The sequence below is a fragment of the Poecilia mexicana genome, unplaced genomic scaffold, assembly GCF_051168715.1.
Source record: "Poecilia mexicana isolate PSO_F unplaced genomic scaffold, ASM5116871v1 scaffold_15, whole genome shotgun sequence".
In the NCBI taxonomy this organism is placed as follows: domain Eukaryota; kingdom Metazoa; phylum Chordata; class Actinopteri; order Cyprinodontiformes; family Poeciliidae; genus Poecilia; species Poecilia mexicana.
Genome location: NW_028263384.1, coordinates 27,817,324 through 27,921,964, shown reverse-complemented (window position 1 = coordinate 27,921,964; position 104,641 = coordinate 27,817,324). Strand labels below are relative to the sequence as shown.

At 38.6% G+C, this 104,641-nt stretch overlaps 4 protein-coding genes, 1 long non-coding RNA gene and 1 pseudogene across 8 annotated transcripts; 3 read left to right on the top strand and 3 right to left on the bottom strand.

Annotated features, from left to right (window-relative positions):
• The first annotated feature begins 22,058 nt into the window (after nucleotides 1-22,058).
• prop1 (PROP paired-like homeobox 1) lies at nucleotides 22,059-26,071 on the top strand. Its single transcript, XM_088013176.1, has 3 exons — nucleotides 22,059-22,193; nucleotides 23,126-23,358; nucleotides 24,269-26,071. The coding sequence occupies exons 1-3, from the start codon at nucleotides 22,100-22,102 to the stop codon at nucleotides 24,617-24,619; spliced, it is 678 nt and encodes a 225-aa protein (XP_087869302.1). The 5' UTR covers nucleotides 22,059-22,099; the 3' UTR covers nucleotides 24,620-26,071.
• Nucleotides 26,072-26,132: 61 nt separating this feature from the next.
• On the bottom strand, nucleotides 26,133-28,992 carry mcfd2 (multiple coagulation factor deficiency 2, ER cargo receptor complex subunit). Of its 2 annotated transcripts, XM_015007954.2 has the most exons (4): nucleotides 28,868-28,992; nucleotides 28,395-28,556; nucleotides 28,147-28,306; nucleotides 26,133-27,255 (listed from the first exon to the last, which is right to left on the bottom strand). In XM_015007954.2, the coding sequence occupies exons 2-4, from the start codon at nucleotides 28,553-28,555 to the stop codon at nucleotides 27,124-27,126; spliced, it is 453 nt and encodes a 150-aa protein (XP_014863440.1). In that variant the 5' UTR covers nucleotide 28,556; nucleotides 28,868-28,992; the 3' UTR covers nucleotides 26,133-27,123. The 2 variants fall into 2 exon arrangements, with proteins under 2 accessions (XP_014863440.1, XP_087869301.1); XM_088013175.1 differs by lacking the exon at nucleotides 28,868-28,992 and having other exon boundaries at nucleotides 28,395-28,559.
• Nucleotides 28,993-32,221: 3,229 nt separating this feature from the next.
• On the top strand, nucleotides 32,222-80,193 carry ttc7a (tetratricopeptide repeat domain 7A). 3 transcript variants are annotated; one of them, XM_088013172.1, is made up of 20 exons: nucleotides 32,223-32,427; nucleotides 35,911-36,074; nucleotides 36,201-36,369; nucleotides 39,689-39,819; nucleotides 39,888-40,012; nucleotides 41,297-41,375; nucleotides 42,264-42,433; nucleotides 44,106-44,169; nucleotides 44,290-44,427; nucleotides 48,879-48,962; nucleotides 50,234-50,338; nucleotides 53,214-53,331; nucleotides 53,443-53,500; nucleotides 53,679-53,751; nucleotides 54,563-54,723; nucleotides 63,117-63,233; nucleotides 63,694-63,806; nucleotides 64,557-64,691; nucleotides 68,202-68,404; nucleotides 77,923-80,193. In XM_088013172.1, the coding sequence occupies exons 1-20, from the start codon at nucleotides 32,298-32,300 to the stop codon at nucleotides 78,139-78,141; spliced, it is 2,556 nt and encodes an 851-aa protein (XP_087869298.1). In that variant the 5' UTR covers nucleotides 32,223-32,297; the 3' UTR covers nucleotides 78,142-80,193. The 3 variants fall into 3 exon arrangements, with proteins under 3 accessions (XP_087869297.1, XP_087869298.1, XP_087869300.1); XM_088013171.1 differs by having other exon boundaries at nucleotides 32,222-32,427; nucleotides 44,106-44,427; XM_088013174.1 differs by lacking the exon at nucleotides 32,223-32,427 and having other exon boundaries at nucleotides 35,963-36,091; nucleotides 44,106-44,427.
• LOC148155383 (uncharacterized) lies at nucleotides 65,195-67,996 on the top strand (annotated as a pseudogene).
• Nucleotides 80,194-87,292: 7,099 nt separating the features above from the next.
• Nucleotides 87,293-89,215, bottom strand: LOC148155382 (uncharacterized). The gene is made up of 3 exons (XR_015765529.1): nucleotides 88,259-89,215; nucleotides 87,969-88,044; nucleotides 87,293-87,897 (listed from the first exon to the last, which is right to left on the bottom strand). It is a non-coding gene; the product is annotated as an uncharacterized LOC148155382 (long non-coding RNA).
• A 10,463-nt stretch (nucleotides 89,216-99,678) lies between these two features.
• On the bottom strand, nucleotides 99,679-104,034 carry calm2a (calmodulin 2a (phosphorylase kinase, delta)). Its single transcript, XM_015007947.2, has 6 exons — nucleotides 103,883-104,034; nucleotides 102,549-102,579; nucleotides 101,566-101,709; nucleotides 101,372-101,478; nucleotides 100,904-101,039; nucleotides 99,679-100,818 (listed from the first exon to the last, which is right to left on the bottom strand). Exons 1-6 carry the CDS (start codon nucleotides 103,883-103,885, stop codon nucleotides 100,790-100,792), a joined length of 450 nt encoding a protein of 149 aa, XP_014863433.1. The 5' UTR covers nucleotides 103,886-104,034; the 3' UTR covers nucleotides 99,679-100,789.
• Between the last annotated feature and the right edge of the window lie 607 nt (nucleotides 104,035-104,641).

Genomic DNA, 104,641 nt, shown 5'->3' with positions numbered 1-104,641 from the left:
ATAACCTCAGCGCTTCCTCCCAGTTCAAACCTCGGGCACGCCTAAAATAGAAACCAGGCAGCAAGAAGTTAGACTGCAGAGCTGGATGTGGGTCACTGATGAGAAGGAGAATCAAAGTTTATCAGCAGGTCGACACTTTCAGATTTCGTCTCCCTGCTCTGACTAACGTTTAATCTGCTCTGTTGTTAGCAGCAACATCACGACTAAAACCAAGGCTAAGAACACCATAGAGCAAGATTTATAGCCGATTTATCTGGGACGTACGGAAGAGGGTTAGGGCCACAAGAAAAAAAGAAAAAGCATTCTGACTTTAATCTCAAAATTTTGACTTTAATTCCAGAATTTTTACTTTAATCTCCGAATTTTGACTTTTTTTCAGAATTCTGACTTGTTTCCTTCAAAATCTAGCTTTCTTTCAAATTCACACTTTTTTTCTCAGAATTTTGACTTTAATCTCAAAATTCAGACTATTATCTCAGAACTAACTCAAAATTTTAACTGTTTTTCATAATTTTGACTTTTTTCTCAGAATCTTCGCTTTAAGCTGATTTCTGACATTAATCTATTTTGGATTGGCCCTGATCCTCTTCTGTAGTGATGCAAAAAGAAAGTACACCCTCCTTTTTAATTTGCCTTTTATAATTAAGTAGATGTCTTAAAAAAGACTAAACCCTCATGTAGACTAAATTATTAAACAAAATCAAGGCTGAAATGGAAAACCTGTCCCAGATAAACTAACCCTAACTACATCCTTACTGCTGCTTCCATTGGATTTTAAGGTAAGTGATTATATACATCTATAAATCCATAAGCTTTGGATTTGTGGTTCTGGAGCGGCAGGTGGGTATTAACAGTTTCGTCAGAAATTACCCAAAGATAAAGATATTAATGGTTAGACCAGGAATCTGCAACCTGCAGCTCTTTGTCCGTTCCACAACGTACATATTGTAAATTTGAGCTTTTCAAAAGTCTAAAATGTTTTGACTTGAAATGCAGTTTTTCCAATTTTGTTCTACAGAATTTCTCAGATTAATCCTCAAACTTTCTGAGTTTTTGGTGGAGATTTACTCCTTTTTTTTTCTATCTGTAATGGCCCCAATATGCCGTCGTTTGGCTCCGTATCCCAGTTCCATGTTTCCTGATTTGGCATCAGCTTTTTAAGCTGCAGGTTGCCATGAGACTGCTGCTGCGCTGTTGGGAAACATTTCCTCCGACTCGCAGTGAAACTTGCTAATGTCTCAGAGCAATAAAACAAAAAAGATGCTGGAAACCAGTTCAGAAACGACTTTAAATATTTCAGCTTGTGCAGATTTACAGTGCGTCTCAGCAGGTTTGGTTATAAGATGAGTTTAGCTTTTGATTAACTAGCTATGATGCCTGGTTTTCATTGCCGTCTCATGGGATCATCTGCAGTGTCTCTTGGAGTGATTTCCTGGTCCAGTTGTGAACCGTCAGGCTTTTCATTTCCTTCACGTCTCGGCCACACAAGCTGCTAAGTCCAAAGCTCAACAAAGATACACACCATATGGCTGTTCGCAAGCTATCTGCACCAAGCTGCAGCAACACCAGCCAGTAGAAGAGGCACAGGATGCAGCAGGATGTCCGCTTGGGGTACGGCAGGCTGTTTGTGTATTTATTCAACAACCTTGACATCAAACCTCGGGGCCCAATTTCAAGGCGACTTAAGTTATATTTGCTCTATACAGCATTTTCATAACTGAAAGTTACATAGTTACTTGATTGTGCTGTAAAAAGCCACTATGGGCCTGGAAAATCCATGATACCGCCCCTTTAAACATAGGTATTGATTATTTGTAAGAAGAATAAAAGAAAGAAAGAAAAAAGTAAAAAATCAGAACTTAAACATATCAAGTTACTCTGTGTACAGCACGGTCGCAAACAGTTTGACAAGGATGCTGACTGATGCCTATGCTATCAATTAAATGCACAAATGGGTTGCCATATAGAGTGACACTTGTGCTGCCGCTTCTTTCCTGGGTCTGGAGCACGGCCAGGTCTGTGGTAGCAAAATAAGCCGTGCCCTCCAGTTAACCTTCCACTGAGACGCACTCAGCCTCACACGAGGCCTGCATCCATATTTCATAGGCGAAACATATCTGCCCAGCGGTATTTTACACCCACTGTGGGGCTCACCTTCCAGGGGCTGACCTGGCACCAGGAGCACCGGGCCCGCAGCCCGCTCCAGCAGCTTTCAAGTCGAGGCCAAGCTGCCAGTCATCCAGCCTGGAGAAGATGCAGCAGCTCCAGCTCTGCTTCTGCCATCTATTTATTGAATAGTTTTACTGAATAACCGACTTTGTTCTGCGTGTGACAGAACGGAAACTTTTACTGCCGAGCCTTGGAGAGCAGGTTGTATTCATCAGTAGTTTTAGCTGCTGACCTTTTCCCTCCGTACATTCCCAGACCTCCTGGATAGTTGCTCAACATCTGCAGGCCAAATGATGTCCAGGTTTAATCTGATTAAACCAAACCGCAGTTTCTCTTCGACTCCCCTCCTCTTTGGAGATCCCGACTCCGAAGAACTTGGCCCACATGTGAACGGTCTGTTTTCTTTTTCCTTTTTGGGGTTCTTTGGCAGAGCCGGTGGAAAATTTCAGAGGGCATGACTTGTTAATTCCTCTGCCTTTTCCTGCTCTCTTTCTTACTCCCCCCGGCTCCCATCTCATTGCTAAGTTACAGCAGCTCTGAGCAGATCCAGTGCAGCACCGCAAAAACACAAAATCTTACTGAGTGTTTTAAAATTTCTACTGCAAACATATTAGTGCACTTGAAATAAGACAAAACTAACTTGCTAATAACTGATATAGGAACTTATTTTAAGTATGGATTCTCCTTAATATTGATGAACTACATTTTTTTCATCAATATTAAGGAATATTTTAATTAAAGGAGACCTATAATGCTGAATTTGCATTTAGCATGTTTTTATACTCCCATTATGGTTCCATAGTGCTTGTAAGAATAAATGCTTATTAATATGTTCAGCTGGTGTTGGGCAATAAATTAAGGCTTTTGGTGTTTAGAAAATTAGTTTTAAAAACCTCCGGAATCCCCAGTGAAGCCCGGCCCGTTACCTAGCAACCCCAGCAGAGTTCCACCCGTCACCTAGCAACCCCAGCAGAGCTCCATCTTGTGTGGTCAGCTGGTTTTACCACTGTATGTTCTGTACAATGGCTGCTGGAAATGACCTAAATAGAAAATGAATAAAATGAAGTAAAAAAAAAAAGTATATACATGAAAAATATGTGAATCTAAAGCTTTACATGAGTCCAGAGTTTCACCACTGGATGTGCTGTACAATGGCTGCTGAAAAAGACAAGTGTTTTGTTGTTGACTTAAAATCCAGAAATCACTTGCTGCATTCTTGTTGGTTATGCAGGAGACTCCACTTCTGCTTTTCAAAGACATATGGCCATATAATTGCAATCTGTTTGCAGCCATTCTTTGCAGACTCAACGAGTGTAAAGTCAGGGGGCGTGGCCAGCAGCAGCAGCTAATATGGATTTAAAGCTCAAACTAGGCAGAACTGAGCAGACTAAAGTCTCACTAAGAATGATTTTGTGCAAAAAATGTAATGAACATGTTTTGCATGGCCAATAGGCTTATTAAAAAGTTCCTATATCTATCTGCAAAGTTATTTCTAAATTGGTTTCTCATTTTAAGTGCACTAAGGTATTTGCACTGGAACCTAGACCAAAAACACTTGGTGAGATTTTGTGCTTTTGCAATAAGGCTGTACATCTTATACATTTCCATAGCTTCTCTCCTCTCCCTGCTCTTTCCTCCTCTTCCAGAGCAGTGTATCATTGCTGCTTGGCTGGCCTCTAGGTAAACCCCGGGCTGCGTACTCTCACCCCTCGTCGCTCAGGGAACTGGCACCAGGAGACAAATCCATGGATGTGTTTACGGGGTTCTGACAAATTCCTTCCTCTTCGTTCCCTCGCTCGAATCGTGGACTTGACGTGATAGCATTATATTTAATTCCTCATTCCCCGTGCAGCCAGAGGCAGTGCGGTGGAGGAGTTATGGGGCCCGGAGATGGAGCCATGGCCTCTGCGGTGGCTGGTGCACCATTATGGAGGCAGCGGGACAGGCGAGTGATGGGTTCACATAGGTCTTGTGGTAGACCTATGGGATTTGGGGCATGGCTGTATTTTCTTACAGTAGGGAAATGCCAGGGTCACTGGTGCTGGAAGTACTGGTCACTCTGTAATTAATTGAATTTAGAAATAGGGGTTTCCACCACAGGCTGCACAGTGGAACAGTTGCTCACACTGCATTCATGTTAGCTAAAGGTGACCTGTTATGCCAGGTGACATGCTAGGATAGGACTATGGTCTATTAAAAACAAAATTATTCTTAGATAATGAGAATTTAATCTGGCCAGTTCTGCCTAGAATGAGTTGTTTTAGGGCGTCTTGTCACTTTAAATCAAAATAAGCTGCTTCTGGCCACGCCCCCAACTCAACATTTACACTCCCACTTAAAAATGGCTGCAAAAAGACGCACAATTATACAACCACACATCTTTGAAAAGCATTAGTAGAGCACGCTACAAAAGCAACAAGAATGCAGCAAATGGTTTCTGGAAAAGACAAAACACCTGTTTTTTCCAGCAGCCATTGTAAAGAGCATACAGCGGTAAAACCAGCTGACCAAATGTCCTGGAGCTCAAATTGGGTTGCTAGGGACAGCAGAGTTCTGCTGGGGTTGCTAGGTAATGGGCAGTGCCTGCTGATTTGTTACTTTGAAACAGCAAATTTTCCAGATATCAAAAAAACATCTGATTGATCTTTTTTTGTTTGTTTTTTTAAGGACGTGGACTGTTTTTTGAATCTTTAGAAACTTAAATGGAAGTGCGAAATCATCCAAATCCAAATTTTACCATGTAATTTACTGCTGAAGGATAAAAATGGTTTAGAAAATTAATTTAAATAAATCCACTTCTGTCTGGTAGTTAGCTCAGCAGCTGAAAACACTCAAATGGCTTTGATTGATTAGTTCCAACATTTGTACATTATCTTCTGGACAAAAGTGTTCCAGAAGTTTGTTTTCTTTCATGGTACCCAAAAAAGCAGACAGTGAAGCTACGGGTGTTTTCATTCTTGACAGACTAATATTGCCAGGATGAAGTTATAATATTACCAGATAAAGGTTGCAAAATAAAGTAGTAATTTTATGAGAACTCCTCCATGAAAAATAACTAGAACATAAAATTAGGAATGTTGTTAAAAATAAGGACATAGTTAATCTTTTAGCACATTAGCATTAAATTATTATCAGTTGCAGGACTTGGAAACGATTCAAACGACTGAATATTTTGGATAAAGAATCACAGACCAGACGACTTAGTCATGTCAGATCTCCAAGTAGCAAATAGAGCTTAAATAATCAATCTGATTGAAATAACTAGATAATTCAGGAATCGATTAATCATTAACTGACGTATGCAATCTAAAAAAAACACATTTGCTCAAAAAACCATAGTCAGAGCTGTAATTAAGCCAAAACTGTACAAAAATATATACTTTTTGCATTTAAGATAAAAGCACCCTTGTTAGTAGATACATTTTATCCAAAAGTCCTCAAGTGGCATTTTTAGCTTCATCTGGTTCAGATTTATGTAATTGCATTTTAGGCAGTAAAATGTTTATTATTGTATTTCTTCACTTGGTTAAATTTATTTCTAACATTGTATATAAAGTCTTACGAAGCTAAATAACAAATCTGTTGAATTTAGAATTTTTTAGATATAATTTGATCCCATTTTTAAAAATTGTTTTGTAATTTTACAACGTTCTTAAATTCAAAAATACTTTATATATCAAAACGAGAACTTAAATGTTGCTGAGGCTCACATGAATTCAAATTCCTTGTCATTATTGATGATTGTTGGCAGGAAAAATCTCTTGTAGCAGTCTGTATTCCAGCAAATCTGCAGAAGCCTCTGACTGAAGACAGTCTCAGGAAGAGGATGATGAGGGTTGCTCATGATTTCCTTGATTTCATGAAGAAACCTTCTTTGATCTAACATTATGACTTAATTCTCATAATTTAGTCTGTGTTCACACTGCAGCCTGAAGTGACCCAAATCCAATTTTTTTGCCTTATTGCAACATGCATCTGATCTTTTCATGATGGTCAGAACAACAGAGGTTGAATTTTTGTCGAATGCGATGCAGCTGCTTGGACATCCGATACATATTCGATCTTTTCAAATGTGACCTGAATCTGAACGTCCAGGTCGAATTCATCCAATCTGAACGTCATCGATACTCGACAAATGTCACTGTTCTGCGTCCTGATGCGGGCAAGAGGGAAGAAAAACAGCAACCATGGTGGACGGTAATGAGGATTAAGTTACTAATGCACCGGCTCCCGATCGGACAACAATTTCATAATCGTAAGATATGCTCCACCGTTAGCATCCATGTTGACAAAATCTGAGAACTTCTTCTTCTTCTCCTTTATGGCGGTTGGGAAAACACAGAGTACTCTTTCTACATGTGACGTTGTTTGCATCACACTGGAGATCACGTACAAATGAACAACCATGTTAAAAAAAATCTGATCTCACAAAAAGAAAAGTTGTAGTTGAGCATTAAGGCCTGCTGTGTGAACGCAGCCTTACTAACGCTCCTTCAGCTCAGTGTGTGAAACAACAGGGAAAGGAAGGAGGCCTCCTCTGCGGTTTCTCTTTGACTCAGCTTTCCCAGAAGCGTGAATCAGCTCAGAGCGACCGCAGAGGAGCCTGAAGGCTCTTTATCTGGGCCCCGGGGCCTCTTCCAGGATAACTGGGGCGCTCAGATTGAACCGCCTCTCCGCTGTCACAGCAGCCCCTTTCTGCTCGGCTCCCTGCTGACTCACAGCTGCTGCACCAGGACGACCCACCCAGGCAGCCCGTTAACGTGTTGATGTATATTTTCCCTGGCATATCCACTCCCTCAGTCCACATATGCTGTTTACATGCAGCTGACATGTTTTATTATGTCTAGCAGAGACTGCACCACCAACCTAAACATAAAGAGCAGAGCTGGGCAGTAACTCGGTACATTTACTTCAGTAACGTTTCTTGAAAAAAACTACTTTTAGGAGTATTAGAGCTTTTTACTTTTACTTGAGTAATTTTATTATAAAGTATCTCTACTCTTACTTGAATAAAATTTCTGGATTTTCTACCCACTGAATGAAAAACAAACATATTTTCACCATAAACAGATACACACCTGCAGGTTTTGTTAAAGTTTCATAAGTTTTTTATTGAAAGAAAGTGATTTGGAAACATTTTCTCTTGCTTGATTTTTTGCTGTTTGCATGAATTATTGTAATTTTTGTCTTTAAAATACCAAAATTTCCACTTTATGTTGTGTTTTGGTTAGTTTGATGATGTAATTTTAAATATTGAATGATTGATAACTTGAGTATAGAGTTTTTACCAAATACTTTTTTACTCTTGAGTATACTCGTGGGTACTCTGCCCTCCTCTGCATGTGAGCGTCCGGATGATGGTGCCTCAACCTTTCACTCTTTTCCTCCCTTTGCTTCTGAACCAGTATTGTCATGCATACTTTTCTGGAATTTTGCAGAGAGTAAATTTAGCTGCTGTTTCTTGTAATCTTTGTTTCAGTGGAAGAGAAAAAAAAGTCCTTGGCACTCTCTGCTCGTTTCTCAACAAAGCTCGGCTTCACATCCTGCATGGGAGCTGCCCAGGAAAACCACAGGCCATTGAGTAACTCCTCTGTGTCGGAGAACTAGCTCAGGGGCATCCACTGATCCCAGCCCCGCCACTTCGCTCTTATCTAACCAGTTTTTCCAGAAGAAGCTGACACAAGTCTGTGCTTTGTCTGCTACTGACTGTAAACTGAAGACGTTTGGCTGCTGATAAGAAAAGTAAGTATTGGTAAAGATCACCGAGGTTATCCCTCAATCTACCAGTTTGTTTTCATTCCTGTTAACGAGGCAAAGTGACTTTTATATCCCACCCAGTTTCTTCCAGCATCTTGAACAGAAACCCAATAAACATGCAGAAATGCAAAGCAAATCTTATCAGATTTTAGGAGCAACGCTGTTGCTAAAGCAAAGCTCCTCAATTCATCTTGATAATATTTGGTATTACTTAAAAAATGCCTGTAATTTTTACACATACATAAAGTAATTTTAAGAATAGCCTGGTTAAATAGTTATGAAAGCTCAAAATGTTTGATTTGGGCCTTTCTTGTTCATATAATTAGTAATATAAAATGTTTTGCATGTCCAAAGTGGTAACTTCTCTTCATATTCCAGGTTATAAGACAGAAAACAGAGGAGTTATTTATTTTACAAACACCATCACTTCTTTTAGTTACTTAACTTGAATTTAACTTTGATTAATCAATTGAAAAGATTTTTTGTTCTGGGTGGAACCTTTGTATGCAATAGTTTCTGGTACAACCATAAATCTGATGCACAAGCGACATTTGAAAACAGCAGCTAGTTAATGGTGTTCGTCCTCAAAAACAGAGTTGGACAGTAATTTCATTTACTTGAGTAACTTTTTTTGGGAAAAAAATTACTTTTAGGAGTATTTTTACTTAATTTTATTACTCGTGTAAAATTTCTGGAAACTTTAGCTACTGTGAGTAATTTCACTGAATGAAGCACAAATTTATTTTATCCAAAAAAATATATATATAAAAATCACCAAACACAGACGGACAGACATGCAGTTTTTTTAGATTTTATATTGAAATTGATTTGAAAAAATTTTATTTTATTTGCATGAATTACTTTCATTTGACCTGCTCTTACCCGACACCATTTAATCTGAAAGTTTTAGACATGATTTTAGGTCTAATGATCTACCTGCAGTGAGGTTTGTGTCACTGCTCTGCAGCAGTTTGTGAATGAATTAAACTTGTTTTGTTTTATGGGGATAAAGAAGAACATGCTGAACGTTTTTATCGCAGCTTAAAACGGTGAACATCAGTAGATGACGAAAAGACCAAAAAAGTAAACTCTGCTAAAATGAGCCCCAAAAACAAACGAGTTGCTCTTTTACAAGAGAGTTTTGGAATCAGCGTTGAATAAACAGTTAAATGTGTGTGTGTGTGTGTGTGTGTGTGGGAACAATGTGGTCATTTATGGAGTGATCACCACAGTCCTCACCAACAGCCTTCAACACATTAACCATGTGACTGTTAACATGTAACCGAGCGGTGAATTATTGCGTCCTAAGCTCATGTTCTCGCCCTTTGACCTCATGATTTTAACCTGAAACACTGAAAATCTGAATGTGGTCAGGCTGAAAATGAAACATTGCTAAAGTTTTCACATCCATCGAGCTGCTACACGTTCTGCTTGGTTAAAACCACAGACACTGAAAGTATTTTATCTGCATTTTGGGTGATAAATGAGCAGATAAAGCATAATTGTGAGTGCAGTGGCTAGCACTGATGCTTTAAATGCTTCAAATGAATTTTTACCACTCATAATATTTGCACATTTCCTTTTAAGTTTGAGCTTTATGTTTGAGCTATGACTTTTTACAGTTAACTTGTGCTGGCTTGAAATTTCTCCTTGGAGGAAAACAGTTATTTGAAATGATACGAGTCTACTACGACTGAATCGATAAATCGATTCTTGAAATAAACGTCAACTAATTTAGTAATTAATCGTTACAATGCAAAAATACACTTTGGTCTAGTTTCTAGTGCAAATATCTTATTTTTGTCTCATTTCAAGTTTACTAACTTACAAGTAACTTTACAGCAAGATATAGGAGCTTTTTTTTTAAGTCAATAATTTCTTAATATTGATGAAAAATTATTTGCTCCAATGGCAGATTATTTCACATGTATAAGAAAAATAATCTCAGTGGAACTGGAACATTTAGGGTTAGGGTTTTAATATCTTAATATACGCTGCAAGAACACAAAATCTTACCAAGTATTTAATCTAGATTTAGTGCAAATGTTACAAATGAAAGTTAGTTTTGTCTTATTTCAAGTGTATCAAGATATTTGCAATAAAAACTAGACCAAAAATACTTAGATTTTGTGTTTTTGCAGTGTACATAACATTTAAAATTAGAATCAGACCAATAAAAATAAAAACTATTTTGAGTAGTGCAGGAATGTGAACTTTATGAAAAGTATGTTTAAAAGTACTTTTAATCGGACAAAACAAGACTCACATTCTAACTGTAGTCCTGACCTTTGACTTGATTCCAGTGACCTTTGCCCCACTGAGCCTGTGATGTCACCTTGGTTCAGAAAAGGCTGAGCTGGGAATAAAAAGGCAGCACCAGGATCCCAAGTCCAGCAGAATAATTACATGAATGAGGGAGGAAATCAGGAAATAGCTTTTTGGTTTGGGAAACTGAGGAGTTGGATGGAGCGCTGCCATGTGCTAAATGAAAACAGGATTCAGAGAAGAAAAAAAAAAAACAAGAAAACGGGGGCGAGGGTGAAACACAGAGTGTGAGAGAACATAGATGAGGCCAAAACGTGTGTTTTACCACGGGGAGGAGGCTGCAGGTTAGCCAGGGACAACTGGGGGGGCGTCCCGCTCCCCACCCAGCTTCCTCCTCCTCCTCTTCTTCTTCTTCCTCGCAGGTTTCATTCGGATCTTCCCAATCACGGTTTTTATTGCAGGAAATTTCTGCCACACCACATTGCGTGAGCTGGAGGAGCGCTCCATTCTTAGCCCGGGCGCCGCTGAGTGCCAGGGGTACGTGGAGCCTGGCAGCGTGACGGTTACGCAGCAAGAGGGGGGGTGCACTGCAGAAACAAAGTCTGACGAAGGGCTGCTGGTCCAGATTCCACTGCTGATGTTCTACAGAACCTGAACCTAACTTACAACTAGCGCTGAAACGATTAATTGTGATTAATCGTTTATTACAATAATCGTAGACTAATTTAGTAAAAAAAAAAGTGTCTGTGTTGGCTAGCCCTCAGATTTCTATACAGACTGAAGAATCTGTGATGTCATGTCACAAAAACAGTAAAAGAGCAGAAAAGAGTTTCTGAATCCGAGTCTAGAGAAACATGAAAGACTACAGCTGAAACGACTAATCGTGATTAATCGATTAGGCAAATAATTGTAGACTAATTTAGTAACCAACTAATCATTAACTGAAGTATACAGACTCAAAAAAGGCAATTTGGTGAAAAAAGCAACATATTCAGAGCCATAATTAAGCTAAAACTGTACTATCAATCTATCTATACATATATATATATATATATATATATATATATATATATATATATATATATATAGAGAGAGAGAGAGAGAGAGAGAGAGAGAGAGAGAGAGAGAGAGAGAGAGAGAGAGCTTAAATATGTAAATGTTTAGCTAAAGTTTATCAAGTTGTAGTTTTAGCCTCACCTGGATCAGAATTTTTAAAGGAATGCTTTTTTATGCAATAAAATTTTTATTTTATTTAAAGTGGCTATTTCCATTTAACCACTAACCTAATAGTGGTAAAATGAAAAATCGGAATGTGCCTTTTTTATCCAATTAATCAATGAATCATCAGAATAATTGATAAAATAATTGATTGCTAAGTTGTAGCTCTACTTGCATGTAGCTTTTTAGGAAGATATAGGACCTTGTTTTAAGTAAATTATTCCTTAATATTGATAATAAAGTACTAGTTCCTCTAGCAGATCAGTTCATTTTTCCCATGTTATAAGTGAAATAATCTGCCAATGGAACTAGAGCTTTTTCATGAATGTTAAGGATGTTTTTTGTCTAGTATCTTTTGCAAATATCTTAGTACACTTGAATTAAGGTAAGATTAAATTACAAGCAACTTTACAGCAAAATATGGGCGCTTGTTTTAAGCTAATTATCATGTTACTCTTGCGTTTGGGAAAAATGTTTTCTTCTGTATTCAAAAATTATTGACTTAAAACAAGCTTGTATATTTTACTGAAAAGTTACTTGTAATTATTTTAGTCTTAATTCAAGTGTGCTAAGATATTTGTACTAGAAACCAGACCAAAACTCTTGGTCAGACTTTGTGTTTTTGCAGTGCGGAACTGCCAGGCAGCTCTGATCCAAGTGGCCATGCCTTTTTCCCTGGTAACGGAGTGAATTCAGAGGAAGATGGTTAAACAGAACCACCAGCACTGCCCTCTCACCAACACCCAATCTTTACGTCCCCTCCTCCTCGAGCTGGGCTTTCATCTGAAAAAGAGGCGGGTGCTTTTGGGGCTTGTGGTTTTTATTGAAATAATATTTTCTGTACTCTGCTGCTTCTCTGGCTCTGTTCTCCCTTAACAACAGGCATTATTTTTAGCCTGTGTGTCAAGTTCGGTCATTTCCTGCTGCAAAAAAGACTCGACCACAAGCAGACTCAAACACTGAGAGGCTTTCTGCTTTGCCTACCAAACTCACAATGTTCCCGTACGAGCCGCCCCCTGTCTCTACGCAAAAATGTAAATACTCACTTTTTTCAGAACCTACACAATCTAGATTAGGGAATCTATGTGGTTGAATAGCATACCACAGTGTTTAAGGAACGCTGGACTTGAGACTACACAGATTCCTCAACACACCCAGGAACAGAGATGGGTAGTGACTAGTTACATTTACCCAGCTACAATTACTTTAGTAACTGTTTTGGGAAAAAATACTTTTTGGAGGATTTGTACTGTTTAATTTTGCTTGAATAACTTTCTTATAAAGTATTTCAACTTTTACTCTTAAATTTCTGGATTTTCTACCTACTGAATAAAAAACAGACATGTTTTAACTAAAAATTTACCAACTATTTTTTTCTTGTTTCTACTGCAAATATCTTAGTATACTTGAAATAAGACAAACTAACTTACAATTAAGTAACTTTCCAGAAAGATATAGGAGCTTATTTTAAGTCAAAACTTCCTTAATATTGATGAAAAAGTTCCAGTTCCACTGGCAGATTGTTTAACTTATTTCAAAATCGTTACCTAGCAATGCCACCCAAGCCCAGCCGGTCGCCTAGCAACCCAGTTCTAGTTCTACTGGCAGATTATTTCACTTATAACATGGTAAAAAAAGATTTAAGAGGAATAATCTACCAATGGAGCAAGTACATTTCAGCAATATTAAAAAAAATTATTTCCTTAAAACAGGCTCACTGGTAAACTAATCCTACAGTTTGACTGTAGGATTCATTCATTTATGTGGGAAATGTCTTCTTAGAAGTGAAAAAATTTCTAAATAAATAACTAAGGATTATTGATTTAAAAGTAGCTCTCATATCTTGCTAAAAAGTTACTTTTAAGTTAGTTTTGTCTTATTTCAAGTGAACTAAGTTATTCACACAAAAAAAAATAGACCGAAAATATTTGGTAAGATTTTCTGTTTGGTTATTTTCGTTCCAGTTCACAGTTACTAACTATTTGCATTGATATGTTGTGTAAAACTCAGTAAAACACATTGAGTTCTGTGGAAAGAGAAGATACTTTTCCCACAATGTTCAGCACTCCAGTCCTGCTCGGGTTGCCTGGCTGAATCATGCAGGGATCATGAGAGTCAGAGTTAGGAAACCAAGGTGTGGAGAGAGATGTAGAAAGACGATAATTATACCTTTGCTCCGCTCCCTCCCTCGTCCAGGTCGTCCCTGTGTAACAGTGGATAATCTTCCAGCTATCATGTCTAGGAGCGCCCTGGAGGACCTCAGCAGGCCGGCGGAGCCAGCAAAATGCTGTCGAGGGGGAAAGCGGACACCGCCAAGGGGAGTCTGGAGGAGGACAGCTCTCAGAAATCCGCCTCGCCAGACAGTCAAATCTCACAGACCGCAGTCGGGGCAAGCTTCCACACGCCACCGTGATCTCAATCACGTCAGAATAATCATTGCATTGATGTGTTGTGTAAAACAATAAAACACATTGAGTTCTGTAGAAAGAGAAGATACTTTTCCCACAATGTTCAGCACTCCAGTCCTGCTCGGGTTGCCTGGTTGAGTCACGCTTAAATTAAAGTGGAACACACAAAGCGACGGTGCATTTTGCTGATTTATTTTTATCGCCTTTGCATGTGCAGCACCAGAGGACAACCTGTCCAGCTCCGGCCTGTCTGCGTTGGCTTCGTATCTTAGCTGGGCAAGATGAGATTCCCAGCGTCTGGGGTAATATCGCCTTCAAGATGCGTTGAGTTTCATCAGAAAAGAATACAGAGTACCATGCAGGGCGGAGCTGCTGCGTCATAATGGTTCCCACTTCATCCGGCACGCCAGCCCAAAACTCTGCAGGACAGGTGGGAAGATTTCAGGTTGTAAAACACCTGAGCAGCAGGTGTGGCGAGCAGCTCAAGGCACATCAAGCAACCAAAACGACGAAAAACGTCCAAATAATACTTGTAATGGTTGAAAAGGATGAGAAAACAGGACAGAGAGTAAAAATCCAGATTTTCTTTGAAAGCATTATTTTTTTGTCATTTTTGCTTTGTCTGTTTTGTATAACATCTATCTATCCAGTGTAGAAAGTACATTTCCACCAAAAAAGCTAATACAGTTTGAGATTACAAATAAACAAAAAAGAAAATAAACATTTCATTGACCAAAATATAATATCACAGTTCTGTTTAAAACCTGTTTACCGACAAAAGTGTTTTAATGCAAAGTTTCAATATTTTTAAGGGCTGCAACAAACAATTATTTTAGTTATCAATTATTCTGACGATTAATTGATTAATCATATTAAAAAATGGCACATTCTACAGATTTATCATTAAACTATTTAAGCATTTTTATACAATGTGAGAAATACATTACAATATGCAAATAGCAAATAATTAAATTACTTTTTAAAATAAGAAAATAAACATTTTATTGCCTAAACTATATTGCAGTATTCCTTTAGTAAATATGAACTGGTTGTAGCTAATAAAACTTGATAAGCTTTGGCTAAAACATGTTTTAATTTTAAATGAAAAACCTTTCTAAGTGTTGCAACTAACAATTATTTCAGTTATTGTATTGAATATTCATGATTAATCGTATTTAAAAAGTGATATGTTCTACAGTTTTTTTCACATAACCACTGAAGCTTTTTAATACAATCTAAGAAATACATTAAAATATGCAAAAAAAAAATTGAATTCATTTTTTAAAATGAGAAAATAAGCATTTTATTGCTCAAAATGCAATGACAGTAAATTTTAGTAAATTTGAACCAGATGAAGCTAAAAGTATGCAACTAGTTCTGACTAAAACCTATTTGAGACAAAGGTTTTATTAATCTTAAATGCAAGATGAATATAAATATTGTACAGTATTTTGTGAATTACTTTTCTCAGTATGTTGTTTTTTTAGCAAATGGCCTTTTTCTGAGTCTATATTAACGTTAATTAATCGATTACTAAATTAGTTGACGGTTATTTCAGTAATCAATAAATTACGATTAATTTAATTAATCGTGATTAATCCCTAGTCTTTTATATTTGTCTGGGCTCAGATTCAGTGACATTTTTCTGCTCTTTTACTGTTTTTGTAATATTACAGCATGGGCTCTTCAGTCTGTATAAAAATCTGATGGCCAACTAACAACAAAGACACATTTTTGGCTAATCTACAGATTTTTTTCATTAACCCTTTAAGCCTTTTTTTTATATAAAATAATGAAAGATGCAAATAAACAAATAATTCAAATTCTTTTTAAGTAAAAAATATAAATTTTTTAATTGCCTTAAATGCAATTGCATTTCTTTAGTGAATTTTAACCAAGTAAAGTTAAAACTCCCACTCGAGGAGTTTTTGGCTTACAGACAAAGATGTTTTTAATCTTAAATGCAAAATGTTTATATTTTTTTGAACAGTTTTGACACGTTGCATTTTTGTTGCATGGCCCTTTTTTGATTCTTTATTGACCCATTACAACTATTTCACTTAATCATTAGAGGCGCCATGACGGAGATAGGAAGTGAGGGACGACAGTATTGAACAGGACAACCGAAAATGTTTTCCAAGTTACTTTTGCCAGTTTATTCATGGCTTCTACTTGTTTGAGTCCAACTGATTTATCTGTGAACGTAACACACCTGGTTGGGCTCACAGACGGCGGGATTTACAGAAGTTGGAAGCAGCTAGCTTAGAAACCGACCTGTACCTCCTCCTTCCTGACGTGTTGATCAAATTATCGACTTCGACTGAATTCAGACCACATGATTTATATCACTATGTCATAAACGGTGTTTCCCCTTTACACCGGAGCAGCATTAAAATCATACAAAAGACGAGATGCTAACCTTTTTTTTTTCATGCATGCTAGGCTAGGCTACGGTGCGGCACTGTCTCCATGGTTACCAATCACTGGCCACGCCTTCTCCACAATGCGATGTTTAATATCTTCCTATAATCATACTTACAAACATATGAACGTTAATCTTACCTTGTAAAACGTGTTCGCTGCAAATCCGCGGTTACACCGAGGGCTGACAGACATTATGATTGACGGCTGATATCCATCACTGCCGCATCTTTCCTCATTAAAAATTCTAAAATAAAATAAGTTTGGTTTGCATCCTTGTCAGTTTGTGCAGCTGACCACGCAGCACCCTGCGACCATTTTTAAAGTGAAATCAACTAAATAAAAGCCATATTAGGTTACAGATGTCTGGTATCTGTAACGCATTGGTTGTTTTGACATCCGTCATGGCGGAGTTCTGGAGACTGTGACGTCACGTTCAAAGGGTCAACCTTTCTCGTTGTCAACTAAATTAGCTGACAATTATTTCAATAATCGATTAATTGTGATTTATCAGCTTAATCGTGATTAATCGTTTCAGCTCTAGTCTTTGACATTCCTCTAGAGCAGTGTTTCTCAACCCTGGTCCTCACCGCCCCCCTGCTCTGCATGTTTTAGATATGCCTCTATTCCAGAACAGCTGATTCAAATGATTGCCTGACCATCAAGTGCTGCAGAAGCCTGTTAATCACCCAGCGATACAATTCAGGTGTGTGGCAGAAGGGAAATACCGAAAACATGCAGGACAGGGGGGCGCTGAGGACCAGGGTAGAGAAACATTGCTCTCGACCATAGGTGACAAACTCCAGTCCTGGAGGGCCTCTGCCCTCCAACCTTTAGATGTGCCTGTGTGGCACCACACCTGAATAGAATAATTAGGTTATTAACAAGACTCTGGAGAGCTTATCTGCACAAGAAGGAGGTAATTAAGCCATTTCGTTCTAGTGTTTTGTACCTGTGGCACATCTAAAAACTGCAGGACAGCGGCCCTTGAGGACTGGAGTTTGACACCCCTGCTCTAGACTCAGATTCAGTTCCTTTTTTCTGTTTTTGTAACATGACATCTTGGGCTCTTCGCATAAAGATCTGACAAAAATCCAACAAACAACTAAGACACATTTCCCCCCCAAGAAAATAATTTTGATCAAACGCTGATGCAAAAGCCTCTCCACCCCACATGCTGGATGTTTCTCTCACAGCTGGGCCAGCTTACTGGCTGGATGGGGCGCGGAGGGTGAGCTGGTGGGGGGAGTTGGGTTGCATTCCTTCCATTGGGGCTGTCTGTCTGCCAACCAGGTCACTCCCAGTTCAGTCCCGGGAAAATGGGAGGGAAGAATTTCCTCTGTGTCCATACTGGGCCCAGCCGGAGCCACTCAGAGGCAGAGGCCTGTGTGCACCGGGGCACTTGTGCATGCACAACCCCTGAAATTGAGCACCCAGGATAATATGACTTGCATGTTTTTTCCTTACACTGTAACAGGCGTTGGGTTCTGCTCAGTGTTTATGTGTGCACACATGCTCACTGAGTCACATTTTTCATATTTTACCGGTTTCTGAATCGCAGGCTATGGTAATATGACAGGAAGTAGATCAGTGTGACACATCTGATGCTGAATTGTCTTAAAGTCTGAACGTGTGTCACTGCATGTTTACTCCTCTTTCCTAACAGATGTCAATGAATAACCCATCCTGCTGGACAGAGCTGCTTTTTTGCATAGCCACCTATTTTGGAAGGACTTTTACTCATATTATTTACGTTCAGATAGTTGTTAAGATGTAATAACCGTGACAAGATGAGAGAGAAGGAGGAAGTTCAAACCATCTCTTCCAAGGTAGATATCCTCTACTCCAACATCTTTCTTCTTAGCTTTCTAACCATACTTCCAGAGAGAGATTAAAAGAGGCAAACCCCTGATGGCGTCATCTAGGACATAAGACTGTAAAATATCATCTCTCCTGCCTGAAAATTGAGCTCTTAGCATGTCATGACATCAACTGTCTTTGGACAGAGGCCTTTATAGATTAGTTGCTAGACTGACTGCTGCTGGAGATTCTTCCTTCCCAGAGCATCACCGTCTGCAACGACTCTTTGAAGGTACTTGGATTATATGAGTTAGGATAACATTTAATTTCCTTTGGGATTAGTAAGGTTTTTTTAAGGTGACCTTTGTTGGGATAGGTCTATGGCCTATACAAAACACGTTCACTACATTTTTTTGCACAAAATCATTCTTAGATAATGAAATTCTAGTCAGGTCAGCCCGGCCTCCAATGAGCAGTTTTAGGGCCTTTAAATTCAAATAAGCTACTGCTGGCCACGCCCTCTAACTCAACATTTAAACTCATACAAATTATACAACTGTACATCTTTGAAAAGTAGAAATGGAGCCTTCTGCACAACCAACAAGAATGCAGGAAGTGGTTTCAGGATTGTAAGTCAACAATAAAACACTTGTCTTTTCCAGCAGCCATTGTACAGCACATACAGCGGTAAAACCGGCTGACCAAACCCAGCTTGGGTTGCTAGGTAACGGGTTGGGAATGTTTCAACAAAAAACTTAAATGTAGTTTTACAAATCACTCTTTTAGAAACTGATGCAGCGTATGGGACACAAGCAACAAAATCCAAATAAGTGAATATTTGCAAAAATCCCAATAAAGTTTATCAATTTGAGCATTAATATCTTATCATTGTCGTGAATTCAATTAAATATAAGTGGGAACAGATTTGCAAATTATCATAATCTGTTTTTATTTATGTTTTACACAATGATTCAACTTTATCGGGATTGGGGTTGTATATTCACACGCTACACATTTTGGATTTTAATGTGTAAAGATGAAAAGCATTGTTGATTTTCTTCCTTTATGTATAATTCAAACCTTCAAAAGTTTGATTTATTTGTGTGTTTTTTGGAGCTTTAATTCTCCCAGAAGTCTAAACAGAACCATAGTCATGCCGTCTTCTTGGGTTTTTTCTTGTCTGAGGGGCTTGGGGGATTGTGGTCGAGTCGTTGTCTGGGACAGGAAACATGTGAGCAGAATATAAGACGCGTAGCGAGCTTGGCAGCAGCGTGCGCACAATTACTCACAGTGCAGGCAGGACGGGGGCTCTTCGACGACACACACACAGGACTTGGCCCTCACAGGCTGTCACAAGGAATCAAATTAGATGTTCGCCCGCAAAGAACCAGAAAACAAGGCAGGGACTTTCTCAAGACGTTTGTTCAGTCTCAAGGGTCATTTGTCGTTTCAACCAGAGAATTAATATGTAACAGGCGTTCCTGCGAGCCCGCTACCTCAATAGGTCATTCAGTCGCTGAGTATTGTCTGTTTCACTTCCCCGGCGAGAATTCTGGTCCGAGGGAGAGCTGCAATCTGCTGTCTGACACGTTTCCTGTCTATGTTTCGAGTCTGATTTCTGCTCCCAGTGAGTCACACGGACCTCTGCAGTTCTACGCAAACCCAAAGAGGAAGCAAGAGTTTAGATACAACTAGGACTGCCACTAACGACTATTTTAGTGATCGATTAATCGATCATTCTGACTATTAATCATAATTTAAAAATGGCACAATCAACAGATTTTTTTATTAAACCACATAAGCCTTTATATACAATATTGAAAATACACTAAAAGATTCAAATAAACTAACAATTGTTTTAGTAACTGCAATCGGTCATTATTCAGATGATTAAGCGATTATTGTATTTTAAAACTGGAACATTCAACAGATTTTTAATTTAACCATATAAGGCTTTTTCGAGCCTAAGCCAATTAGGGTTGCAATTTATTTTAGTTATCGATTAATCTATCAATTATGTTGACGATTAAACAATTAATTGGATTTAAAAATGATACATTCAACAAAATTTTCATTAAATCACATAACCCTTTTCATACAGTATTAAAAATACATTAAAAGATGCTGATAAACTGATTGTTTTAGTAATCAATCAATGTATCAATTATTCTTACAATTAATCGATTAATCATCTAAAAAGGCACATTCAACATATTGTTCATTCATCCACTTTAGTCATTTCTGTGAAATATAATAAATAAATTAAAATATGCAAATTAACAAATAATTCCACTCCCTTTTTAAATAAAAATATATACACCTCATTGACTAAAATGCAAAAATTTCACATTCCTCTAGTAAATTTGTATGAGGTGAAGTTGAGTAGTTTTGGTTAAACATACAAATATGTTTTTATCTTGAATGCAAAATGTATATATTATATATTTTGTACAGTTTTGGCTCAATTGCTGCTCTAAATATGTTGGGGTTTTTTAGCAAGAGGCTTTTTTTGAGTAGATAACGATTAATCATTTGCTGCACTGTAAAAAGACAAAATCTTACCAAGTAATTTTGGTCTAGTTTGTCAAAAATTGTGTCTTAGTACACTTGAAATAAGGAAAACTAACTTTTGAAAAGTAACTTTTCAGCAAGATGTAGGAGATTGTTTTAAGTAAATAATTCCTTAAGATTAATGAAAGAATCCTTGTTCCACTGGAAATTTATTTCACATATAATACGACATTTGGAACAAGTTTTTCATCAATATTAAGAAATTATTTTCTGAAACCTTTATATCTTGCTGAAATGTTGCTTGTAAATTAGTTTTGCCTTTTTCAAGTGTACTAACATACTTGCTCTAGGAATTAGACCAAAAATACTTAAGATTTTTTTGTTAATTACTTAATGATTATTTCAATAATTGATTAATCGCAATAAATCTGATTAATGGTTTCATCCCTAATCATAATATGGAAACTACTTCCTGTGTTTACTCAGGTTATCTTTTCTATTCAGATTGTTTGATATGAAAACATTCAGGTGACTAGACAGCAGAAGCAAAAACAATTTAAAGGGCCGCACACGTGGAGAAGTTTGTGCTGCTGGTGCATTACATGGTGAAATGCTTCATGCTGAGCACCAGCTGCCGCTCTGCAGCCCTGTCATGACTCTTCACACTCACCGCCTCACATCCTCTTCCAAAATAATGGTTGAACAGCATTTCCTAGATGTGCCTTTTCATTTGGTTGCCACAAGCTGATCGAACAGCGCCACCTGGTGGTCACACAGTGTGTCTTCTTCTTTCAAATGTAAGAATCTGACTTACCTTAAACCAAATGTTTAAAATGGTTGAAGTCTCTAAAAAAGACGAGCATATTCTCATTATAAAGTCATTATGTTGACATTATGAGTTTAAACGCAGTGATTTAATTCATCTGCAGTAGTTTGAGTCACTGTAAAAATAAACCCGTCTTCATCAGGTCATGAAATAAGCCAGTTTTATCCACAAGTGTAGAAAAACCCGACAGATCCAACACTATGAAAGACATCCACACTGCAAAAACACAACATCGTATCAGGTTTTTTTAAAATGTAGGTGCTAATGAAAATACCTTAGTACACCTGAAATAAGTAACAAAGCAAAATTACAAATAACTTTTCACCAAGATGATGATATAACCCATCCTGTATATTTGGTTGTCGTCAAAATGACCGCAAGATAGAAAATACAATAAAGCTTGTTTATGCAAACAAGAAGTCTCACTCTGACATAAATTGTGTGTTTCTATTTGGTTAAAGATTCTCTGAGTTTTATTCTGAAGTGTTTTCTCAGAGTAATGTTGCTCGAGTAGAAAAGCAGAATAAAGTAAAACTACTCCCAGAATAATGTATTTTTTCTAAAAGAGTAACTCTTAAGTAACTGTAACTGGTTCCTTTCATTCCAGTGATGCTGGTTCCCAGTTCCTATTGGCTCCCACAGGCCGAGTGAAGGAAGCGAGATGGGAGGGACGCAGGACTTTAATTTTGACTGAGCGTCTCTGCTGGGATGCAGAGCTGCAGCGATGGCCCAGGTAAAGGCTGCAGGTGCAACACCAAGGAGCCACCAGGACTTTGCAGAACTTTACTCTGACATGGCTACAGTGAGCTCCAGCGCAGGTTGGTCAAAAAGCAAATAAATGTGCTACTAACAACAACTGGTTTGACCCTAAATGTGAAAGTTCTGGTTCACTGTGACCATTTTATGGAATTAACTAATTAGTTTGTAAGCGTTCGGCTAAATTAGAGTATAAACTGTTGGTTCCAACTGATTTATTTGAAGAAATGATCAATGTTTTCAGCTATTTTAGGTCGTAATTCTATCAGTTTTTGGTAAGGACATTGAATTTCAGTTACTTTAAGAGAAATACTGACACTTTTTTCCAGAAATACACTCTCATTTTGTTGTTACCAGCAGTTTTCTACTGCACCCCAATTAAAATCTAAACATTAAGTCTAAATTGTATGATATTCTAACCTTTTATGCTTGAAAGAATATTTTATTTCCAATAAGCCGTCTACTGTTTTTGGGTGGAGGAAGCTTATTTTGGAATACAAGACTGATAGATGCATATGGAAACTCTTGTCCACTATAAAATGATGAGAATATGTAACTTTCGTCTTCTATTGTGTTGGGTTTTGTTCTTAAAAATGAAAATTAGTGAATATATTTTGAAAAATCAACCTAAATGTTAGACTAAGCAACAGAAGCAGTGATGTGAACAGACGCCTCACTCCCCCATTTCCACAGATTGGCGCCTTCATCAGTGATTGTGGACATAATCTTGGTCAAATCCTCCAGTTTCTGGTATCTTTTTCTCACGAGCCTGTCTTTAGGCAGCCAAATCTCCGCGGCTCTCAGGTTGCTGAGTCACTCTAATCCCTCCTTTTTGGTGATTTGCACTCATACAACAGAAGGTTGTTGTGTTTTTTTTTTTTTTTTATTGTTCCTTATTTGCCAAGGAAGTCAAGAAATTGGAGCTGGAGAATTGTCTCCAGTAAAAATGAAGGTCTTTTCCAGGCAAAGCCTCAGTCACCTTTGCATATGAAAGCAGATATAGGTGAGCCCGGGAGGAAAGCAGCGACGTCAGAGACCTCCATGGCCGCTGGCCTCTGCAGGGGGGGCAAAGCCTACCCGTCCCCCGCCAGGCGGCGTCACCGCACCACCTTCAGCCACAAACAGCTGGAACAGCTGGAGCTAGCTTTTCAGCAGAACCAGTACCCAGACATCTACTGCAGGGAGGAGTTGGCACGCATCACCAAACTCAACGAGGCTCGCATACAGGTGGGACAAAGAAAGAGCCTGAATTTATTCAACAAATTCATCTCCGAGTTCAGGTGCAGCATCGTTTGGTCCACAGGTCCGTAGCAATCGATTTTATCAATTGGAAAATGTTTACCAATGCACTCTTTGGGTTTCCATATTTCAAAGTGTCAGCCATCTTGTTTAACAGGCATGTGTTACAGCTTCTATAGGTGAGCTTAATACTCTACCGCAACATATTAGGGCCAAAAAAATCTTTCTTTTTTTTGATAATTACAAGAATAAATTCATTATGTTATAAAAATAATATGGCAATAGAGTCAAAATAATACGAGAATAAAAGCATATTACCAGAACACAGTGGTAGCAATACAAGAATAAAGTGATAATATCAGAAGAATGAAGTAGTAATTGTATGAGAATTCCAACACAAAAAATTAAAAAGAGAAATTTTCAGCATCTCTTGAAGTCATACTTTAGTATAAGTTTTACAGATAAGGAAATACTAAATCTTAGGGTACAAAATTCACATTTTGTAAGTTTTTATACTTCCATTAGGGTTTCTACTGCTTCTAAAAATAGCAGTAGAAACAATCGTTGGAGCAACAAACTCCATATACTTGGGAGCGGCTACAAATGCAGAGTTTTGGGGAAATTATAGTACATGATTTTTAAAAATTATTATTAACTGTTAAATGCTGTGATCGATCTGAAATCAACAAACAAACCATCATCCTCTTACTACTTCCTGTGGTCTTCTTCGTCGTTTTTTGCCAGTAGTAACATCCGGCTGTTGATCACGTGACTCATGTTACATGACGTGTTATTTCAAAATTGGCGTCTTTCCATTAAGCTAATTTATTTTCGTAATTTAAATTTGCACAGATAGATGGTTAATTAAAACGCAGCTACTGTTGTCTTGTCTCGGCAGGTGTGGTTCCAGAACAGAAGAGCCAAACAGCGCAAACATGAGCGGGCTTCCCAGAAAGTCTTCCCGGTGGGTGTGATGACGGGCCACAGGACGCTGATGGCCGGCATGCCTCGACAGTACTACCCCCAGCCGTTAGCCCACATCCCCCACCTGTCCTCCATGCTGCCGCCCGGACCGTACTCCCGCCACCAAACCCAAGTCAGCCGCTGTCCGTGTCCCAGCAGCCCGCCACAGCCAGCGCCGCAGCGGCAGCACGACGACTGGTACGGCTCGCTGAGAACCAACCTCCCGTCACCCATGTTCCCCCTGGGCTCCATGCAGCCGCTGGAGACGGCCTCCCCCTGGAGCTAGGAAGGGACGGGGATATCTACGGAGCTACATTGGGGCCATAAAGATTATTTAAAAAGAAAAAAATTGAAAATGAAAAATTATTTTTAAACTGAAAATAAAAAGTTCTGAAACGTTGAAGCTGAAAAGAATTTCAAAATTGAGGCGTGGAAGGGGGAGAATCACTTTTAATTATTAATTTATTTGTTTTTTACTTTAATTTTTTTCCCCAGTTTCAATCATTTTTTTTCATTTTCAAAATAATTAAGTTCAAAAGCAAAAGAATTTAAAGTGAAAAATTATTTTGGTACTGAAAAATGAGTCAAAACTTAAAATATATATATTTCAACTGAAAAAAGTTTGAAACTGAGAAAATGTTCAAAACTATTTTTCAGATTCAAAGTTCTTTTCAGTTTCAAATCTTTTTATTCACTCAAAAAAGATTTTCCATTTCAGATAATTTTTGTTTTAGTTTCAAAAATAATTTCAGTTTGGAAAAAAAATGAAAAGAAAAAATAATTGGAAACTGAAAAATATTTTTGAAACTGAAAAAAGTTTTAAAACTGAGAACAAAGATGTGAAACTGAAACAAATGTTAAAAATTATTTTTCAGATAATTTTTTTTCTTGCTTTTAAAAAAATTTCAGACTCAAATGATTTTTTTGTTTCAAAAGAATTTTTTAGTTGTAAAGAAAAATATAAAATTTAACAAAAGAATGTGAAACTGAAAAAAAAATCAAAACTATTTCAAGTTTCTAGTTTTAAAATAATTTTTCAATTTCAAATGTTTTTTTTTTCTTTTGGATAAAATTTATGGCTCCAATTTTCCTCCGTTGTACATGCCGATTTTTCCTAAATAAAGCCAGAATAAAAACTAAATACATCTTTATTTGAAAGCAAGATTTTCTGATTCATAAGTTCTAAATGCCTGGGGAAGCTACTGTCCTCTAGTGATCATTTTGAGATCAGCATGATCTAAAATGCGGATGTTTTTCATTATTTTATGTTTTGTTATTGAGTTGTCTGTGGAGTTTCAGCGTTCACCATTTGACAGTAAATCTGACATTCCTCTGTGCAGAAGAAAAATTTTTGCAGGCAAAGAAACAGATTTTTTACTTTAAAAGCTGCAATCATTGATATCCTGCTAATAAGTACATGAATAATTTCATTTCAACAGGTTTTGCTTATCGTGCAGCAGATTTAAGGTGAGAAGGTTGATTTTGTTACATTTATGCCAATATAAATGTAACAAATCTTTGTTTTCACTGATCCCTGTAAGCCAATTACACATTAGAGCTAGAATTTAAAATCAAATTATAAAACTCATTAGTTACCCCCTTGAACATTTTCTATTATCCTTATCACTAAAAGTTTTTCTTTGGTAGATACAATTGCAATTAAATAGCAACAAGCACAGCTCAACTTATGTGCAATTTGGAGGTGTGTGCATGCTTGTTTTCCGTAGGATGTTCAAAGGAGCCCCAAAAATTCAAATAAAAATCACACACACAAAAAACCAAGCAGAGCAGAGAATAAATTTGATTTCATGAGTTTAATCTACCAGAACCAAACATAATTTACCTTAAAGTAACAGAGAGAACCGTTTTCTTTTCACATTCCAGAGTTACATTTCCTGACCTTTACGTCATTTCTCTCCACAATCAGAGCCGATTGAAGAATCAACACTGGTTGGCAAAAACAAAAAAAACAAAAAAAAATAGGGTTCATACATATGAAGCAAACGCAGATGGACTGAACAAACCCGATTTGATGCGTGTGAACTGAGCGTTTTAAAAAAGGCAGCTAGCATCTGAAGGAATCGTGTTGCATTCAAGTGCTTTCCTGAAACTCCAGCCTGCAGAAGAGTCTGCCAGTGTGCTTCCAGTCTAGCTTATTCAGTGTCGCAGAATCTGATGCAGCTCTGCTTTACATTCCTATTGCGACTGATGAAGAGCCGTGCGTCCTCCGGCTGACCAGAAGGGGGCGCTACTAGCTCGTCATTTAAACAAGGTTTACCCTTCTTTCTCTGACGATCTAATCTAATCTGTTGCATTGGGAATGACATATTTACCCAATTATCTTCACAAGTAATCATTTGGTCCTAAATGTAGAGACTCAAACAGCTGGTGTGTTGAATTTAAGTTAAAATAGGGCGTATGAGTTTGAAATGAACTGGTCCATTGGGTCAGTTCAACCAAACTAGTTTGTTTACTGCAGTACAGTGGCTGCAATACAGTGGCTGGCTAGCGTACTTTGGTAGAAAACACGTAGCGTAGAGACCGCTAAAGTCTGAATAAAAAAATAATTTGGCTAAACTGACCCTTTAAAAATGGCACAATCTACAAAAACAGGGTACAAAGGCTACTGTTTTGTAATTCAGTGGAATTACATTCCATCTGGTATGAAAGAACTGTCACAAGCTTTGTAAATTACAAAGTTGATTTCCGTGAAAGACGGAGCAGCTTGTCGCCTCTCCCCTCATTCAGGATTCTCCTCCAGGATTGGAAACGAAGAAACAGCAAGGCGATCTACTCCAGCGATTTGGCAAACTCTGCGTAGTCGATGTACCCGTCGTTGTTTTTGTCGTCGTCCTTCAGGACCTCGTCGATTAGCGCGATGAGCTCCTCCTCCTTCATTGGCTGACTGTTCTCCCCTCTCTCCTGCGATTCAGAACAGGAAACGTTTATTTAATTTTTTAATATCAGGACAGAAAAGTTAAGTACTCGATACAGATTTATAAAATTGTTTTAATCTTGCATCATTTTGGAGAAATTTCAGGCGACTTTCCTTTAAAGAACTGATCAGTCGTCAGACAGAAGGGCTCAGAGCTGACGTTATGACTCTGGGGTCAAACTCCTAACTGATAAATCTGCTGATTATTAATCAAATTTTTTAAAATTGGCACATTCTAGACATGTTATTGAGCTATTTGAGCCTTTTTAATGCAATATTAGGAATTCAAGATGACAATAAACAAATAATTTAATTCCTATTTTAAGTAAGAAACATTTTCTTGCCTGAAAGTACAATATCACAGCATTCCTTTAATAAATATGAACCAGAGGAAGTTAAAACGATGCCACTTGAAAAGTTTTGGTAGAAAACTTCTTAAGTGTTCACAGACAAAGGTGTTTTTTATATTAAATGTATAAATATCTTGTTATAAGTTAAATAATCTGCCAGTGGATCTAGTACTTTTTAACGAATATAAGTTTATATCTTGCAGAAATGTTACTTGTACGGTAAGCCAGTTTTGTCTTATTTCATATTTACACTAGAAACTAGACAAAAAGTACTTGGTAAGATTTTGTGTTTTGTAAAATTGGCTTCCTTGGGAATCAATAAAAAACTACATTACAAAAAAAACATGTTTTTCTAAATATTTTTAATTAAAACGCAATAATGCACACTGCAACTTTAAACCAACTTGAATGTATTAACTGCATGAATCATTTATCAACATAATCTACACAGTTTACTGCTAATCAGACAAATGTCTAAAATTATAGTAGCTTTGTTTTGTTCAGCCCCTAATTTATTTATACACCTACCTCTTTGTGTACATGTGTTATAGCAGTGGCCAACTCCAGGCCGTCCAGCAGGTTGTTCCCATCGTAGTCGTGCATCTTAAAATAATGCAGCTGAAGCTCCTGGGGCGTCATGTCTTTCTCAGGTTTGTCGATGACCCCCTCCAAGTGCTCCATGATGTGGCTGAGAGCAGAGGAAAGAGAAAAATCAGAAACTGGCCCATCATCCAGTGAGCTGGACGATGTGTCTGGACTTCAGGGGTGTTGCTCACTCTTTGTCTTGCACCATGTTTCTGTCAAGGCGAGTTATCTGAGCTGAGCCTCCCACTACAGGAGGAGGCTGCTGCTGGTGTGGAGACAACTGAGAGTGAGCACACAGGAAAGAGCAGGACAGGAAGAGGATCAGACCCCCCCACTGTGCACGACGCCTCATCCTGCAAGGGAGACAAATGCATATTCCTCTGTAAATCCATGTAACTAAACCCGTTTCTCTCCTGTTGACAAAAAACAGGCTAAGATTAGTAATAACTGTTCATCATAATGATAAACAAAAACGGACTTCAGCTCTGTCCTGTTTACTTGTGGTTACAGTAACATGCCCAACGGAAGGGTAAACAAACATTACCGTTAGCTAACACGCACATTTGCTAGCCAAATTACTTATTTCCCGACAAAAAAATCCCGCTAAACAAAATCAGCATCTACTCGGCCACAGTGAATACAAACAGCCAACTCAAATCCTCACTTTCAAGTAGTCGGTGTGGCCGCTGCAAACCGCTAAGGTGTTGTTTCCTCGCTTTCCTGTTAGCGACGGTAAGCGCTGAGAACTATAATGGACCAAGCAGCTTCCCGTACGGTGTTATGGACACGACAGCTCATTTTTGATTGGTCAACAACGATCGAAGATTGCGTAACAGAAGAGAGACACTTTCCCTCCTCCAACGGTCAACTCTTGCAACGTTTCAAACTGCAAAAAGTTAAATGTACTAGTAAATATTTAACCGAAGAGGTTTAGCAATTGAATAAATCAAGTAAAACCACATTAGGTCGGGACTGCCCTGAAATCAAGTGATATTATGTTTCTGTTTTAACTAAAAACATCGGAATTGCTAAAAGACCGTCTGAAAGACACGTCAACATCTCCGCCATATTGGGAGGGGAAGCTGTTACTATTGAAATTATTCAAAGTGAGTGCAGTTTTAAAGCTTTTAAATAAAGCTCAGAGTCAACATTTCACAAAAAAAAGATTTTGAAGTAGAAATGTTTTATCTTCACGTTTGTCTCTGTTCAGCAGCTTTTTATCTTCACTGTTAAGCTAACAAGCAAACCAAAAACTTAGAATATGATCTATGATGCTCTTTCTGTGTCTGATAAGAAAAATAGATTAAAAATTGTAAATAGTTTTAGTAAACTGTGAAAAAGATTAGTTTTGAAAACAGATTCTCCCTCTCATGCTCCCAAATTGCGTCATTCTCTACTGTATTTTTAAAGTGCAATTTTTTGCTTTGGAAATCTCTGGGGATGCAGTGGCATGAAAATTAGGGCCGATATTCTAAGACTCAGTGTTGTAATATTACAACATCTCAATTTCAAGCTTAAAAAATGAACAAATGTTGACTTTTTTTTTTTTACCCAAACTTAGTCATTTAACCCTAATATGAATCTAACATATTAGATTTAAGGACCAGCCCAAGCACTACTGCCAGTTACGTAGATATACCCAAATGGTAACTTATGGTTAGTGAGCATGTTCAGTGCATTAACATAAAATACTTTTGGCACATTTGACACCCCACAGTTGTAGTTTAACTTCTCTTGTGACCTTTCCTGTTACATTGTGGGTAAAAGCTTACTTCTTAGTTGTTTTCTCAAAGTATAGCAGTTTATATATCTCTCTCTCTAATTAACTAGAATAACTTACCAGAAGTTACCAAGAAGCCCTATTCATAATTAAAGTGATTAAATTTCCAGTTAGTGCAGTAGGTACCTAAAAGACACTTCACTACATCAGGAAAGTCTACAAACGACGTGCCAGGTTTCCTGTAGGTAGTGAAACATCTTTGTCGGACAGAAAGCTTTGAGGGCGCAGTGACGCTCTCCAGTCAGCAGGGGGCGCAAACCCGCCGCTGAGCGCCCATATCCAGATTAATCATGCTGTGGTTGGACGCCCGCTGAGGAGACGGACAGGCGCTTTTCATGTCGCGCAAATGTCAACTTTCCCAAGAGAAAATGACGCTGCCAAATCTCTCTTCAAGATGCTTGAGGTTTCTGTTAATGTCTCACAGTAGCTGACTTAGACTCTGTAGTGAATTACAATTCTCCCTTGTGTTTACTCCCTGTGTTGTGGTTATTTTATTCAAACTAGATTCAGTAATTCACCTTCAATTTACCCACAGAGTTCTTCCCTCTGTTATTAATGTTTAATAGTATTAACTGGGCTGCACTTTCTAGTGCTTCATAAAGTTCAAGTACATGTCATGGAGCAGGGACTAACAGATGTATTTGCTTGTATCTGAGCCAAGGGAGGCAAGCTGGTGTCAGCCTGCCACCAGTCAGGCAGAACCCAGATCAGAGAGCCAGACAAACATTTTACGTTTTTTACCCTCATCCATAAGCAATATTATTTTACAAACATGGCATTATATTGCAGATACGTGTTCTGCTGTTTGTGTCCAGCCACAGTTTTGCTTTGCTGTTTCTTAAGCCCTGCCTGATCCAGTTAAAGTGTTAACGGGAAAAAGATTAGAGACTTGGCTCTTATTCGCCTTCACACTGCTACAAATCAAGCTCTGCCAGCCAGGGCCGGCCCAGAGTTTAATGATTTGCTAACCCACCCTTATTATTAATTTCTGCTACGTTTTGCATTAAAGATCACATATTTTAAGAGTCAGGCAGCAACAAATCCCTTAAACAGTCATCTCAGCCAGCTTGCACTATTTATTAAAAAAGAAAAGTTACAGTTTGGGTTACTCAGCTGCTCTAGTGTTTCCATGCAGTAGGAAAGGAGGAGCCACTATTGTGAAAAACTCAAAAGTTAAAGTACTTTTTGATATTTATTTATGGGTACTTATTTAACCCAAAAAAAAATTGACACTATAAAAGCATTAATAATAGCATGGCTGCAATAAATTTAAATAAAAATTTATTGAAATTGTTATTGTTTTTAATTTCAATAAAAAAACAAAAGAAATCAAACTTAAAAAGTAAAAAAAAAAAGCCTAATAAATTTGGAATAATAAAATGAGAAAATATGAAACTAATAATCATAATAATAAAACTATTATTAAACTACTATATTAATAAAACACATGCAAAACTTATGACTTTATCAATATAATTATCAGACAAATCTACTTATATGTTTACAGGAAGTCTGCAAATTACTTTATTATTTATATTATACATTTTATTGTCATTTAACTGCACATTTACAGCTGAGTAAAGGCTACAAAAACAATAAATGAATATAAAATAATAAATAAATAAATTCATTAAAATAAATAAATAAATATTTTACCATTTTTCTGCTATTTGGAGAGGCGAATTTAAAAGTTGCTTTAAATTCAAACTTCCCTTAAAAATAAAAAATAAACTCAAAAATCTGAGTTTAAGTTGGCCTGGTTTTCAAGTAACAATCCTCAAACTTAAATCGATTTTGCTTTATTATTCCATCATATGCCTTGTTCACCTTTTTCCATTACACGTTTTTCCTTCCACTCAACTTTCCATTAAGAGACCTACAACTTCTTTTAGCAATAAGTGTGCTTTATCCTCTTTTGTGGAGTGTAAAAATACATATTATTTATTGTTTAAATGCAATTTCTTTTAAGTTTAAGACATAAACTTTAAAATTAAAAAGATTAAAGAAAAAGAAACCTGGAGTATTTCAATCTAAGTTTCACTTTTTAAATTGATTTGCTAAAAAAAAATAAAACTTCTATCAATATTTTAAAATACTGAAGTGGATTTTGTCTTTGTTTCAACAAGTTTACGTTAAACGTTTATAAATAAACCATAATAATCTGGATTTAGTTTGTTGTTTCCGCGCCCGGACAGTAATGACCGACACCTCACCCCACCCAACCCTGCGCACTCAAACATCTCCTGGTTAGTCCGCAGTTACTCCCATCGTGTCCGGGGACTACGGCCACCACCACCACCGGGACAGAGCGGCCATGGCGTCCCGGCTCTCCTTCACCCAGGTCCGGCTGGAAGCGGAGCTGGAGCGCTACCGGGCCGAGTGCCAGTGGGGCAAAATCCTGGCGCTGGTGGAGCAGATGCACGCTGCGCGGATCCATGAGGACGGTGAGTGACCGCGGGTCGCACCTGGACGCTGGGAAGCCGCTGCACGCATGTCCCGTCACTTCCTGGTTGCTCTATTATCTCAAATACGATCAGTTCACTGTTAAATATTAGAGAAAAATAACCTGGTTCTCACCCATATTTAAATTTGGATTTGTTGGAGCAGTTTTCAGATAAAACAGACACTGATATCTGCTAATTAAAGCAGAAAGTTTTTATAAATGAACCAATTTTGAAAGAAAAATTAAGGATTTCCTGCTGTTTGAGTTGATTTGTATTTTTTGCAGTGAGCATACTATCACACTGTACACCAGCTGGACCTTGGACTCCAAACAGGATTAGTCGAAGGTCTCCTAAACAGATCTCCTCCTCAAATAACACAGATAAAACCAGTGAAAATCGTGCATCACAACCTGCGCTTTGAAAGAAAACGTCTCCCTGGAAGTTTACAGTAAACAAGAAGAGTCTCTGTCACGTTTAAGCAGAAAACTCCGTCGCTCACTTTAATGTTAAACCAGATTTATCCACCAGCCTGCTAATTTTCCGCCTTTACACTCGAAATCATTCCACAAAACTAAAGCAAACACACTTTTCTCTCTGCTCCTCATAAAACAAGGCTGAGGCATTTCACTAATGCACCTGCCTCCACCTGTAATCTACGCAGAGTAAATATGGGTTCGAGTGTCCTGACTACAGGCGTCTGTTGCTGTGCTTACATTGGACCGATGGTTCACTCGGGTGTTAAATTAATGTGGTATTACTGTGCGCTTGCATGGTTTTCATTTGCTGAACCAGCAGTGAGTGTGCAAGGTGCACCAGGAGGAGCTGGCTTCAGATAGAGGAACTTCATGGTAGTTAAGGTGGTCATATATTAAACCTTCGCCCAACTCTGACAGCAATAAAAAGCAGCCATGTTGTTTCTGCTAGGTCTGGCGTCATTGTGTACTGTGGCTTTAAAAGGTTATGTTGAATTTCTGTGATCTAAAGTCCAGAGAAAATATCTGAATGACTTTAAGTTTGATTTTTGCAATATATGACTTTTAGGAGGAGGAAAATGTTAGAGCTAAACATTGCTGAAGAGTGATGATGAAATCCTTTACAGATTGTCCAACCCAGAGCAAAGTAGGAATGGTAAAGTTTTCAAAAGATATATTTGGTGGGTTTATCCAAAAGGAGGTCAAGAAAACTGCAGTAATGTGTGTAGAAGTTGGCAGATCTAACAAACCAGCACCCTACAGGGGGGGTTAAAAGTTCAGTCAGTAATTCACCACTGTAGAAATACGTGTAATGCAGGTGTAATAGCAGCAACAGATATAAAGGTTCACAGATATAAAGGTTCACAGATATAAAGGTTCACACAGTATTGTGTAAAACTGCAGTATGTAATTTTTATTTTTTAAAAATACATATTTTCTTTACCATGTTGCAACAGTTTAGCATGAGACAGATACTGTGTGAAAAAATTAAGCTCATCTGTTTTCTCCCAGTGCTAATGAGAAACAACCAATCAGAGCCGGAGGAGGGTCTTAGTGCTGTCATCATTTTTTGGCAATAAGTTAGTGTTTTTTGGTGTCTGGTAAAAGAACCATTTAAAAAAAAATCCCGATTGTTAAATTTGAATGTGCTGTTACCTAGCAACCCCAGGTGAGCCTATCTCATTGGCCAGGAATACTGAGACAAAAACACAGATTTGTGACACATTTATGCACAAACATCTTTTGCAGAAGCTCAGGTTGTAACAGACAAGAGGATGAAACACTTACTAAAAGATTTTTTAGTTAAATAATGACGTGACGCTGGCTATGCAGCTGGTTCTTCTCTTTGGTTTTTATAAAATGGAAAAGCTTAGCCAGTGCCATAATGTCAGCTTTTTACTACATTACATATTGAACCTAATATTTTAGGAATTGTTTTGTTTGTCTGTAACTAATAAAGCTGACTGATAAACCTCAGAAGCACACATGCTATACTCATAGGTAAAATCAGACTATGGAAAAGAAAATAGTGATTTTTCTATGTTTTTCTAGATCAAATGTTGGTTTTAGCAGGATTTAAAAAAAAAAAAAAAAGCTTGAACAACGTCAAAGTGTGAGGTTTAAATATAAAGAAAACTCATATTTCTTGCTAAAATTAGCCAATCAAGCCATTTGGAAATTGGAAGTTGAGAAGAAAACATGATAAATACAAAAAACTAAAGGTAGAAAACTAAAATATGGCAGCCTGTAGCAACAAATTGAAGAGTAAATCACCATTTGGTTCAGTAAATGGGTGAACTCTGTGTTTCTCGCTGTGGTTTTAGAGGAAAACACGTCCTGGTGTTTATCCCCCACCTTCTCCTCAGAGATAGGTTTCTCCTTGGCTGTGCTGATAAACGAACCAGCAAAAATGTCAAGTATATGTGAGCATAAACACGGCTCAAAGAGCTGGCATCAGAACACACCCGGGCTGATGGAGCTAAACAGGAAATCTTTATTGGAGTGTGTGTTTGTGTGTGTTTACACAGACAGGGGTTGGATCAGAGAACGGTTGTTTTTCCGTCTTTGTAAACCTTAATATCATGAGTTAGATGAGTTTTTACTGTATGTGCAGGATTCAGATGGAAGCTGTGCTGAAGAGAAACCACTAAACGATTAATCGGATTAACAGCGATTAATCGGTTAATGAAGTAATCGTAAACTAATTTAGAAATCGATTAATCTTATATCAAAAAACACCATCTGCTAAAAGAACAACACACTCAGAGTAGTAATTCAGCCAAAATTGCACAAACAGTATTTTTTCTATTTAAGATTAAAAAAACTTTGAAAGTTTGTCCTACCCAAAACTCAAGTGGAACATTTTTTTTTAGCTTTTGAAGGAACTCTACTTGTAAGCAACTTTTGCTATTCAGTTATTAATTTACAAAGATAAAAAATAATCAACAGATGATTCCTTAACTTTGATGTCAAGTCTGAGCTTTTGACGTTGTTAGCATTTTTTTTGTTGCAGATGCATCCTTTGCTACAAGTGATAAAGAAATGCTATGTTAATGCACGTAAACAAAATGTTTATTTTTTATTTAAAATAATAATTAATTCAGTGACTTCTTTGCAGCTTTTAATCTATTTATAACTTTGCAAAACAGGCTTAAATGAAAAAAAAAATCAGCAGCAATCGATTAATCTCATGATAATCAATTAATCATCAGATAGGATGATTAATCAATTAAGTTGGTGATTAATCAGATTAACCATCAGATTAATCAATTAATTTGATGATTAATCGATCAATCAGATCAATCAAATTGATTATTCTGATTAATTAATTACTAAATAATCATTAGTTCCACTGCTAGAAACCACGTTTCAGGAATGCTTCTTCTGTGCTTTGAGTTCTGGTTTTGATAAACTGAGAGAAGGTTTTCTTTGGCTACAGAAATGGATGACCTCTGACCCCCAGTTCATGCTTGTTCCATTGTTTTTAACTTTCTTCAATCCCACGCTGCAGATGATTACGGCACGCTGCTGATGGCCGAGGCGATGCTGGAGGAGTGCCTGCTGGAAAACATGGATCTTTTACGCAGCTCCACACCTTTAGCTGACAAGACTCAGGCCAGACTCTCCAAGGCCAAAGGTTACCTGAACACCATCCTGAGCCGAGGCCGCCTCACAGTCAGTCTAATCTTCAGGTCTTTTCCAGTCATTTGGAAATAACTACCAGGAAATATTTTGACAGGGAACCAAAATCGTTTGTCATGCCGTCGTTGGAGTGATGGTGTATTTCTGGTTTTCCTGCAGCCCAGATACTTGAATGAGGCTCTGCTGCTGATGGCCAAAGTGCACTACGTCCAGGGCCGGTACCGGGACGCCCAGGGAATGTGTGCCAGGGTGGGTTTGGAGGAGCTGACCCAGGACGACCAACCTGTCTACCACTTTCGCCTACTGGCTGAGGCCTTCGTCATTAAAGGTACCTCACAATTAACTGGTTTGTTGTTTAGAGCTTTCGTGAAACAAGCATCTCTTCAATAGGCTTTGCTTCAAAATCCTGTTGAGGCTGCAGGTATCCCTGTTGATTGAGCACTTTTTTCTGCCAACATTTTTCCTTCCACTAAACCAGGTCTGCAACCTTTACAAACTAAAGAACCATTTAGTTTGTGTTTTCACACCTGATATTCTAGTAGATTTGGTTTGATTTGGGACTAAAATTGCAACATTTGTTACATTTTCAGCTGGTGCAGTTCTCTTTCACACTGCACTGTGTAAAACAAACTAAGTGAAAAACCTGTTCCCCTCCTCGCCTATGGGGGCGCTGCACCAAGAACCACTGAAGGAAACAACATAAAGAAAACCTCAGAAGACACGGAGCGCAACTTTCTTCTAAACAAAATATAAACCAAAATGGAGTAGGGTCAGATTTTAGATGTTGTAGGATTTTGCTTTTGTCTTTGGTAAAATACCACAAGTCATTTCTCCATTTGTTTTAGTTGTATTTACCCAGAATGCCCTGCACTGACAAATCCTGTCTGTAAATATGTTCCACCCATAACTCCTGAAATGGCATAGATTTAGCTTCACTGGTTCAAATTCTGTAAAATACATAAATACGTATTAGCTGTAAACCATAATCATTAAACCTAATATAAATAATGCTGGAAATATATGATTTTGTGTAATTAATCTATATGAAATTGAAGTAAAAACGAAGGACGCCTGTGAGTGTCACCTGGTTTTTATACTGTAGCGTTCATCAGTCAACTTTCAAGCCAAGCTATAAATAAAAGAACAAGCAAAACCAAACTTCAGGCTCCTTTTGTGGTAGTTATGGGAGGAGAAAAATTGACCTTGTATGTGGATCTAAGGTGCATGGCGAGTCTTTTACGAGGCAGATGGGACACAGCTGGGAACCATCAGCCTCATCGGGTAGATACTCGGGTCAGGGAGCGCTCTGCATTTTTCCAAGAGCCGAGTCCTAACCTGAGCTTGTCACTGTTAAAGAAAACATATTTTTCTTGCTCTGAAGTCGCATCAGAGAGTGAAATGTGCCAGCTTTGGAGTAAAGTTGTGAAGTATTTTGGTGTTTTTCCAAGCAGCTTCATCACTACGCTCCGATCGCCATAAATCAGATTCACAGAACACCCGGACTCGGTGTAATCTCGTTTCACTCATCATCATTATGTCGTTACCACCCCCCTCTTCGTTTCCTGACAGTCGGACATGACCTCATGCTCATGAAACATTAAGGAATATTACAGCAATAACTGTCAGATTTAGATTTCCTCTGCTTGTTTTGATTCCCCTGAATTATATTTACTGCTGGCTCCTTCTCAGGCCTCTCTGTGGGATATGAAGCTAGCTGCTGTGGGAATCAAGTCAGACATGGATGATGTCTGACGGCTGGCAGCTGTCTGCTTATTTGATTTGGCTTGGCGTCGAGCCCAAGGCTGCTCAGCGCCTCTGGCCTCTTCCCGTCTTGGAAAGTTCTTGAACTCCTTGAATATTTGTATTAATCAGTCCAGTTTGGGCATCTGGTCTTCCAGGAACGTCAGTTTCCTCTCTGTTTGTGTGTCCACTGTGTGGAGGCCTGCAAACGCACACAGAAGACATGATGAATGTCTAAAAGTAAATTAGCATGTTAATAAAAGCCTGTTGTGTTTATGACTGAAACGATTAATCAAATTAATAATGATTAATCGATTACATGCCATTTAGTGAAAGTATGACACAGTTTAAGCAGTAATTCAGCCAAAACTGTACAAAAAATAGATACTGGTACATTTTGCATTTAAGATAAAGAAAACACATTTTTCATTGTTAAATTAGTATCATGTACTTTACAGCGATTTTGTTGTCATGTAAGCCCATGTTTGTAGCTGTGGTTTTCTGTTGTTTTCCCTCTTTCTGCAGATATACAAGCAGACTTCTTTTGTGTTAATCTTGTCTTCTCTTTATCCTTCTTTATTTTTTCTTTTATTATCTCCCTCTTCCCTTACTTTAACTTTTTGACCCACCACTTTTTCTTTTCTGTCTCTTTGTCTGTTATGATTGAATAGTTTTTTGTCCATCAAGTGAAGCATCCTGAAAGCCATATTGCTGCCTGTGAAAGTAAATCCTTCAGGGTTCTCCTTTGGTACTCAGACAATTATGCTGATTGCTACACTGCCAAAAAAATGATAAAAATAATAACAATAAAATAAAACACAGGTGATTACTGATGATGATTAACTGCTGCATTGGAAGGGAACTTCCCTCTTAAATCCTATCAAAACAGCAACCTAGTTTTTCACTCTCAGCTTTTGAATTCATCTTTGTATACCTGAGGTGGCATTTAAGTACATTTTGTACTTTCTGCTTTCAATGTTTGTCAGTTCTTGCCTCGACTTGTGAGTTGAGGAAATAAAAATAGAGGCAAATTTATTTTCTCTTGTTGATGCATCCAAACAACAGAAATAGAGTGAAACAGGAAGGAGTATGGAGCCAAAATTCAAATGTTCCAAAGGCTAAAACCCAAACAATCAGGAAAACAGAACAGAACATAATGCGCCTGCATGTTTCTGAGAGGATTTGACTTTTTATTCCTTTTTGTCCATAAAACTGTAAATAGAAAACAAAATGAAGAGCATACGTTGGGTTACGGAAGAATACAACTAATTGTCAATTAATACATTAGATCAAAATTAGCTCCAATCGAATAACGTCTGTTAGACCTTTTCTTATGGTTGTAGTTTGGCTGCCATCCAGCAGAGGGCGCCGCGTAGTATTAAGCGGATTTTTTTTTTGTTTTTTGTTTTTATAAGGAGAACGGGTATTTTGGGAAGAATATAGTAAATAAAACATCTGATCCATACTCCAATCTGGAAGGTTGCGGTAATGCACCTTAAGTTGTTTGCCAACAGTCATAAAAATATTAGAAGAAGAAGAAGAAGAAGAAGAAGAAGAAGAAGAAGAAGAAGACTATCCCAGAACGGGAACAAGAAACTGTCCAAACAGAGTACGGTGCGGGATGAAAAATGCTGTTTGTGTGGTTCTCTTTTGAAATATAAACACTCAAGTTAATTTATAAACTTAATAGTGATTCATTCAGTCGAGCTGCATGACGGAGCAGCGTCAACGTATTCAAAAGTGACTGATGTGCTTGGACGTGGTTGTAGTGAAATGCTAAATGGTGAGATGGAGGCAGATGATCGACTTTCGAAGAGAAAAATACGTTTCCAACTTTACATTTTCCTAAAAATGATACATTTCTTTACATCTGACTTCCTCTAACTGTTTGATCAACCATGCTTCAGGTCTTTCTCTGGACCACCAGACGCTGTCTGCTGTGTCTCGTATCCGTCTTTCGGAGAGAGAGGAAGAGAGTCTGTCCTGCTTCCTGAAGGCGTGTGACGCAGCTCTGTCCTACCTGCAGGAGCTCGATAAGGTGAGCCTTCACAAATGCACGGTTCGCACGATGTGCTGGCATGTTTACTTAAGAGTTTCTGTTTTCAGATGGTAACCACTCCACACGCCAAAATGGGCAAAGGCAGCCTCTTTTCTGCAGCTGTTGACGTTGACCTGGGCTTCTTCCTGCAGGCAGCCCTGCAGAGCGCTTACCTCTGTCTGCTGCAGAGGGGGTGAGTGCAGCGGAAACCAATAAAATCTTCTTACACTATCTGAAAAAGTTTTCACAAGTATAACATTTGCTTTTTCTAGTTTTACAGGTGGAAGTTTGCAGTCTCACTTTATTAAAGACAGGGACTTTCTGCTAGGGCTGAAACGATTAATTGTATCAATCTTGATTAATCGATTTATTAACGGTTAACTAATTAAGCAGTTAAGTTGCTTGCAGAATCAGGAACCTCCTCATTCAGTCTTTCTGAGTTCTGATCACTTCAATTGGAGAAATTTTCTTTTCTTCAGACTTTTTGCTTAGACACAACATATTACACAACATTGGAAATATATTAAAATATGTTAAAGTAAACAAGAAATTCAGTTCCATTTTAAATACGGAAACAAACATTTTATTGCCTGAAATGCAATGACATCATTCCTTCAACGTCAAATCAGCATGTGAAAATCTCAGCCCTGATCTGGTGATTGTTTTCTGGGTGCACATATTTGTAGACAAACTTTTTTTTTTTCTTAAATGCAAATTGTATATATTTTTGTACTGTTTTTCTTAATTACTGCTAAGAATATGTTGTTTCTTCAACAAATTGCCTTTTTTGAGTGTGTACACTCAATTACTAAATCAGTTGATGATTATTTCAATAATTGATTCATCACGGTTAATCATTTCAGCCCTTCTTGTAAATTAAACCTGGCTGGTGAACCATTTTTTATCATTTAATTTTAGCATTCATAATAGTAGTTTAAAGGAGTGTATGTTGTGTTTTTGCTCATACCTGAATTTTGTTTGTTTTTGTACAGAAAATATGTCAGAAATAAGTTGAACATGTATTTATCATGATCTTAATTTATTTAATTTCAAAAATATATTTAATTTCAAGAATATTAACAAGGATTTCTAGACCTTTGGAAGATGCTTCTACGCTTTTATGTGCAGTTTCATGAGTTATTAATGTAAACTTGCAGCACATTTGTAAAAATCTGCTCTTTTAATATGTGTTGACGTTAAACTTGTGGAAAGAAAATAATGCAACTCTCGGTTTGAACCAGTAGGTGTCAGTGTTGCATTAAATCAGAAAATAACTATCATCTCTCTCTAATGAAGGCCTGGTGTTTAGGATTGACTGTCAATAGTTTCAATTTGATTCTCCATGTGTCAGTGGAAAACAGTTTGCTGCTGCTTTATGTTATCTGAAAACCGTTTATTTTTAGTCGATCTTTAAAACCAGTGCATAAGCCCAATGTGTGTGTGTGTGTGTGTGTGTGTGTGTGTGTGTGTGTGTTAGTCATCTTGCACAAGGTGCCCACCAGCTGCGTAGGGTGCTCAGGGTGGTGGAGTCGCGAGGGTCTCAGAGCTTCAGGAAGGTGAGGAACAACAAATGTCTCATGCTAGAATCATTACAATGAAAAAGGTTTAAAACAAGAATCTGGTGTGATTTCCGCTGGGCTGGCCGATAAATCAATAACGATATATCTCGCGACAGAAACGTGATCAATAACAATCGATAATTCTAACTACTAGGATGGAATATTTACTGAACTACAATCAAGAATCGCACAGCATTCTGGGAAATGGAGGCAGCTAGTAGCCAGATAAGCAAGATCCACTGCAAAAACACAAAATCTTACCAATAATTTTGGTCTAGTTTCTACTGCAAATATCTTAGTACACTTAAAATAAGACAAAGTAACTTTTCAGCAAGATTTTAATATTGATGAAAAAGTACTTTTTTTTATTGGTAGATAAATTAACTTATAAAATGGGGAAAATGTCTTGTTACAAGTAAAATAATCTGCCAGTGGAACAAGCACTTTGTCATCGATATTAAGGAATTATTTACTTAAAACAAGACTATCTTGCTAAAAAAGTGACTTGTAAGTTAGTTTTGTCTTATTTCAACTTTTACTTGGTAAGATTTTGTGTTTTTGCAGTGTTGGTGGCGTTAACTAACTCACATTTCGGTTAAATAGCTGAAATAACCTCACAACATCCTGCTGGGTATCAAGCAGTTTCAACCCCCTCCAACTCTGGTTACCTAGCAACAGCTTAATAAGTACCTGGCACAGCAGCAGTTTAAGGTTTTACCACCCTGATTCATGACGGCTTAAAAATAAAAACCACAATGGAGAGAAGTAAAAACTCTGGGTAAATGTATCTCACACATTAAAAAAAAAATAAACTAATCAATAATTATCAAAATTGATTGATATGATTTCTGACTGCATTAAAAACGTGTTTGTTTTTCATGCCAGTGTGCAGCCATGAAGCTGGCGCAGGTGCTGCTGAGCTCCGTGAGCGAGGACAGCTACTGGCCCCCGCTGGGCCCCCCGCCCGCAGTCTGGCTCCAGAGAGAGGGAGCCGCCGCCTCCAAAGACGCCATGTACCCCACCTTCAAACCGCCGCAGCGCTACGCCACAGACTGGTATGCCTCACCTTCATTTCCCAGGAGTCTGAATGTGACCGGAGGACCTACAGAGGCCTCAGTTTCTGGGTCTAATACTTCACTGATGCAAGGTTATTACAGCTAACTAAAATTAAAACAAAAAAATTAAAGTGAGAAAACATTTCTGTTAACTGAAATAAATAAAAATTGTAATTAATGGTGGAAAACTGTAACTTACTCGAACTAAACTGTGTATTTATAAAACTTACTAAAACTTTCTGAAGTTATTCGTTGTTTTTTTGTTTATGATAAAATGCGAATCAGTTGATTACTGAAAAACAACTGAATATATTTTTTAAACTGTTGTTTTTTGCTAAATATTCATTATCCAGATAACTCAATAATAATTGTAGAATAATAATTATTCTGGAATAACTATTATTGCAGAATAATTATTGAATAATAATAATAATCAAATTGTAATTTTATTCTTTATTTTATCATAATAATATTTATTATTTAATATTAAAATTGAAATAATTTTATTTAAAAAAAATAATTGTATTATTTTATCATAATAAAATTATTAGGATAAATTTTTATTATAATAATTTTATTATGATAACGATTAATTCTAATTATTTTCTGATTAAAATTTATTGCATTTATTTTTATTTTTCCCCTCCTTTTCCTTTAAGTTTTCTGTGGCCCCACTTTGAAAAACTGCAAAATCACAAAAACGTACCAAGTATTTGTGCTAATTAAAATAAGAGAAAACTAACTTCAAAGTAACTTTTCAACAAGATAAAGGAGCTTTTTTAAGTTAATAAATCCTTAATATTGATGAAAAAGTGCTTGTTCAATTAGCAGATAAAATTTTCCCATGTTATAAGTGAAATAATCTGCCGATGGAAGTAGAACTTTTTCATCAACACTAAGAAATAATTGACTTATTGTCTCTTTTCTCTTGCTGAAAAGTTACTTGGAAGTTCGTTTTGTCTTGTTTCAACTGTGCAAAGATAACTAGACCAGAAATACTTGGTAAGAGTTTGTGTTTTTGCAGTGTTGGATCAAAACAGACATCTTTTCCGATCCTAAAAGCCCAATCTTGTCAACCGATCTACATGTTAAACTCATTGTCTGCTTCATTTCTGCGTTTCGCTCGTTGCAGAGATCCAGCAAACATTGCTCAGGCCCCCGTGAGCCATACTTAGTCACCGCCACATGACTAATCCTGCCCACACTATCATAAGTGAAGATCTAAATCCATGTCTGAGATTAGCAGGCGTGGAGGAGCCGAATTCCCCCCAGAGGAGCATCCGTGTGTCAGCGTTGATGATTACTTTTTATCGTCACGTAGTTGTTTCATAAAAGGTTGTGATGTTGTCTGCGGATTGTGTCCTTCAGTAGGAAATGAGTGTGTGTGTGTGTGTGTGTGTGTGTGTGTGTGTGTGTGTGTGTGTGTGTGTGTGTGTGTGTGTGTGTGCGTGTGTGTGGGGGTGTGTGTGTGTGTGTGTGTGTGTGTGACATCTGAGATGATGCTGTGCGTGATACATCCGCGGTGGTCCGTATTGTGTTGCAGCCCCACAGGTGAAACAGAAACCAGACACTGTCGGTAATCTGCCGTCGCTCCGTCTTTGTTTGTGTTTGTGTGAGCGATAAACTTCCTGTTTTGGAGCTTTTCCTGTTTTTTTTTTTTTTTTCTTGGCAGCTGCTTCTGTCCACAGGACGTGGTGGAGGAGGCTGTGCTGCTGCTGCTCATCACAGAATCAATGGTGAGACACACACACACACACACACACTCCTATCCTTCACTGCGTGGTCCAGCTACAGCAGCAGGGACAACATCCAACAGTCTCTTTCCCCGTCTGATTTCTGTGTTTTTGTCCCAACAGACGAGCGGGGAAGCGGTAATCAGCCGACTGCCGGACCAGGCCGAGGCGCGCCAGGCCAGCCTGCAGGATGCCACCTCGGTCTACGACCTGCTGTCCATCGGCATGGCCAGGAGGGGGCAGTATGCCATGCTCTCTGAGGTGTGGGGATAAAGTCATACACTGGAGGTCAGAGGTTTCTGTTTTCAGATCCTTCTGCTTCTTCATAATCCCACCGCAGGGAAATTCTCAGATTAGGTTTTGGTTAAGAAATAATGGATAATTTGCATTTTCAGTGCAGCAGTGACGAATCTTCCATATTCTCTTTGTTTTACACTGTAAAAACACAAAATACAACCAAGAGGTTTTGTCTAGTTTCTTGTGAAAATATCTTGGAAAATTTGAAATAAGACAATAACTTGCAAGTTTCATTAAGATACAGAAGCTTGTTTGAAGTCAATAATTCCTTAATATTATATAAAAAAAGTGCTAGTTACACTAACAGATTTTGTTTCACTTGTAAAATGGGTGAAAAAGTTAGCTACTGGAACTAGTGCTTTTCTCATCAGTAGTAAAGAATTGCTGATTTAAAACAAGCTCCTGTGTTCATGAAATTTTACTTGTAAGTTAGTTTTGTTTTGTTTAAAGTTTACTAACATATTTGCCCTAGAAGCTAAACCAAAATATTTAGTCAGATTTTGTGTTTTTGCAGTGTAGGAAGCTCAAACCTAAGTAGTTGAAGTTTTGACACCAACTTACATCCCACATAGGACCTGCAAAGCACACCAAAGAAAGTAAATTTTGAAAAAATGTACATAAAATAGCCTTCATCAGTTTAAGTTTTACAGTAAAGGTTACTGTAAAACTAACTGATAGTTACATGGCAAAACAAAAAGAAATGCCATGTAACTATTAATGCTGGTTGTTGAAAGTTGCATGAAACAAAAATAAGTTTTTTCCTTCCTGTTCTCTAAAAATGAGAGCAAAATCCAGGCTGTTATTTCACGGGTTTGCCTCTGGCGAGGCTGATTGATGGAAGCATTGATTGTTTATTTCTGACAACATCTTTTCCAGGAGCCGCGTTTCTGCAAACACTTTTCCAGAAAAATGAAACATACAAACACAGAGAGATACAATGGAAACATCAGGCAATAAAGAGATCAGTTGTGTCCAGATTTCAGTCCCCTGACACAAACGGTCACCTCTGACCAAACCAAATTATTTAGGCCACACGTGTCAAACTCACGGCCCGTGGGCCAAATCCGGCCCGCCGCAGCTTTTTATGTGGCCCTCTGGATTCTAGACTAAAAACTAAATGTGCTTAAATATGTTATCAGTCAAATCAATTCAGTTTTTATCTGCCAAATTATATCAATCAGTCCCTCCAGTTTCTTGAGAATTATCATGGAAATTCTCGCCACATCAACAAATCCCTGCACTTTTTGTGCTAATAGTTGGGAGTTTATTGCAGATTTTTCTCAAAAATTGTTAAAAACTTTCTTACTTGTACTAAACAGTTGCCTCAGCTTTAATTGACGTCAGATTATAGTCCATGATCCATACAGTGAGTAATAAAAAGTCACATTTACCGTCACAAATATTTCAAAATTAGCATCACAAACATTTTGATTTTTATTACAAAAAATAACAAAAAAAAATCATGAAATCCTGGAGGGACTGAAAAGATGTTTAGTAATATTATTTGATTTTAAGAATTGGTATTTTAACAGTTTGCGAACAGTTTTTATCAATGCATTCTGGCACAGCCGGCCCTTTCAGAGCATTCAGGATCTGGATTTGGCCCAAAACGAAAATGATGTTGAGGTTCGACAAGAACAGCAACTCAGGAGCCAAATAGGCAAACATGGTGGGAGAAATGATCCACCCAGGAAGAATTACATTTCACAAAATAAAATAAATTACTTCCACTTTCTTTAACTTCCCCCTCAGGTCAGAAGCTAGACTTGGACACAGTTTGATATTCCAACACAAAAATGATCCCAAACCGACATAAAAACTGGTTTTAGACGGGATAAATTGGGCTAATAATGAGCTTTTAAAATGGTTTTACGCTGAACCCTACTGAAAATGAATGGACTGTAATTAAAAGTTTAAGAAAACCAGACTCTCTTTCCAATCCTGACCAGAGCAGCGCACCCAGAAGAATCCAATTAAATTAAAAAAATACTTTCTTTATCCCAAATGGAGTTTAAATGTCAAATAACCCAACTATTTTGTCTCCTTTCTAGTGCAAACATCTTAGTTCAGTTGAAATAATACAAACCTTATGACATAGGAGCTTGTTTTATGTTTATAATACTTAGATATTGGTTTCGTTGGGAGATTATTTCACGGGGAAAAGTCTTTAGTGAAATAATCTGCCAGGGGATGCAGAACTTTTTCATTAATATTAAGCAATTACTGACTCTAAACAAGCCTCTGTTTCTTGCTGACAAGTTACTTGTAAGTTAGTTTTGTCTTATTTAGATATTTGCACCAGAACTAGACCGTTTTGTGATTTTTGCAGTGTGAAAACCTGGATTGGGGCGAGCATGTACCCCACACTGTAAATGGATACCAGAATTAGGTGGGGGAGGGGGGGAGGGCTCATGTCTTTTCCATTTAGAGCATAATATTTAATCATAACATCAGGCGGACCTCATTTCCTGCTTGACTGACAACCTCTGACTGAGCGAAACCCCACACATGTCAATCACATCATTGTGCAGTGAAGCAGCACAGAGTGGGCGCTGAGCGCTGACTGACAAGCACTTTCAAGCTAATTTACTTCAGGAAGGACATGACGTAGTCAAAACCTCTGAAAGGAATGTTCTCTGATCAGAGGTGGGATGCAGAGAAGTACAAATACTTTGTTACTGCAGTTAAATACATTTCTAATGCATTTGTTCTAAACTTAAAGGTGAACTATTGCACTTCCTTGAGCAGGTTAGGATGAACTATGGGTGATATAAAACATCTTCATTACATTCTTTGCACTAAATCATTCTTAGATAAAGAGATTTTAGTCTGGTCATCTGTTTTAGGGCTCTGTCACTTTAAATCTAAATAAGCTGCTGCTGGCCACGCCCCCCAACTCAACATTTACACTCACAGGTGAAAATGGCTGCAAACAGATGCACAATTATACAACCATACCATCTTTGAAAAGCAGAAGTGGAGCCCCCTGCACAACCAACAATAATGCAGCAAGTGGTTTCTAAATGACAAGTCAGCAACTTGTCTTTTCCAGCAGCCATTGTACATCACATATGTACATTTTGGACATCCCTGTTGAAGACATCAGGGATCACATTCAATAAATTTACTTTAAGAAATCATAATTTCACACACTAAATTACTTTCTTTCGTACACTTTGAAGGTACTGTGTATGACGTAATGTAAATTCAGTCTGTAGAGACTCACACAGAGAGAGAAACAGCAGTTAGACAATTTTATTGGACAGAGAATTCGGCGCTCGGACGCCGGCGGAAGACGTGCGTGCTGAGAATCGCGGCGAGTTTGAATGATCGGCTCGAACGAAGCTCAGGTAGGTCTTCCCCCAGGCCCGGTCACTGGTGGTGGAGCGGAGCTGGAGAGAGGAGTCTTCAGGGGACCTGGAGGCATCTGGGAGACTGGTGGTGGAAACGGGGAGGAGGTGGGTTGAAGCACGACTGAAGGGGGAGGATCTGTGGTTGCTTCGCCTTTTGAAGGAGCTCTTGCCAGGTGATTGGACCGAGGTAGAGAGGTGGTGCGTCCTGATTGGCTGGGGTAGAGGCAAGGTGGTAGGTGATGCCGGAAGAGTCTTACAGGTTGAATTTTCGCCTAGGGCTTCATTTGGTGTCAAAGCTTCCAACTGTTATAGATTTGTGCTTCCTGCACTGCAAAAACACACAATCTGACCAAGTATTTTGTGTTTAGCTTTTAGTGCAAAGATGTTATTACACTTCAAATAAGAAAAAAATAATTTACAAGTAACTTTTCATCAGTATATAGAGCTTAATTTAAGTCAATTCCTTAACTTTGATAAAAAAGTGATAGTTCCAGTAAAATATTTCTTTCACTTTCATTACGTAAAGTATTTTTAAGAGTATGTACTTATTTACTTTTACTTAAGTAATAATGTTTATGTGGGACTTTTGCTTTAGCTAATTCAGTTTACCATATTTTCCAGACTATACAGCGCACCTCACTATAAGCCGCACCTACAAATTCTTTGGAAAAGAAATGAAAATTAGCGCTTTCTTCTTTTCTTTCCAATTTTGACTTCCAATGATTCACTTCTTGCTAAAGCGCCCCCTGGTGGTTGAAGAAAAAGTTGCACCGGACTACAAGCCACAAGGTTCAAAGTGTGTGGGAAAAGTAGCGGCTTATAGTCCGAAAAATACGGTAATTTATCTCCATAGTGCCAATTTCCAACAGATGTCGTTTGCAAAATAAATCAACCATTCAGCAAATTGATCTCAGTTACCAAACAGTACAGTATGCTCAGTCATTCAAAGGAGTTAAAAAAAGTTTCTCTGAAAGGAAAAGAGTAAACTTTTATTTGTGCTTTTAAAGTCCCTGAGCATCCTGCGTTGTGAAAGCTGCAGCCTGTCTGTGTGTTTGCTCGCAGTGTCTGGAGCGAGCCATGAAGTTTTCATACGACGAGTTCCACCTTTGGCACCAGCTGGGCCTGTCACTCATGGCGGCCGGAAAGGTGAGCTCATTTCTCCTTATACATCAACACTCTGCACCAGAGGAGACATTCGCCTCCTCACCCACCGTCCAACCATCATGTCCTGCACGTGCAGCGAATAGCTTAGTGGACATTTTATACTGCATGCACTGCAAAAACACTAAATCTTACCAAGTATTTCTTTGGTCCAGTTTAAAACATTTTAGTAAACTTGAAACAAGACCAACTAACTTATAAGTAACTTTTTTAGCAAGATATAGGAGTTTGTTTTAAGTAAGTAAGTCTTAACATTGATGAAAAAGTCCTAGTTTTATTGGCAGATTATTTCTCTAATAACATTGGAAAATGTCTGTTTATATGTGAAATAATCTCAGTACATAGACAGTATTAGGTGTTAATAACTAATTAAAAAAGCTTAAAACAAGTTGAGCTCCTATATGCTGCTGAAACGTTATTTGTGAGTTAATTGCTTGTTACCCAGCAGGTTAATGCTCGGCTATTTTAACGATTTAAATAACCAAAATGTGAGTTAGTTGATGTAGCAAACACTGTAAAAACACAAAATCTTACCAAGTATTTTTGGTTAAGTTTCTATAGCATTTATCTTACTTCACTTGAAATAAGACAAAACTAACTTTTTAGTAAGAAATAGAGGCTTGTAAGTAAATAATTCCTTAATAATAATGAAAAAGTACAAGCTCTAGTATTAATCTATCTTAAGGATTTATTTACTTAAAACAAGCCTCTATTTCTTGCTGTAAATGTACTTTTAAGTCAGTTTTGTCTTATTTCAAGTGTAGCAAGATAGTTGGACTCGAAACTAGACCAGAAATACTTGGTAAGATTTTGTGTTTTTGCAGTGTGAATGCAATATGAACCATTGTGGTGCTGTTAGTAGGATAACTCCAGTTGCCTTGTCTCGTGTCTGTCTCTGTGTGTGTGTGTGTGTGTGTGTGTGTGTGTGTGTGTGTGTGTGTGTGTGTGTGTGTGTGTTGGTTTGTTTTTGTGCAGCAGAAAAATTGATCCTTGCTGTGCGATAAAGCGACACCTCTGATCAATGGGGATCTCTAGAAATAGTCTGCCCCCTAAAAGGAGTGGGGGGCCGCCTCGGTGTCGTCAGATCCGCTTTTATCCCGGGCTTGCCCTGCTGTGTGTGTTTGGTCCATTAATGATCGACCTACATGTATTAAGTGACTGTGTGTCTAAAAGGGTCTATTAGGGCTGTGTTAGGACAGTTGATGTGTGTTTAATGCTCACAGTTCGTCATTCGTTCTGGTGTGTGTGATTCGCAGTGGGTCGGCGCTGTGTCTGTGTTGAAAGAATGCGCCAGGATGAGACCAGACGACCCCTCGCTGCCCATGCTGGCTGCTAAGATCTGCATCGGTCAACTGCACTGGGTGAATGCATCCAAACACCTGCATGTTAACACCTGAAATGAAAAGCGTTCAGAAAGCACTGAGATTCACTGCAAAAACACAAAATCTTACCAAGTTTCTCTGGTCTGGTTTCTACTGCAAATATCTTAGTTCACCTGAAATAAAACAAAACTAACCTATAAGTAACTTTTCAGCAAGATATAGGAGCTTGTTTTAAGTAAGTAAATTCTTAATATTGATGAAAAAGTCCTAGTTCCACTGACTATTTGATTTATGGTCTTATTATAAGTGAAATAATCTGCCAATGGAAGTGGCACTTCTTTCCCAATTTCAAGGAATTATTGACTTGCAACAAGCTCCTGTATCTTGCTGAAAAGTTACTTGTAAGTTACTTTTGATGCATCCTTTGCAGGGTTTCCCCCAGAAAACGAGCTAAGCCTGGTGCTAAAGAAGTCCACCAGTTGCCCTTCTGTGTTTTTATGTTAAAAAAACAGTTAACATAAAACATCAACAACAAAGGAAATATAACCGTGCTTTAAATAAAACTGGTATTTCTGCAGGTTTTGTATGTGGAATCAAATGTTATCTTTTTTAAATTGATAATGATCGGCTAAAGATTGCTGATGTTTTATTATACATAAACCTATCTTAACCCTTTTTGCTGTCACTGCTACATTAAAATAAATAAACGATTCCCAGCCTGGTGGGGCGACAAGTGAAGCCTGGTGGCCCGCCAGGCTTTTAATATATATATATATATATATATATATATATATATATATATATATATATAAACCCTGCTTTGCTACAAATGATCAAGCTTTCACTAAAGGAATGTTGCTATTGCATTTTAGGCAACAAAATATTGATTCTTTTTTATTTAAAAAGGGAATTGAATTGTTTATTTGCATTTTCCTATATATTTCTAATATTACATTAAAAGGCTTAAAAGGTTAAATAAAAAATCTGCAGAATGTGATAATTTTTGTATCCCATTAATCTCTGAGAATGTGTTCTTGGATTATGTTTATATTAGTTGAAAATGGTCTCCAAACCACAATGTTATCGTTTATTGCAATAATTTCTGGGTCAGTTTATCATCCAGCATAATTTATTGTATCATCAGTGAAGACTCACACATAATTCATCTGAAGTTACGTCTACCATTGACCATTTGGGCGCAGCTTTGTGTGACATGTGTGTGATTGGTCAGAGGTTTTCTGCCATGTTTTATTTTTCATCCAGAGCAGAAAAGTTCATATGTTCGGTTCGCTTCCTCTCTTTTCTCCCTAAAAAAACCTCAGCCATCAATAAAGAGTGGGATCAATGGATGCAGAGATGAAATGAGTCGGGAAGAGAAAGTGAGGCCAGATTAGAGCAGAGGAACCAACAGGCGAATGGAGACAGCGCATCTGTTGGTGGCTGGAGATCATGGCAGGCCAGAGACACTAAGGAGCTTACAGTTTTAATCACAATGGGACACTATGGCCATAGTGCAGCGCGGCATTACAGAAATGGGCCACCGCTCTCCACCGTCAGCTCCACCGGACAGTCTGGGCTGTAATCTGTCCAGCGACATTATGCTCCTTAAGCCAGCCCACATGGAGCTTTCTGAACATCGCTGAGGTTTCTCTACAGCTCCATGATATCTGCGGCGGGACTGATGATCTGCAAGCAAAGCTGCTTTTCTAAATTCCTGAAGAGCAGCGCTGCAGATCTTCACATCAGTCAAGAGAGAAAAAACAACAACGGCGTAATCTTCCTAAGATGTTTGCGGACAGGCTGTGCAGTAAAATGCTTGATTCAGAGAAACGGAGATGAAAAAGGATGAAGGGGAGCGCGACATTAGCGTTACCCCCTTACACCCACCTTCCCCACCTGCCTGTCCGCCACCAGGCGCAGCTCTCACACCATGTGGCACACTTTCTCCCTCGCCTGCAGTCTGCTGCTGCTGCCTGTGTGTGGGCGAGTGTGTGTGTGTGTGTCCTTCAACAAACTCTGCGCTGTCCTTCAGCTGAATCTGTTCAGACTGTCCCCACACTAAACTCCCAGCAGGCCCAGCCCATCAATACTTCATTCCCTGCTGCAGCACCATTTGCTGCACAGCGGAGGAACTTTATTTGTGTCGTACCTTTTGTACCCAAGGTGATTCCAAGCGATTTAAAATGTGTTGCATGAATTGAATTGCATGCACCGCTAGGCCTGTCATGGTAGGAAATTTACCTGGATGCCAAATTATAACAGAAGTTACTGTGATTAGTCTGGTGTTTAGTCTCAACTAGCAAGAGCAATTTTATTTACAGAGACTTCATAATTAATTTTATTTGTTTCTATTGTTTTATTTATTTTGGATATAATCTTCCACTTCCACTGTTAAATGTTCATTAGAATCAAAGCTTATTGATCTTTGAGGATGAAAATGGTCTCAAAACAACAATATTACCATTTATCGACAGGCTGAGGAAATGACAACTTGGAATTAAACCTAAAGCTAATGTGATGCGATAAAATATTATTGTCCTTCTATGTGGAAATAAAATCAATCATCCAATCACAAAACTTGAGAAAACCTTGATCATTTCAAAAATAAGCGGATAAATCATATCCGCCATATGATATATTTAAAGACCTGAGCTTTTCACCTGTTTTTAGGATTTTTTTAGCTGCAGATGCATCTTTTGCCACAAGTCATCAAGGATTAAATAAAATAATGCTTTTGTCACGTTTTAGCCAACATAATATAGATTTTCTTATTTAAAAAGGGATTTTAATTATTCATTTGCATTTTCTTATGTGGCAATATTTGTATCCGATTAATCGCCTGAATAATCAATTAATCGGATACAAAATACTTAAAAAGTCCATGCATCGAAGGTTTCTGTGTGTTCATGTGAAGTTCAAGGAGGCGGAGAACCTGTCGAAGCGCGTGGCGTCGATGGGAGAGGAGGCCAGGGAGTTCCTCCCCAGGGCGTACCTGGCGCTGGGCCTCAGCTTCAGCCTGCAGGCCTCTGAGGGTAAAGTCTCACCTGGTCCTCAGATGCCTGTGAATCTGTACGGATGGATGTTTGAATTTGGAGATTCTAACCTTTTGAGTGACTCGATTTGTTTTTATTTTTCGTCTTCAGCCACTCTGTCAGCTGATCGGAATGAGTTAAACAAAAAAGCCTTGCAGGCATTAAACAAGTATGTGTTACTTGTTTTCATTCCTTTATTTATTTGTCACTTCCTGTCATAATAAGCAATAAATCAATGAATTGCCATAAATTAAAGCAAGTTCAGTATGGTTTATGAAACCTGGGTGAGTTCAGGAGCTGATGTTCAGGTGTTTGTAGAACATAAAAACTCTGCCTTTCCTCCACAGAGCCAATTCATTAGACCCACTGGACGCTCAGATTTCCATGTACCTGGCTCTCCAGCTGGCCCTCGTACGCCAGGTACAAGCAAGCCTTTAAGCAATGTCACATTGTTGCATTTTCATTACAAATGTGTGCAAAACTTTGTCAACACTCCATTAATGCCGAAAAAACACAATTATGGAATTGTGAAGTTTCCATTAAATAAGAAACAGAATTAAATGATGTGTGAAAAAGTTTGTTCCTCAATAAGTCATTAAAAATATTCAGTGCCATCATCTTTCTACCACTTCCTGTTGTCTCCTTCAACGTCTCTGCCAGTAGTAACATCCGCTTGTCGATCGTGTGATGCAGAAAAAAACTTTCTATTGCAGTTTTACAATTTTTACCAACAAACAGGAATTTTGTTTTAAATTGTTGTGATTCCATTAAGCACATTTATTTTCAAAATGTCAAATTGAGCAATTATACAATGGAGACGCTGCTAATAGCTGCGTTTCTGTTGACCATAAAACTGAGCTAATTGAAAGTTTCAATAAAAAGTTTTGCCGCCAAGATGAGGTTGTTTTTCAATCATATCAAAATTGGATATTTTGCAAAACTGCAAAGGAAATACTTGTCTTCTTATCGCACGTCACACAATCAACAAGTGGATGTTACTACTGGTGAAAACCACAAAGAAGACAGGAAGTGTCAGGAGGTTGATGGTTTCTTTTCATTTTTTTAAACAAGCTTATCCACACGTAACTTTAATTTCTTATTTAATTAAAACACTGCAATTGCAAATTTTGTTTTTTCAACATTAGTAAAATATCAACAAAGATTTGCATTTGTAGCAGAAAAGCAGCTACAGAGTCTGAAGTTTTACCTGAAAACCGTTTTGCTTTTCCAGGTGTCTGCAGCCATGGAGCCGCTACAAACGGCTTTGTCTCTGCGTGCCGATGACCTGCCGTCCCTCCACCTGCTGACCCTGCTGCTGAGCTCCCAGAAACATCACCGTCACGCCCTGGAAACCCTCACCCTGGCCCTCAGCCAGCATCCGGACAACTTCAAGTAAAGCAAACACCCAATCACACATCAAACAGAAAGAAAACCGCAGAGAAGAACATTTTTTGTTGTTTTTACGAGTGTTTGTGACAGAAAGCAGCTCCAGAGTGCGGCGCAGGGAGGGCCTGTCCTGACAGAGCGCTGGCTGTGGGGATTGGGTGTCTTGGCTGCACTATGGTGGAAACCAAGCGCACAAACACAGGCGCCGTCTCGACGCCTTATTTAGACGTGCCAGAGTGGGAAGCCTGCATTGCAGCACCGATGCCCCTCATGCACCCTCACCCTTTCACCGCTGCAGCTCTGGCAACAATCCTACAGCCACTTCAGAGGGACGTGTCGCCGTGCATTGCAGGCATCGATTATTTTAGTAATATTGACAATTAATCAGTTAACCAGACAAAAAAAGGCCACATTCTGCAGATTGTTCATTTAATCACTCAAGTCTTTTTCATACAATATTAGAAATAATACATTTTAAAAAATACAAATAAGCAATTCAGTTCCTTTTTACAATAAGAAAATCAATTTTTTTTTGTTTAAAATCCAATAACGTAGCATTCCTTTAGCATACGGTTGATCATTTGTAGCAAAGGATGCATCTGCAGGTGAATAACTAGTTCTGACATCAACATGTGAAAACTAAGGCCTTTCTGCTCAACTTTACATCAACACAGTTTACGGCTGATCTGTTGACATATTTTTGGATAAATTGATTAATAGCTAGATAGCAAAAGGTGACTTAATAGAACATATTTTTACAGAATTTGAACTAGGTGAAGCTAAAACTATGAAACTGGAGGAGTTCTGGGTAGAACATAAAACATTTTGATTAATTTCTGCTGAGTATGTTATTCTTTCAGCAAACTGCCTTTTTATGAGTTTATATTCCAGTTAACAATTAATCGGTTACTAAATTAGTTGATGATTAATCGATTCATCACGATTAATTGTGTCAGGCTAATTAAAGTCTAAAAAGGTTTTGTGTAAAAGTAAAATACGGTTGAAATCTGACGAAATCCAGTGATTATTTTAAATTTACCAGCTTAAACACAGATATTCTGTGGAAAATGTTCCTCACAACAGAAACTTCAGAGAACTGGCCACGATTTGGTTTTGCTGTGAGCTACTTTTGTAACATCATTATGTATTTTCTGTCGTAATCATTTCTTAATTGTTTATTTGCTGTTATTTTGTCGTTTTAGTTTATATTTTGTGTTTAAGTCAATAGAGGAGTTCTGGGTAGAACATATTAATAGACAAAGAATTTAATTTTTATCTTAAATGTAAAATGTATATATTTTTGTACAGTTTTGTCAGGAAATTAAATTTGAGTCTTTATACTCCAGTTAGCGATTAATCAATCACTAAATTAGATGATTATTTGAATAATCGATTAATCCGATTAATCGTTTCAGCCGTACATGCACCTACCTTGTGTATGTGTTAGTTTATTGCAACATTTGCAACTATAACTGATTTCATAAGTAAAATAATGACAAAATCTGAAGACGTTTCTCAATAAATGTTGTAAATTTTGCAGCATTATTACAGTATCTGTCTCTCTGGTGTATCGCAGAGCTGCAATAACACCAGGAATGTGCTCATTACCTGAGGATGGACGTGTGCAATAAAACCTGCCAAGGCCGATTCTTTCACACTAATATGGCAGCATGTTGCATCATTCCTCTGATGTGCTTTCAGAGCGCTGAGAAGCGTTTCGTATCGCAGCCATTTGGGGTCAGTGTTGTCCTCCGCGGCCCCAGCACAAACAGATGGGTGATTGTCAAACATGCAAGTGGGAGAGAGATTGGTGGAGGGAGCAGAAAAACAAGAAAATTGATGAAATAACGAAGGACATCAGAGCCTGACAGGAAGCGTCGGAGAGGAAGGGAGTGGGTGGGCGCTTTTATAACCGCACAGGCCGATCCTTTTCGCTGCATGTACAGTCAGATGATGAAGTCTGTTCCCAGTCTGCCTGGATGCACAGTCACACACTCGGAGACACGCACACACACATTTTACACCTCCTCGGTGGAGACACTTGACTGCTTTGACCCATTTAAGAGCTCTTTGCCGGGCTCGGCCAATCATGTCGCTCGCTGCGCCAGGAATCCCCCATTGCCCCGGTAACCGTGAGGTCACGCTGGTAGAGCAGGCAGCGGTTGTCGCGTCAACCCGTTGTTACGGTTCTGCAAAAAATAAAAGATGTTGAGTCAGAGGGAAGCAGGGACAGTGACATAACTGAGTCCGTAGTCGATGTCTGACTTGAAATGTTTCATTTCATGACTTGCTTCACTTTTAAGGTCATAAATTAACCTAAATTTAAAAAAAAAACATGAAATTTAGAACAAAAATCATAAAGAAGACAAGATATGCCTTATCTTTTCTGCTGCATCAGGGTTTGACACCATAAACTCTTTAGATCACATTCATCAAACTGAAGGCCCGGGGGCCAAATGTGGCCCGCCGTAGCTGTTTATCTGGCCCTCTAGACTCCACATGCTAAAGCTAAATTAGGTCAACCAGTCCCTCCAGTTTTCTGTGATTCTGTGGAAATTCACATTAAAGTCAACAGATCACAGCATTTTTCATGGATACCTGCAAGTTTATTGCAAAAACTGTTTATGTGATGCCAACTCTCTCCTGTAGGAGGCAGTATTTCTAACTTTTACAACACTGCTGCCTCAGCTTTATTGGATGTCTTTTTTGTGATCAATATGCGTAACGTCGTACTTCAGTGCAAATATCTCAAAATTCCTTGCAAATATTTCAAAATCAGTGATTTTGATTGCAAAAAATTCCCAAACAACAATCGTAAAATCCTGGAGGGACGAACAACGTGAAGCATGTTCAATATTATTTAATTTTAAGACGTATTTGTTAATGCAGACAGCTATATTGACATTTAACTGTTTAATAACGAGTTTTATTAATATAGTCATGATCTTGATTTGGTCCGAGACTACTGTGAGTTTAACAGCTCAGCTGCTTAATGCAAATCACCAGTCAGCTCATTGCATTTACAATTAGATGTATGAAGGACAATTTGTTGAAGTTCAAACTTGGCATCAGTGCAGAGAGGAAATTTACTTTGATTTATAGAGAAGGATTGAAGGGAGAAGAGTCGACCAAAATGGCCGCTGTCTTTTCACACAAGGGATGTTCAATCAAATACGTTTAATCTTTTTTTATTGCAGTATATCTATAAATGTAAACCAGACATATATATTGGTATATGTTTAACAAAAAATATACCAACCGTCATTATCTGACAGGTTATAACCTGCACACCTGCAGGAGCAGCAGAATTACCGTTCCTGAAGATTTCCACAAATATTTAACAGAGTGTTTTGTTTCTTAGTCATATCATGCAATGTATTTTACTGGGGATAGACCAGCACAAAGTGCACATTATTGTCAAGTAGATGCAGATAAGACATTTAAATTTTTGACAATGTGGCTCTAACATGTAAATAAGTAACATCTGCTGTAGAAAACTATTTGTTTTTCTCCTCATCATTTTAGTTTCATAAGTCAGTGACACGGTTAGTGCTATAATACCGGTTCATTGCTTAATCTCAGTGTAAAAGCATCTGTTCTGTAAATACCAAGGATCCCAGCAGAAGGTCAGGGAGAAATATATTGAGAAGACGTAATACTCACCCTGAATACACTGTGAAACATGGTGGTGATACCATTATGCTGTGGGAATGGTTTTCTTCAGCACAGACGGGAAACACGATCAGAGTCGATGGGAAAAGGGTGTGAAATACAAGACGATCCCAGAATAAAACTGCTTAAAACCTGAACAGAGGCTCAGTTAAGGTCAGGGAGTTTCCACACCTGATAGTTCAGTAGATTCGGTTCGATTGGAGCCCAAATTCCAACGTCTGTTACATTTTCAGCTGCTGTGGTTTGCTTTCACACCACATTGTGTCAAATGATCCACACAAATTGAAAAACGTGTTCCCCTCCTCGCCTGTGGTGGCGCTGCGCCAAGAACCACTGAACTTGGCGACACAAAAACTTCTGAAGACACTGAGTGCAAGTTCCTTCCTCATGAAAAGAAACAAAAACTGAGTGGCGTCTTTTTTTCACAGTTGTAGGATTTATCTTTTGTCTTTGGTAAAAGACCATGAACCATTTCTCTCGCTAGCGTTAGACTAGCGCGTTTGTCTTGGTTGTAATTTCCCAGAATGCCTTGCGTTGTAGTCCACTTCCTGCTTTTGTAGCGGTTTCCTGATAATCTGTGAGAAATGTGTCTCCTCTTCCTTCTCCCAGTGCTAACAAGAAACAACCAATCAGATGCAGGAGGTGGGTCTTAGTGCTGTCAATCACAATCTTGTGGCGCTGCTCATCCCCTCTGTCCGCACTCTTTACTCTCTGCTGCCGCTGCAGCTTTTCCCTATCAACAGATCCTATTGCAAATGCTAATTATAGTTAAAAAGGTTTTCCTGTGACAGTAATATATTTCTTCACCATTAGCCCATTTAACAGCGACAACATGAGGTTGATTGACAGCATTAAGACCCGCCTCCTGACTGATTGGCTGTTGTTGGTCAGGCATTTCTTCAGACGATAATTATACCTCAGAGAGGAAGTGGAGGAGAGTTGTCTCATCATGACATGGAGACAGTTTTATCAAATATGTAAAAACAATATATTTTATAAAAACTGCATACAGCAGCTTTAAAGTTCTGCAGAGAATCAATGTCAGGCCTTGAAAACTGATCTTCTCAGACAGTGTTCAGCCTAAATAAAAAACCAGTGCACTGTTTAAATTAGAATGATGAAACACGGAGCATCTATTCAGTAAAGCTTTTTTTGATTTCATACTCAAACCTCACCGCTGCAGCCCGCTGAGCCGAGGCCCGGCTGCAGAGCTCAAAGTCAGAATACAAGACTCCCGACAGAGACGGAGGGAGACGATGAAAGGAGGTGTTTTCTCAGCAGGAGGCCCATAGAATATCATCGGCTCTGGATGTGTGAGAGATCAAAGCTGGCTCTGACTGGTGTGCGTTTCATATGTGCATGCTTGCACTTGTGTGGGTGCGAGTGCGCGAACATTTGTCCATTCTTGCACATGCATGTTGTGTGTGTGTGTGTGTGTGTGTTTTTGTGTTGAATGTGTGCACATGGATGTGTGTGACTCTTGTTAGCCACTGGCTCTCTGCACCACAGTGAACTGTCAGCTCGCTGTAGCATACCAAATTTCTGCTTCCTCGTTTTCTCCCACATCCTCAACCCCCGGCTTCTGCCTTCTTCTGTATCCGCTGCGTCCAATCGCTCTCCGGTCTTTTTTTTTTCTCACCCTCCTTGCACACACTTTATCTCTCTCTCTCTCTTAATTTCTTCCTTTCTTTGAAATTAGAATCACAGAATAAACAAGCATTCATTTGAGTGAGTGTCACAGTTTATACTAAAGATCCAGCTTTCATTTTAGGTGTTGCATGGCTTACTGTACGTCAGGTTGCAATCTGAAAGCATATCTGCACAGGCTAGTGTGTGTGTGTGTGCGCGCACGCGTGTGTGTGTGTGTTATATATGCACGTGTGCGTTCTTGTGCGTGTGCATATATTTACGCTTGTCGTACATCTGCAGTTTTATGTTCACGCCTCATGTGCTTCCAGAGACTACGCTCTCTGATCTGTGGGAGTGCGGAATGAGTAATATAGTAGATGTACTACTTTTTTTTTCCAGGAGGGAACATCATTAGCTATTTTTATGTGTGGAGTTTACGCTGGCACTCACCACTCTCAGCACTCCGACGCCGAGCGTTTACTCAGAGCTGCGCCGCTCTGCACACGACCGGCTCCGTCCCAGAAGGCAGGAAAATGACAGGCTGTGTAATCCGCTGTGTAGTTTCAAGTGTTGTAATCTTGGTGAAATCTATCTTTTCTGATGCTGCCTTGGAAAACACAGATTGTACTGAGGCACAGAAGAGCAAGGTGGAATCGTTTCTACCCTATTATCAGTCATCTCATAGAAAATAGAGGATTTTCTGAATAAATCCATCAGTTGGTTCTTCCAGCTTATTCTTGCAGGGTCACAAGTTGCCAGTTCACCTCAGGGCAACAGAGAGATGCAACAACCATGCACACACACTCACACACCTAAGGACAGTTTGTAGAAAGCAATTAACCCATCACATGTGAAAGAGAGAACAAACAGGCTGGGATTCAAACCCACAACCTTCTTGCTGCAAGGCAGCAGTGCTGCAAACTGTGCTGCCCGTTTTGTTTATTTCAAACAACTTGTAGTTCTGAATGTTTGTAAATCAGGCCTTCCTGCTAAATATAGCAAAATATTTAGTTTGCAGCTAATTATTTAATTAGCAAGCATTTGGTTAGCTAGTTAAACATTTTATTTTTAGCTATGTATCTTGTTAGCAAGCTAGCAAGTTTTGCTAGTAGCTACACTTTGAATTAGCAAGCTGAATGTTTAGTTTGTAGCTATAAATTCAGCTAGCAAGCAAGCATTTGTTTGGCAAGCTAAATATTTAGTTTGTAGTTATCAATTTTGCTTGCAAGTTAAATATTTTGCTTGTGGCTAAATATTTAATTAGAAAGCTAAATGTTTGGATTGTGCTCAACACTGTGACATTTATGAATGATTAACATGGTGAAAATAAAACTTTGCCAAATGATTACTTTTTTTCTTTTATGACAGGCTAAATAACCCAAATAATTGCTGTTATTTTTTGTCAGTGTAAGTTTATAACTGTCACTTCACATAAATCAAACACACTAATGGTTGCATATTAAATGAAAGAACGTGTAGTTGTAGTTAGGTTGTAGTTTTTGACCCGGTTTAAGCTTTGAACTCATTCACCAAATTCCTGCTGTTGAAATCCATTGAGAAAGAACAGTTCAGTTCAGATACATCATTAAATAACTCAAGCATAAGCTAAACTCTTGGTATTTCTTTTTTTACCAACTAATACTAATCTAAGCTTAGAAGGATTTCTCATGTCGTACACCGAGGCGACAAAGAGAGAACCGGTTTTATTGTGCAGAGGAAATGCGGCAGCATCCGCAGCTCCTGTCACCTGGATGAGCCGCCGCCATGCTGCTCAAAGCTCCGTCACACCGACACCCACCATCACACAGACGCCCGCTCCGGTGAACTCCTGCTGGCAGCCGTATCCTTAACACAGCCTCCCTCTGCACCACTTGTCATCTGTGTGCCAGTAAATCCAGCCTCCTTCCTCCCACACACACCATCACACACACTCTGTACACCTCTTCTGCACAGAAATCCCTCCATCTTTTAATCCCGTTTTTATTTCGTCTTTTCACCAGTTGGTACCAAAACCAGTTTCTCCATCATTGATCCCCATCCTTCAGTCTTATGGGTGATTAATGTCCATGACGGACTGCGTCCTCTGAGATCCCCTTCTGGCAACACACGCACTCAGAGAAGTTCACATCAGAGACTCCCGCATCACTTAACCAGTTGTCTTCAGCTAAAAGGGCGAAGCGGAAACACTCTGCTGCTTCTCAGCACACACACACACACACACACACACACACACACACACACACACACACACACACACACACACACACACACAGAAACCCTTTCAGAGCTCATTGCTGACCAGCTTTCTCTTCCATTTGGCTTCATTGATCCAGATATCGGCGATAATTCAGAAGCTCTTAATGCGACCGGAGTTTTTCTTTGCCGTTCATGAGATAACGATCCTCATTTCTTGGAAATCTATCTGCGTCGCCCTCTGGTTGTTTTCAAATCATTTTACTGTTTAATTTGCCAACAATAGTAAAAGCAGCCGTTGCTGCTGGTACAAAACCTCGTAAAAGTAATCGCACCCTTTAAACGTTTTCACGTTTTCTCAAGATCACAAACTCTACAGCTGCAGCGCGACTTTTATTTAAAAAAATGTTTGGTGCACATATGTTAAAATTGTCACTATATCATGATGCATTTTAAAAATATATACAAAAAACATTTTTAAAAATAAATTTAAATTCCCTGCTGTTTGTATTTTCCTTTGAACTTTGACCTTGCCAAAGAAAAATATTTGTGTAGGTCTGTTTTATTTTTTTTATTATTATTATTATTTTTTGCAACCACAGTGTTTGATTTTTATTTGGTTCATTATTGCTAATTATTTAACTTATAACAAGTCAAAACCGTGAAATAATCCGCTAATGGAACAAGTAACTATTTCCCAATTTTAACAAATTATTTACGTAAAACAAGCCTCTACGTCTTCCTGAAAAGTTACTTGTAAGTTAGTTTTGTTTCATTTCAAGCGTCTAGAGAAACTAGACCAAAACACTTGGTAAGACTTTGTGTTTTTGCAGTGTGAGGGACACAATGAAACCTAAAAACACCAGTTTGAATTCAAACTAACTGAGATGCTTGTTGCGGTTTAGTTTGCTGCTGACGAAGGTGAAGCTGGAAGAGGCCATGCTGGGACCCGCTGCAGCCCTGCAGACCTGCGAGGAGATGCTGCAGCGCTGGCAGAGCCAGTATGACGTCAGCCGCTCCAGGTAAACCTGCAGATATGAGCCGCCGCTGCTGCTTTGCTTATCACACGACAGTCTGGTGTTTTAGTGCAGAGAGGAAAGCGAAGCGTCTCAGTTTGGACCCAGACATAATGGCTGCTGTCACTGCTGCCTTGTTTAGTTTTATTGAATTACAACTTTAATTGTTGTTCCTGAGGATTTCCCACTCTGCGCTGATATTAGATCATCAGTGTTACTTTGCTGCCCACTCTGTGATTCACTTGATATGATGATGAATCATTTTTCAGAGGTGTCACTTTCTATCTATTCATCATTTGAAGACTTTAATAGTTCAACACACGTGCAGTACGTAATGTTATATAACACTTAAAGCAGAACTGCTGAAGTCTTTTTCACTTTTTGTTGAATGTTTGGCTACAATTAGTAGCTGGCTGCTTCATGATGGATCTCATTTTAATTCAGATTTGTTCGTTACATTTGGCAGTGAGACGGACGACAGCAGCAGCATACCGATGGCTGAGAGGTCAGAGGTCAGCCCTGTTGTCAGCAAGCCCTCCTTCCACCTCAACCTCCCGGACTTCCAGGACGCCTCCACTGGTCTGCTTTCTTCATTCAAAACCTGATTTGTACATTTATTTATCGTTTAAATGAGTCCAACAGCAGAATTATCCCACTGCTGACTAAATGATTATGATTGCCTCCTGAATGGTTAGGAGCCTTTTTATTGTACTTTTTATTCTTTTATTGTATTCATTTTCTTTTTTATGCAATTTGGACTTTGAGTCTGTAATAAAATCTATCAGTCTATTTAAAATCCTGGATTTTACAGGATTTCCACGTCTAAACCGTTTTAGATTAAAACTCTGTTTAAATAAAAGTGATGAATCCGACCTCTGACCCGTATTTCAGTCAGGATCAAACAGGAAATCCATCAAAATCAGAAGATCTGCTGGCATTTTTCTATCCGACTTTATGAACAAGCGTATCCCGTTGTGAATGCTCAGGCTAGGCACATTTAGCAGAAAGTACATGCGATTGACTGACAGCGCTAAGCCCCGCCTCCTGACTCTGATTGGTTGTTTATGGTTGGGAGCGATCCATTTCTTCAGGCGCCAATAAAAGCTCAAAGGAGGTGGAGGAGATCTTATTTTTCACAAATATATTTGTAAAAGTTTTATACTGCAGCTTTAATGATAAAATTTGTTCAATCGAGTGAATAAAGTGACATTTTGTGAAAGACCCAACCTCTAACTGTCCTGCAGTTGCAACCAGCAGTGGATGGGTTAGTCTGTGTTAAAGCTTCGCCTCATAACCGACCGTTTAAAGCTTCCTCTCCTCCTCTCCTAGGATCCCTCAGCCCTCCGTCGGTGGCGGTGTCCCGTCTGGAGGCGGCGCTGTCGGAGGTATCGGACCTGAGCTCCACCCGGCGCCAGGGCCCCACGTACATCTGGGCCACTCTGGAGCGCATCTGGCTGCAGGCTGGTAGGACTTCACAGCACGTGACCCGGAGCCACGTTTTCAGGCCCCTTCGCTCTGGGATTTCCTGGAAAATTTGATTTTCAAACTTCCCAGAACGAAATGCGCCATCCCACCCAAACACCATTCAGAGCTCAACTCCTGGTGAGCCGAACGTTAAAAATAAACGGACTAATAAGAGTTTATTTAAATGCCAACTCCCTGCAATTAGATTATACTTTTTTCCCTGTAACCGTGGTAACCGTAATAAAATTATGATGTCAGAGAGTTAAATACAGCTAGTTTCAAATGAATAAGAATCAAGAAATCGTAGTAATTTCAAAAAGTGAAACTCCTGTTTTATGTAAATTCATGTGCACTGCAAAAACACAAAATCCTACCAAGTATTTTTTAGTTTCTGTTGCTAAGTAGACGTCAGCTGATCAAATTAAAGAGAAAGCAAAATGTGTAATTTGTTCAAAGATAATTAATATTTCCCATTCCATTTCTAATATAAAAATAAAGTCTCAATGTGCATCGGCCACCTGTTCCCGCGGGCCGCACGCAAACGGCCCACGGGCCGCACTTTGGACACCCCTGTGTTAAACAGTGGTGCCTTGGACAATGGCTCTTTCATGGAATTGCTTTCTGAATTAAACAGATAGACTTCGCTGTGTGGTGCAGCTGCACTGAAAAAAGGCCATCAGATGCAAAACTAAACGATTCTAGTAATCCTATTAACTCATAAGATCATTTATATCATTACTGTGTTGCATAATGTTGAACATAAACTAGATTACGCCTCGTTCTGGATGCAGGATTTCTCCTCCCCTAGACGCTCTCTGGCTTTTCTCAAAAAACAAACAAGTCGTCTGAGTGAATTTTTGATGCTGCAGTGCGCACAGCAACAAAAAAAAAGTGTGCTCACGTTGCATCAAGTGCATAAACAATGTCCTACTCCCCTGAGAGGCTGAAATTAAATTGAGCATATAAACAGGTCAGTAAGTTGTGTAAGACTCTGAGGCTGCACAGCTTTCACTGCTACGGCTGCACAGTTTGCTTTTCATCTGCCTGAAAAAGAAACTCTGAATGGTTTCAGACAGAAACAAGGTTTTCTAGGCCCCAACACAAAGACATCGTCCATTTCTGGTGTCATCTTTGTTGGGAATACATGAATATATCAAAATATAATCAAATAGAGAGAATTTTATGAGAAGGAAGCATTTGGAGGTTCACCAGAGTAGCCAAAAAAGTAAATATAGCTGTAACTTCATATTTCTACTTAAATAAAAGTAAAAAGAAGCCATCCACGAAATTACTCAAAAGTTTACTCAAGTACTGAGTAACTGACCAAATTATCGATAATTTAATATTTAAAAATTACATCATCAGATAAGAACAGTTAAAATATAAAGTGGAAATTGTGACATTTTAAGGACCAGAATGACAATAATTTATAAAAGTAACAAAAAAATGATCAAAATCAGGTAAAAGAAAATTTTTCCAAATCAATTTTTATCAATAATAAACTGATTAAACTTTAACAGAAACTGCAGATGTGAGTCTGTCTGGTGAATTTCTGGTTAAAACATGTTTGTTTTTCAATCAGTGGGTAGAAAATCCAGAAGTTTACTAAAATAAAAGTAGAAATACTTCATAATACAATTACTCAAGTAAAAATCAAACATGCAAATACTCTGAAAAGTACTTTTTATTTTTATTTTTTTCAAAAAATGTTACTGAAGTAATGTAGTTTCTACCAACTCTGGTTATACTGAAGATTCTTCTTATTGTGTCGTCTGACGATTTTACATTCAGATCAAATGGTCTCCATATGAGACACATCAGGAAGAAAAATGCTTATGCAAGCACTGATCTGGTAGCTTTTTTAACTTAAAGAGCTCAGGTGAGGAGCGGGAAAATACCTTATGTAACCGGATCCAAATCACCCTGACGTTATGCACCGGAACCCTGAGGCTGGGAGCAGACATCCCACAGAGCTAGCATGCATTAAGTGTTTCCCATCTGTGCATCTGTGAGGCACAGGTAAACAAACAAAGCATACACACACACACACACACACACACACACACACACACACGGCAGACGACGCTGTCAGTGTTTACTCCACTCAGCTTCCACATCAGGTTCCTCTGGGTCTGGGCCGATGATGTCCAGTGTCTGAACCGCCTGGCAGCTCGTTGGCCGGCGGGTCCGCTGCAGGACGCCTCGTCGGCCATCTTGGAGAGGGAAGAGCCTGTGGTCAGTCCGCTGGGTTTGTGTGTCTGGGGTTTGTTTGAGGGCAGGGAGGCCCTTCATATGGGATGGCCATATTTAGGCAGGAGCTCCGTTCGCTGCACTCGGCCTCCGTTTCCTTCCTCAACCAAACAGTTTGTCGAGTTTCTGAGGTTTGATTCTCTGATCTGCTGGTTTGTCTCTAAGGAGACAAAACAGACAAATTTACTAATGGAGTTTCTTCTTCTTCTCTTCTCTCCCTCCATCATCAACTTACAGCAGGAACCATCCATCCATCCATCCATCCATCCATCCGTCCATTATCCATCCATCATCCATCCATCCATCCATCCGTCCATCCGTCCATTATCTATCCATCATTCATCCGTCCATCCATCCATCCATCCATCCATCCATCCATCCATCCATCCATCCATCCATCCATCCATCCATTATCCATCCATCATCCATCCGTCCATCCGTCTATTATCCATCCATTAATCCACCCATCCATTATCCATCCATCCATCCATCCATCCATCCGTCCATCCGTCCATTATCCATCCATTAATCCACCCATCTATTATCCATCCATCCATCCATCCATCCATCCATCCGTCCATCCGTCCATTATCCATCCATCATCCATCCGTCCATCATCCATCCATCCATCCATCCATGCATCCATCCATCCGTCCATCATCCATCCATCCATCCATCCATCCATCCATTATCCATCCATCCATCCATCCATCATCCATCCATCCATCCGTCCATCATCCATCCATCCGTCCATCATCCATCCATCCATCCATCCATCCGTCCATCATCCATCCATCCATCCATCCATCCATCCATCCATCCATCCATCCATCATCTCTCTAATCATCCATCCATTCATCCGTCCATCCATTCATCCACCCATTCATTCGTCCATCCATCCATCCATCCATCCATCCATTATCCATCCATCCATCCATCCATCCATCCATCCATCATCTCTCTAATCATCCATCCATTCATCCGTCCATCCATTCATCCACCCATTCATTCGTCCATCCATCCATCCATCCATCCATCCTTCCAGTATTTTTTAGCATCATTTCAAGAATTTAAACTGAACTTTTGTTTCGACTCTTTAAAGTTTGTCTTAGAAACAATGGAATCTCTCTCTCTTTCTCTCTCTCTCTTTCTCCTTCTCTCTCTCTCTTTGTCCCCCTCCTCATCTCTCTATCCTCGCTCCGTTTTGTTCTGACCCGTCTCCCTCGGTCTCCCGTCCCTCCTCTCTCTCTCCTCCTGTAGGGGAGCTGTTCATGGCGGACGGCCGGCTCAAGGAGGCCCAGTTCTGCATCGCGGAGGCCAGCTCTCTGTCCCCCAACTCCCACTCGGTTCTCCTGCAGCGGGGCCGCCTGGCCGAGCTCCGGGGCCAGCTGGACGAAGCCAAGGCGCTGTACGATGAGGCCCTGGCCATCCATCCCACTGGAGAGCGCATACTGGTGCAAATGGTGAGTGACTGGAGAGGATTTAAGAGGCTTTGAAACTGAATTAAAACTTACATAACGCTGCTCTGCTCTGTGTCTTGTGCATAAACACAGTATTGAGTGAACATGAAGAGTTACTCAGGCGATGCATAAATACACTAATAGATTGAGTGTTTTATTCAAGGCTATTAAATTAACTCTGACATGTTGTGCTAACAGTGTAAGCAGAGGTGGGTAGAAATTATACCCGACTAAGACTAGCACAGCCTCAACATATTTTTACTCAAGTGAAAGTAAAAAGTAGACGTTCAAGAAATTACTCGACTGATCAAATTATCAATTATTTAATATTTCAAAATTACATCATCAAATGAACCAAAATATAAAGTTTAGTGGAAATGTTGGTAATTTAAGGACCAAAACGACTATAATTCATATAAGTAACAAAAAATATCAGGCAAAAGAAAAAATTTTCCAAATCAGTTTAAAAAACGTTAACAGAAACTGCAGGTGTGTTTCTGGTGAATGTTTGGTTAAAACATGTTTGTTTTTCATTCAGTGGGTGGAAAATCCAGAAATTTTACTCAACTAAGAGTAGAAATACTTCATAATAAAATTAGTCAAAAAAAAGGTAGAAAGTACAGCGTAGTAAAAATATTCCTAAAAGTTGCTCAAGTAAATGTAGCTGAGTAAAAGTAACTAGTTACCAACTAATTAGTTACTAACAGACATCAGAAGTTTTTGTTAAAGTTTCATTAGTTTTTTATTGAAAGAAAGTGATTAGGAAAAATTTCTTTTGCCTGATTTTATTTTTTGTTATCTGAATTATTGTCATTTTCTTCCTTAAAACACCAAAATTTCCATTTAACTTTATATTTGGTTTGTCTGATTAGGTATTTTTTAAATATTAAATGATTGATAATTTGATCAGTTACTCAGTACCTGAGTAAACTTTTTACCAAATACTTTTTACTCTTACCGTAGTAAATTTTTACTACCCGCCCCTGCTGTCCACAGAGAACTGTTCTTGATTTTGGATGAGAAAGTTACCGAAAAAGAAGTAATAAATAATCTTTATCACCACTTTTATAATGACAGAACATGAACTGCGTGCCTCCTGCCCCTAAACTCCACTAACTGTAACCCACCAATGAAAGATGATGCTTGAAGTCAGTCCGTTTCCCTCCATGTTTCATCCCAGCTCTTATTTTCTCTCGTTCTCCACTTCCTCCCACTCAGTCTGTCTTCCAGATGATCCACTGGATTATCCACAGCTATTCTGACCTCTGAACTTCCTCTGTTGTCATGGTGAAGGGGTCTTAGACAGGGATATCCCTAAAAAAAATAAAAAGGCTGTCACAGACATCCACTGTTTCCGCTTTGGTTTCCATGGTTACAGTAGATGTACTGCTGCTTGATATTTTGACTCCAGCTCTTGCCATCTTGTGACCACATAAGGCTAATGGGTTTTGCTCCTACTGTGCTCTTTTGGATGGATTTGTGTGTGTGTGCGCGCGTGTGTGCGTGTGTGTGTGTGTGTGTGTGTGTGTGTGCGTGTGTGTGCGTGTGTGTGTGCAGTCCCAGAAATGGACGAAGGTTTGCGTCTCTTCCTTATTTGGCCTGTGGGAGAACCAATCCCAGCGGGTGAAAAGTTGAAGCAAAGCCAGCTGGCCGAGTCCCGCTCTGGGTCTCTTACAGGACAGATGTGCTCTCAGCGTGACGCTGCTGTGTGTGTGTGTGTGTGTGTGTGCGTGTGTGTGTGTGTGTGTGTGTGTGTGTGTGTGTGTGCGTGTGTGTGTGTGTGTGTGTGTGTGTGTTTGTGCATGCCAGTATTCCTCCATGGATTTGATGCATATGTGGACTTCTTGTGCCTTTTTTTTCTTCTCCTTTTTTTTGAGCGAACTAAATTTATGCAATTGAATTTGGGCACAAATTCATAATAAAAACACCAAAAGTTGAGAGAAAGAGCGACATTAGAGAGAGGAACACTGCAAAAACACAAAATCTTACCAAGTATTTTTGTCTAGTTTCTAGTGCAAATATCTTAAATTAAGTAATCTTAAATATATGTAGGAGCCTAAGTAAATAATTCCTTAGTATTGATGAAAACATTCTAGTTTCATTGGCAGATTATTTCACTTATAACATGGGAAAAATGTCTTGTTATAAGTAAATTTATCTGACAATGGAACAAGTATTTTTTTCAACAATATTAAGGAATTATTTCCTTAAAACAAGCTCCTACATGTTGCTGAAAAGATACTTTTCATTCAGTTTTGTCTTAATTAAAGTGTAATTATATATTTCCTAGAAATTGAGTAAAATTACTTGATAAGATTTGTTGTTTTTGCAGTGAAAACACTGTGTGGCTCATTTTATTTGAAGCCTGGCCATAGAATACAACCTCCAGTCTCTGCTCCTCGACGGCGGAGCCATTTATTTTTATTCTGGTTCTGCTGTGGACACATTGTGTGCCAGTGGCCCATTTATTCTGCTCCGCCTTAAGGGGAATTCTGATTATATTCTTGGTTGGTATTTTTACTCTTGAGCTATTATTCTGCAAAAGTACATACTGTACTGTGACTGACTGCTTTCAAGCTTTTTTATTGACTTGGCAACAAATGAAGGACGCGCTCCCTCAGGGAAATGACAGTAAGGTCCTCTTATTTTCATTCAGTCGTTCTGATTGTGAAATTTGTTGGATCTATGAAGCGGGAAGATGGCTGCCTTTGGCGTTTTATACTGGCCGATTAAAAGGTTTCTCAGTTATGTTAATATTTTTCACCCATTTTCACTTAAACAAACCTTAACAGTTTCTTTTCTTACCATGTGAGCTTTAAGCATTGGATCTGTTGACCTTTATTAGTTCATATTGGTCAGCTTAAAAGCATACGGTTTCATTCACACCAGCCCTGTTTAATCCACTTTAATCAAACTCTGTTTGCCTAAAAAGTCAGACTCTGGTCTGTCTAAAAGCCTCGGTCTCAGTTCAGTTAAAGTGAACTCTGGAACGGTTCGAATGCATATGTGAACGTCCAGCGGTCCGTAGCAGGAAGTGGGTTATAGCGCAGGCCATTCTGGGTAAATACAACCAAAACAAACGTGTTAGTGTAGGTTATGGTACGCCACTGATTACACGGGTAAAATGTCTTGTTATAAGTGAAAAAAATCTGCCTGTGGAAATTCGGAAATTCTTATCTAAAGAGTACCAAGACATTTGCACTACAAACCAGATCAGATTTAGTGTTTTTGCAGTGCAACTCTGTGATTTTACTTTCATTCATGACTGAGTTGCTGCCATAATAACTTCCATTTTATTAAAATATGACAGACATCCAGCCGTTCTTTAATTCGGAAGCAACCTTCCAGACTAGGAATGGATTTTATCGGATCACCTGACTACAGATGCTGAGATGAGTGATACTTTTAGATATTTGTACAAAGAGTTACATGAAAAATGTGTTTACTTTTTTCTAGGAAATCTGATTTTAATCTCAGAATTCTGACTTTTTTCCTACAATTGTTCGTCATTTCTGACAATACCAACTTTTTTTTTTAATTATCTTTTTTCAGAATTTCCACTATTTTCTTGGAAACTTTACTGGGGGGTTTTTCTCAGAATTCCAACTGTTTGTTTTTTTTCTTGGAAAATTGAAGTTTTTCTCAAAATTTCACTTTTTTCTTGGAATTCTATCTTTTCCTCAAAATTCTATCCTTGGGGCCAAAAGTTGGAAATCTGTTTTTTTGTTTGTTTTGTCCATTGGGTCCAATCCTCCTCCCGTCAATGTGTTACATATTATAAAAGAAGAATAAATACTAATGTTTAAAATTGATTTGAAATGCGATCTGCGCCTGTGGTTTCTGGTACCGAACACGTTGGATTGGATCCGATCCTGAACCCCAGCCTTGCTCCCAGTGGAGTGTGCATGAATCCGACTCGTTCCCTCGTCTTCTACGTCTCGTCCCTTTCCTGTCTGTAGTGGAGCCGGTTCTGAGTCAGCCGGACGCACGGCCGCGCACGCTTCCTCTCCTACTCCTCTCCGGCAGACGCATATTCGCATGCGGCCTCGCATATGCACGAACGCTCTCAGGACGAGGACTTGTGCTCATTGAATTAATCGCGTTCCAATTATCAAATGCTCACCCATCGCTCCCCGGCTCTCGCTCTCCGGCTGTGTGGGTGGGGGCGGTTGTCAGCTGATTAGATAATGCAAATACATTATTTATAACACTTTGGTTGTTCTCACCGCTTTATGGGATTGCCTAGCAACCAGGGAAATATATTCTACTGAGCAAAATGTCTGATAACCATGAATAGACAGAGGGAGGGAAGAAGGCTGAGGAGGACGGAAAAAATGGAAGGGGGCAAACTGGGAAACAACTGGGAGTCGACTGGTGCCTCTGTTGCTATGTTTGGCTCCTCTGAGTTAAATTATTTCTTAATTTTTGTCAATTTTCATCTCCTGCTTCTTTTAGCTCCTTCTGTCTTTCTTTCTTGCATTCCTCCTTTTAATGCCTCGTTCATTCTCTCTCTTCTTCCCTATCTCTGTGGGTGAGAGACTTCCTGACCTAGGTTGATTCTTGGAGATGACATTAAACGGGTAACCATAGGTTTATGGGCCTTTTTTTTTTTTTTTTTTTTTTTTTGCATTAATCATTCTTGGATAATGAGATTTTGGTCTCTTCAGTTCAGACTATAAGCTGTTTTAGGGCCTCTTGTCACTTTAAATCCAAATAATCAGCTGCTGGCCATGGCCCCCAACTCAATGTTTACACTCACACGTGAAAATTTCTGCAAACAGATGCGCAGTTATACAACTGTACATCTTTGAAAAGCAGAAGTGGAGGCTCCTGCGCAACTAAAAAGAATGCAGCAAGTGGTTTCTGAATGGTAAGTCAACAACAAAACATACAGCGGTAAAACCAGCTGAACAAGCAGCTGGAGCTCAGCTTGGGTTGCTATGTGACAGGCTGGGCTTCCCTGTGGTTGCTAGGTAACGAGCCAGGGTTGCTAGGTGAGGGGCAGTGCCTGCTGATTTGTGACTTAATAAATGGGAAGATTTTGAAACGGCTCATTTTCCAGACACCAATAAACATTAACTTATTTCCAAAAACAACAGTAGAGACCCAAATGGAAGTTAAAAAAAATTGCAGAATGTGAATTTTGCATAAAAGGTTCCCTTTAATTTCTCCTTTAATTTACTTGAACTATGAAAACCGAAGGAGTGCATCGGTGGAAAAAAATCCTAATTTTGATAAGTCAGTCAAATTGAAAACAAAAAAAATAGTGGACGTTTGATGCTGTGGGCCTGTGTGTGAAGTCTTTGAAATATCAAGGCACCTTAAACAAAAGCTGATTAAATCTGCCAGGAAACTAAAAGTGGGTTATTACTGTGCTTTTTAATTCAAAACATTTATCAAATAAACAAATTATTCACTAGACAGAAAATCAGTTCCTGAATTTTTAGTTATGCTGCTGCTTTTTAAGCCGATTTGTTGTAATCCATAAAGAACATCATTTTTTTTAAAATAATCCATAAATCTGCAATGAGTAGAAGGATAATTTAAGACTTTAATGCGTCCTTACTTATTTAACAGTTAATTTATCTGAGTAAAAGTGATTAGATTAATCTAGTTGCTGTAAATAAACCTCTAACTTGGTTTTTTAGTTGTTGCACTGAATCACATAAACAGCATCAGCTGACGCCAAACCTCCCTAATCTGGATGCCATAATCAGGTTTCTGTTGGGACGTTTGAAGGTTTCCTTCTCCTTTTTTTGGGAGGGGAATCTCTTTGATCCTTCTCTCGCTAAACACGCTTAATTAGCTGTTTTGGACTGTTTGAAGTTCCTCTGGAGTTTATCTAATTTTGGCTTGAATGCGCCGCTGCTCACAACACAAGATAAAAACTGCAGGGCCAAACCGACGAGGGTCAGTTAAGGTAAAACACGAGACAGATGGTTGGACTGAACAAGTAAAGAAACTGAAGAAGCTGTTCTCTTTTCTTTTTTCAAGTAATGCTGACTTTAAAGTTATCTTAAACTTAATTATTTATTTACTTAAAATAAACTCCTGTTTCTTGCTGAAAAGTTACTTGTGTTATTTCAAGTGTACTAAGATATTTGCACTAGAAACTAGACCCTTTATACTGATTTTTATCAACTTGTTTGCGTTTTATGCATTGATTTTACATGGTGACATTTTTCACTTGTAAATTTTTGTACATTCACTGGCAAAATAGGAGACAAAGAAATGAAAGAAAACTGAAAATAACTGTCAAATATGCAAGGCTCCAATATAAATTGATCATTTTGTCTACTGTTATGTCCTTCAGTGTAAAATAAATTTATAATTTGCTGTTTAAATTATTTGTAAGTTGTTTTTTTTGTTGACATTTTAATATGTTTTTCCTATTGGTGTTATTAGTTCGACTGTGGCTGTAAATTTTTATTTTGCTAAGTCTGGTACGTTCATTAATGTGCACTGATTTAAATAAAACCAATCAAAATATTTTTAAGCTGGTCCAGGACTTTAATGTGTTAATTTTGATGAACTGATTACATAAACTTTAAAACGTTTATTTATTTATTTTTCTTTAATACATATAAAAGTCCCAAGCTGGAATCTTTGTATTTTGTTTCTGGTACACCCATAAATCTGACGTACAAGCAACATGCATAAACTACAGTGACAAACTTGCCTCTCATGGGACACTGGAAAAGACTACTGTTGTTTTCAAGTTGTGCTAAAATGAGTTAGCCTATTATGGAAGCTATTTAAGCCTAAAATAGCGTCTTACTGCTAAACATGTATCAGCTAGCACAGACGTTCCCAATGCTAATGTTAGCGTCCACTCTCCACATTTCTAAAAAAGGATTTTTTCAAAGATGTTGCATGAATGGTCAGAGGTGAAACACTTGTCAGCTGCATGAGTATATTAGCACTTTGCTCTAATCTGATGGTTTAATATCCTAAATAACAAATTTAAAATAATAAATTTTGTTGTGCTCACGTGTATTTATTCAATTTACACAATTAACTTGAATAAAAAGTTTTAATCGAGTCCCATCATTAACTAAAACCAACAACAATAAAAAGTATATTTTATTTCAAATTGATCTTATGCTTTTGAATGCTCATGCAGTCTGTGTTCGAAGTATCACCACCTGCTGGAGCAGCATAGCAATTATAGCATCTTTGCCTGGGGTCACTCAGAGTTTTGATGCAGACAAAAAAAAGAGGAACAAATTGTTTAAAAATATCTGGAGTAGGTGAACTGATGCCGTAAATGCTAATTATTGTGTAAACTGACACATTCTGACACATTGACGCTAAATGTGGAGAAGAGAACAATAATGATGAATGAACTCAAAGGGCTGCAGGCTCAGACAGGAACTGGTAAATGTCGACGTACATCCTTTTTGCTCAGGAGTTTTGTTCCTGTGTTTTCCTCGTAGGATCAGCAAGGAAAGAGGAACATAGCGTGTGTGTGGGTGTGTGTGTGTGTGTGTGTGGTAGGTTTTTATATCTTCGTGGGGACCTATCCTGTCTACAATGTGGGGTTGAGGGGACGTCTGCGTTTTGTGGGGACATTTTTTGGTCCCCATGAGGGGACCTGCTGTTTTTGGATTAGGTTTAGGTCTAAGGTGTGAATTGACTTTTGGTTAGAGTCAGGGGTTAGGTATGTGATGGTTAGGGGTAAAGAAAGGGTTAGGCTGTAGAAAATGGATGGAAGTCAATGTTGGGTCCCCACAAGTCATGAAAACACGACTGTGAGTGTGTGTGTGTTGTTATTGAAAGTTGCATCAGAGCCTGCAGACAGCGATGTGAAGTTCAGCCCAATTAATCTGGAACTTGTGAGCAGAGACTGCATAACGAGACTTGTCTGTCTGACCTGAGGCCAGCTCAGTGTGTGTGTGTGTCTGTGTGTGTGTGTGTGTGTGTGTGTGTTATTGTGGAGGAACAGCTGCCTGTTGTCATTCTCTATGTGCATGCAACACAGCATCTATAGCTTTAATGTGAGAGAGCGTTGAACATTTTGTCTCTGAGACGCCCAAAAACACTCCTGACCTTTAGGAGGGCTGCTGCAAAAATTAGACATTTTCATTTCAAATATATTCTTTGCTGTACCCAATCTACTTTGTGGATTAATGTGTTTTATATTCAGAGTCAATGTTCTGCATATCTTAATCGTAACTACTTTTAACAAGCAATTGAACAGATGTATAAAGGAAATGTCACTGGGCCTTAAACACAGCCTTGTGGGACTCCATAGAAAAGTGATCAGGTTGGTTTTCAGAATTTATATTTTAACACCCTGGTTAGGTTTTAACTGCATGTCTGTAACAGGAATGTAGATGTTAGAAAATAAATGGCAGTTGCTGAATGTTAAATGGTAAAGATGATTTTGTATTAAATCAGAACCTACTTTGCAGCACTTTGCTGTGTGTTTGTGTTTAACAATGTGCATCGTCTCTGCCGAGGTTTCCTCTTAATCTCATCATTTGTGGATTTTCTCCATTTAGTTGGTCAATCCCAGCTGAATGTGACTCTCGTTGCTGCTGTTTAGCTTTTGTTTTCATTTTTTATCCTAAACAACTCAACTCCACAAGAGCAACATCATAATCCAAGATTTATGATTTTTATATATATATATATTTTAAAAAGCCACCATCTGCTGACTTGAGGTTTTCATGCTATAAAACGTTTTAATGACAGATATTTGGAATAGAAATATATTAGAGTATTAAAGGGTAGGTGGTAAAGTGATGCTCACTGAGTTTTGAGGGTTAAACTCAACATTAGGCACCACTTTTGTCTTTTAATATTTATTTAATAGATAAATATAGTCATGTGAAAAATAGGACAACCTACAGCAGCCTTTGTGTTTATTCAAATTTTAACAATTCTGGTTACAAAAGCAAAGATTTAAAACTGAAGCAAATAAAATATAGCGTAGTTTAAAAAAGGTATTTCTGATGAGGAATAATATTTACTTTATTTTTTAAATATCATGACTTTATTCTTGCATTATTTTGACTTTATTCTCGTAATATTTCAACTTTATTCTTGTACGACTTTATTTTTGAAATGTGACTTTACATTCTCATATTTACTTGTTTTTTATGAATTTATTCTCTTATTTGAACTTTATTTTCGTAATACTTACTTTATTTAAAAAATAAATAAAGAATTTTTAAAGCTTGTATTTTAATAAAGAATACAAGCTTTATTCTTGTATGACTATTTTTGAAATATTTAAAATAAATATTCTCATTTTATTTTAGAAATATTTTGACTTCCCAACAAATTTTATTATTGTACAACTTTATTCTCGAAATATTATAAATTTATCTTTGTAATTTAATTTTTTCTAATTTTCTTAGCATGGCCTTTATACTCCATCATACATTTTTATTCATGGGATTCAGTTATTCTCGCTTCTAAATAAATAACCCAATAAATATTTGTGTGTCATGTTTTTTAGGAGTTGCTTTGTAGCAGACGTCATATTTCCTATGTCTCCCCTGTGTTCTGTTCAGGGTCGCCTGCTGGTAAAAACGGGTCGTGTCCACCTGGGAGAGAAGGTGCTGCGTGACGCGGTTCAGGTCCACAGCACGTCCCACGAGGCGTGGAGCGGCCTGGGCGAAGCGCTGCAGGCTCGGGACTCCAGCCAGGCTCCGGACTGCTTCTTGACGGCGCTGGAGCTGGAGGCGTCCAGTCCCATCCGGCCCTTCACCGTCATCCCCAGAGAGCTCTGACGACCCGGGCAACAAATCTGACCTTTTCTTAAAGGGGCAGTACCATGTAAAATTAACAGTTTTCAGCTTTACATCATGTTATAATGTCAATCCTTCGTCAAAAACATACCTGGACTGTTGCTTTGATTCTTTGCATGTTTTAGAAATCCTTTAATCTCCATGACAACCATTCAGCTGTGCACTGCAAAAGCATAAAATCTTACCAAGTGTTTTTGTCTAGTTTCTAGTGCAAATATAACTTATCAGCAAGATACAGGAGCTTATTTTAAGTAAATAATTCTTTGATTTTTATTATAAAGTTCAAGTTCCTCAGGCAGATTATTTCACTTGTAATAGGGGAAAATGTCTTAGAAGTAAATTTATCTGCCAATGGAACTAGAACTTTTCCACTAATATTAAGGAATTTATTTAAAACAAGCTTTCATATCTTTCTAAAAAGATACCTGTAAGTTAGTTTTGTCTCACTTCAAGTGTACTGAGATATTTGCAGCAGACACTGGCCTAAAATACTTGTTTAAGATTTTGTTTTTGCAGTGTGCAAAACGCCTGTTTGGACGTAGCCCCGCCTTGATGACCAAGCTCCTCCTCAGAGTTGCGGTTTCCAAGCAGCCTTCCCCCATGAGCCTTTTCCACTCAGCTCCTTCAGAATAGCCAGCAGCAATTAGCAAACACCAGGTGGAACTGCACTTCTCATTATAGGAGCTACTTCTCAGAGCATAGCTGGTAAAAACGTTAAAGGGTTAATGGAGGATTAATAGAGGAGCCGTGTTGTGATGACTTTCTGTAGGTGGAGTTTCAGAAAGAGCAGGAGCTTCTTAAAGAGACAGAGGCCCAAATTCAATGCGTCTTAAGTTATATTTGATCTATGCAGCATTCTCATAACAACTGAAAGTAACAGTTACTTGATTATGCTATAAAGTGGCTTTATGCACCTGGAAAACACATAATCTGCCCCTTTAACTTATGTGGCACTGAATAAAAAATGACCTACTGATTCAAATTTTAAGTTTGTTTTGGAGAAGTTTGTTTGTTCCTGCAAAGCAAAATATGAAAAACTCTTATTTGCTGCACATATCCTGAATACAAGCTATCATTTGCATGTAGTTAGCTCAGGTAGCTTGACTTATAAAACCTGCAAAACTCAAAATATCTACAAATTAGTTTTTTCTTGGATAGTTTAATCAGATATAATATAACATTTAAAAAGAAAGATTTTGTCTGTTGTCTAGCTAGCTTCTTGTTAAACTAAGCTAAGCTAACTTTCAGCTGGGTGTAGCTTCATGACTTTTTATGATTTATTAGCTTAAGAATCAAAATGAAATTATATTTTTTTACAATCAGCAGCATCACTACAGTTTACATAATCATTTCAGACATATTTATTAAATAATACTCCAGCTCACAAAACCTGACACAGCAACATTTTAGCATTTTGAGAAAACATTGCAGATCAAATCACAATGATTGACCTTCTGCTATTGGATATAATTGGTTGAACTGCAGGTGTATTTCAGCAGATTTATGTAAAGCGTTGACTTGTAAAGCATTTGCAAAGCTTTTTGTTCACACTGACCAAAACAACAACCACATGTTGAAAGTAACTAATATCCTTGGAAGAGAAATTAATTTATTTATGTCTGTAAATTGTTTATAATTTTGTCACTTTCCTATAGATCGATTTTCTTTTTTCTTTTTCAAATCAACATCTGAGCATTCTTTGCACTATTAATTATAAATTATCTTTTTTTCTTATTGGATATCAGTGGTTATTTGTAAAATGTGTGAAATGGAGGATTTATGCAAATGAATCTTCTGATGTTTTGCATGGATCTCCTATGTACTTAACTCTAAACTGATCATGTTTCTGGTCATAAATAATGAGCATTATATTTAACAGAGTTCCTGTTGGTCCTTATCTGAACATTAATAATTGTTTTGATTCCTGTATGCAAAAACTCACATTTTCTGATCAGTTAAATGGAAGAAGACACTTTTTCAGCTGTTTTATGTAAATATATTGAAAATGTAAATAAATGAAGATGCTCCTAAAAACAGTTGTTCTGACTCATCTAAATGGGTTAAAAGTTCAGTTTGATTTATCTAAAGTGAGGAAAAAATTTATTTTCTTCTTTAAGTATTTAAAGCCTTGGTTTAATATTTCCAAAATGATTTGAGCTACGTTCAGGCTACGTAGCTCAATCAGACGCTTCACATTCTTTTCTGTTTTTTTAAATAAACGCTCCGTCTTCACCCGCCTTGTCGCCTCTGACTAGCGGATGCCACTTTCGCGAGCGAAGCGACTGGGGCTGCTGACTTATGTAATCCTGCAAGCACAATCTTCTGCCTCCACCTCTCTGTTGGTCTACGTCGCTCGCTGATGTGATGTGATGCGGCTTGGTTACCTAGCAACCAGCCTCTTGTTTGAGTAACTGGGGAAAGCAGGGAGATATCCGCTCTGCTCAACAACACGCATACAGGCAGAGGAGGCCAATAACGCCACCGCCGCCGTCATGCAGCGATGCAGACTGGGTCTGTTGGATGTCGGCTATAATCAATGTCTGGTTGTAAATTAATTTATTTTATGCAAAGAGAAAAATAAAACAAACTGCACCCATCACTCCAGGAATAAAATTTCCCATTCATCAATACTTTTTTCTTTTTTTGTAATTGATTGCCGTCTCTGCTGTCCAAAAGGAGAGAGAGAGAAAAATCTATTTTTACTTCCTTCCCTCCTGACTCACAGGCTCTCTCTTGTTCCATCCTCTCCTCATTAGCACTATGTGAGACACCTACGCCGGGGCTTCGAGAGATGAATGGTCTAATCCCGGAGGGGGGAGAGTGAAATATTACACTGTGTGCTCACACGTGCACAAATATACACACAGTGGCGGAGAGAAGGGGCCAGCCTGCAAACCCCTGTTGACAAATTTGGAGACACTCGTCTTAGTTTGCACCAAATCGATGAGATTAGAATTGATTCAGCTCAATATTGTGAATTTCTAAAACATTTCCCGTTGTTGTGCATAACTGTGAAGTAGAATAATTAATCTACAAGGTTACAAATCTGGAAATGTGGATTTGCAGTTGACTCTCGTTACCAATAAACTCCAGTTGCATACTCGAAAAACTAGAGTAAGATCTGTCATGATAAATTTTGCTGGAAGTTATCGCAATAATATTTTTGTTTTGCGACCATTTTCAAGCAACACAATCGTCATGGTATAATAATGCGAGAACGCATTTACAAAGATCAATAAACTTTAAATTTTAATGAACATTTCATGCTGGAACTCCATTTTAAATATCCAAAATAAACAAACAAAACTACAAAAAAAGCTAGAAAAAATTGCATTTCTTACTAAATACAGTGTGAATGCTGTAAGCTGAATGTTTTTAGTGAAAACTGCAGAAGCATTTAAAGTTAACTGCAGGAAATGTAAGAATTAAACAGAAGCAGAAAAATAAAGCAAAACCCTGGAAAACGCAAATAGAAAAACTGTAGGAGTGAAAACTTTCTGTCAAAGCAAAAATACCATGCAAAGAGAACCACAAATTTGTGCAAAACTGTTTACAAAGCTAAACAAATGCTTATGAGCTAATTGGCTAAAATGCTACAGCTAACTGAAATGCTAATGATAGTCTCTTGGTCAGGGCCATCATCTTGATTTACAGTAACATTCACCATGCAGTGTGAAAAAAAGGTAAAATTAACTACAATTTTTCACACATGCAATGTGGAAAACCCCAGAAATATAAACAGAAAGATTAAAATGTGAAACAGTTTCATAGCAAAACTTTCTGCTCATCATATGTTCAAGAATATAAACAGCATCTAAGTGCAGAGCAGTTCATATGCTGAAACTAGCTAAAGAGCAAGAGGAAGAATATGCTGTACATTAAAGCTGCAGTAAGTAACTTTTATAAAACATTATTTTTTTACATATTTGTTGAAACTGTCACCATGTTGTTACAGTTGAAGAGACAGATAATCTGTGAAAAGTAAATCTCCTTTGCTTTCTCCCAGTTCCAACAAGAAACAACCAATCAGAGCCAGGAGGCGGGCTTTAGCGCTGTCAATCACTCTGTGTGTGGCGTTTTCTCTCTGATAAAGACAGCAGAGCCTGTTGTGGATGCTAAAGCTAGTTACCATAGCTACCAAAGACAATGAATAAACAGTTCTTCTGTAACAGTAAGTTTCAGAAGTACATTTAGCAACAAGTAGCCTGCATGAGGATGTTTGACAGTGCTGAAATCCTCCTCCTGACTCTGATTGGTAATTTGGTGCATAAGAAATATGTAAAAAAAAATTAATAAAAGTTACATACACAGCATTACTAACACAATTACACCATAAAATAATGTGCAGGTAATCAAAAGAATCGGTGTCCTTCAATAATTTGGTCAAATTTTTGATTTTCTCATGTAGATATACAACAGGGCAGTTTGTAAATGTGTTTTTTAGTATAAAGGGTTAAAATGTGTTGCATTACAGGGCACCATTCAACATGTTGTGCTCATGTTTAAATGCAGTCAGGACAGATTAACTGGGGATTGACAGCCTGCAGATGAAGATTTATTTACATGCACGCTTACACGCCTCAGACTGTACTCTTTGTGTTTGCGTCATTGTGATGTCAGAGCATTCATACGTTTATTTTCTTTTTTTTTCATATTTCTTATACAACATTATGTGTATAAATGTTAAAATCCTGAATTTATTAAACCCCAGATTCACACAACACTTACTCTCAGTGTGTTTCCTAATATATTTTAACATATGGATATCACTCTTTACACACTGAAATTTAAGGTAATTTAGATATAAAATACAAACAGAAGGAAAAACTTTTAAAATTCAGAACTTAATGTCTGCTTTACAAGCCAAATATTTAGCTTGCAAGTTAAAAACTTAGTAAGCTAAATATTTAGTTTAGTCAGCCTGCTAACTATTTAACTTGTTAGCTATATATTTAGGTCCAATCTCAATATTTAGTTTTAAAAATAAATTTTTAGCTTGAAAAATAAGTACTTTATTTGGAACTAAATATTTAGTAAACAAATTAAATATTTAGCTTACACATTGAACACTTGTGAAGCTAAGTGTTTAGCACAGTAGCCTATGAACCAAATATTTAATTTTCTATAAATATATAACAACTAAACATTTAATTGGAAAAAAATTTTTTATTTTGTTTACAAACAAAATAGCTTCCAAATTAAATAGTAAGTTAAATATTTAATTTGTGAATTAAATATTTAGTTGGCATGCTAACCTACTAACAAGATATTTAAATTGTCATCTATGTATATCATTAGCAAATAAAAATGTAAGTCCAAGCTAAATATCTAGTTTGCAGACTAAACATATATTTAGCACAGTAACCTGTGAACTAAATACTTAACTTGCTAGCTAAATATTTAGTTAGCAGACAAAGTATTTAGGTCCAAGCTAGGCATTTAATTGGAAAAAACATATTTAGTTTACAAATAAAATAGCTTATAAATGGTAAGCTAACTAAATATTTAGTTGGTGTCCTAGCCTACTAACTAAATATTTAAACTGATTTCTATATATTTAGTTATCAAACTAAATATGTAGATCCATACTAAGTATGTAGTTTGAAAATAAAACACTTGTTATAAAAAAATTAATTTTATTTGGAACTAAATGTTTAATATGTAAATTAATTTTTAGCGTGAAAGTTAAATATTTAGTTTGGAAATGTATGAATAAAATGGAGAAAATATGACACTTTTTTTTCTGTATTATAAACCAAAATATTTCTGTTGATGTTTGTGTAACTTTTCAAACAGGAAGGGGCAAAGAGGGCACAGGCAGGTTAAAGTTGGACACCAAGAAAGAAATACTAAACCATGGCTGTCAAAACGCTGCCCTGGAGTCAGAGATGGGTGAGGGGTGTGAGAGAGGTTATGAGGATCAAATGTGTCCCGTAATCTCATTTAGAAATGAAATGAGAGCGGCCACATGCATAGTTTATCCCCAAGGTGAAAGAGGTTGTGATGATTGCAGCATTACTGCACTGTAATTCCTTGCTAAACATGTTCCCAGATGCAGTCATAAAAGCATTCAGTACAATGTTCCTGGTGTCTAAACATCAGAGTTTTAGCCTAATTCAATCTGGAGCCGTAATCCAGAAATGGCTCTTTAAGAAAATGTTAAGAGACTGAAACGGTGCATATAGGTTTTGTTTGATAATAGTTTTCACAGCGTCTGGAAACATGTTGAGGGTTGCCAGATCTGACATGTTCCAGCCCAAATAATACACAATGTGTCACTGCGCTAGCTCTGCTAAGACTAACACTTAGCATAGCAAATTAATCAGTAAAACATCCCAAAATGATTAGTAAAAATGTGACTCCTAATTGCTATCAAGTAAGTCTAATGGAATACCTAGTGGTTTTGTTTTTTTGGTTTAAAATTTGCACACAAAAAGAGAGAAATTTTGATATTAATCTCTAAAATTTTCTAGCAAAAACTTGGGATTTTTAAAAGTAGAACATTTGACAAATTTTGTGATTAGAAATCTTCTAGAAAAAAGTTCAAAAATCAAAAAATTGCTAGAAAAAAATTGGCTGTGATGTGTCCCAGAATAAAAATGAGTTTGATACCAGTGTTTTAAACAGAAGCTAAGGCTTTTTAAATCTACATATTTTTGATTTGTAGCAACATTTAAATGAAGTCTGAAGTAGCTCTAACCCTAACAAAACCAGGTGAAATCACCTTTAGGGCTTCATAACGTAAGCTAACACAACACAAAAGTACGGAAGTAACAAATTTCCAGGTAAACATTTGAAGTATTCTGGTGTTTATCCACAAGCGACCAGCGTAAACAGCAGCTCGGCCTCCATCAGTCACTCCAGACTCACCTGATAGCCTCCAGCTTTCTTGGTTTCCATCCACACACACTCTGCTGTGGTGCCAGCACCATTAGCCACCCAGACAATGACCCTGTTGTTCGCTAACAGGCGCCTCTGGAGCTGATTAAACTTTTAACTGTCATTTATTAGAAGTGGAATGTTGTTGCAGTGGGTCTGTCGTCGGCTGAAGGAGTAAAGAGATACCTGGTCACACTGCTAGTCTCTCACCGAAGCTAAACGACTCAGCCACCCTCACAGTTGGTCTGTGGAGATGAGCGGCGACGTTTTCAAGATATCTCAGGTTTTGGATGAAAGCTTTAATTTGGATATGCTGACATCACAAACCCACCGCAAGAACTGAAAACATCAACCGGTTTTTGACTGAGTACCAACCAACCTGGACCAGTTGTCCTGGGAGAATGTAATTAATTTAAATTGGTTGGGATGAGCTCTGCTTTTAAAAATAATTCATACATTTTCAGTTGGGTTCAGGCTGAAGCTTCAGGGAGCTCTATCCATGGTTGAAAATTTTCAATGCTACCAAGGTTAGCATTGTTAAGTAAATCTAATGAAAAAACAAAAACTGATTAACTGAAATCAATAAAAATAGTAATTAATGGGGAAAAAACTATAACTAACTGGAACTATGTTATGTGTTTATAAAACTAAATCATGCTGAAATGATCAATATAATAGCCTTAGTTTTCGTGTTTATGAATCTACTTATTAGCCTTTATTCCCAAAGCGACATCAGCTGTCAGGAAATTACGGTACGGAGGCGGGAATTACTGTAGACCACAAAATGGCAACAGGAAAAGTTGGTAGAAAACACCAGTCAGCTGGTTGTTCAAAAATAATTGAAAACATTTTTAAAAAATGTATTTCAATTACCCACAATCACAATTCAATACTGTGAACTTTTTGAATTCAGCAACTAAAAATTAACCAAAGTATGAAAGAACTAAAACTACTACAACTAATAAAAACTAAATATTTAACTAACAATAACTAATAAAATCTTGCAGGCACACTCTAAAAACAAACTAAAACTAACTGAATTAGACAAAAAGTCACAACAAAATAAAACTAAAATATTTGTGCAACCATGACTATTTCCTGAAGGCATTTGGCATTTTATTATGGATCTTTCTCAGTGCTTTGCATTCAATTTGTACCATTTTATAGCACAGTAAAGTGACATTATGACTTTCTATTTTTTAAAGTTCCACAGTTTTGCACTTATTTTTATTCTGTCTTCCCCTTTTTTTCTTCTTTTTATATCATTTTGTATTTTAAATAGCTTGTTACTGTTTGTGAATCTGAATCTGCTATAAAAAAGCTGCATGTAACAAAAATAGCTTCAAACAAATGTGACAAAATGTGGAGAATCCAGCTGCCAATGCTGGTGGAGTTCCGCTGGGGTTGCTAGGTGATGGGGCTGCTCTTGGCTGGGGTTGCTAGGCAACGACAAAGTGCCCATGGAATGTGATTCAACAACCTGGAGGTTTCTGAAACGTCTCAATTCTAAGAACACCAGAAAACATTTATTTTCAGAAGCAGTCGAGACCCAAATGGAGGTACAAAAATATGCGAAAGGTGAATTTTGTGTAATTTAAATCAAAAACATCTATTTGTGGTGTGGCTATTTGAAACCATGCGCGCCTACAAAGGGGAGCTTAATTGAGAACAAGAGAGCTGGGGTTGGCGGGCGGTGTTAAGTCCTTGGTATGAGGCATCTATCCCAGATCAGGCCTGGACTGTGGAGGGAATAAGAGCTCTGACTGGAGACTGAGACACTTAGGTTACTGAGAGCTTTTGCTTTCAACACAACCACCAACTAACATCTAAATCTGCTTCACAGCTTCTTGTTGAACCTTTATGAGCTTCAAAGTGTCAGCAATTACAGAAATTAAGAGAATTTAACTGTTTTCTCCATTTAGGGAAAACCTCTATTCACACAAAGTTAACGTAGTAAATGACGAATGAAAAATCCTCATGTTGGCTGCTCTGCAAAAACACCAAATCTTACTTTTTGGTCTAGTTTCTAGTGCAAATATCTTAGTACACTTGAAATAAGACAAACCAAACTTAAGTTACTTTTCAGCAAGATATAGGCGCTTGCTTTAAGTAAGTAATTATTGAATATAGATTTTTTTTTTAAGTTATTGTTCCACTTGCAAATTATTTCACTTATAAGACATTTCTTCTATAGTATGAGTGAAATAATCTGCCTCTGGTACTGGGTTAATTTTCTGATTAAACAATGTTTTGATTAGATATCACAACAAACCTCTTGCCATTTGCTCATTGACCACAATATAAATTTAAAAGGACATTTCAGCAAAATGTCTGACTATATTTTAGCCATACAGTTGTACATAAACATGACATCCATCAATTATTGTGAAATAATTTAAAAAATTTAAAAATAAATGTATAAATCCAAAATAAATCACCCCAAACACTTGTGAACAGGCATTCAATCGTGAAGAAATCCCAACACCAGCCACTCGCACGACACACAGTTCCAGTCTCCCAGGAGGCCCCTCCCACTACCTTCAGCTCTCAGCCTGGAGACAAAAGGATGGGGTTAAACAAGCAAATACAAAAAACAAATACTACAATTTAAACTTGGCCACAGACTAAAATGAGGTTACCTACAACATAACCAATTAAAATCAATGCTTTAATAGAATAGTCTAAAAGAATTCATGGCTGCTACCTGCAGCAAGGCTGGAGGCCACACAAAACAATAAAATGTTCCAAAGTAAATTTAAACCAAAGAAAACCCAAAACTAAGCAACTAAACAAAAAACAATGAAACAAAACAGTGAAACAAAACAGCAGGGTCTCCAGTGAGCTGCAGCAGTGTCAGGGCTGGAATTAGATGAAAAGGTTAGTAGGTGATTTACAGAATATGGAAGCCAGAGGAAACCATTGTCACCTACCAGAGCTGGATGACTTCACCTCAAACCAGAGGATCCTTTCCGGCCCATAGCAGGAGGATCAGCTTTCCAATATGTTCTATATATGAATAATTGTTATTTTTGGTGTTATGGAGCTGTATGGGTGCAATAAAACAATACATACTCGTTTTATGTGAAAACTGCACTGGGGAGGGTGAATTACAGCCACACCCCAGTACCAAGCAGGAGACTTCCAGTGGTTTCTAGATTTAAACAATTCAAATCAAACTCTGAATTTGTAGGTCTTATGTAGAAGGAGAAACATTACTTACTGATGTTAGAGCTTAAGACCTGCATGCTTTCCAAGCGACCTTCCCAACACCGTGTGATCAAATGCCAGCATAAGCAACCAGGTGAGATAGTCTCCCTTTATACTCTCCAACAATCATGAGATGATTAGGGGCCCAGGTGTTCTGAATATTGGGGCAGGCTTCTTCCTGCTACACTGGCAATCAATGCTGCTAAATGTGCTAAACTAACTTAATGCTCCAGGAAAACCAATCATCAGTGGTCATGCTAACTAGCATTAGCATTCGTGGCAGTCTATGTTATGGTGAACTAGCATCGTAGCGTACCTACAGGAGGTCAGTTTTTCACATAACATAATGATAATTTCAACAAATATGTAAAAACATATTTTTTTAATAAAAATGTGGTACTGCAGCTTTAAAGCAATAGACACTCCAGGTGAAACAAATCTAATGAGGCCTAAAATTTCTTCATTCCACTCGTTTTCTGTTATCTGTTAATAACATTCATTGAAAAAAAAGGAAAAAAAGCCATTGCTTTATTACCAGAGGCGTTATTGTTTTATCCTCTGTAATCAATAAAGCACTCAAGTAAAGCCTGATGGAGTGGGCTTTAATCCTTGCATACGATCTGATAGTCTGGGCAAACAGAGAAGGGATGAATATAACCCTCACTCCCTCAACAACTGTTAAATTGGCCACGACACAAAATTCTTCTGCTCTTGGGCATCGCTTTGCTAGCTGTGAGGATGAAGCAGGCCTGCTCACTGAATAAACGCTCGACTCTAATGACAGGAAGCGTTTCATTTGTCCCCAATTGTACGGCGATGATTCCAATCTCCTCTTTCCGGCATTGTTGTCCGCCCTGGTTTTGTTTCATCACCACAAAGTGCTAGGCATCTGAAGTAGGTAGCGATAAGAATAGCTGTTTTATTGTGTGCCACTGCCTTGGCCTCCTCATGCTGAATGTGTTATCTGAGGGTGCAGCAGCATGCCGCGTTAAGCTATGTGCATGTGACGCATGGCTGAACAGCATTCCTCCTCCTGAGTGCATAGCAGGGCCGAGATAGTAGGAAGGCAGAGCGGCCCGGCTGCCAACAAAGAGGGAAAGACGAAGAGGGAAGGGAGCATTACCAAGAACATGCAGTTAAGTGGAATGAAGTACCCTTTGTAGCAGATAAGATCCTTCTGCTTCCCTGGCTGGCGTCACCAAAGCAATTTGTGCACAACGAAAGCAGCTGATTATGTTGGTGGCAAACCACAAAATCCCTCGCGAGCGTGCTGATAGACCCTGGACCAAGTAATAAAAGGCTCTTCCCTCTTCTTATGCATTCGGTTAGCGGACAGAATGCATGAAAAGAGCTGGTGATCTGGGATTACACTTGTGTGAAATCAGACTACGGGTTGGGATCACTGCCTTCCAGGACAGTTTGGCTGCCAGTCATCGTGCCAAACACACACGCACACACACCCACATACACACACACACACATGTTTGCGTGGCTATCTTTGTGGGGACTTTCCATTGACTTCCATTCATTTCTACAGCCTAAACCTTACCTTTACCCCTTTTCCTAACCCTAACCATTACATACCTAACCCTAACCCTATCCAAAACTCAATTCACACCTTAGTCCTAACTCTGACCCCTGACCCAAAAACAGGGTTTCCCCTTGTGGGGACCAGGCTTCGGTCCCCACGAGGAGCAATTGGTCCCCACAACGTAGCATATGTCAGGAAAATCGTCCCCACAAAGTATTACAAACAAACGCACACACACACACACACACACACTGCAAAAGCACATGGGCAAATATCTTAGTACACTTTAAATAAGACAAAACTAACTTACAAGTAACTTTTCACCAAGTCGTAGAAGCTTGTTTTAGGTAAATAATTCCTTAATATCAATTTAAAAAATTACTAGTTTCGCAGCCTGACGACCTTTGTCGCATGTCTTCCCCCTTCTCTAATTATCCTCTTTCCTGTCAAAGGAAGCCTACAAATCAGCAGGCACTGCCCGTTACCTAGCAAAGCCCAGACTCTTACCTAGCAACCCAAGCTGAGCTCCAGCATGTTTGGTCAGCTGTACACGCTGTACAATGGCTGCTGGAAAAGACAAGAGTTTTGTTGTTGACTTATCATCCAGAAACCTCTTGCTCCATTCTTGTTGATTGTAAAGGAGGTTCTACTTCTGCTTTTCAAAGGTGTATGGTTAAATATTGCGTATCTATTTGCCGCCGTTTTCACCTGTGAGTGTAAATGTTGAGTTTGGGGGGGGGGGTGACCAGCAGCAGATTATTTGGATTTAAAGTGACAAGACGACCTAAAACAGCTGACTAGACTAAAATCTCATTATCTAAGAATGATTTGGGGGTAAAAATGTAATGAACATGTTTTCTATAGCCCGTAGACCCATTCTAACCTGTTCAAGGAAGCATATAAGTAACCTTTAAGGAATTATTGTCCTAAATTGTGCTGAAAAGCTATTGTAAGTTAGTTTTGTCTTATTTAAAGTGTACTGAGTTATTTGCCCTAGAAACTAGACAAAAATAAGATTTTGCATTTTTGCAGTGCAAGAAAACAGCTCCAGGTTGATTGATCCTTTCCTTTATCCTTCCACCTCCACCTAGTTAGTGCCTCGCTAAAGTATTCATAACCCTTGAACTCTTGCTACAACTGCAAATTTCAATCTATTTTGTTGGGATTTTAGATGATTGACTGACACAAAGAGCAAAGTGGTGAAGAAGAAATGATAGATGAGTGAAACGCGCAGGCTGCTTAACCTTTGACCAAATGAAGTCAAAAGTGACATTCATGACATTCAGTCAGCCTGCACATGAAAAACTAAAAATGATTCAGCTGGACTGGATGGAAACCAGTCTGACTGGATGGAAAGCATTTCTAACCAGTAACTTTCCAGTTTTACCAATTATTTTTGGGTTAGATTCCTGCTGATGTAAAAGCAATACCATGACGGCGCAACCACCCTGTTTCAGTTTTTCTCTCTTTGTTTTTACAGTAATGAATGCTGAAAGTCACGTTATCATGCTGATAGGTTGATGTGAAATGTGAAAAATGTTCGATCATTTGATAATCACGTTACTGGTATCTAAACTAAAAAAACAAGGCCCTGACAGCATAAATGTATTTGAAGATATCCAAACCTAACATACGACAAACAACTGTATGATTGTGAATGGCACACAGTATAGAAGTTGTATTTTTTACATTTTATGTTCGTGTTTCACCGTTTTGGCTAGCAGGTGTGTTGCTATAGGCCTTTCAAAAGTCTCTCTCCATCTCTGTCTTTGTCTTTCACTTCTCCTTTCCTCTCACCCACTAACACACATACTGGTCATCACCAGCGGAGGGCCAAGCAGAAATAGCACTGCCCCTCCTCCGCCCTCCTCCTCTGTCCCTGAACACAGGACCAGCTTTTCATTTCCAGTTGTTCTCTGATTTTAACCGAAAGAGACAGGACGATGTTTTTCTCCTCCGCACTGTCGCTCAGAGGGTCGACTGGTACCGCTATGTGCTATTTGATCCCAGCCACCAGCTCCTGCCGCACCTGTCCCACCTGCTCCCACAGGTGATAATGCAGGTGGCTTCAGGGGAGTTGGTGGTAAAATCCTTGAGCCTCTTTGACAGTGTGCTCAAGCCGAAGCACCTGGCCTAATTTTCCACTGTGGGACAGCATGTGGAAATGTTCTCCTGAGTGGGATGGGTAGCTGGAACATGCTCCTTCTGTCTGAGCTTTTTGAACTTTGACCTGTATTTTGTTTGTCAGATCCTTGTTTTTTAGTTTAGACAACCGTAATGTGTAATTAACAGAAGGTCGGGTATTTTCGCATTTCACTTTAGCTTATCAGCATGCTAAAGAAGCTACTTAGCATGCTAAAGAAGCTATTTATCAGAATGCTAAAGAAGCCAGTTATCAGCATTTTACAATGGCTTGTCAGCTTGCTAAAGTACACTATTTATCAGCATGCTAAAATAGCTAATTTTCAGAATGTACATTAATAGCATGTTAAACTAGCTACTTAGCAGCATGTAAAAGTGGCTAATTATCAGCATGCGAAAGTAGACAATTATCAGATAATGCTCTATTAAAGAGACTTGATGGAAAAAAAAAGGAGGAATGAAAATTCACCCCAAAATACACTGCAAAAACAAAATCTTACATGTAATTGTGGTTTAGTTACTTAAAAGTAACTTATTAGGAAGATAATTCCTCAACATTGATGAAAAAGTACTAATTCTATTCTCAGATCCATTATAACATGGGGAAAATGTCTGTTAAATATAAATTAAATGATCTGCCAATGGAATATTTCTTAATTAAATATTAAATATTTAAATATTAATATTATATTATAAATATATTATATTTATAATATATTATTATAATATATTATAAATATTAATAATATTAAATATTAATATTAAATATTAAATATTTCTTAAATAAATATTTCTTAATTAATATTTCTTAATTAAATATTAAAATATTCTTAATTAAATATTTATTTCTTAATTAAATAAATATATAATTATCAGTACTAAATATTGATAATATTTCTTTATCAATATTAAGGAATTATTTACTTAAATCAAGGCTCTATATCTTGCTGAAAAGTTACTTTTAAGTTAGCTTTGTCTTGTATCTAGCTAACTAAGATATTTGCACCAGATATTATTAGACCAAAACTTGGTAAGATTCTATGTATTTGCAGTGTACAAACAATTGTTATTAATTTGTATGCCTGCTGTGGCAGCTGAAAGATTTACATTTCTGAGCAGGAGCTATTAAACACCTTAATGTGAACCGTTTCCATCAGGCCGAAGTGTCAATTAGCAACACTTTCACTTAACCACACTGTGGGATTTGTTTGGCTGCTTAACCTTTGACCAAAAAAAAAAATCCCTCATTTCGCAACGACGCAGCTAAACAGAAAACTGCTCTCAGCTCTGCAGTAATAGCACCCTCGGGGTTTCTTAGCACCCTTCCTTCTCTCTCAACACTCAGCAGCTGCCAGCGCAGCTCAGATATCCATCGGCTACCAGCTTAGACACCAGGCTAAGGCTGCAACACTCTGCAACACGAGCCAAAGCTGACTGGTCAACCAGCACAGCGCCATAATAGGCCCTCAAGTGGGGAAGCGATACAATCAGGCAGCCTGTAGGATCGGTTTTCTCTGACCCCTGCGGTTGTCATAACCTGCTCGAATGCATGGCAGATCCACGTTAGGTCATAGCTTGTAATCAAAACCTATTGAAAGTAGATTGTAATGAAGGCTTTTCTGAGCCATGGAAAGACTGAATGGTCTTAATAACCGATCTTGGTGACCAGATACTGTAAAGGGAGAAAGCTGATCTGCTGCACAGTCGAGCGAAACATCAGGTCGCTGCGCAAGAAAAGGACAGAGAAAGGAAAAGCTCAACAACGGGAGGAGAGAGAAAGGAAGGTAGAAAGAGAGCAGGTTGGTGATTACTCCTCTATGTTGGAGACGAGAGGGAAGGGTTCAGCGATCAAGCCATGATTCATGAGCTGACTGAGAGTTAAAGAGACGCTTTATGTGCTAAAAGCTTCACTGCTGTCACATGGCGAAGTGTTACTGTGCCTTCGCAAGGAATAAAGATAAACAAGTGTTTACTCCATGTTTACGAACAATGAACATTCAGGTTCATTTATTTATTCTAAAAAAAGAGGAAATCAAGTTGTTGGTTAACATCAGTCCAACAACTCCTGCCCCTATACAGAAATAAAATAACACAAAACAAACTAAAAAGCAATAACTCCCAATGAGCAGTTAGCAGCAGTTAACAGTTGTTAAATTAAACATAGCTAAAATGGACAACATTAATAATATTAACAGTTAAAAACGTTTACAAAACATAGCAAGATTACTCATAAAAAACTATTTTATTACATTTTTCTGAAACATATGTTAAAATGTAATACTTGTATGAAAAGGCAGAGGTGATTCTAATACGTCGTTACCAACGGCAACAGGAAAAGGGGGAGGAGCCGTCAGTTACTGGTTGCTGTGGTAACCACCAACTGCCAAGTGTAGCAGAGCAGAGCTAAAAACGCCAATACATGTCTGGAGAAACAACTTGACTAAACAAAATAAATTCATAGAATACATAAACAAATTTTGACAAACTTCACATCTATAATATTGTTGAAATAAAACTCTGTTACATACATATAAATATGAATATATATGACAGCCTTAGCATGCATTGTTTAATCTGCAGCTCTGTTTGTTTTGGCTGCCACGTTACATCGCCAGGCTTCGGTTTCCAGAACATCCTGGGTTCTTACTGGACAATACATTGTCCCAGTAACCATTGCGAAAAACGATAATGGTGTTTTTTTTGGGGGGGGGGTTTCAAGTAACATATTGATGATGGAATATTACTGCAAGTTCGCCTTCTGCCACACCTTTGAATTTTTATTTTTTTAAAGAACCCTTCGCACTGGAACTGGAAGAAATAAACAAAATAAAGAATGACAACCAAAACCAATAAATAAAACTGAAATATAAGCTAATTACAACCATAAAATGGGATTAACAACATTTCCTTTTAATTGATTAATACATATTGTGTAAATACTGTTGTTCAAACAATATGTATGTTGTTGCACAGCAATTTTCCCAATAAAACTAAACTGTTCTGTTCTAAACTACCAACTTTAACCCTTAACATGAGGCCCTATAATAAAAACACAAAAGCTACATGACAATGTCTACGTTTAACACATTTCACAAGGTGGGGAGATACAGAGGAGGATATTCCACCAGTTTTTGTTGCATAATTTCTCTACACTGATAGATTCTCTACCATATTTAACAGCAGGGAGGAGACATTTTTCCACATGTTCATCCTGTGATTCACCCCTGACCCACATGACATGTTTGCTGCCAATAATAAGTCATTTACTCCTATCTGATCAAGGTACATAGTTCAAGTTATAGTCATAGCAATGGCACTACATTTCTGTATTTACATAAGAATCATTTTCACAAAAACACTCCAAGACGTTGTTAAGGCCCAAATGTTTTGCCAGTCAAACGCCTGAAACCAGGATCTACCAGCATAAACTAAAAAAATGAGACTTGGAAGGTGAGATACAGTCATCTGATCACAATTTTTTTCATACAACATTGCTAAAATATTCAAAACCCAACTTTTCTTTTGAATTTCTACTTCCACTTATCAGCAAGCTAATTTCAATATTAACTAAATATTTAGCTTGAAGTTAAATATTTAATCAAGAGCTAAAGATTTAGCTGGTAACCTAAATATTTAGTCAGCAAGCTACATATTCTATAAAGCTAAAGTTTTAGCTAGCACAATTTAGCTAGCAACTTAAATAATTAGTGAGTAAGCTAAATGTTTAGGGATATGCTGAGCTTGAAGTTTAGTTTAGTTTGTAAACTAAATAGCTTCTTCCTGGAACTCAGAAATTTGGAAAATAATTTCAGAAATCTTCTAGATAAAACTTGGAAATGTCATAGTTTCAAGAATCGAAAATGTTCAGCCTTTGGAAATTTTCTGATTCAAAAGTCTAAATTTTTTTGATTTTTGAAAGTCAGAAATTCACAGTTTTTTTTTAAAAACGTCTGAGACTAATCTCAAAGTTTCTGAGTTTTGAGGTTAATCTCAGAACTTTTTCCTATCTACAATGGCCCTCATATGCCGTCATAGGTGTAACTTCAAATATGTTTGGCATGTAAAAAATGTGGACACTTTACCCAGTTAACCAAACTCAGACATTCTCTTACCAGCTCCTACCACTCCCTCACATGGCATTACCTTCATAGTGAGTTCAGACAACACTATGTTTTCTTTAGTTACGTCCACTATCTGCTTTAAGAGGAAATCCAGTGATACCTGACCACCATTATGACTGAGACTGTTACTATAGCAGCACCTCAGCCATAGATTAATTTTTCAACAAGCTGGCCTGGTGCAGGGCTAAATTTAGATTCCTTGACTGTTTTAACTTAGACTAAGACACAATAGGAGGCCAGCATTAAGATACACTGTCAGTGGAAGTCACTTAGTCTTCAAAATCATTGGAAATGGGGATATATTGTGAGGACAAATATGTTCTTTGTTGTAAAACATTATTTCAAGCAAATCCCAGCAATCTTTTAACCCATAGGAAGACCATATTTTTTTAGACATGCTCTGTGGCCTGATTAAAACAAAATCTGGACCAAGAAGACATCTAAGAGTTGGAGGACACCGGCCCTCGAGGACCTGGATTGCTCACCCTTGTTGTAGATCAATACCAGACATGTTTAACCAAAGTTTACCAAGAACAAGCTTCACACCAGCTTTGTTTGGTTCACTTTAATCAAACTCTAGATCATTTGCCTAGAAAGTCCAGGTAATTTCAGGAGGTGTGAATGTGCACTCAAACTCTGATCCACCTACAAACCTCGGTCTCGGTTCTGTTGAAGTGAACTCTGGTGGGCTTTGAATGCTAAGCAGATTGGAGAACACTCCAAAAACAGAAAGTGGACTACAGCGCAAGGCATTCTGGGTAAATACAACCAAAACAAACCTGCTAGCAGGAGAAATGGCTCATGGTCTTTTATAAAAGACAAAAAAGAAATCCTGCAACCCCTAAAATCTAACACTACTCCATTTTTCTTTATATTTCGTAAAGATGGAAGTTGTGCTCCGTGTATTCTTCAGAGGTTTTCATGTTTGTTCTTCTGTAGTTCTTGGTTCAGTGCCCCCACAGGTGAGGAGGGTAACAGGCTTTGAAAGGGTTTGGTTTGTTTGATACAGTGCGGCAGTGGCAGGAGGGGCAGAACGAGTGGCAGTGGCAGGACAAGCAGCAGTGGCAGAATGAGCGGCAGTGGCAGGACAAGCAGCAGTGGCAGGAGGGGCAGGTTGAGCGGCAGTGGCAGGACAAGCAGCAGTGGCAGGAGGGGCAGGATGAGCGTCAGTGGCAGGACAAGCAGCAGTGGCAGGAGGGGCAGAACAAGTGTCAGTGGCAGGACAAGCAGCAATGGCAGTAGGGGCAGAACGAGTGGCAGTAGCAGGAAAAGCAGCAGTGGCAGGAAGGGCAGAACGAGTGGCAGTGGCAGGAAAAGCAGCAGTGGCAGGAGGGGCAGGATGAGCGGCAATGGCAGGAGGGGCAGAACGAGTGGCAGTGGCAGGAAAAGCAGCAGTGGCAGGAGGGGCAGGATGAGCAGCAATGGCAGTAAGGGCAGAACGAGTGGCAGTAGCAGGAAAAGCAGCAGTGGCAGGAGGGGCAGAACGAGTGGCAGTGGCAGAACAAGCAGCAGTGGCAGGAGGGGCAGGATGAGCGGCAATGGCAGTAGGGGCAGAACGAGTGGCAGTAGCAGGAAAAGCAGCAGTGGCAGGAGGGGCAAAACGAGTGGCAGTGGCAGGACAAGCAGCAGTGGCAGGAGGGGCAAAACTAGTGGCAGTGGCAGGTCAAGTGGCAATGGCAGTAGGGGCAGAACGAGTGCCAGTAGCAGGAAAAGCAGGAGGGGCAGGATGAGCGGCAATGGCAATAGGGGCAGAACGAGTGGCAGTAGCAGGAAAAGCAGCAGTGGCAGGAGGGGCAGAACGAATGGCAGTGGCAGGATAAGCAGCAGTGGCAGGAGGGGCAAAACGAGTGGCAGTGGCAGGTCAAGCAGCAATGGCAGGAGGGGCAGAATGAGAGGCAGTGGCAGGACAAGCAGCAATGGCAGGAGGGGCAGAATGAGAGGCAGTGGCAGGACAAGCAGCAGTGGCAGGAGGGGCAGAATGAGAGGCAGTGGCAGGACAAGCAGCAGTGGCAGGAGGGGCAGGACGAGTGGCAGGACAAGTGGCAGTGGCCAGAGGGGTAGGACAAACAGAAGCGGCGGGAGAGGCAGGACGAGTGGCAGTGGAAGGTCAAGCAGCAGTGACAGGAGGGTCAGAACAAGTGGCAGTGGCAGGACAAGCATCAGTGGCCAGAGGGGTAGGACGAGCAGAAGTGGCTGGAGTGGCAGGATGAGCGGCAGTGGAAGGTCAAGCAGCAGTGGCAAGAGGGGCAGAATAAGTGGCAGTGGCAGGACGAACAGCTTTGGCAGGAGGGACAGGACAAGCAGCAGAGACAGGACGAACAGCTTTGGCAGGAGAAACCATCATATTTGCTGGCAACAAACAGTTTAGCGGTGTTGTTTTAGCCAGGACAACACCTTCCATTGATGAACGCACAGCGAAGGCTGTTATGTCACCAACTGCTGATACCCTGCTCAAAAATAACTGGGGAAGTTTTCTCCTCCTCTGAACAAACTTTCCCTTCTGGGAAAGTTTTTACTTTGGTTTAGAGGGAAAATTGTTCTCAAAGACTGTGCTCTCTTCCTAGTTACAGTTTTGCGATTTTTTGTTCATCAAAGTAATATTTGGGACTTCAGAGGAAACTTTCCCATCTGGGAAAGATTTTTCTTTGAGAACAATTTTTCCACTGTTCCCAAAAACTGTGGTCTCACTGTAAGATGAGACCTGAGGCTTCTCTGGAGTCAAAGCAATCACTTTAATTTCTAAGAAAACTTTCTCCTCCTCTGCGAAAACTTTCCCGTCCAGGTCAGTTTCTCTGGGAACAATATTTCCGCTTTTCTCAAAGACTGCGCTCTCTTCCATAGATGAGAGTGCAGTCATCTCAGAAGTCAAAGCAATCGTTTTAACTTCAGATAAAACTTTCTCTTCTTCTGTCTGGGACAGTTTCTTCCTTGGGAAGAGTAAATATTGTTTCCCAAGAAGCTGCTCTCAGCCTGAGTTACTGCTCTCCAAATCATTTCCAGGGAGGTAATAATCAAAGATCTTCTTCATACCTGTAGTCACCAAGTACCCTAGTCCAAAGCTGAGTGGAAAAAACAAGCCTGCTGGTATCTTTGCAAAACTGGAAATAATTTTGAAATGCTAATTTTACCGTTTGGATCCTGACTGATATTCTGAGAGGCAAGCATTCAAAGCCTCAGAACTTAATCTGTGAAATGATTGATCTTTATGCTCTGAGCTACTATTGTCATCTGAATACATGTACTGCTCCCGACCAAAATCAACCAATCAGCTCCAGGCGGCGGGTCTTGGCGTTGTCAAATTCATGTACACCCTCCTAATTGTGCTAATGGCAGAAAAACAACTTACTGTTACAGGAAAACCGTTTATCCACCGACATTGGTGGCTGTGCTAACTGGCTTTAGCACTCACAACAGGCTATGCTAGCTGTAACAATGCATGACAGCCCTGCCTCCTGGTTCTGATTGGTTCCTTCTAGATAGCACCAGGAGAAGACAGCTTGGATTTTTCATACCAAACCGAAGACATGGTGAGTTTCAAATATGTAAAAAAAAAATCTATGTACACACAAGTTACATTTTTTAAGACATTTTAGATACATAAAGCTGAAAATAAAGCTGAAATAAAAAAACAGACAGAAGAGAGGTCTACAATAGAGCTTTATTTCATCAAACAACTTCAGTATCTCTGCAAGCTACTGTAACAAACTCAGAAAAAAAGAAAGCCAACAGGAACAGCTCTATTTACATTGTTTTCTGATGTGCACTTCTCACCTGCACCTCAAACTGGGGCAAAGGTCAAGATAAACATAAGGCAGCCATCTTTGACAGTACCAGGAGGAGCAGGGACTCGGCTGGCGGACTGATGACCGCGCCAGTTTGCACCAAGCATATATTAGGTCCTGAAATTTCTAAACAAATCCAATTTGAGCTCAATACATTAAGAGGCATTGGCTGATGCTCCTAAGTGCTTTTTAGAATAACAGGGGAGGGTTTAAACATTTTATAAAAGAAAAAAATAAAGTCAAATCTTATAAATTGGAGTGTTCTGTCCTCATACAAAAACAGCAATTACAGGGTAAACAAACTCAATGTTTCATTTTAAAACCGCAAAAACAAGACAGGTTTCAAATATGGGTAGATTGTAAATTTTATTGGAAAACAAAAATATACAACTTGGAATGGATTATTTGAGGCATGACCAGCGGCCATGCATAAAGAAAAAGAAAAGAAAGGAAAGTAAAAGTAGTGAGTAAAACATTAAAAAGCATGTTAAGATTAGTCATTTTCCAATATAGAACAGCAGATACAAAAGAGTTTGTACGAGTACCAAGGAGATACACCCGTGTCATTTTTTTGCAGTAGTGCAATGCTGAGAGATTTCCTTATATACTTTGTCCATAGTCCATGCAGAGTTTAGACTCCTCTACATTGCTTCCATGCCAACAGTGTTGCCAAGCGACAACCAGGTGACAGGTTTCCAACGTCGCCAGGTATGGAGGGGACCCCGAGCTCACTTGACAAAAGATCCTAAGTTCTCCGGCTCCCAGAGGCCTCCAGGGGGCGCCATTCCGTCACTCCAAAACACCATGACAGCAAAAGAAAGGGACATGGGGACAAGAGCCTATGCAGTTTACATGCAGTTCCTTTGGACAGCAGTAGGGGGCAGGGACGAATGGGGGCTATTAAGATTTTACAGATAAATTACACAAAGAAAAAAAGGCAAATTTATATAGAAATCTGTACAAGGCCTTCACTTCGCCGTCATCATTTGTACGAACTCTGCGGGAGGAAGAGGAGAGTTGTAGCTCGTCATCCTGTTTCACTGGAAGACACTAAAAGGTTGATTGAGATTCTAACTACCAACCTTCATAGTTGACCTGACCGTCTCCATCGATGTCTGCTTCTCTGATCATCTCGTCCACTTCCTCATCGGTTAGCTTCTCTCCCAGGTTCGTCATCACGTGGCGCAGCTCAGCAGCACTGATGTAGCCGTTTCCATCCTGGAAATCAGGTCAGGCAGAAACTTAGTTTTTTTTTTGTTTGTTTGTTTTTTAATCAACTAGGCCTGTCACAATTAATCAAAACAAAAATAATTTCCATTTTCATGATTTATCGCTTCCCTTTATGCCAGGAACTGGATGACAAAAGACTTCAGTCTGGTCTCAACAAGCTTTTTTTTTTTTTTTTTTTTTTTTAAGGATAATTTTGTTTAGACTTCATAACTAATTTTGTTGTTTGTTTTATTTTGCATATTTAAAATGTCTTCCAGTTACAGTGTGAAATTAGGGTAAACTTGGATTAGATTACATGAAAATGGACTCCAAACACAAACCTTATCAAAGACACGGAATGCTTCTCGGATCTCCTCCTCGCTGTCTGTGTCCTTCATCTTCCTGGCCATCATGGTGAGGAATTCTGGGAAGTCTATCGTTCCGTTTCCTGATCCGCAGACAGAAAACAGGAGCGTTACGGGAACAGCTGTTAACAGTTGGAAACTTTGTTTTTAAGAAAAACAGCGATTCTCACCGTCTGCATCGACTTCATTTATCATGTCCTGCAGCTCGGCCTCCGTGGGGTTCTGGCCCAGAGAGCGCATGACGGTGCCCAGCTCTTTAGTGGTGATGGTGCCATCTCCATCCTTGTCAAAGAGCGAGAAGGCCTCCTTGAACTCTGGTGACAGGAAAGGAAACACCTTGGGTGAAGGAATCCTTTCAGCCTTACACCAGCAGTGATTGTGAACGCTATGGGGTCAAGTCGTGAGCGGACCGTCTGGGCGGTGATGTTTACACTTCCAACTGGAGGAGTTTCTGGTTAAAACAGCAATCACGAGACCCAGCATCAGGGTACCGTCAGGATGTCACTGACGGTACCGAGACATGAGGGACCAGAAACAACGACACACGTAAAGATGAGGCCAACGGGAAATAAAAGGCTGGAGTCATAAACTATAAGCACAACAATAAAATTATGTTTACTGATAACAAAGAACTTCAAAGGATTGCTGCTGGATACAACAACTAACACTGCAAAATTTTATGCGATCCATCCAACAGAGAATGCAGATCACTAACATTATAACCATGACTCAATGAATAAATGCAAGCAGTTAGCAGGAAGATGTCCCACTCATAATTTACAACATCCAAGTCCCAGGTCAGCATATCACACATACAATAAACCCTAAATGCTGCGTTCATAAAGGCCAGCACACCCAGGGTAAAGTACTCAGCATGTAAAGCTGAGTGACAACACCTCACAGCTCCTCCAGATTACATCATATACAACGCAGCGGCCATGAAAATGCAAAGTTCTCAGCAAGGGAGTCCTTGAGCAATCCACTAACACAAACAGCAGTTTCTTTCATTCCAGTTTTATGACCGGCACGCTGCCTTGTGGAATGCCTTAAAAGGCAAAAGTGTAAATCCACCGCACGAGACAACAAGTCCTTAACGGAGGCCGCTGTAGCCGGTTATGAGGAAGGAAGGGAGATCAATGAGGCCATGTCTTACCAGCAATTTGCTCTTCTGTAAGTTGGTCAGCCTAGAAAAACAGAAATGAAACCATTAACACAATCTCAACTGGCTGAACCAGAAACACAAAAGGCTTTTTTAGTTTCCAGGATCTTCAACTTCAGAGAAAATCTAAACTACTTAGATTAGTGAAGCTTTTATTATGCATTTAGAAACAAAACTAACAATATCACTTTAAATGCCACACAAGATGACCCAAATTATATTATACAATAGCTAGCATGTCTAAATATGTAGTTTAAATGCAAGATTCCTGTAGTTTTTGAAAAGGAGGCGGGTTTTTCTCCCATTTGCAGTAGCTTAAAACTTTTAATATGTTAAAAATGCATTTAAAACGCTTTTGGAGTAGTTGGACAGCACTAGGTTGGACCAATATCTGAATTATGCATTACTTACACAGGTAAAAATCACAACCAGACAAAATAATAAAAAGTGTAGTCAAGATGAAAAAAAGAGACTGTTTCAATGCATTTATAGGACATTAATTAGCTCTTCCTCAACATTGATCACTAATCAATTTAGATTTTAACTAGGGCTGATTAAATCTAGCCATTACTTCTTAATTTAAGAGCTGAATAAGGTCAAAACCATCCAGAGTTAAACTGCAATTCAACATTATAAAATCATAGTGGATGCTAATAACATCCCATAAAGCTCTAAAGACGGTGGGTGTAGCTTGCTGCGCAGGCTGCTGTAACAAAAAAAACTGCTCAAAAGGGAAGCAGTACCCCCCTTCATTCTTTTCGATAATTATATAACAGGAAGCGGCTCTAATGGGAAACGTTGCTCGGCACATTACCCCAGATGTTGGAGGCGCTTCGACCATTCATTCACGCCAGACAATAAACGGGTAATTATTTGGCGGTAAATGCTAGCTCGGAAGAGCTACAACTGGTTAGCAACCGTTATGTGCCGGCTCAGCCACAGATCTAACTCAAACGACGAAATAAAATACTCAATACATGTAAAAGGAGACAGAATATAAGCAGAAGTGCGGATGATTTTTTTTCTTAGTCATTAAATCGAACAATATGAGCGTTTCAGAGATACAGTTTAGACTTAAGCAGCATTGAGAAGCAAACAACGCCCATGATGCTCAAACATTGCAATCTTGCGTTTTAACCAACGGATCGGCTTATAAAACTAGTTACATTCAACTAATTGTTTGACACCACTGCACGCCTGTTATAAGGAAGATGCGTTAAAATAAAAATAAATACAGTAATAACGCTATGTTTCAGCTTAATAACGCTCTGTAAACGTTACATTAAGTGCTACAACCAAAATTAAATGCATAAAGTAATTGTTCTTACCATCTCAGCGTAGGTGCAGCAGCGACTTCACCACAAACTCCGCTTAAAAAAAACCCTAAAAGAATCTCCGCAACCCGCTGTCACTAGAACCGAGCAGCCCTGCGAGCACACTGAGACGGAGACTACTGGACTCGCCTTTAACGGCTGTCCTAAACCCCTCCTTCTCTTCGGTATCACTCCGCCAACTTCCTCTATCTCCAGTTGCTCCATTATTAGAAAATCGCATTTTACAACAGCGTTTTATACAAAGGTAAATGAAAATACACCTTAATTATAAAAGTACTGTTTCTGGAGAAGCGTTTATGTAGATACCCGACGTCACCGCGCGTTTCGGCGGTGCACTAAATATCAGCGCATGAATACTTTCTGCTATTAAGTGGTTAGGCACAAAACGTCGCGGAAAGAAATCGCGCTCTCTGATTGGTCCGTTTGTACCTGCAATGCGTCACTCCCATGGTCTGCGCTGCCGCTGCATCTTGTCCACAGACATCCAGTCAGTGCCATAGAGGCGCACCAGACAAGCTTGTTGCATAGTTTTCCAGCCTCAGGAAGATTTTCCTGTTTTTAGCCACCAGTAGCTTTCTTTTTCCACTTTTAATTGTCATCTATTACAGCTTTCTAAATGTATTTGCTATATTTGTATTGTGTTCATGTTTTTGTTTTTGTAAAGTTACTGACAGAGTTCAGAAAAAACTTTTTTAATCACTTCAAAACTTGTGCAGTGTCAGAGCTGAAGAGTTTCCAGTTTTTGATTGCTTG

Excerpts from the sequence above, each read along its gene's own strand:
- mcfd2 (XM_015007954.2), bottom strand. The coding sequence starts at position 28,555 with ATGAGGCGTCGTGCACAGTGGGGGGGTCTGATCCTCTTCCTGTCCTGC. Across the intron at positions 28,307-28,394 it reads AACATGGTGCAAGACAAAGA|CCACATCATGGAGCACTTGG; the intron begins GTGAGCAACACC and ends CTCTGCTCTCAG. Across the intron at positions 27,256-28,146 it reads TAACACATGTACACAAAGAG|GAGAGAGGGGAGAACAGTCA; the intron begins GTAGGTGTATAA and ends TCTGAATCGCAG.
- prop1 (XM_088013176.1), top strand. The coding sequence starts at position 22,100 with ATGGCCCAGGTAAAGGCTGCAGGTGCAACACCAAGGAGCCACCAGGAC. Across the intron at positions 22,194-23,125 it reads TACAGTGAGCTCCAGCGCAG|CAGATATAGGTGAGCCCGGG; the intron begins GTTGGTCAAAAA and ends TGCATATGAAAG. Across the intron at positions 23,359-24,268 it reads TCAACGAGGCTCGCATACAG|GTGTGGTTCCAGAACAGAAG; the intron begins GTGGGACAAAGA and ends TTGTCTCGGCAG.
- ttc7a (XM_088013171.1), top strand. The coding sequence starts at position 32,298 with ATGGCGTCCCGGCTCTCCTTCACCCAGGTCCGGCTGGAAGCGGAGCTG. Across the intron at positions 53,332-53,442 it reads CAGCCTGCAGGCCTCTGAGG|CCACTCTGTCAGCTGATCGG; the intron begins GTAAAGTCTCAC and ends TTTCGTCTTCAG. Across the intron at positions 63,807-64,556 it reads CTTCCAGGACGCCTCCACTG|GATCCCTCAGCCCTCCGTCG; the intron begins GTCTGCTTTCTT and ends CTCCTCTCCTAG.
- calm2a (XM_015007947.2), bottom strand. Across the intron at positions 101,710-102,548 it reads TACAGAAGAGCAAATTGCTG|AGTTCAAGGAGGCCTTCTCG; the intron begins GTAAGACATGGC and ends TCCTGTCACCAG. Across the intron at positions 100,819-100,903 it reads CGGTCAGGTCAACTATGAAG|AGTTCGTACAAATGATGACG; the intron begins GTTGGTAGTTAG and ends TTCCTCCCGCAG.